Source organism: Eulemur rufifrons, chromosome 12, assembly GCF_041146395.1.
Source record: "Eulemur rufifrons isolate Redbay chromosome 12, OSU_ERuf_1, whole genome shotgun sequence".
Classification (NCBI taxonomy): domain Eukaryota; kingdom Metazoa; phylum Chordata; class Mammalia; order Primates; family Lemuridae; genus Eulemur; species Eulemur rufifrons.
In genome coordinates this window covers 25,843,447-25,985,864 of record NC_090994.1, presented here as the reverse complement: position 1 = coordinate 25,985,864, position 142,418 = coordinate 25,843,447, and the positions used below count along the sequence as shown (strand labels likewise).

The 142,418-nt window shown below is 46.7% G+C and overlaps 4 protein-coding genes and 1 long non-coding RNA gene across 19 annotated transcripts; 1 reads left to right on the top strand and 4 right to left on the bottom strand.

Moving 5' to 3' along the window:
- Nucleotides 1–1,603: 1,603 nt before the first annotated feature.
- Nucleotides 1,604–10,113, bottom strand: LOC138393814 (uncharacterized). Of its 2 annotated transcripts, XR_011235244.1 has the most exons (4): nt 9,892–10,113; nt 2,661–2,721; nt 1,880–2,247; nt 1,604–1,832 (listed from the first exon to the last, which is right to left on the bottom strand). It is a non-coding gene; the product is annotated as an uncharacterized lncRNA (long non-coding RNA). The 2 variants fall into 2 exon arrangements; XR_011235245.1 differs by lacking the exon at nt 2,661–2,721.
- Nucleotides 10,114–17,196: 7,083 nt separating this feature from the next.
- On the bottom strand, nt 17,197–29,389 carry VDAC3 (voltage dependent anion channel 3). 10 transcript variants are annotated; one of them, XM_069485302.1, is made up of 11 exons: nt 29,293–29,389; nt 27,337–27,376; nt 26,941–27,009; nt 26,071–26,120; nt 24,847–24,849; nt 22,993–23,145; nt 22,120–22,172; nt 20,503–20,730; nt 19,073–19,223; nt 18,183–18,240; nt 17,197–17,758 (listed from the first exon to the last, which is right to left on the bottom strand). In XM_069485302.1, exons 3-11 carry the CDS (start codon nt 27,005–27,007, stop codon nt 17,667–17,669), a joined length of 855 nt encoding a protein of 284 aa, XP_069341403.1. In that variant the 5' UTR covers nt 27,008–27,009; nt 27,337–27,376; nt 29,293–29,389; the 3' UTR covers nt 17,197–17,666. The 10 variants fall into 10 exon arrangements, with proteins under 10 accessions (XP_069341403.1, XP_069341407.1, XP_069341405.1 ...); XM_069485306.1 differs by lacking the exon at nt 24,847–24,849 and having other exon boundaries at nt 26,937–27,009; XM_069485304.1 differs by lacking the exon at nt 24,847–24,849.
- A 10,536-nt stretch (nt 29,390–39,925) lies between these two features.
- On the top strand, nt 39,926–42,577 carry DKK4 (dickkopf WNT signaling pathway inhibitor 4). Its single transcript, XM_069485325.1, has 4 exons — nt 39,926–40,036; nt 41,173–41,323; nt 41,769–41,921; nt 42,327–42,577. Exons 1-4 carry the CDS (start codon nt 39,926–39,928, stop codon nt 42,575–42,577), a joined length of 666 nt encoding a protein of 221 aa, XP_069341426.1.
- Nucleotides 42,578–44,138: 1,561 nt separating this feature from the next.
- POLB (DNA polymerase beta) lies at nt 44,139–68,929 on the bottom strand. Its single transcript, XM_069485298.1, has 14 exons — nt 68,717–68,929; nt 68,334–68,391; nt 65,506–65,572; nt 62,098–62,172; nt 61,477–61,535; nt 58,852–58,901; nt 56,399–56,450; nt 54,791–54,845; nt 54,621–54,693; nt 53,295–53,365; nt 51,871–51,957; nt 45,954–46,018; nt 45,313–45,452; nt 44,139–44,379 (listed from the first exon to the last, which is right to left on the bottom strand). Exons 1-14 carry the CDS (start codon nt 68,775–68,777, stop codon nt 44,285–44,287), a joined length of 1,008 nt encoding a protein of 335 aa, XP_069341399.1. The 5' UTR covers nt 68,778–68,929; the 3' UTR covers nt 44,139–44,284.
- Nucleotides 68,930–80,162: 11,233 nt separating this feature from the next.
- IKBKB (inhibitor of nuclear factor kappa B kinase subunit beta) lies at nt 80,163–136,257 on the bottom strand. 5 transcript variants are annotated; one of them, XM_069485010.1, is made up of 22 exons: nt 136,188–136,257; nt 135,376–135,498; nt 120,858–120,952; nt 119,581–119,716; nt 116,954–117,023; nt 105,802–105,890; nt 104,673–104,762; nt 102,443–102,567; nt 97,238–97,345; nt 95,552–95,681; nt 95,010–95,204; nt 94,185–94,299; nt 92,234–92,357; nt 91,523–91,674; nt 91,328–91,389; nt 90,142–90,251; nt 89,083–89,132; nt 88,889–88,988; nt 88,563–88,710; nt 85,184–85,311; nt 82,460–82,550; nt 80,163–81,439 (listed from the first exon to the last, which is right to left on the bottom strand). In XM_069485010.1, exons 2-22 carry the CDS (start codon nt 135,478–135,480, stop codon nt 81,365–81,367), a joined length of 2,298 nt encoding a protein of 765 aa, XP_069341111.1. In that variant the 5' UTR covers nt 135,481–135,498; nt 136,188–136,257; the 3' UTR covers nt 80,163–81,364. The 5 variants fall into 5 exon arrangements, with proteins under 5 accessions (XP_069341111.1, XP_069341112.1, XP_069341113.1 ...); XM_069485011.1 differs by lacking the exon at nt 136,188–136,257 and having other exon boundaries at nt 119,581–119,698; nt 135,376–135,501; XM_069485012.1 differs by lacking the exons at nt 120,858–120,952; nt 136,188–136,257 and having other exon boundaries at nt 119,581–119,698; nt 135,376–135,501.
- Between the last annotated feature and the right edge of the window lie 6,161 nt (nt 136,258–142,418).

Here is a 142,418-nt window from a genome sequence, read left to right as displayed (position 1 = left end):
GCCCGGTCTCCCAGTGTGACACCCCTGCCCTGTAAGTGGGTATTAGGTGGGATGGTAGCCCCTGGTCAGCTCGGTTTGACTCTCATAGACCCTCTACTCTACAAGCAAACTGGGATAGGAGTGATGGGAATACAGTGTTCTCCGCCACCACACCTGGAGTAGAGCTTCTGCCCTACAAGTGAACTACAATAAAATCCTAAACCCTTTGCTCAGTGAGAGGACCCCCTCGTGGCCAAGGGGACCTCAGAGAAACCATAAAACTGAGTTTCCAGCCCTGACGGATTGGAGGTCAGATGCGCCTCTTTATACCCTCTCCCTTGCTAATGGCCACTGAGCTTTTTCCCAAGGGCTAAACAGAAACCAATCTCATGGTCCAGACCAGCATCCTTTCCTGACAAGGGCCACCAACCACGCAGCGGTTTCACCAGTCAGCAGAGCAGGCACAGAGAGGGGTTGTGTGTCCTTGCTTCACCTTTTTGACATAAAAGGGTGGCCTTTTCTAACGTGGACCCCGTAATAGGGGACAAAACTTGATTGTGCAGGGACATGTTTCTCTTTCATAAATATTCATGACTCCTCCTATAGCTTGCTGTATATGTGTGTCTGGCCATCACGCTCAGCATAAGTTCCTGTTCCCTTTGTCCCTGCCTCAAATGTGTTCCTAGCATCTGGCTGGGGCCCAGTTTTCCAGTCTGCTGGAATGGCCACCCGGAGGCTGCAGCCCTTTCTGAGGAAGAAAGCTCTCCTTTCCAAATTATGAACCTCATTGTTTCTCCACTCAGTGCTGGGGGCCTAGTGACGGGAAGGAAGCCGGGTTTGCTCAGCCACTCCTGCCTGGAATAGTGCTTCTGCGACACAGAGCTGGGCTGGCAACAGACGCCGCTGTCCTGCCCCTCACAGGGTGAAAGCGCAGCCCAGACCAGGCGCTGTGGGAAAAGGAGCCCTGTCTGCTCCGCCCAAGCCTCCAGAGCAGGTCTTCTCTCGCACCGAGCTGGGTGAGGAGGACGGAAGCAAATGCCAGAGACTCTCTGCTTTGAACAAAAGTTACTTAAATAAATATTTCTTCATTTCATGTATGCCCTTAGGAAATTTCTGGGGGCTATAACTGGTTTGTTGTTTTTTTAAAAAATTTCACCAATTAAATTATGGTTTCACTGGGAGGAGAAGGGTGCAGGAAGGCCTTGAAGGAGAGAAAGAGTTTTAGTTGAATGAGATGAAGGAAAGGGAGCATTTCAGGCGGGGGGACTAAGCCAACCACAGCAGTGAGGAAGTGGGGACCTCGGAGATGCCACCTGGACTGATTCGGCTACTGCACTGGGAAGTGGAGGCGCCACTGCATGGACGGCCCAGAGGCAGGTTTTGGAGGACCCTCGGCGTCAGCCTAACAGAGCTGGTCTTTGGATAACAGGGAACCCCTGAAAGCTTTGAGTGAGGGAATAACATGGTGGAAACTGTATTTTAAGGACAAAAACCTCCACCTTATGCTGTTTGCTTTGATGTATCAATTTTTTGTTTTTGATAATTTATCTTGTAAGTATTTTCTCTAGAATATTTTGAAGAATTCAACTGAATTAAATTGCAGTAAGTTAATTGTTTGCTGCCATTAATGTTTTTAATTGATGCTTAATAATTGTACATATTGATGGGGTACAGTGAGATATTTTGACCCACGTACACAATGTCTAATGAGCAAATCAGCGTAATTAGCATATCCATCACCTCTAACATTTATCATTTCTTTGTGTTAGGACCACTTCAAAATCCAGGCTTCTAACTCTTTCAAAATACACAGGAAATTACTAATCTTGGTCACCCTACAGCGCTAGAGGCCACTGTGCTCCCAGGCAGGGCCCGGGGTAGGTGGGAGCCCCGCCCCCACCGGCGTTGCCTAGCAACCCGCATTGTGTCGTCACATCCTGAGCGACTCAGTCTCACGGAGACCGCGGTTGGAGGACAGTTGGCGGGATCCTCCGATGGCCACGGGCGCCTTTCTCGGAGCGACCAGGTCGTTCTCCAACCTCGCCGCGACGTCGTCCTGGCTCGGGGGCCTCGGCCTGGGCCGGTCTCTGGGTCCAGCGAGGGGCAGCCTGGCGTCCCTCCCGGCCACGTTTCAAACTCCGTCAGGGATGTGCTGAGGGCGGCAGGGAGGACGTGGGAGCGGAATGACCCCCCTCCGGGAGAAAGGACCCTGGCGCCCGCGTGCTGTCTGGGATGGGAGATGGAAGACTCGAGAGACTCCGCCCTGATCTGGAAGAGAAGCAGCGAGCATCACAGCGTCACATAAAGCAGCCATCTACGAGTTACCGACGTCAGCCAGGACAGAAAGAGGGAGGAGTCAGCCGCCTTGGAGCGAGACAGGTGGCCCTGCAGGGTCCGCTGCGAAACCGCAGTCAGCCGCCCCCTCTGCGCGGCCGGGGCTGCAGCAGCAACCACGGCGCCAGCTGCCCTGGGCTGTGGGCTTGGAGGGGAGAAGGGATTTGGGAAACTGGGCTGCGGGGTTGTGGGGCTGGGGAATGTCAGACGAGAAAGGACGTGTCATAGTTCAGGGGCTGCAAGTGCAAAAGCCTCTAAAGAAGCGCGCGAGGACCGCGCCCAGCACGGGGCGCACTTTTGGTGTTTGTGACCACGAATCAGTCTAGAGGGAAACCAATCTGGATGACCCCTCAGCCAGGTCTCCTCTGTGCCGCCTTTTCTTGGTTTCTGTCTTCTAGTTGTTCATACCTTGGAAATGAAATATACGCTTTTATTATCTGTTGCATATAATCCTAGTATTTCCTTACTTACACATGGTAAATTTACTGGTACTTATTGGTATTGTGAATTGCATGTAATTTTTTACAAATTTGAACTGAATGTTGAAAGTTTTTCTTTGTAAAACATCTCCAAAATTTTCACTGTGTGCTCTGCAAATTAATTTATTTTCTTAATAGAAAAATAATTTTCACCTCCTCCAAACTAACATACCTGTTGTCTGTTTTTCTTCTTCCTACGTTGCCTATTTCTTCCTAGCATTTCTAAGGCTGGAATAGCTGTTCTTGTCAAGGGCTGTTACAGGGAACCATTTTTACTTTTAAAGGTGACTGTGCCGCCTTCTAAAGTTGATGGAAACAACCCAATGTCCGTTGGTAGTTGAATGAGTGAGTTGTAACACAGTCGGGGGGGGGGGGGGGGGGGGGGACACTGTCCCGCAGTCACGATACAGCTGCGGCAGCAGCAAGATGGGCGCTTCCTTCACAGTGTTGGAGAAGTCAGACGCAAAAGAAAACATGCAATAGGATTCATTTTGTAAAGTTAGAAAAGTAAAACTAAAGTCAGGAGAGGTTACTTTTGGGGAAAGAGGCAGTGAAAGGGGTGACGGCAGACAGTCGGAGCCGGCATTTGGCCCCAGGTGGCATCTGATCACTGGTCCCAGAGTAGAGGAGACCAATCCCGCAGACCTCCCGCCCCTCACACACACCCCGGCAGAACTTGGGCTTGGAGCTGGAATTCACCCCGTCCCAGTGACAGAGAAAACCCCAAGGGGGAAATTCCGTTTAAAATACACCGAGTGCACAAGGCTGACGCCCCGCCACCCGCCACCGCCCCCAGAACTGAAAAAGGCAAAAGCGTATCTTTTCGGGGTGTGTCCTGTTGAACGCCCGTCCTCAGAAAGTTCCCACAGATAAAATTCTAAGTAATATAAACAATTAGTTTTAAAAGTCGCAGACATTCAAGGAAATAAGCCACCATAAATAAGAATCAAACAATTAGCTACAGAATAAAACTTACAAACTTCTACGTATTAAGATATTTATTAGATACAGAGTCTGAAATATATTTTACATGTTTAAAGAGAAACAAAAGTTTCCTTATAAGTATGCTGAAGGGACAAGAGACTCTCAAAATGACCAGACACAAGAAAAATGATCAAATAGAACTTTAAAAATAATAATCAAAATTAGAAACTAAATGGATGGTTTAGACTGGAATGAGACATAATGAAAGGTTGATTTGAAAAATCATTTAGAATGTAGCAGCACAGAGAGACAAAGATATAGAAAATGTGAGAAATATTAAGAGACATGAAGGAAAGAGAAGGTTTAAAATACATCTTATTTGTATTCCAAAAGGAGAGGATAAAAAGAAAACAGTTGGCTGGGTGCAGTGCTCAAGGTCAGGAGTTCAAGACCATCCTGAATAAGGGTGAGATCCTGTCTCTATTAAAAATAGAAAGAAATTAGCTGGACAACTAAAAATATATAGAAAAAATTAGCCGTGGTGGTGCATGCCTGTAGTCCCAGCTACTTGGGAGGCTGAGGCAGGAGGATCACTTGAGCCCAGGAGTTTGAGGTTGCTGTGAGCTAGGCTGACGCCACGGCACTCTAGCCCGGGCAACAGAGCCAGACTCTGTCTCAAAAAAAAAGAAGACAGTTGATGTGATGTATGAAGAGACAGTGGCTGAGAACTTTCTAGAATTTATGAAAGACAACAGATTCAGATTACTATAAATGCCAAATTAAGAAGAAATCCATGCCACAGTGAACGTGCACAACACCAAAGGGGGAAAAAAATCTCAAAAGCAAGCAAGGAGAAAGATCACAAACAAAGAAATGACATTTAGACTGAATGGCAACTTATCTACAGCAACAATGGAAGTCAGATGATGGTGCAATAGTGTCTTCAAAGTACTTAGAGAAAACAATAGTCAACCTAGAATTGTGAACCTAGCAAAACTGTCTTCCCAAAACAGGATAAAATAAAGACTTTTCCACAAAAAGATAACAAAACCTGAGTTCACTAACTGGCCCTCACTGCAGTAACTTCTAAAGGATGAACTTGAGAAAGAAAAGTGATCACATAGATCCAAGATGACAGAAGCGCGAACAAGGAAAACAGAAAACACGCATACTGATGGAAACAAATGGTATTTGCTGGATTACTGTGTTTTAGGTGCTCCCTGAAATTTTGTGCCCATGGCAAGTACCTCACTGTCTTTACCACACCCTGGGGAGGGTCTCACTGTTCGATGTGGAGACTGTCACCTGCTGTCCCTAGTTTCAGCATGGCTCTCTTCTCTTGTCCCATCCTCAGCTGGGCCAGAGTCCCCTGGCTCAGTATCTGGAGAGAACGAATGAACCTCCAGTCTTTTGCTTTGAGGAAGGAAGGAGAGCTGGGGTCCAGTGTGTGTTGTACAGACACTCAGAACATCTCGTGTTACCCTCACATGCCCCCATTCCATAACCCCCCCCCCCACGCCGTGCCCACGGACCTCCTTTAGGGCGTTCTCCGCTGCTGCCTTACCCTTCTGCTTTCTTGGGTCCCTCAACTCAATTATCACTCATCCATCTCTCCTAGCTTCTAGAATTTTGTCCTTTTCTTCTGTCTTCTTTGCTCTTGTGAACTTATACTCTTTCAAATCCCTTTTCTGGCATTTTAATGGAGTTTCAGTTCAGTGAGAGGCATTTTTCCAACCCACCAGATTTAACTACAAGTCTCTCTCCTGCAAGTGTCTCCTAGGAGAGAAGAACTTCCCCAGAAACTCCCACAGCAGACATCCCCTTCATCTCCACTGTCAGATCTAAGTCAAGCTCTCGATTCTAAACTGACCCGCCCAGGCATGACCCACTGACATGCTGCTCTCTAGAGCCTAATCATCTGGGGTGAAATGGACGTTTGAGAGCAATCACAATATCACCTTCAAGAACCTTGATTAGGGTTTGGAATTTAAACTCCAAACCACTACCCAAATCAGAAGGTAACGTCTTAAAGGCAGTGCTCATATTTTATAAAGTCTTTGTATTTTTAGCAGCGGGTATGGGTGTTTGACTGAGGGAATAATCTGTTACATAAATATAGCGTGTGGAACTGTATTTATGCATAAAATGGCGAGCTGGCAAAGGCTACATGATAGAGAAGGTTGAATAAGTCAGACAAGACCTGGAATCACAGGAAGAAAATTTTCAATCTTGTGGTTATGACGCCTAAGCCCTTCTGGGCTAACCAGCGTCAGTGACTCTCGCTGTGTGAAGAGGCATTTTAAATGTCAAGGAACTAAAAGACAGGATTATGGTAGCTCTCAAGCTAAACACTGAATCAAATTACTTCCAGGGCTCTAGTCTTAAGGTCATATTTATACAGCAATGGCCAAATTGGACTGGACTGAAAAGTCGGGGCTGTTTTGTTTACTGTGGCTTATATACGCATCAGAGTCTCGCATTTGGAAAGTCCACTTCTATCCTGCAAGGTGTTAAGAAAGCTTCTGACAAATTTAATCAAGTGAAATTTGGGTCTGAAATTAAAATTGGTCAGAATCATAAGGCTTGGGCTTAATATGAGATATTAAAGAGAAAGTCAATTTACTAAACAGGATAAAAGACATGATCATATTGAATGCTGAAAAAATAAGCAAAGAAAAAACACAGAAGGCCATGTTTTCTCATACAGGTAGTTCTAAATTGTCTGCTACAAAAATCTTGCGTTTAAGAAAGAATTCGTAAGATTAAAGGGGTCCCTTTTGTTTCTCTCCTTCTAAATGCCTTCTTTTTTTTTTTTTTTTTTTTTTTGAGACAGAGTCTCACTCTGTTGCCCAGGCTAGAGTGCCGTGGCGTCAGCCTAGCTCACAGCAACCTCAAACTCCTGAGCTCAAGCGATCCTCCTGTCTCAGCCTCCCGAGTAGCTGGGACTACAGGCATGCACCACCATGCCCGGCTAATTTTTTCTATATATATTTTTAGCTGTCCATATAATTTCTTTCTATTTTTAGTAGAGATGGGGTCTCGCTCTTGCTCAGGCTGGTCTCGAACTCCTGAGCTCAAACGATCCGCCCACCTCGGCCTCCCAGAGTGCTAGGATTACAGGCGTGAGCCACCTCGCCCGGCCCTAAATGCCTTCTTAAGAGAAGGATAAGTGTGGTTTTAAAGGCATGTTTTGGTATAGATTTGGAGGGATAAACTGGAAAAGAATCTGGGTATCTGAGAGCAGTATTTATCTAAAACTGTAAGTGGAGCTTGTCGATAATGCAGAAATGCAGTCACTGGCCACTTTTGACATCCAAAGCTGCTGAGCTCTAATTTTTTGAAAACTGAAGATACGTGAAAACTTATGGACTGCTTTGAAAGAAAAGTGAACAATGGGCTACTTTAAAATTACACAAAAAATAAGTTGTGCATAGTTTATGACAGCCTTGCTAATGAAATGACAGAAAAAAACTATCTAAACCACAGTCTCAGAGTAACGGCTAAGATCAATCACATGGGCTCGCCTGCAGAACGGAAATCTGAATCCTTCTCTTTTGCATTTTCCAGACCTCTAGATTAAACTGCTTTTTAGAGCTTGCTTAACAGCCCTGAAGAGTTCTGGAGCAGACGGGGGTTGTGAGCTTCAGGCCTCAGCTCCTGCCCAAACCGCATCTCAAGGCGAGGTCCCTGACAAGGGCACATCCCTAGCGGTAGGCCCGTCTCCAGGGTTAGGAAAAGGGGAGAAGCCCACCCTCTGACATCTCACAGCTGCTCCTGTCGTCAGGCGGCGGCTGAGAAGAGAGCAGGGCGGATGCAGCAGTTCCGCAGCAGCGCCCACCGGCCGGGACGTGGCCCTAAATCCTCTTCACCCGCTATACAACCCCTGAGTGAAAATTCTGACAACCGGTTTTCTAGGCCAGCACTCTCTCCCTCTTTCACTTCCGTGCTGGCCCTTTTTCCATCTGGGAAAAATTAAATCAACTTTTCCTTCTTTCTATCCTAACATTTGTTGGAGAAATCGTCCTCAAAAGCCGTGTTCACTAGCTCATGCTGTTGCTGCCCACCCGGTTCACTGCCCGCTGCCCGAGAAGCCAATACACCTAGACAGCAGCGGTTCCAGCAGAGAAAGGGTTAACATCGCAGGCGCCATGCGAGGACATAGGAGTGATTTCTCAAATCCATCTCTTGGAAAATTTGGGAGAAAAGGTTTTTAATAACAGTTTGGCAGGCAAAAGGCTAGGCAGTTGGGTCTGCTGGTTGGCCGGGTTCAGGGCGGAACCACAGAGGAGCAGAATTTGTCCTCTTTGTTGAGTGGGTTCTTGGGTGGGGGTCACGTTCCAAGTTAAGTCGGTTTATTAGTATGGGCCGCCTGTCGGGGCGGATGAGCCGATCCACCAGAATGCGGGGCCGGAGGATACCTCAGAAACCACCTTTAGGTTTGGAAAGGTGCTGTTGTCTGCGGAGAAAGCCAAGAGTATTGGTGACCGCCAGCCGCGTGGCTCCAGGCAGCAATTACAGAGAAGCAAATGGGGACAGTGGCTGATACCACCGGCTAGGCCTGTGCCTTAGTCTTAGGCCCTTCCCACGGCTCTCGCCTGCACCCCTTGTCCATTTGGAAAGGGCGGTCCCCCAGCACTCAGAAACCCCCACTGCTCCCCCCCCACACTGATCCCCGCGGAGTGAAGTGTCTGGCGGGAGGGCCTGTCCCCAGATGGACTCCTGCGCTCAGTCTCCCACCCCTGTGCTAAGCCTTCCCTACCGCCCCCGGACTGCAGAGGGCGGGTGAGCATCAGCTCAGATGTTCAGGGCTAAGGACCTAGGAGGAAAGCGCAGACCCCATCTGTCTTCTTGGCTGAAGCAGCCAAAAAAAAAAAAAAAAAAGACATGGCGCTTTGGAGGGAAACACCTTCGCCCTCCGCAGCAGTTGGCGCCAGCTGTTTCCCTCAGGGCCCGGAAGGTAACAGAGCTGAGCACATCTGCCCAGTGTAAGATTCATCTCCACAAAGAAATGGCACCTTAAGCCTTTCATTTCCTCACTTTTAATAACAATTTAAGGAAAAGTTCATTTTCCTCCTAAATTTATTTATGAGAAAAGTAACAGCACACCTGCCCGGGCGGAGGCCCCAGCTTGCAGCCCCTGTCCTGGGAGAAGGGGTGCCACCTCCGAGTCCGGGCACAGCCCCTGCAGGCGGGACGGCAGAGGCAGAGTCCCAGGAAGTGAAATGGGGACAAAGGCCACACCCACAGTGAGTGTCCCCGGACCGCGCACAGCACTCAGCTGTGCTTTTGAGCGACACCTGCGCACCGCGCCTCTCCCAGGCTCTCTGTGATCCGACAGACGGAGGGACCACTGGGCAGATGGTCCCCTGGGGAGGGAGGAGTCCACTCCGGCTCGGCCTCCTCCCCCTGGGCTGAGGCTCCTGTGGGTGGCAAAGCGGACTGTCAGGCCGAGCATGGCCCATCTCCAGGTGAGGGGACACTGGTGGGGGGCTCCCTTGTCCTGGGCCACCAGCCAGCCCACAGCCCTTCCCTGAGAATCTTTCCTCAGTTTGTTGTCCTCTTCCTCCAATAATGCAAACAGACCTCAGCAACGGCAGCCCCTAAGTCCCTGGCTTCCCTGGTCTTGTTCATGGGTCACTGGGCTGCACACAGCAGGCGGTTCCTAAGGAGGGTGCCGGCGCCTGGCAGGACTGGGCTCAGGCTCAGCTCCTGCTCGAGTGGCGTCGGGCACCTTCCCGAACCCTGCCAGCCGCGGTTTCCTCGTGTACAAAACGGGGGCAGTGGGACCATCTCGCAGGAGCGTGAGGGGCTCGGGGGGCACGGGGACTAGGAAGGGGACACTCCAGGGCCTGGCCCGGAGCACGGGCTCCCGAGCAGGAGTTTGTCCTTCCCGGTGGGCGGAGCACGCAGTCACCACTCGCTTTCCCACGCCGATGCCCGCGGGACCGCTCTGAGGACAGCCGTAAACGGGATGATGAAGAACAAACAGCAAATAAACGCGTCGGCTGAACACGACACGGCCGGAGCCGGAAAGGCGCGGAGGGGCGTCTGCGTGCTCGACGGGGCAAGCTGGGGAGCGCAGCTCTGTCCTTGGACTGTCAGCCTCTTATATGTCATTGTTGAAAAAAGCAGTAAAACAACCCTGAAGCATATTATGAAAAAAGAAAAACGTCACCTGTATCTCCACATCCCACCGCCATCCTTTGGAAAATCTTCATTTCCCTAATTTGATTTGCTCTTTGAAGCACTGGGCCGGGCACTGGGGCACAGAGTGGGGCGCGGGGCGGCGGCCAGTGGCCCAGGGCCAGCGCGGGCCCGGGCTTGTGCAGCCGGCAGGGCCCGGCGTGGTCCCCGCGACAGCGGGCAGGAAGCTCCGGCCGGGACCCTGCGCCGTGGAGTCGCGCCTGGGGGCGGGGCCCAGGGCGGAAGGGGCGGGGCCTGGGGAGGGGCCCAGGGCGGAAGGGGCGGGGCCGGGGTGAAAGGGGCGGAGCCTGGGGAGGGGCCCGGGGCGGAAGGGGCGGGGCCTATTCTGCCCGTTTTTGGAGAGGAAACATGCGGGATTCAGGAGGGTTTAGGTGAAGAGTTTCAGACTCGATGAGGAAGCCCAACTGTCCCCCCTGTGGCTAGAACGAAACCTCCTTTTAAGCACGAGGGAGTTTGGCCAGAATGGGATGGGGAATTTCCTTGCCTTTCTCAAGACTTTCCATTTAAAGGTTAAACCAAACCCTGAATTTAGGAATTCCAAACTACGAGTCAGTAGGGCAGGGGGCAAGGTCAAAGTCAGGAAGGCCCGAACGACCTTGCGGACAGCGCAGGCCAGGTGACCGCGCCCTCGGCTTGGTCGCAGCGGCAACAGCGGCACCTAGTGCGGGCGAGTGTCATTGCGGCGACGGCTGTCGTCAGCCCCCTTTGAAATGCAGCAGGGAAGTCACCTCTCTGGGTGTTGTTATGTCACGGTCCGGAGATCCAAGGAGTGCTCGGGAATGCCGGGATCACCTGTGCCGCCCTGACGGCCACAGGGAACCGTGAGCACCTGCTGAAGGAGAAGGTCACTCCGGACAAGAAACCCCCTGGCCGGGCAGCGGGCCGGGCCGCCTGCCGGACGGAGCTGCTCGTCCACTCAGCGGACACCTGTCGGCGGCGCCACTGAGGCAGGAAGACAAAAAGGCTCCTGGGAGCTCAGAGGCAGGAGAGGGGACAGATAGGCATGCGCGGCACAGCAGGGCCACGTTCATGGGCAGCAGGAGCCCGGGGACCGCCACTAAGCGGCTTGGGGCGGTCAGGGCAATTTTCGGAGAGGAGGTGGGAATTTGCTGAGCGCCCAAGTGCAAAGTGGAGGCCCAGGTTCGAGTGGGGGAACTGTGAGTCCTGGATGCTGGCAAAGTACCCGAGGGGGTAGCCGACAGGCAGTTGGAAATGAAGGTGTGGCGTCCGGGCAGTTCTGCGCTGGAGAGGAGCTTGGGGAGCAGCTGGCTCTCGGAGGCAGAGGGAGTCGTCACGTTCAAGGGCAGCAGAGCGCATGCATGAGAACCCCCAGGAAGACGTGTCAGTCTCTGCTCCGCTCACCCAGCACCTCAGGATTGGACACATTCCCTAGGGGGACAAGCCAGACCTCGGGGGCAAAGAAGGGGCTGACCGTGGCTTAAAAAGCACACAGTGAATAGTTGCCCCTTCTTGACATTCCCTTCCCTGTGACTGGGCCACATGTGCCACCCACTCCTGCCTCTCCGCCCGCTCTGTTCACGCCCAGCGGGACGGAGTGCATGTCACTGGTACATTCGGGAAGGAGGAACTGGGCCCGCTGGAGTCAGCTCCTCCGTCTTCCTCTCGGGAGGGAGCCTGACCTCGGAGCACAGAACTGCCCCTCGTCCATGCCACTGACCTGGGTGGAGGGAGGCCCGCCCGGCCCAACACCGCCCTCACCCCAGCCGCGGCCTCCGTCGGCCTCTATGGGTGGTAAGGACGACCGATGTGTTTGGCCTTGTCTTAACTTACAATCTATAAAATCTGGAGGAGGCAGGATGGTGCTATATCAGAAGTTCTTATTCTAGAAGGCCCGTGAGGCACATCAGAGTCTACCAGGGAGGGCGGATGTGACCTGGAAAAGCTCCTGAGTCGAATGTAACACACATGTATCAAGAACCGCTGCAGAACCGAGAAAGTTGAGGATGGAACCCCAATGCCGACATTCAAGTGGAGGGCAAGAGAAAGGCAGGATTTGTTTCTAGCGGCAAACAAGCAGCAGAAACCAAATCAAAGAGTTCCACGCACACAAGCAGAGGCTGCAGTCTAAGCAGGACAGTCTTGATGAGTAGAAGACGCAGCAGTCTCCACACGCGTGCTTATGGGTGACAACACAGGCTGGCACAGAAGTGGCTTCAGCTCTTTCTTGATCTCACCCTATGCAAGGTTCTAGAACCTAATGCCCAGACAGGGAACAGTGAGCCTCCAAGGACATTTAGAAGCCAAATGAAATTTTAGGACATTTGTCGTCCTCCTCTGTCCGTTGAGCAAAGATACTCAGAGTATGACGATGGATTAGCAATGGACCGCGATATCTTCCCAGTCACTTACAGAAGTCATTAATATGTAAAAGATGCTGTGTTAACTCATGCCTATTAGTTATCAAAAGTGACACCAGGCCGGGCGCGGTGGCTCACGCCTGTAATCCTAGCACTCTGGGAGGCCGAGGTGGGCGGATCGTTTGAGCTCAGGAGTTCGAGACCAGCCTGAGCAAGAGCGAGACCCCATCTCTACTAAAAATAGAAAGAAATTATATGGACAGCTAAAAATATATATAGAAAAAATTAGCCGGGCATGGTGGTGCATGCCTGTAGTCCCAGCTACTCGGGAGGCTGAGACAGGAGGATCGCTTAAGCCCAGGAGTTTGAGGTTGCTGTGAGCTAGGCTGACGCCACGGCACTCACTCTAGCCTGGGCAACAGAGTGAGACTCTGTCTCAAAAAAAAAAAAAAAAGTGACACCAATACTTTTCTGGATCTCTCCATTTGGGTCACTGTCCTAAGGGTGGCAAGCAGGGACGGGGTGTTTCTTGCCGATGCCTGGGGACCCGGACGGAGCTTACCCCCCACCTGCTAGACCTCTGCCTGCAGGGACCTCTGCCTTTCTTCCGCAATACTATTCAGTAGAGGGTTTTTTCCTAATTACAGAAGAAATTTGCTGTAGAAAACTGGAAAAATATAGTAAGTATAAAGTAAATAAAAATTACTTATAATTCCACCTTCCTGAGACAGTGAGTATTAACATTTTGGAGCATTTTCTCCTATATTGTATATACATTTTTTTAAAAATTGAGATTAGTTTACTCTGGTTTTTCTATTTGACATTATCTTGTGAACACTTCCTTATGCTTTCCTCAAAAACGTGATTTTAGCCGGGCATGGTGACACACACCTGTGGTCCCAGCGACTTGGGAGGCTAAGGCAAGAGGATCAGTTGGGCCCAGGAGGTCAAGACCAGCCTGCACAACAGACCTGTCTCTTAAAAAAAAAATTTTTTTTTAACTATGATTTTTTAGGACTGAGTAATATTCCATTTAATGAATATACCATAATTTATTGAATCATTGCCTTGCCGTGCATTTGGATGGCTATCAGGTTTGCACTCTTCTAAGAGCACTGCAATCGGAAACCTTGCACGTAAGATGATCCCCTGAAGGTGAAGTCCCGAGAGGGAAGGTTCGGAATCAAAGAACCCGCTGACGGGACAGAGCAGTGTCTCTCAGAGCGTTAGCCGTCTGCTCCCAGGGCAAAGCCGGGGGCTGTGGGGACGCTACATAAGTCATCTTGAGGGTGAGGCTCAAAGGGAGATGGGATCCTGCAGTGTCCCAATGAATCGATCTGAAACACAAAGGCAAATGAATGAGTGGCCAGGGAGCTAGGAGGCTGCGGTGGGGAGGAGGCGGAGGAGGGGAGGGGAGGAAGGCAGGCAGGGGCAGCCAGGCCTGTCTCCCGGCGCGGAGAAGGGAGCCCCGACGGCAGCAGGAGCGGCTCTGCCCCGACAGGTCTGGCCTCGCCTCGGCCTGCCTTCCTGCGGGCGCCCGCGTCCCTGCTGCGAGGACTGGGCGGGCTGCCGTCTAGAAGGCCCGCACGGTGCCTGGTGCGCCAGCTCACGCGCCCTCCTTCCTCCACAACCCCAGGACTCCCGCGACGCAGCCCAGCCAGCCGCGGTTCCGGTGACTGCTGCGTGAAGGCTGACCTTGAACCACCTACGTCCGCGTTTGTGTTACTGCCTCAGCACACGGCATCTGGCTCTTCAGCTCCACGATATAAATTAAATAATTTAAAAGGGGTAGCACAGGGGGGAAAATATAAACTTATAATAATACCCTGTGCATCCAATTCGGGCCATAAATACCTGACCCCACAGGTAAATGCCTAAGAAGCAACCAGGTGCACCTCCTCAGCCCTTCCTCGCAGCCTGTCATTCCCACCCCTCACCCTGGGCACCAGCAGACTGAGAAGTGCCCTGTAGACCTGCGGTCCCCAATGCCCGGCCACGGACCAGTGCGTGGGCTGTTCCGCAGAGCAGGCGGTGAGCAGCAGGCGGCCAGCTTCATCCATCTGCATTCACAGCCGCTCCCCATCGCTCGTCCCCGCCCGGGCTCGGCCTCCTGGCAGGTCAGCAGGGGCATTGGATGCCCACAGGAGCGAGACCCACACTGTAAACTGGGCATGGAGGGGTCTAGGCTGCGCCTCCTTATGAGAGCCTAATGCCTGACGATCCGAGGTGGAGCTGAGTATCATCAGCGGAGAGGTTTGACAGCACGATCATTGTTATGCACTTCAATCATCCCAAAACTTCCCCCCCACCCCTGAGCCCGTCTGTGGAAAAACTGTCTTCCGTGAAACCAGCCCCTTGTGTCATAAAGGTTGGGGACAACTGCCGCAGAGCAGTCCTGGGACACAGAGTGCTCATTCCTCCCCTACCCCACAGTGGACTCCTGTGCACGGCACCGGTTGGCCCGTCCCACACGCCGTGCACACTCCTGCTGCAGAGAGGAAGATACAGGGTCAATTAGACTCAAGCGTTAACAAGACAGAGTCATGGTTTACCCCTTTTCCTTTCCTGTTTCGCTTTCCCCCTTGTAATGGGAGTTCATCCCACAAAAATATTAGAGAAAATAAAATTACATGATGTGGTTGGTATCATATTCTCCAACATAAGTGATGTCTAGTTATTAACTATATTTGGGTAAAGAATATTGTCCAGTCAAGATCATCTTTGGTGGTGGTAAACACCTTGCACTGAAACTTTTCGAAGAAGCAAATGTGTCTATTCATAGCTGTTTTTAAGACAACCCATCTGCAAACTAAGCAAGCAATTTCTTCATATTCTGTAACTTTTCACTTTTCATTTCAGTGTTAAAACATAGTGTGATCTTTTATGTTTTAGAGACAGGTCTCACTCCGTCCCCCAGGCTGGGGTGCAGTGGTGTGATCACAGCCTCCACGTTTGGGGCTCAAGTGACCCTCCTCCCAAAGTGCTGGGATTATGATGTGAGCCACCATAGAGCCTGAGCAAGCAGTCTGAACAGGCAAATCAGAATTATACGTAATCACTAAACATAAAAAATAGTTCCATTTTACTGGCCATTAGGGAGATGCAAAATAAAACAAGTTATCATTTTCACCTATAAAACTGGTAACAATTTGAAAGCTGGGTAATATTATTACTGAAGATGTGGCAAAATGGGCACACACTCTTGGTAGAAATATACATTAGTACAAAATTTTGAAGGACAAGTGTGTACCACTTACCAAATGCACGTGCCCTAGGACTCAGCAATCTCACTTCTAGAAACCTATCCTATAGAACTACACTGGCCACATGTGGCTATTTAAAGTAATTAAAATTAAAACTTTAGTTCTTCAGTTGTCCTAGTTGCATTTCAAGTGTTCGACAGTCATGTGGCCAGTGCGCACCATACAGGACAGTGCAGACATAGATCATGTTCGTCGTCACAGAGTCCCACTGGGCAGCGCCGCTGCGGGAACGTTCACAGAAGTGGACATTCAATGCAGCACTGTCTGCCAATCAAAAACCGAATACAGCAAAAAAGGGGAATAAATTACATTTATGCTAAGCATGTGAGTGAAAACATGAAGCAGATGTGAACAGAGGACTCTGATACGTTAAATTTAAAAGTATACTGCAAAACAAGATAAGCATTTTAACATTTTACGTATATAAACAGATATTTTATGTAATTTCTAAAGCCACCAAAAAATATCTGCAAGGATATATCAAAATGTCACTGGTAGTTAAAGAAACAGTGATTGGAAAGAATGGAAATTTTCAGCTGGGCGTGGTGACTCACGCCTATAATCCTAGCACTCTGGGAGGCCGAGGCGGGAGGATCGTTGGAGCTCAGGAGTTCTAGACCAGCCTGAGCAAGAGACCCCGTCTCTACTAAAAATAGAAAGAAATTAGCCAAACAACTAAAATATATACAAAAAATTATGCGGGCGTGGTGGCACACACCTGTAGTCCCAGCTACTCAGGAGGCTGAGGCAGGAGGATTGCTTGAGCCCAGGAGTTTGAGGTTGCTGTGAGCTAGGCTGACGCCACGGCACTCTAGCCCGGGTCACAGAGTGAGACTCTGTCTCAAAAAAAAAAACAGAAATTTTCACTTGTTTTTGAAACAGGGTCTCATTCTGTCACCCCAGCTAGAGTGCAGTGGTGTGATCACAGCTCACTGCAACCCCAAACTCCTAGGCTCAAGCGATCCTCTTGCCTCAGCCTCCTGAGTAGCTGGGACTACAGGCGTGCGCCACCACGCCCGGCTCATTTTTCTACTGTTTTGTAGAGATGGGGTCTCGCTCTTGTCTGGCCTTAAGCAATCCTACTGCTTTGGCCTCCCAAAGTGCTGGGATTACAGACGTGAGTCACCACGCCCAGTGGAATTTTCACTTTTAATTACTTCTAAGATCACTGAAGTTGTTGCTAACAGCATATATTACTTCTGTATTTTAAAAAAGAAGCATGAGTTCTACTTTTAGAAAGAAAGATGTTTTAGCCCTGAGGACATTATCATCCACTCACTTCTAAACTGGTACTTCCATGCTTTGGTTGTCGTTTTTTTAGAGCTAGTGATCACAGAAGTCTCTGACACCAGGAGCTGCGGATGCGTGTCCCCCAGCTCCGGCCCCGCCCTCCACCCGTCTTCCCCACCACACCCCCAGCTGCACTGTCCTTGCCGGGGCGGTCGTTTCACCCCTCGCTCCCGCATCCTCTCTCAGCAGCTTCACACAGCTGCCCGGGGACACTACCCACTCACACGGCAAGAGGTGTGACAGGTGCGCTGCTCCCCGGCTGAGCCAAAGTCCCTTCTCCTCTCTCAGCCTGACCATGAGAGCAACAAGCGAGGCCACCAGAGCTGAAGGGACAGACAACAGCATGGACTCTTCAGACACAAACCCCACCTGCTCAAGTATTTTTCAAAACAAATCACATCAAACAAGAAAACCACCACTAGCAAGTCAGGTGAGCAGTTATGTTCCAAATGTGATGGGTTTATTTTATTTTACTCTGATGCAAAACCAAAGATTCCACTACAGCACAGAGACCAATATATTAAAAGGTCATGGAAAAGTGGTGTAGGACATGCAGGACTCGATGTACAAACTGGAGGGTCGGGTCATTTCCTTTAACATGACACTACATCGTCGCTGAGGAACATTTAAACTAACACTGCAGAACTGAGCTGAAATGTGGCACAAACGTGACGACTTCCAGGCATGCCGTCAAGCACCTCCCGCAGGATGGACCTGCAATCTCTAGACTTCGTGTGGGGAGGATTACAACTCTTTGGAAGAATAAAAAGTTCATTCACACTTTTGAAATTTCACAGAAGAATTTTAAGGCCAAAACATAGTGGGTTCATTTCTCTTCACGTCCAGGGACAAATGTGATGCTCACTCAAGCCACGTTAAGCTTCCAGTTCAAACCCCAGCCCAACCTTGTGACCTCCTGCACTGAAGTTCTTTCCATCAATTAAAGCCGACAGGGTCAGTTTGACGCCTAGGGAGAAGAAAACACCACAGTCACTTGTAACAGGTGTTACAATCAGACCTGAATTTTCTAGAAACAATAGATGGAAGCTGTGGATTATAAGCACACAGCCAGTAGTACTAAACTGCTCCAGGGTTAGAATCATCTGATCTGTAATGAGCACCGCATGATCATGGCAAACCTTTGGAGTTCGGGGTTAAGGGCAATGAGTGATCAACCAAACTCAAAGGTCACAGTGACCAAATCACAGTTAGAAATATATAATTTACTTTAAGCAGAAGTACTTGATCTGTTTTACTTTCTGTCTGGACATCAAATGTCACAAAATGGTCTCAATCAACCTATAGTGATTGCAGGTTGTTTCGTAGGTTATTTTTATTATTCCTCTATCCCTGTCTACCCCAACTCCGCTGTTATTACTTCCTTTACTTACCTGGTCGGAGGGTCTGAGTGTAACCCAGTCCAATCAAGCTGGCATTGTTTACTTTGGCCTAGGATTAAGAGACGGAGCAGCACGTTAGGGAACAGCCTTGCACAGTGTGTCAGCCAGCGCACCCACCACCTCACGCCTCAGGCTTCCAAAGCTAAAAGCACCATAGGGCCAATCTAGATTTACTGAAACTAAAAATTTAATAAATAAAAAGAGAATTCTTTTAAGAAGTCAGTAGGACCGACAGGAATGGTGGGGACATGAGACTGTGTGCTTCGAGGCCGCAAGCAAATTTTTAAAAGACACTGTGCAGCGAAACACCCCTGTGTACTGAACTCTTTGAGATGCCAGCTGACAACCTGACAGTGGTTGCACCAGGAACTCTGGTGACAGAAAACTGGGACTACGTTCAAATCTTGGCACTGCCACCAGCTGTGTGACCTCGGGCAAGTCACCTGACCTTTCGAAGGCTCAGTTTTCTCACCTGTAAATGGAGATGAGGATAACACTACTCACCACATGGAGTAGTCCTGAGGATTAAATGACATAATATACGTCCTTAGCCCAGTACCTGGAGCACAAGAGCTCAATTAGCGTTATTAATAACAATTACTAATAGCAACAGGTCTAGTCATCTAGTCCCCTGAATTTACAGATAAGAAAATTCTGAGGCCAAAGAGATAAAATGACTTAAGAAGGTCAGAGAACAGCCAAACACAGCCAGAGCTGGGACTAGAACCCCCATTTCCTAACTTCAGGCAAAATACAATTTGCACAGTGAGCTGGCTCACTCAGGTGAATAAAGAGCACGCAAACTGCAGCCACATCACAACATTCATTTACAACTGAGACGGAAACCTAAGAGCAGATCCACTCTGGCAGCACATTCTTACAGAGAGAGAAGTCCTACAGTCCAGCTTGTATTTAGCAGCGATGCCAAAACGGGTGTTGTTACTGCCAGCCGTCCAAGCAAGGTTTATCGACGTTTCAATCTTCTCATTAACCTTCTGGTAGATAGAACCTCCAAATTCAGTGCCATCGTTCCTGTTTTAATCGTATAAGAAAAAGTCACAAACATCTAGTTTGTACCACTGTTACGGTATGGAAACAAATTCTACGACTATCTAAACAGGATCCCATTTTGCAACTATGGATTCCAGCAATTTCTAGCATCAATGACTACAAAACAAGGAACTAAACCCAGTTACAGGATGTGCAGCTGCTTAATTAAAACATAGTAACTCTTGGTCCATTTACTTCGCTCCTCCACATGATGTAAATTTCTTAGACACAATTCAATTATGCACCAAGGCAGCCACCTCAGGTAAATAAAATCTACAGATCTCTTTGGGAGGTTCACAGAACTTAGAAACTTCAGTAGAGGTCAATAAAGATTCTGCAAAAAAAATATAGAGAGGCAGAAGTAGAGGAATAAAACCAATTCGGGATTTCATTTAAAACACAATCCTAGCGTTACAAAGCACCCTCCCTACAATATGTAGGGCGCAAGGCTCCAGAGAGGTACTTAAATTATTGCTTCAAAGCATCCCAGAGGTAAGCCCTTGGGTTTTCAGGGTTTTCCTGAGAATATTGTTTCATCAATTTCAATAATTCTGTCTATACCATTGCTTGATTTTGTTTTAGCCATCGTAAGTGGATTAGAGTACCTGGCAGAGAGCCATCTGCATCACTTCAAAAACACATGGCTTTTCCTTCCTAGTATAGTAACAGTGTCCAATAAGCCAAGACATAAAATACAACTTAGAAGTTCGGATTCATTCAGCCAACAGGGTGCAGCCTACAGAACAGAATCCCAGGACGGCTCGGAGGACTCCGGTTACTTCTGAATGCAATAGGGGTAGCTGGGTTCCAAGCAAGATACCTGAAAACCTCCACAGCATTACTATGGATGCTCAACGCAATCGGGTGGTTGTTCTTGTGATCCAAACAGACCTGCTTCCAGATACTGCCAAGATGAGAGGGCACCAGAGGAAGCATGAACATCTCCAAGGGATCCCTTTACCAGGAGGTAAACCATGCTCTGGGATCTCTCCATCCCAGTGGTTCTACAGATTCTAGAGCTTCCTGATGTTTGGGGTAGAGGCTGAGGGCCAGGAACTGCCAGCAGCACAGCACTGCAGGACGCACGCCCTGGCCTCCGGGCAAGGTTCTGCCGACCACGGAGACAGTGCAGCAAGGCTGGGTGCTCACCAAGGCACACTGAGCACAGTACTATCACTTCTCAGCATGCGAATGCAAAGGGCTATCATTGTTTGGGGGTGACCGCACTGACACTAAAAGGGAATAAACTATAAACACTCACACGTGAGTGTGCAGCTGGAAGTCTGCAGCCTTGTAACCCAGGGCAAAATTATTCTGTGACAGTTTGGATTTGGCTGTGTCAAAACTCATCTGATAGCCAGCAAGCCAACCTTCCAAGGCCAACACAGCCCAGCCATAGATGGTTGGTCCAGAAAAATCTATATCAACATTACTGCCAAGACTGAAACAATCCCGTTTATAGGAGGCCTTCAATTTCCCACTCTTCTTTCTGTAGAAAACAAAAACAACACAATGAAAACAACATGAGTTTTTACTACTGCCCAGGAATTTTTAGAGTAAGATCCTTTCTCTCCACCAGTGTCAATTTTTTTTTTTTTTTCTTTGAGACAGGGTCTCGCTCTGTCACCTAGGCAGAGTGCAGTGGCGTGATCACAGCTCACAGCAACCTCAAACTCCTGGGCTCAAGCGATCCTCCTGCCTCAGATTCCCGAGTAGCTGGTACTACAGGCACATGCCACTGTGCCCTGCTTATTTTTGTATTTTTTGTAGAAACAGGTCTCACTCTTGCTCAGGCTGGTCTCGAACTCCTGGCCTCAAGCGATCCTCCCACCTTGGCCTCCCAAAGTGCTACGATTACAGGCATGAACTGTAAGTATTACTTTGGTGGATGACATACATATAGTAAACATGTTTCAAATCAGTTCTACAAAGATAATTTTGTTAGGATTAGAAATGTATACACTATTATTATCTATTCCTCATTATGAGATCAAATAATAGGGTATTTCATGATTAACTGCATAGAGGCACAAACAAAAGTATAAGAAGAAATGAGTATCTCAGTGCCAAATTAATAATCTGAATAATCGCATACAGTACACAGACATACAAGAAGCCAAATCTCAAATGCCACAAAAGTAACACTGAACTCAAATTATTAACCTATCGTGGAGAGTCGTGTACTTTTTTTGAAGGAAGATACTAAAAACATGAAATTAGTTCTTAATAGTTCTTATCTTATTCCAATCAAGCCTCTTATGAGAATATTTGCCCTAAAGAAAATTAAAAGTGTGTGGCAGGAAGAACACACCTGTTGATACAGCTGAGGAGAAATGTCACTTTGCATTTATCTAGCCCCTTGTCCTTCAGGCCCCATGTTAGGCAGACAGGAAACGATGCAATCCCCATTTTTTACACGAGGAAACTGAGGCCAAGAAGTTGGGGAATTTACAGAAGCTAAGAAATCAAGTCGGTAGCAAACCTACTAGTTAGAAAGTTCTAGAGCCAGGAGATTCCCTCTTAAGAAATTAACTTTCTCAGCAAAATACCATGTTCATCAAACTTTAGAACGGCTTAAGATTTATCTATGGTCTCAAGACCCTTCTAGCTCCTAAACTTTTTCTGCTATGTATCTGTCTCTTTGGGACTGATTTACAAATTTTTGTTCATCTATTCAATTTTCAAATCAAAATTTTATCCTGCCTCAAGGTGGGGGGTCTTCCTTCATCTTTACTATGTATGCAAGGTCTCCAGTATTCGCAAGAGAAACTCCTAAGTCCCTCCCGCTTCTAAACTTTGCACTGCATCTTCCCAGTCTAAAGCTCTCTATCCGTTCAGGCTCCAAAAACATTTCAGAAAATAGGGTTTGGATAATTACCCTGTGTTCGGTACAAATATGGTATCAAGAGTCAGTTTCAACCCTTCAGCCAACTGAAAAACAAAGATTTAAAATTAACAATTAGTAATTTTCAATTCTTCATGCAACTCAAGAAACCAATTCTAAAGTTTCCTCCAACTTCCTCTTTAATGAAAAAAGGAAGTCATTATTGAGAGCCAAGTATTAACTTATGCAATAAGTTAGCTCCCCATCCTCCTGTCTCCCCAACTCCTCTCCCCTCACCCCAGAATTCATCATGGTTCTCCCACCAAAAAGGGCGGCAAATCCTATTTCAGCATGTAACATAAATTACAGTTCAAAACCAACAGAATTCCTGAACAAGATAGTCTTGATAGTCTCTTGCAATTGTGGTAATAAGGTAACGTGACATTGAACAGGCCAACCTAAGTAACTTACTCAGCTCTCCATGTACATTACCTATACATGGAAACATCATACAGACGTGCCTCAAAAGACAGTGCTCTGCGCACAGTGGGCACCCGACAAATAGCTGCTAACAGGGTTTCTCCTCGAAAACATCAGAGAATCTTAGAAAAATTTCCCTGTCAAGCCAATTTTGCGATGATTATTAAGCTAAACCACATTACTGTAAATAGTTTGTTCTAACCAGTAGAGGCTCAGCTGTTTAAGAGAGACTTGGTCAGAACAAAGATGTGATGTAATGATTAGAGTAATCACAAACACAGCCTTATTTTTAGAAACATGAGACATCCCAAAAAGGCCAAATGCTGACAAAAACTATGGCTACTCGACAGGCTGTAAGATCTTGTTTAGATTACACTAGGGATTTGTTCATCACACAATCCGCAAGATAAAGTGAAGTTACAAATAACTTCTAATGCTTCCTCTTACCTTATTCTCCCAAGAGATTTCTGTCCCAAGAGTATTGTCTGTGTTCCATTTTTGGGTGAAAGTGAGTCCATAGTTACAGACCTTATATTTGGTCTCTAGGTTGCCTGACGCTTTCCCTGTATCAGTGTAAGCATGACCAGAAGTAGAAAATTCCTAGTAAGCAAGAAAGAATAATTACTTTAAAATTAGCTCATGGAACAGAAGACATTCCCTTCAGAAAGCAGGGCGCAGTGCGTCGCAGACCGGCACAGCTCACTGTCCGCCACAGCCTACGCTACAGCGACCCACTTCCTGCTCCCCCGTCTCTCCAGTCGCTAAATCCTGCAACCAGCTTAGATCTTCCCATCACTCTACTCCTCTTGCTGATGTTCCTTGTTCCATCTGCTCTCTCACTAACTGGGAATCTTAAATTTTCTCCTTTAGAGAGAAGTATCTTTACTGAAATTAAATGCCTTTACTAAAATAACAAAAATATTGACTCTTAAAACATTTTAACTTCATGACCTAAAAAGATTATCAGTTCTCTGTTATACCTTTCAACTATTAGTTAATTTAAAGGTCCTTAAAAATCCCAAAACTCTACCCTCCCCCCTTTTAATAGGGTCAACACTGTATTGTTTTTTTAAATTATGTTTATGGTGGTAAAATACATTTAACATAAAATTTACTGTTTAACAATTTTCAAGTATACAGTGAAGTGGCATTAGGTACATTCACAGTGTTGTGAAAACTATATTGCTTTTGTCCACAAAACTATCCCCAGAAATTTAAGCATAAAAAATTAACATTTGAAAGTATCGATCCATTTTTCACAATCAAATGGACCGTCACAATTTATCCCTGTTTCCCCTCCTCCATCCTGTCTACCTTTTAAAGTGCTTTCTATCAAATGGTTACTACAAATGACTTAAAATATATCCTCCCTAGTTAGGTGCCCTTCCAGTCATATGACAATAAGGCGTTGCAAACAGCCTCCTTCCAGGGGGAAGCAAACAGTCAACACCTGTCACTGACAATCTAGGAACTGTCAAGGAAAAACCATTCTGATTGGCCCGTTTTTAAAGAGCATTTCTGAAATCCTGCCAGCAGGAACGAAAGGCTGCCAACGCTGACCAGTTCTGTTTCACGGCCTGCAACATGACCCCTCCCTTTAACAAACTCCGGCTCCCTAACCCTGCTCCCACTGGCAGATGAGACAACTAGGAAACTATGATCTGTTTATCAGCACCACACAGAAAGCTTTCAAAGAGAACGTCATGCTGCACATTTAGGGCAAGGCCTTAGTAAAAAAAAAAAAAACGATAAAGTGTTAGTCACGTTTAACAGTTCACATAATTCTTTAATGTGACAATCTGTCTTCTGGTAGAGCCAACGACCCAGTGTTTCATTTTCTACGTTTACCTTTCACAAACTTGGCAAGTATAGCAAATGCAAAGCTTTATTTTGGTGTTAGGGAAACTTTATGCACAAAATTAAGGTAGAGGGATAGTCTACCTTTCTTCCTTTTTATCGTTGTTTCTTACACAGGTGCAAATCTCTAAAAGCAGGCTAGAATTGTTTTAAGTAGAGTTCCTGGCTCACAATTCACAATTCAGTTTTTGTCTAAATTCATAATTAGATCAAACAAGTGCAAAATACATTTATAACATGCATATAACATCCGCAACTCTACATTAAGTGCTAGTAAGCAAAAAAAAATAAACAAAAATGTTACTGCTAAATATATGTCATAAGACAAAAATAACAAGACAAAAATCTAAGAATCTGAAAAAATGAATGAAATATATTCTAGGTCAATACCACAAACCAAAAGCAGCCATAAAAACAAGCACTTAAATAAGCTTTTCTCCTTACCATCTGAATGAATATTACCATACAACAGCAGCATGAAAGGGAGATAAAATTTTAGTTGATTTTTGCAACAAAAACCTAATTTGAGCAAATTCTGGAACCTACTCAAAATGAGTATAATTTTTCTATTTTAACAGAACCACACACATAATACATCCATCTTAGTAAGGCAGGTGCATATATACATTTATGTGTGTGTGTATATATACATATTTATATATATATACACACACACACACACACACACTCTCTAGAGACCCCAGAGAAAGAATGATAGTGACAAACCAGGATTATACTGAATACATGACAAAGTATCATAGGAATTCCACATGTCTTTGTCCTTCTAATTAAATCATTATATCCAGGAATAAAATTTGCATGAATTTGGATGGGTAAATACCAAAAAAGGATTCAGCCACTGAGGAGAAATAAGATGAATGAAAAGTTAACCTATTTGCTGAGATTTACTGAATAAAAGCTATTGTCAATGATGCTCTAAAAATACAGCCGGGTGCAGTGGCACATGCCTGTAATCCCAACTGTCCAGGTGGCTAAGGTGGAAGGATTACTTGAGCCCAGAAGTTCAAGGCTGCAAGTGAGCTATAACCACACCACTGCACTCCAACCTGGGCGACAGAGTGAGACCCCCATCTCTTACAGAAAAAAAAAAAAGAAAAGAAAAGAAAGAAAATATACCAACATATCTTTTACTATATATTCTTAACTTATAGTAAAAAAGACTTCATAAACATCAGTTATTAATAAAAACTGTAGAATAATCTTCGACATGCATACATACAGAAATACATTTTATTTCTACATTTTGTTTCACCTAATCATGAGGAGAGAGGGAATAAAATTTTTTTTAAAAGGTGTTAATAAAACTTCCATGAACCCATCATAAAGTAAATAAAGTTTTCAGTACCCATATACATATTCATGACAGTATAAGATAAAGGTATGACATGGGTCAAAAAATATATATTCTATATCTTCTGAGAGTAAGATGCAGAATACTCTTATTATGACAAACACAAAGGGTCTCCTCAAAAACTCAACTTGTCTATGGGTTTAACTGGCTGAGTGAGGAGGCTCACTGGAATGCGAGGGCAGGACAGCATCGCGCCAAAAGTATGCTGTTTCACACAACTACCCTAGACGATGGTTTTACACAGGTTCCTTTAAGTGAATTATGCTATATCTATTTAAAATAAATTAGATACTCACCACTCCACTACAAGACTTGGTTTTCAGATCGATTTTGACCATGCCAAACCCTAGACACACACACAAAAACACAGTAATGTATAAAACATGACATTCACTCCAGTTTTTGTAACTCAAATTATGAAATAGTCCACAGTACCTTCCCTATGTAAAACACATAGCATTTTCATCAGGAGAAAGTTCCATAAGAAACTGAATTATGGCAAAACAACTTAAGTATAATTTTTGAGCCCCTCAAAATGAATAAAGATATATTTTTAAATTAAGTTGAAAAACAAGTGAAAGTAATATGTGCTATTCCAAGAATCAAAATTACTAGAAAATATTATACTGATATATATATATAAGCTTAGAACGTACAATTAACATTACTACAGATAAATAAAATTAAAAAATCAAATGTGTACAGCACAAAAATTTTTAAATTTAAAGATTAAATTTTAAAACCTAAAAAGAAATGTCTAGTTAGGATCAGAGAATATATGTTACTCCAAAGAAGTCAAAGTTGTGTCTTCACTTTCTTAAAAACAATGCCATTATTTGGAGGGGGAAAAAGTACCCCCTACTTTAAGTGTCCCCAGAGCTAGCCAAAGGAGGCATAAATATTATACATTTATATTATTTTACATTATAGATAACATTAAATATGTATATGTGTATGCAGGTACATATGTACAAAATTGCTTTTAATGCTTATAAGGGATTCCACCTCTGAATAAAGTCTAATAGCCTGTTAACAGTTATCCCCTTAAATGTTGTAAAGTAGATTAGTGTTGACTTACCTGTATTTCACCAGCACAGTGTCTTACACACAGTAGCCATTCAACATGAACTTTCACCCAAACTGGAGATCTACAATAGCTTACTTACCATACCCTTTGTTGAAGACATCCTTGGCAGCCTTTCCTAGGTCACAGTAAGTCGGTGTGTTACACATATCTTGTAAAGAAAAATGGGGACAAAGTAATAAAAATAACCACTTAGTATTTATTCACCCCTACTTCTTCCATGGTTTTGTCCCGTGAAAAGAGGTATACAGTTTTCTCTTTCTTTGCATCTTAATGCTTATACCCTAACGCAATCGAAGTTAAGAGAAGGAATTCTTCCTCCTTAAAAAAAGAGAATAAAAGGAAAATAAAAGAGTTTTCCCATGAAATTCACAAAGGTCATCTTTCTGACTGCATTTCAAAGAAAAGAAAATTCTCACAGGCTGAAAAAGATGCTTTACTAAACTGGGCTTCTTTTGAAAATACATGCAAAATTTACCTTAGAAAAATCTTTGTAGGGCTGTTATGAAACCAAAAAGCTATATAAAGCAACAAGGTAAATTTTTTAAGGAACTGTTAAGAATAGGTGCAATCAAAATCCTCAGGGTTAACATTTTGCTACTCTGAAATTTAGTTCTTAAAATAAGAATTGTCATATTAATTGAAATGTATTCATCCAGAATACGTCCTCTCTTGAAGCTCTTCTTAAAGTGCTATAATTTTACCCATTAACCAGAAATAGGATAGATTCTACCTGCAGCGATCTGCTTACCAAAAATAAGTGTAAATTGTGAAATTAAAGCCTTCAAAAACTCAAGGTGTCTGGACTTTCATCTTGCCTACTTAATGTTTACCCAGCTTTTCTACTGCCAATATGACCCTCATATCAAATTCTCAGAAGCATTCCTTTGCCCTCTTTGTATAACAGGAAACCTTTTCCTGGAGCAGGTTCTGTTGTGTCTCTCTTGCAGATTCAAAAACCATGTCTAACCAATTACAGAACCACCTCCGCCAGTACCATTAGCCTGACTACTGTACCAGAAAAATGCAGACACTATTATGTCTGCACTATCTACACATTCAAACTAGTATTTATATTTATCCCAGTTCTGAACCTGGACTTCTGCTAAGCTTCTGCCTATATTATCATACCTGAATATATACGGATGATACACTTCTTAATTGGGAATTGGTATGTGTTCCTTAACCCAAAACTGTCAAATATGATAGACAAATATTGTGTGTATATGTGTGTGTGTATATATATATATATATGATATGTTAAGAGGAAAGAGAATAGTATTAAAATCACATAAAAAAGAAATAGTATAAATGTACTGACTCATACCATAATAAAACTTTGCAGTAACCTATCGAGGGTTTCAGAGTTCGCTTCCAGAGCAATTATTTTACAATTCAATCACTTGTACTCAAATAATCAATTCTAGACTTTTAAAATATCCCCAATTCTAATTTGATATTATTCTTTATGATTACAACTGACGTTGGTATGTTGAAATTTTGCCAGAAATCTATCATTTGGGAAGTAAGTATAGAAACGCAGGCACTATATATTCAAATAGAAATGTTAAAGCTTTACAGTCTGGTTTTTCACACTGACAAGAGAAAAGATAAACTTAAATGTTTAGAAGCATCATATATACATCTAGGGACCAACTACAATCTGTTAGCATTTTGCTTAGCTATTTTTCAAAACTAGTACCAGATACGATGCAACAGTCCTGTAGCTGGTTTAGTTTCCTAACTGATCTTAATTCTGCCTAGCTCAAGCTTACTTTTTCAGACCCATGACTCCGATAGGAAATGCACTGCTGGTATGATCAAGCAAAAATCGAGAAGACTCAGAGACTTCAAGAGTAAAGCTATAATCACACATTTCTACTAGCTCTACAAAATGCACTTGTTCGCAGATATGCCACAATGTACCGAGGTTGCATTAGACGCAGACCGGAGGGAAAAGGCGTTAACTAGGAAATACTGCTGTATGCAATTACTAACTTGACGATAAAGAGCCCCTTTAGTTCCTCGTCTCTCCTTTTTAAGTCGCCCGTACAGCATCCTCCCTTTGCCGTAGGCAGCGGAGGACTCGCCCGATGCTCGGTAACAATCCCAGAGAGGAAGGTGAGGGCGGGGCATGAGTCTGGGGTTCGAGGATCCAACTTCCCCAGAAACCGACCTCCTTCCTAGCCAGACACCTGACGGAAGGTCCTGTCCGCACAGCCGGCGGTGGGACAGTCGGGCTCGGCGCCCGGCTCCATCCCCCGAGGCGGCCGGGGAGCAAGGTGCCCGGGGCCAGGTGCCCTGCCCTCCGCGCCCCGTTAGACCGCGCCCTCGCGATCCAGCGCTCCGTTAGCGGCCCGTCGGGCCCTGCGCCGCCGCGGCCCACCGCCACCCCGGCCCTCCGCCGATCGCCGGCCGCGGCCTCGCCCCTCACCTCCGGCCCGAGGTCCAGTCTCCGCTCCGCCAGGGCAACGCTGAAGGTCTCCTCCGCACCAACGCCGTCCGCGCCTGCGCGGCCTCACGCTCCCAGCGGCGCCTGCGCGCCCTGCCCCGCCCGCGTTTGCGCCGTCGTGTCGCGCCGCGGTCGCGCGCCGGGGGCAGGGCGCGCCAGGGAGCGTCGGCGGCGCGTCGGCCCCGCCAACTGCCTGGCTGCGCGTGCGCGCGTGCGCAGAAGGGCCCGGCGCGCGGGGCGAGGCTTGACATGAGGGAGCAGAGGTCGGGGCGCTGCACCTTCGTCCGCACAGAGCTCGTTCTCGCGAGAACGCCCGGCGGTAGCGAGTTACTCTAGCCGCGGGGCGGGCGCGGGAGGGGACGACGAGTCCCCGCGGGATGCGGTGCAGTCCCGTGCTCTCGCGGATGCCTTGCGCAGCTTTTGGGAATTTTGGGCCACACTGCCCAAAATTCAAGGGTCACCCTTAGAAAACATAGGTTCCCGGGGCTGCGTGATTTACTCGAGATCACGCACGTAGGTTATCATTCAAAGGGGGACAGGAGATGGAAGGGAAGACTTCCTTACAGAACACCAACTAATTAATTAATGTAGCAGAAATTATAGAAATAGAAAATCATCACTTTGGAACCAACATAGCAATAACTGATTCAGGCAAAAATTATCATTGGACAGTTGAGGGTTTCCATGTGGCTTCAGATACCACCCCATGGCTTGCTTACTAAGAGAAAAGGGCACCTTCACATCAAAGCGTCACCCCTGCCCACGTGCTCGGCCTTAGCAGCGCCAGGATGGGCCGCACTGACCTCCTATGCCCCCTGGTGTGATGCACAGAGGACACGAAGGTACTATTCTTGCCAAAAGTGTGCAATTTGTCTCCATTCATGAGTAATCAGACAAAATCAAATTGATGGACTTGCAAAATAATGCCCAGTCACTTCAAAGATGTTAATTTCATGAAAGATTAAGAAAAAGGCTAGTGAACTGTTCTAGATTAGAGACAAAAGAAAGATATGATACTAAAAGCAATGTGTGATCCTAAATTGGACCCTGGATCAAACCCAAACAAAAACAGCTATTGAGGAACATTATCAGGACAATTGGGGAAATTTGAAAATAGACCACAGTAGTACACTAGCAATGTAAAGTTTTCTGAGAGTAATGTATCTTGGTTATGCAGAAATGGGCTTGTTTGTAGGAGATACACGCTAAAGTATTTAGAATTGAAATGTGTCTGCAATTAACTCTAAAATGGCCCAAAACACACAGAAAAAACAAATATGACAAAATGTTAACAATTTGGGAAGCTAGGTGGAAGATATGTGTGTGTTCATTGCACTATTCTTGAAACTTTCCAGTAAGTTTTAAATTTTTCAAAATAAGAAGTTAGGGCAAGAAGAACCCGCAAAATCTATGATGCTCAGTATACAATACCAGGTTGCTGCTTGAATCAATAGGCGACTACTGTTATTGGCCCGCTGTGTGTAAGGCGTTTCAAGTTAATAAGAAATAAGATAAAAGCCCCTGAGAGACTCATAATGTAAAACTTGTAAAAATGTCTGCTGAATGAGGCAGAATATGATAAATGCCATAAGCAAAGCCATACAACCTAGTGGCCTAAATAAAATGAGCTTTGCAGTCCAAAGAGGCTGGGTTTGTGTCTCAGCTCTGCCAACCCTGTGGTCTTAGGTAAGCAGTTTAACTCCTCTATGCCTCAGTTTCCACATCTGTGAAATAGAACTAAATAATATTTAACTCAGAGGATTGTGGATATTAAATAATGTATCCACAGCATATAATCTACCTGGTATATGGGAAATGTTCATTAGTTAATAACACAGGTTAAAATTAATATGCTATAGGAGTTTAAAAGCTATGTAGGCAAAACCCGTATTCATATACATATGAATATTAGAGCCACAACTTCAGCCTATACTTTGGCTCAGACCTGGCCTTTGTTAGCTACCGCAGGCCACTAAAGGCTGTAAGAGCACTTTGAATGGAAATTTGACAACGTTCCCTTCTTCCTCTCCTGTTATCCACAGGTCTTTCTTCCGAAGGGGCCTAACAACACCTGTCCCAGGTAATCCAGAGACCTGCTGTCTCCCCTAACACCTAAAGCAGGAAGGCAATGAAAAAAGCTATTAAGGATTGCAGCTGCTACAGGAAGGGATTCTTCCTTTGCTTGTCCCTCTGTCCTGTGAAGTGAGCTGGGTCCAGATTAACACTTAGCGTCCATACCAAGACTCTGGCCTTCGCCACCCCAGAACTGCAGCCAGTTCTCACTGCCCCACCCACACTGGATGCAAACTCTTGACAAGTGTGGAAAGCACTTTCTCAATCCAAATCCTGAGAACATGGCATTCTGCCCCTATAAAATTGATAGAATCGTAGAATTTTAGAGAAGGAAAGGGACTTTCACCTCCTTCCTTTGAGAGACACTTGCTAAGTGCTTACTATGTACGAGGAGGCATGATGCTCAGAGCTGATGGGAAGGAAACACCCCAAAGTGTCAGAGCCATGTGGGTCCAGAGGCCCATGGAGACCCTATAGCAGGTTCCCACTACAGGCCACCCGCTCGAGTCAAGAAAACCTGCTGAGGTCAGGCACGGTGGCTCACGCCTGTAACCCTAACACTCTGGGAGGCTGAAGCAGGAGGATCGCTTGAGCTCAGGAGTTTGAGACCACCCTGAGCAAGAGTGAGACGCCATCTCTACTAAAAATAGAAAAATGAGCTGGGCATGGTTGCATGCAACTATAGTCCCAGCTACTCAGGAGACTGAGGCAGGAGGATCACTTGAGCCCAGGAGTTTGAAGTTGCTGTGAGCTACGATGTCACACTGCACTCTACCCAGGCCGACAGAGCAAGACTCTGTCTCAAGGGGAAAAAAAAGAACAAGCAAGGAAAAATAAACATATATATCAAGCCGAATATGGTGGCTCGCACCTGTAGTCCCAGCTACTAGGGAGGTGGAGGCAAGAGGATCGTTGCAGTGTAGGAGTTTGAGGCTTCAGGTGCTATGTTCACACCTGTGAATAGCCACTGCACTCCAGCCTGGACAATATAGTGAGACCCCGTCTCTAATAGAAACACCAAAACAGCATCAGTGTGTACCTCTGATGGGGAGACAGACAGGTTGGGTGGAGAAGGTGCACGTTGAGGAGATGTAGGCATTAGTAATGGCTAGTTCTGGAGCTGGTAATACATTAATGATATCACGCATATTAAATAAATAAACGCTGCATGTATAAGTGTATATGTACCTGCACAGACAAAAAATTGGGAAAATTTTACCAAAATTTGACAGTGACTGTTTTCTTCTTCCCTCTTTTATGTATTTTCCAAAATTTCTAAAATTTGGAAACATGTATTTCTTTTATAATTAGAAAAGTTATACTCACTTTCATAGGGTGGGGAAGTCCCTGGATTTATGAGGAAGGGAGTGCTGTTCCGTGGGGAATTTCCACCAGAAATTGGGAAATGCTTCTGGGATCAGGTCCCCGGCCTTGACGTTGGGCCTTCTGAGCGCTCACCTCACTCCGGGCCACCAGGGGGAGCGAGGACACAAGGCCGCGCCGAGGCTGAGCCTGCGGCCTGCGCTGCTGCGCCTGCCCTGCTCCCCAGGGCCCAACCCTGGTCCTGGTGAGGTTGTGAACACAGTTGTGAGCCAGGATTGGATGGTGGGGCGGGGGCTTTCTGCCATAGTCAGAGTCTAATTTGAATGTCAAAAGGGCAGCAAATGTTTATGAGGTTGTTTTTTTGGGGAAACCAATTTTGTCACCATAGGTTGGATCACAGCCTACAAGTCATTTAGTCTTAGCCACTTCCCAGTGACGCGCTAGACTCCCGTTTACATACAGAACCGTTCAGGAAAGAAGGCGACGTCCTCCCTCGGCTGTGTGATCCGAAACAGCCCCAGGGGCGCTCGCTGGGATTTCGTTGTCTGGTGAACACAGAGCTGCCCTTTCAAGCCTCTGGGTGTTTGGGAAGGGACCGCTGCTGGTGAGTGGATAGCATGGGACAGAGGGAAGAATAAACTCTGGAACCAGGAAGCTTAAGGTCAAGACCCAGGTCTGCCCCTCCCCAGCCCGCCGGGGGCAGACGCTTGGCCCGTGAGCCCCACTGACTTCACCCCTAACATGCAGAGCCCAGAAGTCACCGCCTGGTCCCCCAGAGCGAGGCTTCAGCCACGGCTAGTTTTCTTTGACCAAAGTCCTGGGGAGGCTTGGACTCACTCAGCTAAGAGCCCGGGGCAGAAGGGCCAGGTCACACCCCCACAGATCAGCACACCCAGCACCAGGCGGCGGAGGACCCCGGTGGGACTCACCGTGACGGGGAGTGGGCCGCGGGGACTCTGAGGGAGGGCGACGGGGGAACCGGGCAGCGCCCCGGAGGCGCCCGGAACGCAAGGCGCCTGCTTTGTCCCCCAGCTCCTGTGTGCAGAGCTCACGCGTAGCCACTAATTCTTAAATTTGCTTCTTCAGAATTGGGACTCCAGGCAGTGTGGACGAAGTTCCCTCAAGCAATGGGGTTCACCCCTGACTTCCAAGGAACAGGATCTACCAGTTCTGTCTACGCTGGGTCCAGATTCGCTGGGTCCAGATTCGCAGATGGCAGAACCTGTTTCGTGTCTGGGGAAGAAGCTCCCTGCAGGGTGCAGGATTCCTCTCTGGGGCTCCTTCCCTGGAGCCTGTGGACCACCCGGGAATGCCCATTCTCTGTCCCCCAACGTCACACCCAGTGTGGCAGTGGAGCCCGCACTCCCTGCCCTCCCTCCACAACCCTTCCTGCCTCGGTTAGCAGACAGCACAGACCGGCCCGTGTGGGCTCCCGGACACACTTCTGATCACAGACCTACACGGACGAGGCCACCACCCAACACGGATAGCTGCCCCGGGGACAGGCAGGCAAGCGCCAGCTCGCCCTTCCCTCTGGCTCGAAATGCCAGCAGCCCACCATCAAATCTGAGAGGACATCTGGATTGAAAGAAAAGAAAAAGGGTAAGTGGAGTTAGTTGTGGGGACACAAAGGGAAGAGGAAAAGAATGACAAGAATGAAGAGAAATGAGGCAAAAGAGCAAGACTCGAATGGTGAAAAGAACATGGAGGTGAAGGTGTGAACGGCAGCTGGCGACTTTCACGGAAAGAACCGCTCGGGTTCCTCCACTGCGGTCAGGGACGAGGATGGAACAGGTGGCGTCTACCATGCCGGCTCTCCAAGCCGGGCCTCTGTGCCAGGCAGGTTCACGGCACCGGAAGGCTGACGGGGCTCAAGAGGTCAGTCGTAAACCACCTTGGGGCAGAAATATAATTCAGGGGTTTTGTTTTTGTTTAAACCACCAAAATTTTACATACGTGATCTGCAGAACACTGCTGGCACACGTGAGGCACCGCGGTCACGGCCAGAGCCAGGGCAGCGCGAGCGCACCCGGATGGATGCCCGCGGCCTCTCCTCGCCCGGGCGCCTTCGCTGCCGCGCCCAGGGCTCTGCCAAGACGCAGGCAGCTTCTTGCTTCTCTTTTCTTGCCCTCCCACGGCAGCATCTGTCGTCCCGCCTGCCGTTCTGTGTCCCTCGAGGATCTCGGGACAACGTGGCACAGAGGCAGAAGAGGGGAGGGTGCCCAGGAACGGGGCGGGCAGGCGAGGCATTTAGGACTTGGGCAGTCACAGACGACAGCATCTGACTTTTTTAAAAGAAAAAGAGGGCAGAACCTGTCTGCCGGCAGGAAGGTGGGAGAGCCTGGTGCCGCTCCCAGCCAGATGCCTGGCGTGGGGACAGGGGGCCGCCGGGGCTCTCGCTGCTGGAGAGCGGGTCCCTCGCCCCACCTCTGCGCACAGCTCCAAAGCTGTGCCACCTTCACAGAGACAGCCTGAGCGGTGCCCCCTGGGGACAAGCAACGTGGGGTTCCGGAAGCCTGGTCTGTAAGAGGCTCCCAAGATCGTGAGGCACCGAGGCCGAGCGGCCTGACCCCAAGCCACACCGTCAGTGAGAGAGCCGGAACCTGCTCCCTGGCCCTGCCCGGCTCCGCTGCGAGACGTGGGACCCGCCGCTCCCTGGCATTGCGGATGACCGGTGTTGCCGTCCCACCTCGGGGAACCCAATGGCAACGTTTCGGTGGCCGCTGTGATTATACCCTGCAACCCTGTCTGCCCCCATCAACGTGCCGCATCTCATCTCTTATTTTATTGAACATTTCCTGTGAGATTCTGCCAAAGCCCTGCTTGTTTCAGTTACTTTGATTTTCTTTTAAGAAAAGCAAAATTTATGGAAATCAAACTGGTTTTGACCCAGGAGTCATAACAAATAACAATTTCCATTCCTGCGTGAATATAAATCATGGGCCCTGACGCCCTGCCTTGGACGGCAGCTACAGCAGCTGCCGGGCTGGAGGCCGCGGGCAGCGTCACACACAAGCCTGCAGTTGCTCCAGGCCGCGAGTCACCCAGACGGTGGGACTCAGACCCCCAGTGCCGAAACTGCAACCCCCGGAAACTCGTTGGGGGGAATTTCATTTCCCCGAGGCTTAGTCGGGATCGCTGGATTGTCGTGTTCCTTTGCCGGGTGCTCACAGCAAAACCCAGAGGATCAGCCTGACGCTTTCAGTCACGCCTGCCCGGGGCAACACTCGGCCCAGACTGCGCGGGCCGCCCTGGTCCCGTGGCTGCAGGGGACCCGGTGAAACCACGCGGGCCACCTTGGTCCTTGAGGCTGCAGGGGGCCCGGTGAAACCGCGCGGGCCGCCTTGGACCCGTGGCTGCAGGGGGCCCGGTGAAACTGCTCAGGCCGCCCTGGTCCCGTGGCTGCAGGGGACCCGGTGAAACCACTCGGGCCGCCTTGTCCCGTGGCTGCAGGGGGCCGGGTGTCCCCTCAGAAGAGCCGCAGCGCAGGGTGCTGCTCGGGGCGGGCGCGTTGCTGCTGCAGCCCGCGGTGTGAGCCTGGGCGGGCTGACCCGGAGCAGAGAGAAGCCTGTTGCGCAGCACGTTCTGGAAGCTTGCCTCTGCCCCGCTCCTCCCTGCCCTGCTCTCCCACCGCCCCATCATGTCGCCGCCCAAATGATGGCGACAGACGCTGCCACCGGCCCCCGCGCTGCCTATCACCGGGCAGGCAGCCTTGGCAGATTTAAAAATACACCGACAGTCGTTTCCGGGGAGGACTTCACGTGCCTCCTTTCCTCAAAATCGTCGTCTGGCAGGCGAGGCCTCGGGTCAGGGACGGGTTTGAGCCGCTGCGATGTCCGCGGGCGGGGCGCCGGGGCTGCGGTCTGGATAGCGGCCGCTTTGCAGGGGGCAGATGGCAGCCTGGGAAGGTGAACTAACTTGCCCAAAAGCAAAAACGTCAGTCACTATAAATCCATTCCTTTGTGCCTTCCTCCATCACATTAAATCCGTGAAGGAGCTTTTGTCACCTGCCGGGCACACAAAGGTGAGGACGCGAAGATACATCAGCCCTGGCGCCGCCGGCACCTTCTGGTCTAGCTGTAGAGACAGTTGCCGTGGAGGGGTTTTTTGGTTTTGTTTTTATTGTTTTATTTTATCTTTTCGAGGCAGGGTCTCACTCTGTCGCCCAGGCTGAGTGCAGCGGCACAATCACAGCTTGAACTCCTGGGCTCAAGCGATCCTCCCGCCTCAGCCTCCCGAGTGGCTGGGACCACAGGCGCAAACCACACCCGGCTCATTGTCAGTTTTTGCAGAGACGGGGCCTCACTGTGTTGCCCAGGCTGGTCACCAAGCAGTGCAGTTTGACAAGTGCCATGACAGGCAGGTGAACGCACAGGGCGGGGGCAGCCTGGGGGTCAGGCCGAGGGGCCCGGCCCCAGAGCGCACGCCCTTTCAGGGGACAGAGAGTGAGAAAGAGAACAGAGACTGGCACGAAGACAGAGGAGCCGCATTTCAGTGTTGTCCCCCCTGTTTGTCACGCCCTGGTTCCGCGCCCACTCCTCCCCCGTCTCCGGAAGGCAAAACAGAGAGCGTGGTTCGTGGGCGGTACGGTGGCTACTCCTGCAGCCCCTGCCAGACACCCAGCAATGCTGGTTGTCCGGGTGGCTTTTCTCACCAAACTCCTCCTACCCCACAGCCTTCCTCCTCCCTGACTCCCCTCTCTCCGGGGCCCTCACCGTCCACCTGGCCAAGGCAGAGAGGCCGGACGCATCCTCTGCCCTCCCGCCCACTCCACCCCACACCTGCAGCCAGTGATGCCGATTCAGCCTCAGAATCCCGCCCTTCTCCTGGTTCTCCTTGTCACTGAGTCACTGCCTTAGATGGGACCCCTTCATTGTCCTTGGGACCATGACTAGTCCCAAGTGATCTCCCGCATCCCCTCTCTCTCACTTCTCACTGCCACCAGCTCTGTCTTCCTGAAAAGCAAATTAGATCATGCCATTTCTGAGTTCAAATATCTCCAATGACTTTTGATTGCATAGAGAGTAAAATCCAATTTTCTTAGCATGGTATATCACGTTCTTCATCTAGTTTCATCTATTTTTCCACCATCTGCCCCAGCCACACAGAATATTTTACTAGAACCTAAATGCACCTCCCTGCTCTTGCACACACTTCTACCTCTGAGCCTGTGTGAGACCATTGCCTGCTTCTCAACCTAGGAAACTCCTATGCATCCTACAAAACCCAGTTCAAATATTATCCTCTCTGTAAACGCATTCCTTTATTTCTCCGGAAGGTCTAAATCATGCCCTTCTGTTTTTGTTCCTTTATAAATCCTCCAGCCCTGCATTTTAACCTTTATTTTAGTGCTTGCCATGATATATTAAAATCATCTCTACCTATATGTCTTCTGTCTGGACTCCAGATCTTCAGCGTTTAATATTTTATTCCCAACATCTAACCACAGGTTCTGCTGCATACTAAGTGCTCGATGACTGTTTATGCTGTGTTTCAGGTTTTCCCACCAGTCCTTTTGTCTGTGTACACTGCCGGAGGCCTTTGGTACCCTGAAATCCTTTCTACAGTTAAGCAACAGGAAGCAGAGAAACCCGACAGAGATGGAACCCTGGGGCGCTCTCCTTTATCCTTGGTCATAATTGTCCAACTTCAAAATAAATTCTCTAACACCCCTAGTCATCGGGCTTATCATACTATCAAAGGGTGTTTGATGTTTTCGGTTTAAGTGATAAAAAATAGTACTTGAGGAGGAAGCAACTCCCGTGGCACCGGGAGCAGCAGACGGACGGCAGCAGCCCAGCGCCAGCCGAGCAGGGGAGACTCGGCTCCCCTGCGTCGGCCCCCGAATGGCACCTGCATCGTCAAAATTGAGCATGTTCTGGGTGCACGTCCCCGGGCCGATGTCGGGTTGGTCCGTGCGAAGACCCGGTGACACTGAGATTGCCACGTGTGGCACAGACAGCAGAGATGCACTTTGAGCTTTCACTGCGCTCCGCACTGCGGCACTCGGGCGGGTCTACACTGAGAACCACGAAGACAATGAAGAAAGGAAAAAGGATTTTTAGAACCCAGATCTAGATTGTTCTATCCTTAAAGTACCTAAGGCCCTGATAAACACATATCTAAATTACCTGACTTCTCTAACAGTCTAGATGGAAAAAAAAAAAAAAATCAAGACTAGAAAGGGATGGAGAAGTTTTAAAAAATTCAAATTCAGAAGACTGAAAATGCATGAAATCCCATCTGAAATCAGCTAGGGACTTGGCACCTGTTCTGCTTTAGTCACTTTGACGTAACGCAACACAAATGAAATGCGTCGCTCATACAGCGGATATAAAGCTTCCCACTAAATCGTACAAATCTGTACAAAATGGGCTTTCTGCACTGTCCCCGTTGTCAAAAAAAAATGAGGTTTTTATAAATGCCATTATTTTCCTAATTGAATAACCCTAATTTCAAACAGTTCCATTATTCATTTAAAGGAGAGTAATTTCCCAGATGACATTTAGTCAGAGCAGGTGCATTATGCTCACAATGTTTGAGCCGTTGGGGTTTTTACGTCTGGTGCAGAGCTAATCAGAAGGCGTCTTCTGTCTTTCCTGCCTGTGCTCACTATCGGAATCCCGTGTAACGCCTCGGTATATTTTATGACTCATTAGCTGTTGGCATCCTCCATAGCATACTGGCCAGAACGATTCGTTCTTTCTTTGAGCACAATTAGCTGTGAAAACAGATCTTAGGACCAACTCCCCCCATCCCCCAGAGGATTATGGAAGGTAGGAAGTGCAGGTGATCCTCGGAGTTTGCCTTTGATACAGACATCCTGCTCTGCTGCCGGCCCTTTGAACTGACTTTGATATGCAACAATTAAGAGGGCTTCAACCCCTGGAGGAGAAGTCGTGCCCTGCCCCTTCTCTCCTTCTACTGAGCGCTTGTTTTGAACTATTGATCAAACAGATTTGCAGGGATTTGTTGCAGCCTGTGTGGGGTAAGGAGGAAGGAGAGGAGGGAGGGAGGGGAGAGCCGAGGGCACATCTGCCTATAAACAGTTTCAGCCCCGACTCCCGAGCACCTTACTCAGACTAAGATTTGCTTCTTTCAGAAAAAGCCAGTTGCAAAGGACTCTCCGGGTCGCCCGCGTGGCGGGACTCTGCCGTGGGTTTAGAGCAGCCCCACGTCGGGACACAGCGTGTGGGGCCCTCGAGACGGCGGTCGAAGGATGGTGGCGGCGGTCCTGTTGGGGCTCGGCTGGTTCTGCTCCCCGCTGGGCGCCCTGGTCCTGGACTTCAACAGCATCAGGAGCCCTGCCGGCCTACACGGGGCTCGGAAGGTAGGATCTCAGGGCGGGGACCGATGACAGCCAGTGGGTGCTGTGTTTAGGGTTAACGAAGTCATTCAGGTTAATGTGGGGGATCGTATCTGGCGGGTATTGAATTGATTGAGGAGTCGGGAAAGCACCCTGGCAGAGCCCAGTGGCCTGGCATTGGCACATTAAACAGTACAGTGGCTTTTCAGGTCACCCAGCTATAAATCCGCCTGTCAATCAGGGAGTGAGCTAACGGGCCAGGCCATTTGTCTGCAATGCCTCATTGAATCTTCCGTACAACTCGAGACAGGCAGCCCACCTGCTAATCCCGGGGAAGACGACGCTGAGGAACTGCACGAAGGCCACGCAGCCAGTACACACGGGCGTGCCATGTGCAGTGTCATTGTCACTGTCACACTTCACAGAATCGTTTTAGGGATCATTTTATACATATGTATATTAAAATATATATGACATGTAGCGACCATATATAATATACGTATATTTAGTACATATGAAAAAGCATCAACTGTGGATGAGAAAAATTGATCTGTGGTATCTTTTTCTCTGTGTGAACGAGGCATGATTGAAAATCAAAGGACAGCCCTGACTTCTGCAATACGTCCATGTAACAAAATGGCACTTCATGCATATACACAAATAAAAAATAAATGGGAAAATAGTACATAAATAAAAATCCAGGGACAGTTCACGTGGGCAGGCTCCTCCAGCTGCCTGGAGGCAGCAGTGACGCGGCTCGCTGCAGTGAAACATCAGACGGGAACGCCGCCAACACCATATTGCATGTGGCCAAACTGTAGCGTGGCTTCTACAGTCAACTCATGTTGAAAATCTCATAATCATCTGTGAGACACACTTAAGAAAGCATTTTCTCCTGTTTTCACAGAGAATAAGAAGCTTAAATTCTGAGTCTTATGACAATTTTTGAAACGCGAGCTTTGCAGCAGCCAGGTGCAGACACAGGTGATGTGGCCTCCCCTTGGTGGGAGAGAACCGATCACACTGAAAACCGAAGGTGCTGCCCGGAGTTTGGCAAAGTGCCACTCTGCTCTGGCTTCCTCCCCCTCCCGCCGCCGCTAGAAAGTCACTTTACGTCCTGTTGGATTCCCTGGCCTTCTGACACCAGTTTGCCTCTGCAGGGTTCGCAGTGCTTGTCTGACAGAGACTGCAGCACTGGAAAATTCTGCCTCAAAGCCCAAGATGAGAAGCCACTGTGCGCCACGTGCCGTGGGTTGCGGGGGAGGTGCCAGCGCAACGCCATGTGCTGCCCGGGGACGCTCTGCGTGAACGGTGAGCCGCCCCGCACCCTCGCAGGTCTGCTTTGCTCCCACCAACCGTGGTTTTTAAACTGAAGGCACCACCTGGCTCTCATAGACTAGAATATTCCAAGACAGGCACTCTCAACCTGGATTCATGCTGCAAGTAAATGTATGCAGCTGCCTTTTCCTGATGAAACAAATCATTTCCTGGCAACAACTCTTGCCAATGACTTGCAGATAAAGATGCAAGTTGGAATCATTCAAATCTTCTGTTTTCACTTGGATTCCATTAATTCCTTAACTACTGTCTTTGCCGTGGGTGAGCGTGTAATATTCAGTGCGTGTCCCAGAATTTGGAGAGTCAGACGTAAGCCGAGGGCAAAGGTGCTGCCAGACTAAACAACAGTGTGATAATCCGAGCGTCTGCGGCTCTGGTCCCTGGTTAGTAACTATGGTCACATCTGGCTGTCCCTCAGATGTCTGTACCACGATGGAAGGTGCGAGCCCCACATTGGAGCCACCGACCGACGACCAAGACGGCACACAGACGAAAGGAACAACTGATCACCCCATCCAGGAAAACAAACCCAGGAGGAAGCCAAACACTAAGAAATCACAAGGAAGTAAGGGTAAGAGCAGCATTCTGAGAACATTTTATTTAAGAAAAACATCTCCTCCGAGCCTAAGGACAGGCCGAAACTGACTTTAGTCTTCCCCACCCCAGAAACACACAGGGTGCACGCCCCTGTGTAACCTCTCTCATAAGAAGCTGCAGAGACGGCGCGGGGAGCAGCCCCGGGTAGTCAGCAGACGGGCTGGCCCGTGACAACACTCCCCGTCAGGCAGGGCTGCAATTGCCGCCGTGTCCTTGCCGCTGGCGCGAGGCCTGGCTCTGAGCATGCTGGTCTAGCCTCACTTTGTGGCCTTCGGACCCAGGCCCTTAGAAGGGCCGAGTTTATGGCCCTTGTCCCAGTGGCAGTCCCCACGGGGCACTTCCCCCTCCATCGCTGACGCCCATGTTAATCCCGTTACAGGACAAGAGGGAGAAAGCTGTCTTAGAACTTTCGACTGTGGCCCTGGACTTTGCTGTGCTCGTCATTTCTGGACTAAAATCTGTAAGCCAGTCCTCTCGGAGGGGCAGGTCTGCTCCAGGAGAGGGCACAAAGACACTGCCCAAGCTCCGGAAATCTTCCAGCGCTGTGACTGTGGCCCTGGCCTGTTATGTCGAAGCCACGTGACTGGCAACAGCCAACATGCTCGGTTAAGAGTATGCCAGAAAATATGAAAAGCTAAATATTCTGGAATAAAGGATCCTCACTGTATTCAAGGAGAATCCAACATTAATTGTAAAATACTTCCTTACAGGTATCTCTTAAATTCAAATCTCGTAGCAACAGAAATAGAATGAAACTGGAGGCTTGTGAAGTGCTGCCTTGCGAATGGGAAGTAGCATCCGCTTTCTGTCTGTTTGGACAAAACTGATCTATGATTCTATAACAAAAAACTTAATTCTGATCTAGTGACTTAATTAGTGCAAATAAGTTTTTTGAAATTGTATATGCTTAAAGTGTACAGTGTGGTGTTTTGATAGACACGTAGTGAACAGATTACTGCAGTCAAACTGACAAATATCTCCGTCTCCAAATAAATCTGTGATTTCTGGTGAAGGGCTGGTACCTGACGGTAGCTTTGGGGGAAAAAAAGTGATGGTATCTGAAGTTAAAAGTAAATTAATTCTTATATCTTACCAGGGAAAATTATCACAGCAAATGCTATATTTTTCCTTAAAAATGCTATGATTTCCCTTCATTTTTAGAAGGGAAATGACATTTCACTACAAAATAATTTGGCTAACAAAGATTCAAAAGGTAATCTTATGTTTGTATAGTCCTTTGCAAGTCACAAAGCATTTGCACATACTTTGTTTTCAATAGCTTTACTTAGCATTTGATAACTTTTTACATTTTATAATTTTTATAGCCTTTCAAGGGGTGTTTTTACTTATATATTTTGACCATTTGTACTTAAAAGTTTCCTCGGAGGGGAATTCAGGCAAAAAAATGAAATTTTTGTTTATTTGAAGTTTAAAAGGCCATATTTTGTGCATGTTAGAGGTAGTTTTGCTTAGGGAAGCTCTAATAAGAGTACAACCAATTGCTACAGATTTCATTTCAGAGATAAACTATACATCTGTTCTTCGATTTAAGTTATAAATATGTATTACACAATCAGGCTGGGCACGGTGGCTCACGCCTGTAATCCTAGCACTCTGGGAGGCCGAAGTGGGAGGATTGCTTGAGCTCAGGAGTTCGAGACCAGCCTGAGCAAGAGCGAGACCCCGTCTCTACGAAAAAATAGAAAGTAACCGGACAACTAAAAATATACAGAAAAAACTAGCCAGGCATGGTGGCTCATGCCGGTAGTCCCAGCTACTTGGGGGGAGGCTGAGGCAGGAGGATCGCTTGAGCCCAGGAGTTTGAGGTTGCTGTGAGCTAGGCTGATGCCATGGCACTCTAGCCCGGGCAACAGAGTGAGACTCTGTCTCAAAAAAAAAAAAAAAAAATCAAATATGGGCCCATGAAAAAATTAAATTTATGAAGGTCCCTAGTTTCATCTTGCAGAGGGCATACCTTAATTGACTAATTTATCATCAGTAAATAGGAGGAAAGGTACTGGGTAATGTAGCTTATAGCACAGAACAGAATAAAATAAAATTTCCCACTAAGATCTGTTATTATCTCATCTCTCACTTTTCTCTACTAAACCCATAGCAAAGTACGATCATGAAAGTAATACGTTAATTTAAACGAAACACACTTGCTAAGAAGGTAAGAACACCATCCAGGAACAGTGCAAGAGGTTTTATTGACTACAATGCAAGCTAAAGCATGAAGAAGAAACAATTATTTAAAAACACCCAAGACCCTTACACAACAAAGGTTAAGAAATAAATTAAGACTCCCAGTGGGCAGCGTGGGAGGGAGGGCAGGCCTCATTCGCTTCGGTCCTTGGGCTCTCGGTATTTCCACTGGATGTACTCAAAGACGTCCCTCTCACTGTCCACCGGCAGGGGCTCTCCAGCAACTCCTGTAAGCGTGGAGAGAAAAGAAACTTATTTTAAGAGCCAGTTTTGGAATTTAGTTAAGAGTTCAGGATTGAGAGTTGGGTGGGACTCGCTTTCAGAAGAAAATGATAACCAAGTCACTAGAAAAAAGATAACGACCACTTCCATCCTCTCACATGAGCTCGTGTTTGAGCTTTGTCACATGTATCATCAGTGCTACAAGAGGAGCCTTGTATCCCAACTATGGCCATTAAAGGGACTCGAATTTATGATTTTCCTGTCTGTTGGATCTCCGCTGTGGCCATCATGTATTATATCAAATACTCCAGTTAGTTCCTTTGCAACTCACAACGCGCTGCTGGATTAGCAGCACAGGCGTTACCTGGAAGCTACTGGAAATGCGGAGTTCTGAGCCCCACTGTGAGCCCACGGAACCAGACTCTGAATTTAATGAGGTCCCAGGTGGTTTGTATGCACTGGTATCTGAGAAGCACTGGCCTAGTCTCCCAGAGTGAAAGCCCTATTCTATACAATTATGGGGCAAAATGACAAAAAGGCATTCTCCCAGTAGAAAACAGTAAACACAGAGGACGTTGAGAAATGTTAACAAGACCCATAAGGCACAGATTAAGCAATTCTTATTCTTTACACTTTAACAGCATGGGGCCAAAGCTATCCAGTTTTGTGTGGCACTAAAAGCAACGATACCTGAGTTCCTCAGAAGTCTTAGAGATACACTTTATAAAGAATCCTTTATGGCCTTCAATGGAGGGCCTGGGAACACCTTAAGGATTAAAGCCCCTCTTACAGCCTGGGGACCGACAACACAAAGAAACTACACTAACGGGCATAGTTACTAGAAGGCTTAGAAATACACTGCTAAACCAAAACATCTTTGAAAATAACTTTCTCTCCAGATGACAGGGATTATCTCCAGTGCAGATGTAAATACTCACCAGTGACGCCCAAGGGCCGGATGGTGTATTCGTTGATTGTGAAGCCCTTTTCTAGGGCATGAGCTCTCATGTTCTTATTGAAAATATCACTCCCAGTAAAATAGAGAACACCACAGTAATACTGATCTTTGGGTATCAACCTAAAAAAAGGAACAGTAGATAAGTTTTTGCTACACATTTCAAATTTAGCAAATATAGGACTCCTAAAGTCAATAAGGAACAAAATACCTAAAATAAGTCTCTGTGGTCTGAGAACCTGAAGAGGAGACTACCGTTAGGCAGACCATTCAAGTCACCCCCCACATGCCCTGCTTAGGTTTCAGAGAACTGTGCTCCACGAGAGGTGTGGAGAAACGGGGAGAGAGGCAAAGCAATCACTGGGCACAACCACCCCCCAGGCAGGAAACTACTTCTGAGCTGTGGAAGGCGCCATGAGCTGCGAATCTGGGGAAAATAGAGTCTAGAGAGAATCATTATTCTTTGTATGTCTTCAAGCTAAACACCGTACTTTGCAAGAACATATGGCCCTTTAGGATAAAAGGGGGCTCTAGACATTTATGTCACATCCAAGATCCACAGAGGGAGGGAGAAAGGAGACAAGAAGGGAATGTTACAGGCCAGCAAGGAAGTCTGGGTAATACCTGATATCGATTCTTCTGTGCGGATACTCTTTTTCCTCATTTTTACTGGGAAGCTGGCAAACACCCTAAAATGGATATTTTAAAGAATATTTAAAGATGTTTTTAAGCTTACGGCTTAATTTTAATAAAATGTTAAACATGAGGCTATTTTTGCTTTTAATGGCGGCAGTTCTAAAAGCCTGAGCACTTTTAAGTTAGTAGCTTCTCTGAGCTTCCTATTATCACCACCTTTCTATTGTATTCATCACAATTGAGAGCCACAGGGAATACAGGTTCTAGCTATGAGCAACTAATCAGAAAAAGACCAAAACAGAAAAGAGCTACTTGGAAGAAATAATGATGATGCAGGAAAAAGAAAATAATATTCTCAGAAAACAGAAGATATTTCACCCACGAAATAAGGGCAGACAACTACAGAAAAAGAACCTTCAGGGGAAAGGTTTAAATCAAAATAAAAAATATTCTGAAGAAGTAGAAGAGTTTGAAACTGAGGAAATCTCTTAGAAATTAGGAAAGATAGAAAATAAGAAAAATTTAAAAGAAAATTAGGGAGTCATTTTCTTCCTCCTCTACAGGTGAGTTTTCATTGTACTTCTACAGTTTGCAAACAAAATTTATCCAAGTCTGTTTTGTCACCTTTTACCTTTCCAGAGAGAGGGCAAAAATTCTGGCAGTAACCCATACATATGTAAAAAAGATATAAATACCACCAAATTTCAAATTAAAAGTGTCAAATACCACATTCTTAGCCAAATACACAAGTGACAGGCCTCTGGTCCTAAAGAGTAGCCAACGTAATACACGTGTCACTAAAAGGCATACTTTTTCACTCAGCAAAATAGAAAAATTAAAATCATTTAGAATAGGTATTTTCTTTAGCTGTTCCTATGGGTGAAAGATTAACGAAATATGTTTTACCTTCAAAACATGAAACCTAACTTTTTAGGCATTAACAAGTTCCAACTCAACTTCCACCTTCGAATGGATCAGAAATTACTTCCATCTGGACTTACCAGGAGGTATTACCTTGCGGATATAGATGTCTGGATGCCGCAGGCAATGACCTAGCTGTTTGTCACATCAGTGATAGGATTTCATCTAAAGGCTTTGTTCCTTTCCTCAAGGCTAATTTTGTTTCCTGCACTTTTTCTGAAGTGCTAATGTTAAGGAATTTCTCTGTATTACTGTAAAGTCTTTAGTAGACTGAGTGGATTAGTTTTGTTTGGCATTTCAGTTAGGCAGCTGCATGCTGAGCGTCTCAGATGAAGCTGCTTCCATTTCCTCAGAGTAGCCCCAGTGTCCACTATTGCTCCTTAAATTCTTCCTGTAGATGTTTCACAGAAAATCACCCAAGGCCAAACTTACACTAAATACTGAAATTTGAATGGCACTCATCATATATACTACTATCAGAAAGTTGATTGCAGAAGCTGGTTTTTCTTCCAAATGTTATATTCACAGGAAGAACAGTTCAATTAGTTAAAGACCATGATTTCATCAGATCATCTGGAATAACCCTGGCTTTCCTAAGGTTCGATTACTATTAGTTTAAAGGGATTCGTGTTTTGAAGGTAACTTGAAAAACACATGGATACGTTTACCTTTAAGATTAGTCAGTGGTTATAGCAACAAGAGGTTTTGGAATCACGTGGATGTGGAATGAGAATGTTTTATTCCATTTTTTAAGTTGAATTCATTTTGTAGCCAATTTCCTTCCAGAAACCTAGAGATTTTATTAATAGCTTCTTTGGGCCGGACGCAGTGGCTCATGCCTGTAATCCTAGCACTCTGGGAGGCCGAGGTGGGCGGATCGTTTGAGCTCAGGAGTTCGAGACCAGCCTGAGCAAGAGTGAGACCCCGTCTCTACTAAAAATAGAAAGAAATTAGCTGGACAACTAAAAATATATAGAAAAATTAGCCGGGCATGGTGGCGCATGCCTGTAGTCCCAGCTACTTGGGAGGCTGAGGCAGGAGGATTGCTTGAGCCCAGGAGTTTGAGGTTGCTGTCAGGGCTGACGCCACGGCACTCTAGCCCAGGCAACAGAGCCAGACTCTGTCTCCAAAACAAAAAAACTTCTTTGGCTATCTCTGCTAACGTTCACTCACTTGGGGTCACTACCCCGACTCCTGCCTGGCCACCGGTCCCCAGACACCTGCTTAGCTAATTCCCCTACTCAGGTCTTTCCCTAAGTCTCATTTTCTCGAGGAGGCCACCCCCGACCACCCTTTCCACGCTGCCTCCTGCACTGCCCGGCCCCATACACTGCTCTCCCTTTTTAAAATAGCACTGACTATCTTCGCCTAATGTACTACATAATTTACCAATTTGTTTCGTTCATTGTTAACTATCAGTCCCTTCCCACAGAACTCAGTTTAAGTTCTACTTAAATTAACGGATACAACCCAAGCTTCTAGAACAGTGCCTGGGACGTACAGGTGCTTACCACACATATATCGCATTGACTGGGTACGTCTTCCCCTCCCACAGGTACTCACTGTCTCCATTCTGCTCTCCTTCCGTTTCTCCACCCTCTCACACTCTCTGTCCCCTCTTTTGTTCCCCAGCTGAATCCTTACCAGGCCACCTTCCTTCCTGATCTATTTCCAAACAGATGATACCTTATATTTGTGCAGCACTCTCTGTACAACTCCTGGAAGATTCAAAATCTCTGAAGTTATACAAACTCTAATTTGTACATCTGTACAAACTCTTCAGTGTTTCCATGTATATTATTTAATTTGACCTGCGTAACAGTCCTCTGCATAGGGCAGGTATCACTTTTCTTATCACAGTAAGAAAATTAAGGCCTTACCGAAGTAAATCAACTTGCCTAATGCCATACAATTAGTAATGGAGCCAGAATAAGATCTGGTGTCTTCTGCGTCCAAGTCTGTTCTGCTACAATGCACGCACCAACACCCGCCCCCTTCCTTTGCAAATCCCCTCTCCTTGTCTCCAAAACTGATGCAGGAGTTGACCTGGAGGGCTTCTCCTCCTAACAAATAAAATGCTGATTATAAATGTCAGAACAGCAGGCTGTAACATGACATTTTTTAAATTTCAAGGACCACGAACCACATGTATAATATCCAAACTTTATCAAAACCACCCACTGGGATGGATTCCTAGGTCACAATATAAAGGCCTTAGTTTCTTGGTCTTATTGTCATCAGAGTCTTCTATACTTTAAAAACAAATACATCAGCTTGCTTTTTTTTTTGTGTGTGACAGAGTCTCGCTCTGTTGCCCAGGCTAGAGTGCCGTGGCTTCAAGCTCACAGCAACCTCAAACTCCTGGGCTTAAACAATCCTCCTGCCTCAGCCTCCCGAGTAGCTGGGACTACAGGCATGCGCCATCATGCCCGGCTAATTTTTGTCTATATATATTTTTAGCTGTCCAGGTCATTTCTTTCTATTTTTAGAGACGGGGTCTCACTCTTGCTCAGGCTGGTCTCAAACTCCTGACCTCAAGCGATCCTCCCACCTCGGCCTCCTAGAGTGCTAGGATGACAGGCGTGAGCCACCGCGCCTGGCCTACACCTTTCTTATTCTTTAACCTGTTTTCTTCTGAAAATAGGTCAGGGGATTCCCTTTCTTGCAGGAGCTGCAGACGTGCGGCCAGGTGCACGGCCGACATGCAAAGGCGGAGTAGGGCAGTTTCCCGCAAGCCCAGCTCTAGCCAGGACGGGCGAGTGGCCTTAGTCCTTCTCAGAGCAGTCACCAGGACTCGGCTGCCCAGGCACTTACTAGGCAAAGGGCTTTTCTTTCTTTGATTGAGCAGCTACTAGGATAACCCAATCCCGCCACTATCAGCGACTCGTTATGCGCACGTACACTTGGCTACCCGCCTTTCCTTTTCAGGTTGCACACCGCCCGCTAGCTTGTAATTTTCCCTGTATTCTTGCTAGCTGGATCTCTACAGCCACTGTTGGTTTTTCTTCTGGATCTCTCTTTGAACACAGCAAAACACCGTTAAGACTATTAAAAAATGCTTCTGCCAGTCTGCTGCAGAAACACCTTCCTGGTCGCTAACTGAAGACAGCTGGTATACTTCCCCAGTAAAGAGGTTCCAGTGACTTTCACAGAGATCACTATCAGAGGAAGAGATTTCGGCTAGGGGGGTCCCCAGACTGTGGCCCAGGCACACCAAGACACTTTTCCACTATGCAAAAAATCCAACTTGTCTAGCACATATTTTTAGGATTTTACTTGACTGAATGTTTCTTAAATGTAAGATTCATGCACATTCATTTTGAGTGAATTAAAATCCATCTAAATTTTAAAAAGATGTTCAAGGGGCAAATACAAACCCTCCTTTTAATACCATTTCATGTGTATATATACACTTCTGGGCACAGAGTAAGGCTTCCAAACCTGACAGATTCGAGAACATAGATTTATTCTCCAAAGACTGACGAGAACTTTTATTTTTATCTTTCCCCCAATTCATTTGAAAACATTGGTGAAGTGTGACCAACTTAGGCAATACACTTTCACAGCCCATTAAAATCACCATGCTGAACTTAATGACATGATTTTGTGAGTGTGGTGAAATATACACGACATGAAATTTGCCATCGTAACCATTTTTAAGCGCACTGTTCTGTGGCGGTAAGTACATTCACACTGCTGCGCGGCCATCGCCACCATATGTCTCCAGAACGTTCATCGTCCCCAACTGAAGCTCTGCACCCATTAAACACTAACTCCCCATTCTCCCCTCCCCCAGCCCTGGCAAACACAATTCTGCTTTCTGAACGACATGATATTTTAATTACCTTTCTCAACCATCTTCTACTTTTGGCTAAAACTTCCATCAAATCTATGCGCTGGGACTCTTACTAATTTTAACAAGTCCACTCTCCGAAACCATGATCTCCTTCCTTTCAGTCACATAACTTGGAAAAGTGGGCCACAGAGAAAAAAGATCCAAGTGATGTATTTAAGTGACCAGAACAAAGGTAAACCTAAGAAAGAAATAAGAATCTTGATTCTGGATTTCTATTTGCCTTCCTGTTGATTTTTTATATGGGGCCATTTATTAATCTGTTTGTAATCCATTTGCCATTTGTCTGAAATCTTAAAGTATTCATTCCCTGGGAAGCCTACAGGGTTGTACAGTCCATCATGATGGGCTTCACGGTGCCAGTGTCCCCTCCGTCACCCTCCCCGGCTATATTCCACGCAACATGTTTCTTCCCTGCAGTTCTATTACATACCCTGATTTCTTTACTTTCTTTGGTGCTGTAATACATTACTACTCTTCAATCAATTCTTACCTCACTTACTGAAAAATTCTGAGTCAGAGAATATGAGAACCACTTGCTGTTTTAGGGAAAAACTCTCCGTGTGTCAATAGCATTATTGCTTTTTTTGAGCTGGGGGGTGGGGGGGGAGTGAGGGACACAGGGTCTCACTCTGTCATCTGGGCTAGAGAGCAGTGGCGCCACCACATCTTACTGCAACCTCCAACTATGGGCTCAAGTGATCCGCCTGCCTCAGCCTCCCACATAGCTAAGACTACAGACTACAGGCATGCACCATGATGCCCGGCCAGTTCTTCTATTTTTTGTAGAGACGGGGGTCTCACTCTTGCTCAGGCTGGTTTTGAACTCTGGACCTCAAGTGATCCTCGGCCTCCCAATCATTATTGATACTTTTAAAAAGCAGATTATGACTAATTACCCTGATGGCATAGATTACTTGTAAGTGGGGAATTTAAAAGAAAATACTAAAATCTTCTGAGAGTACCTACAAGAATCAGGCATCCTGCTAATTATTTTTCTCTAAGGTCTCACAGCTATCCTACTTGTTGACTGTAATACAAAGCTACAATGAAGTCACACACCCAGAATGGTTACTGAATAGTGTCCAAGGTTTTTTTCAGATGTGCTAAATAAATCAAATGAGTACTTACCATGAACTTTGTTTCACCCTTTGACAGAGTATCTGTAATAAAATGGACCTTCTGTAACTGTTCCACAACACGATGTAACAGCTTTGGCTGTAGAATCATAATTAGGGAATAAGAAAAAGAACAATTACTCTGTTGTGGCAAGAAAACATTTTATTTTTAAGAGACAGGGTCTCACTATGTTGCCCAGGTTGTAGTGCAGTGGTACAATCATAGCTCACAGCAGCCTCAAACTCCTGGGCTCAAGAGATCCTCCTGCCTCAGCCTCCCATGTAGCTGGGACTACAGGCATGCGCCACCACACCTGGCTAATTTTTAATTTTTTTTTTTTCTTTTTTTTTCAGAGACAGGGTCTGGCTACCTTGCCCAGACTGGTCTCGCACTCAAGCGATCCTCCTACCTAGGCCTCCCAAAGTGCAGTGCTAAGATTATAGGCATGAGTCACCACATCCGGCCATAAGAAAACATTTTAAGATGAGTTTTCTGATCATCTATGGAGAAATCCCTATTTTTTTTAATGTTCTAAGTACCTTTTCCTTCTAATAGAAAATTCATCATCTTATCAAACAAAACATATTTTTAGAAACCACTGTTGTCACCAGTAACATGATACCCTAAAACAAACATTATTTGTTTCACTAAATAAAAGAATTAGCTGCTTCATCTTTAAAAGGCATATATTCCAAAATCAAAAATACTTTGCCTTGGCCGGGCACGGTGGCTCACGCCTGTAATCCTAGCACTCTGGGAGGCCGAGGCAGGCGGATAGTTTGAGCTCAGGAGATCGAGACCAGCCTGAGCAAGAGTGAGACCCCATCTCTACTAAAAATAGAAAGAAATTAGCTGGACAACTAAAAATATATATAGAAAAAATTAGCCGGGCATGGTGGTGCATGCCTGTAGTCCCAGCTACTCGGGAGGCTGAGGCAGAAGGATTGCTTGAGCCCAGGAGTTTGAGGTTGCTGTGAGCTAGGCTGACACCACGGCACTCTAGCCCGGGCAACAGAGTGAGACTCTGTCTCAAAAAAAAAAAGAAAATTTTGCCTTTATGGGTTTTCTAATAGAGGTAAGGTCTCTTGATATTTTATTTTTTAATAGAAAAATCTTTATTTAATGAAAACCTGAATACTAAGCTGAGTATTTCTAAAGTATCTATGATAGTAAATAATTCTGAAAATATTTTATTAAATTTCACCTCTTTCAAATGCTAGACTGTCCTCCCAATTCCTCAAGGAAAAACAATGTGTATCCCTTCCAACCACTTACTCTGCTTTACACAGGATTCAGTCAATACAAAATACTGCAGCTGACTTTTCAGAAACATTAAAACAAAACTTATTCTCGACCTATTTGATTGTCATTTAGAAAATGATAGTCATTGTTGTGTAAGACCGATCACATTTGGTTATATATGAATTCTGAGGTACTTGTTTGGCTGATTCCGAAGTGAAGCTTGGATGGGTGAGAAGAACGTCCATGTCGCCGCTGGACTCCGCACCTGCGACAGCAAAAGAATCCATGTGGAATTCTCCATGTCAGTGCATCAGTTAGGCCAACGGGACCAAGCTGATGACACACACAGAAGAGCCTTACTTCTTATATCCTAACTTTCTATTTCACTGTGCTTCATATTCAGAATTAGTTAAAGATTTCAATTTTCTGTCCAACTATTCAGGTGTATTGGTGTAGACAGCAGAATCTGGGATAACAATAGTAATTGGCATTAGAAATAAATTGCATACAATTGGTTAATGTGTTAAAAATGTACCTAAATAACTACTCAATAATGAATACAAACAATATTTAAAAATAGCTTTAAAATACACCTATGAACAACTCTATATCTCAAATTAAATAGTATACTCTTAACTCCATAAAGGTTAATCAGAAAACTCATTTCAATTCTTGTGATTGAACTTAATTAATACACAGTAATAAAAATCACTATTATGGTATCATGGATGAGAACATAGCACTTTATAATGACTTAGACTTTGGTTTTGATCTATATTCAACAACCACATAGCTTCTGGCAAGTTATATACAGCTGTTCAAACCTTTCTTTTACTATATTCCATGAAATTCTGTCTCTACTTAGATGGATTTTTTTTTTTTCCACTTTAACTGACCTTTTTTCAGTATTGCAAATTAGGACTGACTCTACATTCCTCTAGACTTCAGCTTTCTTGTCTGCAAACTACTAAAAACTACTTCATAAGCTATCGTGCAACTAAATAAGAACATATGTAAAAGCACGGGCTATACTGCCTGATACACAGCTAGCACAAAATAGTCCCATCTATCTCCTCGCTTTCCTTCCTGATAAACACAACATAGGCCAGACATACTTTTGGTGACTGAAGATCTTGCAGTGTCTTTGTATCTTTATCCTATACATCAATGATCATTAACCAGATATTTAAATATAAAGAAGACTACATTTGAATGTTTACTGATCCCAGGACATCTATGAAAGCTATTTTAATAAAGAAAATTCTATTGTCTTTTTTCTTCTCGTTTCTTTCTCCTAAAAGCTGGATGTCTTTCACTACCCACCCACCACCAAAAATGTTTTACTCTATTTAAAAAGCAAAAATGAAAAAAAATGAGCAAAAAAGAGAAACAAACCAAGGGTCCGTTAATAGGGGACTGGATAAAATATGGTACATCCACACAACTGAATGTTCTGCAGCTACAAAAAAGAATAAGGAAGTTCTCTATATACTGATATGGAAAGATCTCCAGTATGTTACCTCTTCTGAAACTGCCACAGACCGTAGCAATGTATTCAGAATCCACTTTTTTAACTTCATTTAGTACAATATCCTAATAGAAGAAAAATTAAGTCAGTATTCCAAAAATGGCTTCTCACCAGGTGACATTCTCAAGTTTAATCAAAGAATACAATTCAGCCCACTCTTACTTGCATTTGTAACATCTCTTCACGAGGGATTCTTTTCTCAAAGTCTTCAAAATACCTATAAACACAGAGTAAGTAAACAAAAGATTCTGTAAAATTTAAATCTCCTTAAAAAGTAAATTGCCTACCATAACAGGTATCCTCATACCCGCAGATCATTCTGACAAAACAAGGCTAGAATTATTTGAGTAAGGGGAGGTTTATTCCTTAATTAGATTGAAATTTTTAAGTGTTATCTCTTGTAATATTCCACTGACTCCATCTAAACTTATGTGTAAATAAGCTTCATCTTCACATAACAAGAATAAATAAATTTAAGTTAGTGCACGTTTTCAAAGTAGACTGCTCTCTACTGGCAAGTCAAGGGGTTACAGTTTACTGCTCTTAAATCTTGCAAAATTATCATATGTTAAAACATCATCCTGCAACAGGGATGAACCTTGAATGCATTATGCTAAGTGCAAGAAGCCAGTCACAAAAGACCACATATTGTATGATTTCATTTATGGGAAATCAGTGGCTGCCTGGGGTTGAGGAAGCTGGTGCCATAGAGCGGTGGCACTGGGGAGCAAAGGGGAATGACTGCGAATGGGTATGGGGTTCTTTTTGAGATAACAAAAATGTCCTAAAATTGACTGTAGTGACGGGTTGCACACCTCTGTGAATATACAAGAAGTCACTGAATTGTACACTTTAAATATTTTAACTGGATGATATATGAATTATATCTCGATAAGGCCATTACGAAAATATTATTTGAATATGAAATAATGTCTAGGCATATGTGTAAGAACAATGACGAACCTGTTCAAAACCAATTCTCACAACACCCAGGTTCTTCTGAAGACCTCCATTTACTATGCAAATGCAAGGGAAGTGGGAATCCCACCATCTTGGTCTCTTACTGGCTCAAAATTTTGGAATAGTAGTGTAAGTTTTAAAATATTATCGTAAGGCATCAATAGGAAAATTCAGAAGGTTATTAGGACTGAATCACCAACAAGACTATATAACACCAAAGAAGATATATATAGCACTTATGTTCTATAACTGTAAATAATCAATTAGAAAGGGGGTTCCCAGATTATATGTGGCACACGAAATAATTATTGATGCTGACACAGATATATGCCTATTAGTTATTCCTATATTGTTATTTAGGTGTGGGGTTTTTCCTTTTATTAAATTTAGTTTTTCATGTTTATGTCCTATCTTCTCAGGTAGACTATAACTTCCTTAAGGGCTACACTGAATACATCTACATCTTTACCCCACACCGAGAGCAGTGCTTTGCACAGTGTAAGCATGAAATAACACCCGCTGACTGCCTGATGCACTCAGCTCTATGTATTTTAAGAGGAAGTTCCCTGCTAAAGTCAAGAGAAGAGGGAAATTCTCGAAATAAGGAAAAAAACTAGAAAGCAAAAACAAAGGCTTTATTATGTGAACAAAGGCATATACTCATAGGAGTCCACAACAAATCTCAGTATTTCTGAATAGCAAAGTGGTTGTGTTTAGCTAAGGTTGAAGAGTCGTTATGGTATATGAAAGAATATCTATAAAATTTCTACTTTCACATCTCAAGTGTCAAAAGAAAATTTGCTATCTTACCTCAGCCCAATTCGCTGATGATGATTCAATTTATCTTCATTTTTTCTGAGATCTGTATATAAGATAAATAAAGTTGAGGTATTAATTTAAACATTTTTTGGGGGGAAAAAATGCTAACCTCAATGACCCTTTTTGCAAAAAACTACCTGGGGAAAAATACATTAAAATGACTTTGAAAACACAATGAGAAAAAAAATTTCAGATATTAAGAACTAGACAAAAATGACTCTTCAAATCAATATAGTAAAAGCTAACAGCTAATTTCATGATTTTTATTTACTGAATCAAAATTTCAATTACATTTGTATGAAAAAGTAGATAAAACATACAAGGATCATACCAAATTTTACTGGCTATAGCAAAAAACAACCTTATAAGAACCAGCATTGCTTCATTTACTGTTGGTTTTTTTTTTTTGAGACAGAGTCTCACTCTGTTGCCCGGACTTTAGTGCCGTGGCATCAGCCTAGCTCACAGCTCTTGCTCAGGCTGGTCTTGAACTCCTGACCTCAAGTGATCCACCCGCCTCGGCCTCCCAGAGTGCTAGGATTATAGGCATGAGCCACCGTGCCCGGCCCATTTACTGTTAATAGCAGCAGTAGTAATCACAACTTGTGGATGTTTTATGATTAATTAGGTTTATTCGTATTACTCATTTGTTCAATGACTCCTACATTCGGTTAGTACTGAGTGCCAATTTGTGTAGGCATTGTGCTAAAAAGCCTATTGAAAGGAAAGGTATTACTGTTCCTTCTGTTTTTTTGAGACAGAGTCTCACTCTGTTGCCTGGGTAGAGTGCCGTGGCGCCAGCCTAGCTCACAGCAACCTCAAACTCCCGCGCTGAAGCAACCCTCTTGCCTCAGCCCCCTGAGTAGCGGGAACTACAGGCGTGTGCTACCATATTCTGCTAATTTTTCCATTTTTAGTAGAGACAGGGTCTCACTCTTGCTCAGGCTGCCTCTAACTCCTGGCCTGAAGCGATCCTCCCGCCTTGGCCTCCCAGAGTGCTAGGATTATAGGCGTGAGCCACCGTGCCCAGTCTGCATCTTCATTTTTTAATTTAAAAAACCATTGCAACATCCTATCTTAAGTCTAAAAATGATTTAGTTCCATCTCGGTGGGCATGAGTACAGTGGTGAGCCTCGTTAAAAGAACAGCAAGAAAAGTATGCTTCAAAAGCAATTCCAATAATCACCCTTATATTCACAAATATATAAATTCCCTCTGAGGATATAAAATGGAAAAAAATAAGCATCTTCAGGATACATGGACCACTTAATACTTCCCACAGTTGTGTGCCCACACAAAACACTAAAGTATATGACTGAAAATGAAATGGAAATATTGAGTTTGTTATGCAGATATATGTAGTTATAGATATCAACAGTTTTATTACATATCTGTGAATTGTAAAATATTATAAAAACCAGAGCAGCAGATCCTTGATACTATCAAGAAATGGAACTGACCACCTCTGGGAAACCCACAAATTCTTGACCGCTTTCACGAACCATTTCACTCAGATAAACGGTACACGCTATAAACACAGATGCAGACGCCCCTCTGAGATGTACATGTAGAGCTCATTCTCCAGCTACGTGACTCACACAAATTCTGAACTTGGTAATATGACTAATTAATCATGCCTTGTAACAGTCAGTTACCATTTTTAAGTAGTACTCACTATGTGCCAAACACTCTGCTAAGTGCTTTACATACATTATTGCATTTAATCGAACGAGAGAGGTATACCCATTTTGTAGCTGAGAAACTAAAGCACTAAGTTCACTCATTCTAATAAAGTGGTAAAGGTGGGATTCAAACCCAGGGCAGTCTCCAAAACCCATTCACCTAACTATTTGGGTTGCTTTCGAATAGCTGAACTCACAAATACTAAATCCCAAAAGCCATGGATGAACTTTAATGATTCCATACATATACGGCTCACACCCTTGAAAAGTATGAAGAGAGAAATTATATTTAAAGGAGTGTTAGATTTAAGGAAAATGTTTTATAATTACTTGACTTAGGCTCTATTTTTATCACTTCTTTGAAAGTAAAAATTCCTTTAATAAGCATTGCAAATCTCTTACAGAATCTTTCCCAATATGTAACTTAGCTTTTAGTCTTTGTTTTCTAAAATTTTATTCAAGAAACAAAGGTAATTTAAATATTCTAAAAATCTACAAATGATAATTATTTCATTGCCTTTAAACCAAGAAGCCACTTCTTGCTCTTCTTGCTTTTCTGAGTTACAAACCTAAAAATCTTTAAGATGGTAATGCAAACTATACCCTGTGTCTACTCCCTACTGCACAGTTAAAAAGAAAATCTTGTCATTTGTGTCTACTGATTAAGAAGAGGTTTTTTAAGTTCAGGTTTGTTAGAACATTCATGGTCTTTCAGGACAATATTTAACCTGGAATTACTGACCTATGGTCGGTCATACACACCTTCTAGTGTCTTAATACCTTCATCTACGAACTTCCTCGCTGCAGATGGCCTACAAAGAAAGAAAAGCACTGTCTCAGTGTCAGGTGAAACTTGGGATCCTCCTAACAACCATGTCGTCTCTCCTCAAACAAAAAGAGTTGCTATTAAGCAAATAAGACCTGCTAAAATGTTGCATGATCACTTTGGTAATGTTCAATTTTATCCAAAGTAAAAATTGTTGAAGCTTCAATCATTAGGAAGACAACCATGAACTTGGACATGATAAAGATGTCTAAGCAGCTAGCTGTCACAATGCCCACGTACAGACACATGGGCACTTGAGAACTGTTTGTTCATCGTTACTGAGGGCCTATGATGTGACACACACCCTCCTGGGTGCTGAAAATACAGCAGGAATAAGAACGTGGGAGTAGAGAGATAACAGACACATGTAAACAAGGCCAGGCGCGGTGGCTCACGCCTGTAATCCTAACTCTCTAGGAGGCCGAGGCAGGAGAATCGCTTGAGCTCGGGAGTTCGAGACCAGCCTGAGGAAGAACAAGACCCTGTCTCTTAAAGGAAAAAAAAAAAAAAAAAAGACACATATACAAACAAGAAAAATATCAGGTAGAGAAATTAAAATAGGGTGATATGACAGAGTAGCTAGGTCCTAGTTTAGGTTGAGTGCTGAGCAAAGGCCTCTGAGATAATATTTAAGCTGAGATTTGAACAGCAAAGAGCCAGCTACCTGGGGGATCAAGGGAAAAAGCATTTCAGGCAAAGTAAACAATTAGTGCAAAGGCCCTAAGGCTGGCATGAGCTTGGCTTGTTCAAGAGAAAAACGAGTATGGCCAGAGTAACGTAAGTGGTGGTATTAACTGCCTCTCGGCAATACGCAGTGGTCACACTCTATTGCGCTTTTTGAGCCACAGTAGTAAGTTCGGATTTTATTCTGAGTGCAATGGGAAGCTACTAGAGGGCAGCATGCAAAGCAGTGAAAAAATATGATTTCGGTTTATAAAACATCGCTGTGATTGCTGTGTTCATATGAATAAATCAGGACATCAGAAATGACTGAAAATGCTTTTATACAATGGCAGGGACAGAAAAAACCTTAGAGATTAACCCAACTTCCCTCTCATTGTACAGGGAAGGACACTGAAACCTAGAAAGCTGAAGTGACTTGCTAAGGTTACAAATCTAGCTGGTGGTCGCACTGGGACCAGTGCCCAGATTTCCTCACTCTCTTCCCACTGTACCCATTACAGCATCATCAAGCAGGAACAGGGATCAGAAACAAACACGGACACACATGCGTACACACACAAAAGCACAACAGTCTGGGGCCACGGTGTCTGGGGACAGATAACCCTAACAATTCAGTAACCTGTGCAAATGTCACGGTACTACGGTGTGGCACAGAAACTGACGCTGGTGTTCGGAAGGCAGTGTAGCACAGAAGAAACACAACTGAACTGCGAGTCCCAAGACATGGGCTCTAATCCTGGCTCTGCCACAGTCAGCCACTTTCTGTATTCAAGTTTCAGTGTTCTTGCCTGGAAAAGAGGATAATATAACAGATGCACTCTCAAACACCTTCTAATGAAAATTTTATAATGGCCTTCGGTCCCCAAAACTCCATGTTCATTTTCGGTGTGCTAAGTTTAAGTATTTAATATATTTTAAATATATTAAATATACCTTCATAGAACATACTGCCATTTAAGGGGACAATCATCATATATTTAAAGGAATGCCTTGTTCCATAAAGATGAGAGATAAACAAAGCATTACAGCCTTTATCTTTTTTTTTTTTTTTTTTAGACAAGGCCTCACTCTGTTGCCTGGGCTGGAGTGCAGTGGTGTCACCATAGCTCGCTGCAACTTCAAACTCCTGAGCTCAAGTGATTCTCCTGCCTCAGCCTCCTGAGTAGCTGGGACTGCAGGCATGCACCAACATACCTGGCTAATTTTTAGATTTTTTTTTTTTTTTTTTGGTAGAGACAGGGTCTTGCAAACCTCAAGTTTGAGGCTGGTGTTGAACTCCTGGACTGAAGTAATCCTCCCACCTCAGCCTTCCAGAGTGCTAGGATTACAGGCATGGGCCACAGCACCTGGCCTTTTTTGGGGGGAGTTATGGGAAGGAGCCTAAATATTTCAATGTTAACCTTTACTTTGTCCAGTGTCAAAGAGGCCTCCTTTGGCGCTAGCTCAAATATTAAGGTAAAGATTCTTTCACTAAAAAATGCCTGAAGGATTGTTCCAAATTCATAAGGTAGTACAGAAAAAGGTCTCAATGCTTAAGGTAAGTACATGCTCAGAGAAGCAAAAGAGGCAATGAGAAGTACACAGAGCAAGTGTAGTGGAGGGGAGAGGAAGGAGGGATTGTTTCTGGCTGGGGATCACACTGGTTTCATGAAAGAGGTTAGCATTCGCTTTGCATGGGGCTTCCACCAGCGCAGCATCTGGAGGGAGCATGGGAAGAACCGGCCTCAGGTGCAGAAACTATGAAGGGTGAACTGTACGCGCTAAGGCACAGAGGTCGAAAAGTACAGTTGTGAAGAGAAACAGCATGTAATTTAGTTGGGCTGACATGAGAAATAAAACCAACCTACTACTGTGTCTGCTTAAAAATTTGTTCTTACCCAATGCCACTAACTCGAGTCAGGAAATTGATGGATGAACTCGTATCATCCTGTCGAATCTTTAAGGGAAAAAAAAAAAAGTCTAATGATAATTTAGGAATGCTTTGAGGACCTAAGTGTTCTCACTGGAAATATATCAGTCTGCTAAGAGAGCCATTTACATTTGCCTGGATAACGTATTCATGTATAACCTAGGTAATTAGAGGTGAATAACAGAGTAGCTGAAGATGTCTCATCTCTAAGTGAACCAATATTTTTAAAAGGCCTATTCATAAAAGACCAGAAGTGATACAATTCCTATCATAGGGTGAAATAAAACCATAAAAATGCCTTGGAGAGTTTAAGCATAGAAATTCTAAAAGATAATGATTTTTTAGTCAAAGCCTCTCTTTTCTGAAAGGAACTGAATTGATGCTAAGTTGCTTAAATGTCACATAAAATAAGTGAACATTTTATAGGAACAACATTCAAATTTTTAAAAATAAAGCCATCAACCTCACTGATCTCCTTCCCTCTGAGTCTCTCACCAGTGTGGCATCAGTCACCCTCCAGTGATGCTCCGTGACAGCTGCCATAAAGGCAGACACGAAAATCAAAGAAGTAAACAAGTTAAAATTTTACCTTTTCCAGTTTACGTAATTTTCCAGTTGCTAAAAACTCATCAATCTTTTCAGCAATTTTTGTTCCCACTCCAGGCTACGTGGAAAATTAAAAATATAAAAATCATATAAATATAATGCTTACCAAATCACTAAAAGATAAAGTAAAAAGTAGGAAATGAAAAACAAATTAATACCACATGACAAGGTTTAAAACAAAGGATACAGAAAATTGAACCCCAGTAAAAAATTCTCCCAGAGGCAAAATGCATAAATGATTGACAAAAGGGAAAGCCCAGTAAAATAACTGTAAATATCTCATTTATTTAAAATTAACTTTTGGTATAGAAAAATTAGAAAACATAGCGTTGCATAAAGAATACGAAAATCCCCCATCAATGGCATTACCCTGAAAATTAAAATGACCTATAACCTCATCCCCTAACATTTGGTATATATTACGTCACTTCTTTTCTGCTCATAAATATAAGCAGAATTATGTGTGTGTGTGTATATGCTTTTTACTGAAGACAACATGAACAAACTTCCATGTCAGTAAATAAACACAACTATGGGACGTGCGATGGCTGCAAAGCACATCACTGTATGAATGTGTGATAACTTACTTAACAAATGCCCTATAGGTGAACATTTAAATGGTTTCCAATTATCTGATAATATACCAATGCTTTCACAAATTTCCTTTAGAGCAGAAGTTCTCAAGCCTTTGCACACATCAGTATCACCTGGGGGACTTGTTAAAATGCAGAATGCCAAGGCCCACCCTAGAGTTTCTGACTCACTGCATCTGGAGTGGCGTCAAGAATCTGTTTTTCTAAGTTCCCAGGTGAAGCCGATGCAGCTAGTTTAAGCACCACACTGTGGAATCACTGACATTTCCACCTGGTACACCCACCACATGCGACAATTTAAGTTTAAATTAATTAAAAGTTAAAATTCCATTCTTTGGTCACACTAGCCACATTTCAAGAACTCAATAGCCCAGTGTGGCCCGTGGTTGCCACTGGACAGCACTGCTCTAGAATATGAGCTCTTGGAGAGCAGAGACCCTGTCTTTTCATTGCTTTATCCCTAGTACCTGGCATGTAGGTGCTTAAAAATTATGAACTAATGAACCCATGTATACACATATCTCTACTGGTTTCCTTAGGACAAATTCCTCAAAGTGAAATTAATAGGTCAAAGGATATATACATTACACTTTCATTAGCAGTAAATGAGTGTCCTTTTTTTTCACATCTTTATCCACATTGCATATATTTGATAATTTCATAGGCATTATATATTTTAATTTGTATTTTGTATAACTGTATTTTGTTTTAATTTGCATCTTTGACTATTAGTGAAGTTGAACTTTCTAATGTTTACTGGTCCTTTTTAAACATTCAGTATGCATAATAATATGTGTCTCTTAGCCCTAAGTTCACTCATCTATATTCTTGATTTATCTAATATTTAATAAATGTGCCTAAACTATTGAATGCATTTTCAAGTTCCGAAAATAGCAATTATCAGACAGAAATGAAAAGATTTAGAAGGCAGAATAGATTAGAAGAGGGAAACTGCTCAGACTTCTCATTTCCTATACCAGAAGATAAAAAGAAAGGTTTGAGTATTAAATTTATTAAAAATTTTAAATTTATTACAATTATTTTACTTAATAACATACTGACTTCAAGCAATTTAGACCCAGGCTTTTTCTATATGTGACATTAAGGAATGAAAGGCAAATTAAATTATTCATTCTGGAAATTTCAGATATCTAGAATTATTGAGAAGCACTCACATGTGCTACATAGTAGGTCTGTGATTTTTAAAACAATAGTGAAAAGGAATAATGATATTTTTACATTAAGTTCAGTCTTAAGCAAAATAAATTTTGGCTACTTTTGTATTCTTTTTAGGGATATATCATAAGCTCAGATTTGGAATGAATGTTCCAGAACTTTTCAGTTTTTCTCTAATAAATGAGCAGGTTATTTATAATAAACATAAAAAAGAAGTACTGTACAGTGTTGGTAAAAGAGGAACAGAACGGAAGCAGGAGAGGTTCCTGAGGTCAACAATGGGTCAGTTCACCAAGACAGAAACTCAGAATTAGAATTAAAGTCTAATGTATTTATAACTTACTTGCCTAGCCTGTCTGGGGAGGATACACTGACGATGGGAACTGCTTATGCCATAGAGGATTTAAAACCTGTATACCAGAGCATGATTTGGATTGAATAACAAATTCAAGGTTAAGATGTGGCACATGATTAATGTGGATAATTTGCTACTCCATCATAAGATGTACAAGATTTCTGGTAATGTTAGGACTTTGAAGGGTGAAAATATAAGGACAATTATGGTTCATGCTCTCAAGACTCTCAGGAGAAAGTTAAAAACAAGCAAATATTAATACTTAAATTCGAGAGGACTTTTGTGAAACATAAATAGGTGAAGAACAACAGAAGGGATGATAACTATCAGGACCTGAACTAATCAAAATCCGTAGCAGTTTGGTATCTTTAACAAAAGATGAGTAACACATGGTCCTTAAATTTGTGGCGCTTTGAATTTTAGTGAGATACAGAGGAGAGACAGCAATCTGACTATCAATAGGTAGACGTTCCCAGGATATTCTTAGTGATGTTACAGGTTGAGCAGTCCTAACCTGAAAATGCAAAATCTGAAATGTCCAAAATCTGAAACTTTTTGAGCACTGAAATGATACTCAAAGGAAATTGCTCACTAGAGCATTTGGGACTTCAGATTCTTGGATTGGGGATACTCAACCAAATACAAATACTCCAAAGTATGAAAAAATCCAAAATCCAAAACACTTCTAGTCCCAGGCATTTCAGATAAGGGACACTCAACTTGTATTACACATCAGCAAGAGACGTGACCCTCTAAAATATGATACACTACTAGTGTGAACAGGCTTCATGGAAAGTACTTAATAGAGAACAAGGCTAAATGCCATAATATAAAAGGGGCTTAGTCACGTGCTTATTAGTAGGTATGATCTCTTTGGGGAACACTCACTCTCACTAACTCACGCAGGTTTCTACACCTGGGGACCAGATACGCTGGCACCACCCGGTCACTATACTCTCCTTAAGCACCAATACTCAAGCTGAAATTCAATGTGAGAATGAGTACATGTGTATAGGGGAATGCAGAGAAAGAAAATTCTAATTACATATATTTAAAAAAATTTAAATCCACCCTCCCCCAAATAAAAGAATTCTGAGTTTAAAAAAGTATGCTTGAAACAGCATTAAATATTATTCCAAGAAATCAGGAGCAGTGAAATCTGCCCGCGTGGGTCAAGGCAGCTTCACACAGGTGAGGTTAATTTTATGGGAACCCACTAAATTTGTACTCATGTGAACTCTTCAATCAACTTGCTCACTACACTTACCAACTTCTTAGCTTCTGCTCCACTCTTTATTTTATGTGGGTATTTTGCTATAACAGATGCTGCTTTTCTATAAGGAAAGAAAAAAGGAAAACCAATTAGAAATCCAACAAGAACTTAATATTTCTTAATGGAATACATAGGCAAGCAAATAATCACCTAATACTCTCACCAAGATAACTAATTTTCTACCTTCATTTAAAACTCAGATGAGCTGACAGACCACCTACTATAGCTCTAACTTTTTAAAAGTATCTTAAAAATCCTCACATTTGAAGACAATATGATTTTAACTGTATATGTAACATTAGAGAGATTCAGGAGACCAGCAGTCTTTCCTTTTCTTGGGAATAAGTGGAAAATATTGTTACCCCCCCTTTCTTTAAGCCAGTAAAATTTAGCAGTAGGGGGCCTTTTTTTTTAATAGCTAGTTTTTAAAAATTGTTCATTATGCCCTCATAAAAATGTGCCACTGTATTTGAATTATTAGGTAGCAAATCTCCTTATGGATGTCTATTTTAAAATTCATGGTTTCAAACTGCATCCCCCATGACCTCTTATCAGTTTTTTAAAAATCTGTTCCCATTTCAGTTGAACATAAAGCAGCAACCTGTGATTCTTGCCCAGCTCCACACATATCGAGCTCAGTGATCTGGTGACAGACTGGCTACACCCTGGGAGCTCACTGGTGGTATCCTGTTTATAATTTCAATGCTAAATGTAGTTTAGAGATGATGTTGATAAAAAGCAATAGTATAGCTAAGTCTAAAGCATAAATACTGAATAGTCCTTGGAACCTTGGATTTTCATACTAGTCTAGCATGTATGAACTTTTAGATTTGAATTTCAACTTCTCTATAAGTATATGACTGATGATGAGTCTGGAAAGGACATATTTATAAGCTAACGACTGGGTTGAGGGCAATTTATGGAGGCAATTATTTCAGGAAAGGCAAGTAGTTCAGACATGGGGCAAAGCCTGAAAGGGAAGAATTAGATCATGAAAGGTCTTTCGTATGGCATAATGTATTTGGGCTTTAACAAAGAGAAAATTGTATTTAATTATTTCATATACCAGAATGACAAGATCAGATAACTATTTTCAAAAGACTATTTTGGCCATGATCAAGAGAACTGTATATTGGGGAGGGGAGGAGTATGCAAGGTGGTAGGGCATCACCTGTTCTTCCAGACTCATTTCTTACTTGATCTTATCATTTAAGCAAACTGAATTATGACTTCTACAAAATGCTATACACTCCTTCATATCTCAATGCCTTGGCACATGTTGTTTCCTTTGTCTAGATTACTCTCCCTCTCACTTATCCCCTGATAAGCTCCTTCAAGACTAAATACCTGCTCTCTGAAGACTGCTGAAACCCAGATAGAAGACAGGGTCAAATCTCTCTGTTTCTAGATCATCAGATGTGTGGATAACAGTACAATTACTTTACATAGGAAGTCACAGGAAGAAAGGAAAGGAGGGGGCATAATCAGTTTTAAATTATGTTGAATGGGAAGGGAAGAAGGGAGTTGAGATAAAGGGAATATAGGGCTAAAATGTGGAGAAAAACCCAGTGAGACACGGATTTGGAGTCACTGACATTAAGTGGTATTCAAAGCCAAGAATGGCAGGATTGCCAGGGATAGCATGGAGGTGAGAAAAGAGGGCTAAGGGCAGACTTCTGGGAACTACAGGTTGAGTATCCCTTATCCAAAGTGCTTGGGACCCAGAAGTGTTTCAGATTTTTTCAGATTTTGGAATATTTGCATATACATAATAACATATCTTGGGGATAGGACCCATATCTGAACACAAAATTCATTTGCAGTGCAAATATACCTTATACACACAGTCTGAAGGTAATTTTATACACTATTTTTAATAATTTTGTGCATGAAACAAAGTTTTGACAGTGTTTTGACTACAACTTGTCACATGCGGTCAGATGTGGACTCTTCCACTTGTGGCATCACGTTGGTTCTCAAATAGCTTTAGATTTCGGATTTTCAGATTAGGGATGCTCAACCTGTACCAACATCAAAACGTAAGACAGAAGGAGAAATGAAAGAACAGAAGGGAGTGCCATCACAGAAGTCAAGGGACTTTCATGCAATAAGCTAGTGGTGAATGCCACTGAGAGTCCAATAAGATGAGATATAGGTGAGAGCATTATCAGAGGAATAGCAGGATGGAAATTACACTCAACGAGACAAGGAATGACCGGGGATGAAGTCCAGGCAAGGAATGCAGATTATTCAAGAAAACTAAATGTAAAGTGAGAAAGGAGACAAGGTGCTAGCTAGAGGGAAGTTAAGATTGTTTTCGTTTCGTTTTAAGAGCTGAAGGACTTGGATATGTCTACAGGACAAGGAGCAGAAGCAGGTGGGAATAACGGATAGGATAAGGCTTCTGGTGAGATAGACAAGGAGGGGATCCCATGAAGGTGTCAGGATCAGCCACAGCCCATCAGATGGAAAATGTGGTTCCTTGAACACATCTATTTCCCAGTACAGACCTGAACACGGTCTTTCACTGTGGCTTAAAATTACACATCTCCAGTAATTCACCGATGATGATGGGAAAAATATGTATCTGGCTACAACTATTTTCAGCCAGAACTGGGGACTTCTCTGAATGGATCCTACAGAGCTCTGCCTCTGTCCCAAATTCTTCCAGAAATATTGTGTAAGGTACCACCCTCGGTTCTTGCTTTTTTCCCCTCTTGCAGATGGACCCAATATCCACCGGACCCTCAGTCCTGTTAATGGGCACACCATACAAGGGCACCCCAAAACGCATGCTACCAGAGAACACCGCGCTGTCTCACCTGTAAGCATTGTACTTGTGGATGGCCTGGCTCACGTTCTTCTCAAAGTTTGCGAGTTCTGAAATGGCAACAACAGGCTCGGGTGAACAAGAACCACGAGTAAACAAATGACAACTGCGTTTCCTGGAAGGGGATGTGGCAGCCTCTGAGGGACAGTGACCACCCGTTTCTCCGCGGGCCAGACCAAAGGCAGCCCCAAAGCGATGAGCCAGGCGGCCCCGGTAGGACTAACAGTCACGGGCGCCGAGGCAAGATCCCCACGGAAGACGACCCGCCGCAAGGGGCCGACCCCCCCACCGGGCTGTCGGGGCGGGAGAGAAGGAAGGGAAGGCAGTGGGCCGGAGGGGAAAGAAGCAAGTCCCCGGGCCCGGCCCGGTGCTAACCCGTGAGCATGTCGGTGATTCCCCCGTTGAGAGTCTCCTGCGGCGCCTTCCGCTTGCTCATGGTGGCCTGCACCCGAGGACCCCGCAGTGCTCAGGACCAGGGACCGGCGCCCTCCCGGCTTTAAGGAGGGAGCAGGACTTGGAGACCGGGCACGAGCGACCCAGACCCGGGGCGACCGGCGCGACCGGCGCGACCCGCACGACCGGCGGAACAATGGCTGCCTCTGACAGGGGGCGCGGCGCGCGGCGCGCGCGGTGACGTCACGCGCCGGGGCGGGGCCAGAGAGGCGGCTGGGCCGAGAGGGGGTCCAGCTGGGGATGGGCTGGCGGTCGCGGGAGGTGGGCTTCCTGTGCGAGAACCTGGACTCGTGACGGTTCAGCAGGCGGGACGGCAGGAGACCGAGCCCTGCCCGCGTGCGAATGTGCGCGCAGGGAGTTCCCGAGGCGCGACGTGCTCCACACCCGGTAACCGGCAGCACAGGTGTGACTGGCGCCCGCCGCCGGGGCTCCCTGCGGTGCGTCCCTGCAGAGCGCGGAGCGAGTACGCCGAGAACAGGGGCCGCCCAGACAAATCGTTTTAGCACGTCTGCCAGCCGGTGTCAAAAGATATTTCGTGCTATTTATAAAAGCGTAAAAAACTACAAGGTGCCTAGGAATAAATCTAAGAGTTATGCAAGATTTTTATGGAAAAAATTACAAAACTTTATTGATGGTCATTCAAGAAACCCAGATAAATGGAGAGATATAACCTGATGGTGGAAAAGACTCAATTGTAAAGATGCCAGTTAATCTATACATTTATTTCAAATTAATCTACACATTTATTTCAATTTCAATAAAGGGTTAAACAAACAAACAAACAAAGATATTTCGAGTTCCCCTGCCTGGTGGTAGGGACAAAGTGATGAAGACCACGAGAAAGGGAGCAGTGTTTCACCTAGATCATGAGTGATGACCCTTATTACAACAGGATGGCCTGTATCTGAGAAATTTACAATCTGCTTGACAAATGGAAAGGTGACATCAGCAATATTGTATTTCACAAATGTAACCCCAGTTTCATACTGCAGTTCCAGGCAATTGCTTTGTGCATAAATACAATTAAAATCTTATTACAAAATGATACATAGTTACTGTACAACAAACTGAAAAGTGTATAAAAAGAGAAAAGAATAAAAATCAGTGATCTCACCATCCAGCTTAACCACTATTAATATTTTATATACTAATACTCTTCCAGTCCTTTTAATATTCCCATCATTTTTCAATAATGAAATAAATGCCTTAGATATAGTTTCTTTGATTAGCAAGGTTGTGGTGGTTGTGTTTTTTTACAATATTAATATACATCTTAATGTGATGGTTATTGAACATTGGTATTTCCTCTCTTGTGAATTTCCTATTTAGATCATTTGCTCATTTTTCTAATGGGGGTAGTTGTCTGTTACTAATTTGGTAGAATCTTTTATATATTACTATTTACCCTTTTTTGTATATTTTTCGTAAAAATTTTGTAAATATCTGTATTTTCCCCAATTTATTCCTTGCCTCTTTATTCCTGCAGCTTCTTAACACCTTGAGTCCCACTGTCATTTAGATATATGACTTGTCCTAGTTTTATTCTGTTCACATTTTTTTTATGCACTCTGTATTCCAGGCTACATTCATATTATTTTGTTCTGCAGAATGATGACTCCTCATTAACTAAAAACGTGTTTGTTCATCTCTGAATTTTGAAAGTTATGAATGTAGGGAATTGTGGGATCATTTTTTATATGAATATTAATGACAACCTTTTAAAAGTTACTGTCAGAGAATCCCAGGAAAATGCTCAATTCTCTATCCTTATATTCTTAGAACATTTGACCCACTTAGTCACTCTTGCAATAACTTGTTCTACGATACCACATGCTCGGGGTTTTCCTTTTTCCTGGCCATTCCTCAAGGCTGGGTGCACGTGAGAGCCTGTGTGTCTATGTGTGTGTGTGCTGGTTCACAGCTCCTTTACTCTCCAGCCTTTATGGGAAATTGCTTCCCATATCCACCTTCCAACCAGCTTTTCCACCCTGTCCAGTTTCATCTGTTCAAATGCCATGTCTAGGCTTGAAGACTCCTGAATTCCTATTTCCAGCCTTGAGCTCCAGCCTCACACATCAGATCGTCAACTGGGTACCTCTAGTTGTTATAAGGTGTCTCAAAGATAAAATGTCCTAAATATTCTTGCCCCATGAGCTTCTCTTTAACTTTTCCCCACCTCAGTTAACAGCATCTTAATCCACTTGCCATCAGGCCGAGAGCCTGGGGGTCATTCTTAATCGCTTTCTGTTCACACTCCACGTCAGCATAGCAGCAACTCTCATCTCATCTGTTCTGTCTCCAGCATACGTGTTCTGAATTGGGTCACCTGTCACCACCCCAGCTGCCTCTGCCCTCCTCAGTCTACCCTGATCTCCCGGACTACTGCCATGGCCTCCTCAGCCGGCCTCCTACTTCTGCTCCTGTTGCCTCCAACAGTCCCCAACCTTTTTGGCACCAGGGACCAGTTTCATGGAAGACAATTTTTCCACGGCCAGGGTGGAGGCAGGGAGGCGGAGCTCAGGCAGTGATGCGAGCAATGGGGAGTGGCTGCATAGATGAAGCTTCACTGGCTCACCCGCTACTCACCTCCTGCTGTGTGTCCCCCTTCCTAAGTTTCATGGAAGACAATTTTTCCACGGAGGCAGGGTGGGGGGAGGAGGGGATGGCAGAGCTCTGCAGCCCAGTCCCTAACAAGCCACAGACCAGTACTGGTCCCTTGCCCAAGGGTTGGGGACCACAGCCCTATAAAACAGGACAAGTGTGATCTTGTCATACATGATCTCAACATACATCACCCATTTAAATACTCTCTCACTGCACTTAGAATAAAATCCCAACTCCTTTCCAAGGCCACAAGGCCGACTGTGATCCATCTCAGGCCTACTCTCCTATTTCATTTCTTGCCACTTGGCATTTTGTTGTGTAGGGCACACGTGACATGGGGCTGTATCTGGATTCTCTATTCTGTTCCTTTGATTTATGTGTCTGTGTCTCCACCCATACCACAGTCTTGACCACTGTGTCTCTATAAATTGTGAAATTAGGTAAAGTGGTTACTCCCAGGTTATTTTTTTCAGAATTATCTTAGCTTTTTTAGGTCCTTTGTCTTTACATATAAGTTTCAGACTAATCCTGTCTATATACACAAAAAGATTGCTTAAAATTTTATAGAAACTGTGTTACACTTGTTTACCAATTTGGGGAGAACTGACACCTTTAATATGTTGGGTCATCCAATCCAAGAACATGGCATGTCTCTCCATTTATTAGGTCATTAAATATGAAATGGCCGATTTGAATCAAAAGTTTATCATATCTCAAACAAGAAGCAGTAGAGTTCATCAATGTGTGCGCCTAAACTATTGACACAGTTTTGCCATGTTAACAGTAGCTTGTTTATGCCAGCAGCAAAGAAGTCTGGAGAGCGAGTGGCAATACAACTGCAAAAGGCATTTTCCACAGTTTGTTGAGAATTGAATATTTTTCCTTGCAAGAAGTGGTCCAAAGCCTGGAAGAAGTGGTAGTCAGTTGGTGCATGGTCTCCTGAATATGGTAGATGACAGAGAGTTTCCAAGTCCAGCTTCTGTAGTTTGAGCAGCATTTTTTGTCTGACATTTGGTCGAGTGTTGTCTTGCAAGAGGATTGGCCTGTCTCTATTGACCAATCTCGGCTGCTTAATTGCAAGCATCCTCATCATTTCATCCAGCTGGGTGCAGCTGACATCCACTGTAACTGACTGACCAGGTTTCATGAAGCTATTGTGGTTAATACCAGTGCTGGACCACCAAACAGACACCATTAGCTTTCTTTGATGAATATTTGGTTTTGGAATGTGTTTGGCCACTTCATCTTTATCCAACCATTGTGCCAAGCACCTGCGATTGTCAAAAACAATCCATTTTTCATCACACGTAACAACACGGTGTAAAAATGGTTCACCTTTATGTCACGACAGCAAAGAAAGGCAAGCTTTGAGACGATTTCTCTTCTGACACTGGTTTAATTCATGCAGTACCCATCTATCCAGCTTCTTTACCCTGCCCATTTGTTTCAAATGGTCCAATATTGTTGGACTAGTAATGTCGAATTTTGCTGCTAACTCATGTGTAGGTTGAGATAGATTTACTTCCACTACACTTTTCAGCTCATCATTATCCAACTTGGTCTCAGGTCGTCCACGTGGCTCATTTTCAAGATCACCAGAACGGAACTTCTCAAACCACCAACTGGGTGTTCATTAGCCACATCCTTCCCAAACACTTTGTTGATATTTCGAGCTGTCTGCGCAGCATTGGTTCCATGACAGAACTCATATTTGAAAATAAAATGAATTTTTGACTTACCCATGGTTTCACAAAAATTGCTCTAAAAAAATTTGAAAGATAATCATAAGCCAAACCATTTGTTTGCAAGAATGAGGATGTACCTTCACAACAAAATTAAAACAAGTGTCAAAGTGAAATGTTAGAAATAGCAACTGTCAAACTTAGTACTTAAATAAATCAGACATTTCATGCTTAATAACCTTAATAGCTCTTTGAATTCTGCCATCAGTATAATTTTCAGCATGAAAGTATTGTACTTGTTTTGTGAGATTTACACCTAAGTATTTCATTTTGTTTTGAGTGATTGAAAATACTATTGTATTTTTAAATTTTGGTTTTCAAGTGTTTGTTGCTACTATGTATTTTTGCTTATCTTGTGATCTCATTAAACTCATTTTTTTTAGTCCTAGGAGGAGTGTTTTTTTGTGTATTTTTGTGGATGTTCTAAATAAACCATCATGTTATCTGCAAATATGGATGGTTTTATTTCTTCCTTTCCAATCTCTTTGTCTTTTATTTCCCTTTCTTGCACTGGCTAGAACTTCTAGAACTATGTTGAATAGCAGAGGTGAGACTAGACATGCTTGGTTTCCAATGTAAGGGGAAAAGATTTTCTTTTCTTTCTTTTTTTTAAGAGACGAGGTCTTGCTATGTTGCCCAGGCTGGACTTAAAACTCAAGCGATCCTATTGCCTCAGCCTCCCAAGTAGGTGGGACTATGGGTGCAAGACATCAAACGCAGCTTTTTTTTAATAGGAGAAAAGGCATACAAAATTTAACATGCATATCACGGGGACATCACAGAATGATAACCCAATAACCTAGTGCTGTACAGAAGCTTATATACCCTTTTTCATTGGGGAGAGGAGGAGATGGGGAATGTTGGCAATTGTTTTGAGGGGCAGCAAATAATTAGGGAGAATGAATGGAGCTGGGAGGTGGGCGGCAGACATTACAGGAAGGTGAGAAGTAGAGAGGCACAGGAACAAAGGTGGTCTTATTATGCAGAAAAAGTCCCCCAGGTATTCTCTAAAGCCGCCCTCAGAAGAACAGATGAAAAGTTTGTCTGTGAGTGGTGATGACTCCGAGTCTCTCCTGTCTGGTAGTTGATCTTTCCTGGTTATTTGATAAGATCCCTAGAGAGGGGGTTTAAGACAATTGCACTTCTTTTAGAAAAAAGCTTTCTTGGTCAGATAAGGAAATTCCAGAGAGAGTCTCTCCCTGGACTTGTGGGGTGAACAAGACAGTTTAGAGGGAACTTGGTTCTGAGACACCTTATAAGACCTCTCAGCATGTCACAGCTACAGTTTTTGTGGTTATTCTTTGAGTGCCAACATTCCCGTTTGAAACTCCCTAGAAGTTTCATATGTTAAAAGCTGAGTTGGCAGCTGTGGAGAGAGAAATCGAGTTAATAGATGAGTGGCAAAGGATCCCATTAAACCAGTCTCCCATTTCTGTGAATGGGCCAGTACAGTTAAACAGTTCTGTCTCATTTCAGGAAATGGCACTGTATTAATAGATGGACCCTCAAAGCAGGACCTCTGTATGATGCAGGCAAACAGATCTTTTAAAAAAATATATGGATACATAATAGTCATGCATATTTATGGGGTGCATGTGATATTTTGATACAAGCATACAATGTGTAATGATTAAATCTGATTAGTGATGTTGAGCACTTTTTCATATATGGACATTTATATGTCTTCTTTCAAGAATGTCTATTCAGATCTTTTGTCTATTTTTAAATCAGATTTTTTTGGCTACTGAATTGAGCTCCTTATATATTCTGGATGTTAATTTACTGCCAGATGAATATTTTACAAATATTTCCTCCCATTCTGTATGTTGTCTCCTTGCTGTGTTGATTGTTTCCTTTGCTGTGAAAACTTTTTAGCTTGATGTGATCTCACTTGTCAATTTTTGCTTTGGTTGATGCTTTTAATATCTTACTCAACAAATCGTTTCCCAACCAATGTCCTGAAGCATTTCCCTGTTTTCTACTAGTAGTTTCATAGCTTCAGGTCTTACATTTAAATCTTTAATCCATTTTGATTTGATTTTTGTATATGGTAAGAAGTAAGGCTCTAGTTTTATCCTTCTGCAAACGAACATCCAGTTTTCCTGGTACCACTTATTGGAGACGGTTCTCTCCCCAATGTATGTTCTTGGTGCCTTTGTCAAAAATCAAGTGGCTGTAAATATGTGGATTTACTTCTGCATTCTCTAGCCTGTTCCATTGGTCTGTGTGTCTGTTTTTATGCCAGTAAGTACCATGCTGTTTTGGTTACCACAACTTTGCAGTCAGATAATGTGATGCCTCCAGCTTTGTTCTTTTTGCTCAGAATTGCTCTTTGGGATCTTGTGGTTCCATATGAATTTTAGAATTGTTTTTTTCTATTTCTGTGAAGAATGTCATTGTTATTTTGATGGAGATTGCATTGAATCTGTAGATCACTTGGGGCAGTATGGACGTTTAAACAGTATTAATTCTTCCAATTCATGAACCTATCTTTTTCATATTTTGTGTCTTCTTCAATTTCTTTCATGTTTTATAATTGTCCTTGTTGTAGAGATCTTTCACTTCTTTGGTTGTTTATTCATAGGTATTTTATTTTATTTAGCTATTGTAAAAGGGATAGCTTTCTTGATTTCTTTTTCAGAGTTTTGCTGCAGAATGTAGAAATGTTATTAATTTATTTAAGCTGAAATTTTGTATCTTGCAACTTCAGTGAATTTATTTACCAGTTCTAACAGTTTTTTGGCAGAGTCTTTAGGATTTTCTAAATATAACCTCTTATCATCTGCAACAAGGACAATTTGACTTCCTCCTTTCTAATTTGGATGCCCTTTATTTCTTTCTGTTGTCTAACTGCTCTTACTAGGACTTCCAGTACTATGTTGAATTTAAAAAGGCGCATCCTTGTCTTGTTCCAGATCTTAAGGCTTTCAATTTTTCCCCATTCAGAATGATGTGGGTTTGTCATATATGGCCTTTACTGTTTTGAGGTATGGTATGTTCCTTCTATACCCAGTTTGTTGAGAGTTTAATATCATGAAAGGATGTGGAGTTTTATCAAATGCTTTTCAGCATCTATTGAAATGATCATATGATTTTTGGTCTTGGTTCTATTAATGTGATGTATCACATTTATTGATTTGCTTATGTTGAACCATCCTTGAATCCTGGGATGAATCCCATTTGATCATGGTAAATGATCTTTTTATTAATTAATTTATTTTTTTGAGACAGAGTCTCACTCTGTTGCCTGGGCTAGAGTGTCATGGCGTCAGCACAGCTCACAGCAACCTCAAAATCCTGGGCTCAAACAATCCTCCTGCCTCAGCCTCCCGAATAGCTGGGACTACAGGCACGTGAGCTGTCCAAATCATTTCTTTCTGTTTTTTAGTAGAGACGGGGTCTCACTCTTGCTCAGGCTGGCCTCAAACTCCTGACCTCAAGCGATCCTCCCACCTCGGCCTCCCAGAGTGCTAGGATTACAGGCATGAGCCACCATGCCTGGCCTAAATGACCTTTTTAATGTGTTGTTGAATATTGGCCTGCAGTTGCTTTTTTCCGTTTTGTTTTTTTGGGTTTTTTGGTGTCTTTGTCTGGTTTTGATATCAGGGTAATGCTGGCCTTGTAGAGTGAGTTTGAACATATTCCCTCCTCTTCAATTTTTTTTTTAATAGTTTGAGTAGAATTGATATTAGTTTTTCTTTAAATGTTTGGCAGAATCCAGCAGTGAAGCCATCAGGTCCTGGGCTTTTCTTGTGGGGAGTCTTTTTATTATTGCCTCTATCTTGTTACTTGTTATTGGCCCATTTATATTTTCTCTTTCTTCATGGTTTTATCTTAGAAGTTGTCTGTGTCTAGGAATTTATCCATTTCATCTAGGTTTTCCAATTTATTGGCATTTGGTTGCTCATAATAGTCCTTAATGATCCTTTGAATTTCTGTGGTGTCAGTTACAATGTCTCCTTTCTTCTCTCTGATTTTATCTATTTGGGTCTTCTTTTTTTCTGAGACTAACTAAAGGTTTGTTAATTTTACCTTTTCAAAAAACCAACTTTTTATTTCATTAATTTTTTGTGGTTTTTTGGTCTCAATTTCATTTATTTCTGCTCTGATCTTTATTCTTTCTTTCCTTTTACTAAGTTTGGGTTTGGTTTATTCTTGCTTTTCCAGTTTTTTAAAGTGTATTATTAGGTTGTTTATTTGAAGTCTTGCTACTCGTCTGATGTAGGCATTTATTGCTATAAAAACCTGGTAGTACTGCTTTTACTATATCCCATAGGTTTTGGTATATTGTTTCCATTTTTGTTTCAAAACATTTTTAAATTTCCTTCTTAATTTCTTCATTGCCCATTGATCATTTGGGAGCATGCTGTCTAATTTCCATGCATTTGTATAGTTTCCAAAGTTCTTCATTATTAATTTCCAGTTTCATTCCATTATAATCAGAAAAGATACCTCACATGACTTCAATTTTTCTGAATTTGTTAAGACTTGTTTTGTGGCCTAACATATGGTCTATCCTTGAGAATGTTCCATGTGCTGATGAGGAATAACGTGTATTCTACAGCAAGTCAATGAAATGTTCTGTAAATATTAGTTAGGTCCATTTGGTCTATAGTGTAGTTTAATTCTTATGTTTCTTTGTTGATTTTCAGTCTGGATGATCTGTCCATTGTTGAAACTGGGGTGTTGAAGTCCCCTACTATTATTGTATTATAGTCTATCTCTGCACTTAGATTAATATTTTCTTTATGTTTGGGTGCTCTGATATTGGTTGCATATATAATTATTAATATATCCTCTTGATGAATTGACCTCTTTATCTTTATATTAAGATCTTCTGTCTCTTTTTACAGTTTTTGACTTGAAATCCATTTCAAAAACTCCTGTTTTTTTGTTTTCGTTTGCATAGAATATGTTCTTTCAACCCTTTACTTTCAGTCTGTCTTTATAGGTGAAGCGAGTTTCCTGTAGGCAGCACATAGTTGCGTGCTTGTGTGTGTTTTAATCTATCCAGCTATTTTATGTCTTTAATTAGAGAACTTTGCCCATTTACATTCCATGTTATCATTGATAGGTAAAGACTTACTACTGCCATTTTGTTATTTGTTTTCTGGTTGCTTTGAAAGTCCTCTCTTCCTTTTTTACTGTCTTCCTTTGTTCATAAGTGATTTTATCTGATAGTATGTTTTAATTTCTTGATCTTTATTTTTGTTTATGTGGTTACTATGAGGCTTGCAAAAAAAAAAAAACTCTTATAACAAGTTATTTTAAACTGATGACAACTTTGATCACGAAGAAAAAACTAAAACTCCACGTATTAACTCTATCCACCCTTTTGACTTTTTATTGTCTCTATTTGTATCTTTTTATGTTGCCTCTTAATAAATGGCTATAGTTATTTTTGATAGATTTGTCTTTTAGTCTTCATGCTAAAGATATGAGTGGTTTACACAGAAAGCATTACAACATTCTGAATGTATCTGTATGCTTACTTTTACTAGTGAATTTTATACCTTCAGATGATTTTTTGTTGCATGTTAGCATCCTTTTCCTTCAGACTGACAACTTCCCTTTAGCATTTCTCATAAGACAGGTCTGGTGGTGATGAATTCCTCAAGGGTGTTTTTTTTTGGTTTTGGTCTGGGATAAACAATTCATTCATAACAGGCATTTCTATGGAATCAGAAGAAAAACAAAGATTAATGTCTTCAGTAGTCTATAAACTAGTTTCTCTAGAGTCTGGAGGGCAATGAGGTGAGAAGATTTCTAGATTTGGGTTTGAAGCATCTTCAATTGTAGGAGAAAAAGGCAATGTGAGATATTTTCCTGGACTGTAGTTGGAATCAGGTGTTCCAGTGAACTTTCTGAGTAGTTCATACATCAACAGGCTTTTATATATTAAAGCTATTTATATATAAGTTGCTGTAATAATTTCTCCCAATTTTTTTCTTCTGTCATCTGGGCCGGCTGTTTCTGGTCCCTTGGCTAGCGCAGCCAGTTGAATGGCAGTACCCAAGAAGGTATGTTCACCTTAGTCCCTAGAACCTGTGAATATTACCTCATATGGCAAAATACGTAATTACACGAAAAATCCTGAGTGGAAATTCTTTTTCTGGAATTTCTGCATCGATCCTAAATCCAGTGGTGAGTGTTCTTATGAGACACACACAACATCTGACAGAGAGCTGCAGCAACGTGACCCTGCGGCAGAGGCGCAGCCACAAGGCAAGGGTTGTCTGAAGTCACCCGAAGCTGGAAGAGGCAAGGAACAGAATCTTCCCTGGAGCCTTCGGAGAAGGTGCCGTCCTGGTGACGTCTTGATCTCAGACTTCTGGCTTCCGGAACTGTCAGAGAATAAATTCTGTCGTGGTAATCTGCTACAGTAGGCCGAGGAAAGTAACAGCTAGAGAGAGCAGGGTTTTCTTGAGGCTCTTCTGTCTGTGCCCACTGGTCAACCCTTCCAGTGCCCCATCTGGGGTACATGAGACAAAAAGAAAACTCAGGGAGCTCACTGCCAATGCCATTCCCCAGATAACCACTGTCCCTGGACAGTCTCTACCTTTTGGTCTTCTTGTATTTGCTTATAAGTCCAAGGACTTTAGCTGTACTCAGTGACAGGAAAAAGTGCATCTATTTCATCTTTTTGGAAGCAGAATTCCTAACTACAGGGTTTTCACTTTTTCAATCAATGAGAATGTTCCAGCCATAAATTTCTTAAACCATTGCTTCAGCTGTGTCATTTCTTTGATCAAAATTCTTCTGTGACTCCCAACTGCCTACAAAAGAAGTCCATGGCCCTCAGCCCAGCATCCATCCCCCCCCCAACCTACCCCATCCCACCTTTGGGGTCTTATTTCCCACTATGTCCTTTACCAGGGTCTCTAAAACCAGGCTTTATCGAACTCTAGTTCCTTGGGATGTTAATAAATGTTACATACACACATGGGGTGCGGGGGAAGGCTCCACAGCCAAATGATAATGGTAAATTGCGGATTTATACAAAGTTAAGCCAGTTTCTTTATTATAAGACTTTTCAGATATTTTACAGTGTACAATGTAAATCTCCAAAAAGTAGTTAAAACATGAGCTGCTTCTTCAACTTACTTGACCATGGAATGCATCAGTGTCTCCATGGAAACTACTTGGTGAGATTCCCCAACTTTCTTTTCCAACGAAACTCACCGTGTGTGATCACCTGAACTCCTTGCGCACTCTTGCTTTTATATAAAAGAGGTGCTGCAAAATGCTGAAGCAGCAGCGCTCCTGCACTGTTGATGATCCAGGCACTATATAATTTTATAAAATTTCCCATTACTTTAGTCCAGAAGTCCTACCCACAGGCATGGTAAAAGCGGACTGGGGAACCCAGTATAAGTGTTTGAGTCGTGTTACAAAATATAGAAACTTTTAAAAATAAATCCATTTACTAATACTACTAGATGAGGGAGAGACAGGACATCCCATCCCCCCACCCACATGCAGATGTGTCTGGGCAAGAACTGTGAGCACAGTGGTCCGCAGCCAGTCGCTGGGAGACCCCCTTTCCTTCCTGCCTTCTTCCCCATGACGATGTGCTCCCAGCTAATCTTTGGGACTAAAAAGAAGGCAACTGCTCTTCCATCTGGGCTACAGCAAGTCACTCTGGGGCTGAAAGGACCACAGACAGGCTGGGCATTCACTACGATTTTGCTACAAGGACAACCACCAAAGTAGTAAGAAAAAATAAAACATGAGCAGCAGTGAAATGAAAAGAAGAAGAGAGGATGGGGCCAGGCCAAGGCTATAATTAAAACGTCTCTTTAGGAGAAGCTGAATCCAGATGAAACTCTAGCTGTAAGGTGAGAGGTGGTATGGGGATCAGGGTCTCTGGAGACCAGGAGAGGACAGGGTGGCACCAAGTTCAGACTCTGTCCTCAATGACTTGAGTGAGACATCTGTCCAGTAATCCGTGTGGCAAATCGTACTTTGAGCACTTTGTCACAGCAGAGGAAGTAGCTGCTGTGGCTGTTCCCTGAATGCTTGTGACCAGCATCACCCATCGCTGTGTGCCGGGCCTCTGGGACAGAGACTTCCAGTGTGCAGACTAGGTGGCAGCTGCCGAGGGCCACGCCCTGGGTCCAGGGTGAAGGTCCCAGCTGCTGGAGAAGCGAGAGCTCCGTCTAGGTGCCGGAGACTGCTAGGACATCACTGCAGCAGGAGCCACCGTCAGCCCCACGAAGAAGGGTCAAGGCCCCCCCACGTCACAAGGCCGCTCCAGGCTACTCTGCTCTTCTTCCTCCAACCAGCTCCAGTCGAGAGTCTGAAAGTCGACAGGCAAGTTAAAAAGACAACGGCCCCCAATATCCTGCAGGGCTGTGTTTCCTCTTCAGGAAGCAACCAGCATAATTTAGAAGTAAATTTAAACCCTTTTATGAGTAACAGAAAAGTAACAGCCCTTGCTATTGCAGGACACCCTGGAGCTAAGCTACATGTTCAAAACTGTACAGGATCTTTTCTTTGGACTGGCTCAGAGGCTCTGAGATTTTAGTAGCCCTTGTGGCTCCCAGCACTTATTTATATGCTTAGGGCAGGCAGGTGGTACCAAGAGCTCATTTCGGCTGTTGGTTTCCAGCCTCACCACATGAAATGGCCCGATGAGACTTCCTTTTCCTCTGGCAGAAGTGCAGACAAGCAGTGAAAGGATCAGAACGTGTGGTGCCAGAAGAGCAGCGAGAGATGCAGAAAGCCCACAAGCCGGGGAACACTGGACTACGTCAGAGGTGACTGAAATCAGCAGTGATATCCCCTCCAATGCTTCCGAAAACCTGGGACCTCGGGGAGGTTAGCAGGTGATTGCATTAGCAGGAAAAGGCCATTTGCAGATGTGAAGGAATGGTTTAGGGTCCTCTCGGCAATTTGAGCTTTGTGTTAATGTACCTGTGTCCTGGCTAGGTTTTTAGTTTCCCCATAACTAGTACTGCCTACTGCGAAGCTGAGTCCCCGAGGCACAGGGCCTTGTCCTGCTTTGTCACCAGAGACCAGCCCAGCACTCAGCACACACAGACGCTTGGCAGTGGCACAGAAGGTGCAGGTAGCGAAGGGCCTGGGGACATCACCTTCCCCATCAGGATTCAGTATTGTCAGGAGCAAATAAGACGGTGCAGTAACATACTTGTAAGCATTCGATAATACCAGATCATACAAATGATAAAAAGTACGTGCTCGAAAATCCCGAGCGTATACTGAGATTGGGGGCAACACTGGGTCGACTTTCCATTTCTTTCCTCTTTTGCTGCACAAAGAAAGGACCTGGAATAGCCGGGTCCACACAGGCTGTTACCGTGAAACTCTGGTCCTGCCCTCGCACGGTGTCTTGCATGGCACTTTCTAGCTGGGTGCAGAGGGTGTGAGCTTCAGCAACCAGTTCCTCACTAAAGAAAATGATCAAACTATTAGAAAATGGACATTGTTACTCATCAGAGCTGACACCACTGCTTCAAAATATGCTAAACAGCTTTTGACAACATTTTAAAAATGAAGTAACAATTATTTTCATGTTGAGCATCTTAAAATACCAAGTCACTGACCAATGATTTCATTCACCTAGTTAATAAGCTCCTCCAGGCAGGACCACTGCTGTCCAAAACCGGAAAGAGCAAAAAGATCTCTGTTTAATAAAAAAGTTAGAAGTAAAATGGGCTCTTTCTGACTTACTAGATAGCTGAATTTAATTCTCTCCAAAGTGCCAAAATCCAGTGATATCCCCAAATCACCTGTTTTCCAATTTGTGCGATGGAAAAGAAAAAATATGCCAAGCAATTTACCAGGTTTCCATAGTCCCTTGAAATCTGCTGAAAAGCCAGTTCTGGGAATTGTTTTACTCTAATCCTGATCTCTTTCTTTTCTACAGTAAGAAGTGCGTGTTTCCTGTCAGGAACGGGTCACAGTGAGCAAAGGGAGCATATATTAATAACAAACCATCATCCTCCTCTGACCTCAGTTCTGTGACGTCGGAGACGAGACCCCTTGTGCCCCCAGGTCTACTTCTCTAGAGCTTTGAGGATGTCCTGGGAGGGACTATGCCAAACATGGGAAGGTGGCACCCTGGAACCCCTCTCCCCCTGCAAACGTGACACTCTGATGGAAGGAACTCAGGGCACGTTTCTGCTCAGCCTCATCTACCGGGCTTCTAGCTAAGTCAACGGCTCAGCGCCAGCCCTAGAGAGAATGAAACAGGCACCAGGCCTCCAGGACAGCACAAGAGGTTGGGAGACGCTAAGAATCTAAGGTCACACATGATTAAATACCAAAACAGGCTACAAACTCCCCAAGGCAAGAACAGGATTTTTTTTTAAGAGACAGGGTCTCTCTCTGCTGCCCACTGGAGTTCCGTAGCAGGATCACAGCTCACTGCAGCCTCCAACTCCTGTGCTCGAGCGATCCTCCCACCTCAGCCTCTCGAATAGCTGGGATTACAGGCATGTGCCACCATGTCTGGCTAATTTTGTTTTTTTTTTTTTTTTTTTTAATTTTTGGTATAGACAGGGTCTTGCTGTGCTGCCTAGGCTATTCTCCAACTCCTGGCCTCAAGCAATCCTCCCACCTCAGCCTCCCAAAGCACTGGGATTATAGGGTGAGCCACTGTGTCCAGCCCAAGAACAGGATTTTTAGAACAGCTTTACTAGCCACGTGCGGTGGCACTTGCCTGTGGTCCTAGCTATTTGGGAGGCTGAGGTAGAAGGATCACTTGAGCCGAGAAGTCCGAGGCTGCAGTGAGATATGACTGTGCCACTGCACTCCAGCCTGGGCAATAGAGCAAGACCCTATCTATTTAAAAAAAAAAAGATATTAACATAATTTACACACCTTAAAGTTCACCCATTTAAAGTGTACAATTCAAGGGTTTTAGCATATTTAACAGTTGTGCATCCATCACCATACCTAGTTTCAGAACATTTTCATCATCCCCAAAGAAACCCTGTCCCCATCATCAGTCACCCCCATCCCCCTGCCCCCCAGGCAATCATTAATCCATTGCTGCACCTAGGGATTTGCCTGCAGGACCCCACAGAGCCCGGCACACAGAAGGCACCTGCGGAAATGAACTGGAAACTAAACAAACCACAGGAAGAGAGCGGCCAGCGTGTATGGATGGCTGAGCTGTGAAGGAGGTAGGAGCAGAGGGGCCCCGCAGGTGGGAGACCCCTCAGGGAGGACACCCGGGGAGCCAGGGCTCGGCCGGCCAGCGCAGGGCTTCCCAGCCACTGCCCGTGGCAGAGCAGCGCAGGGCTCGTTAGGCACAGGCTGCCGGGCACCAGCCCTGCGCTTCCAGTTCAGGAGGTCTTGGGTGGGACCCGAGGACTCGCTGCTGATCTGGGTGAGACTCTGGAACTGGGTTAGAGCAGCGGTTTGTAAGAAAGTGGACCAGCCTGGGGAGGCACTTGAGGTGGCCACAAATGCCTGAAAAGGCTCAGGCCTGACCCTCTGTAACGCAGGAAGCCACTGTTCGTTTCTGACCAAGAAACAACTGGGTCTCTGATCTAGTACTTTGTGAAGGTTAATTGGCCCAGAGAGGGCCTGGCGGCAGGGACGGCCAGGAGGTGGGGAAAAAGGCAGAAGCCCTGCCAGGGAAGGCTGCGCTGTCCTGCTCACCACCTGCCGCGGTCCAGGCAAGGGCAGGGGATGAGCAGGCGGCACTGAGAGGCGCCGGGAGGGTGGGTGATGCGGGGTGCTGGTGGCGGCAGCCCGAGGGAGCCTGGTTTGGGTGACCCACGGACCATCACGGCATGGTACTGACCAGCACGTCCCAGGGTGCCATCAGCAATCAGCAGTCGGTAATCCAACGCTCGGGTAAGAAGACTGTCCAGTTAGTGAGTTACAAGGGACTGTGAGAGCAGAATGTAAGTCACTTTTGTCCCCACAGGGCCCAGCAGATGTGACAGATACAAAGAGAAGCACGTGCAAATGCCTCAGATACTTGTCCACGACAAACACGCATTTCCATCCCTGGGACCTCCTGACCGGCCCCTGGACGTCACGGCTGGTGCTGCGGACCATGACTCACCTTTTCGTGGCTGACTCAGGTGAACTGTTGGGGGCTGCAGAGGGCTGAGACATCAGCTGGCCAGGGTGACTCAGTCGAGAAGCAGTCATGCTGTCCGGGCTGCCACTGACAGGACCTCGGACCTTGCTCTTAAGGACAAAACCAAACAGAAACGTGACAAAATTTTGGAGCCAAGTGATGAATCAAACTTTGCATTCACTCCACAGCAAATCCTCCTGAGACCACCAGCCGCAAGACACTTTTGCTGATCCGCGAAACCACCAGGGTCCCCACGCGAGACCACGGCCAGCACCTCTCATCTCAGCCTCAGACGCGTTTCGTGTCAGTGCATGAAAAGATTCCGAACGTAAGCAGGCCAGAGTGCCTCGTGTGTTCGTAGGCTTTGTTTCATTAGTTTGAGTCCTTTTCATTGGTTGATGAACTTTTACCAGTAAAGGAAAGGAAGGCATTTTTACTTTTTTCCAAGGAGACTGAGACACACGGAAAGGTTTTGAGACTTTCTGTGAATCACAGCCTCTGGGATACAGCTGGCAAGAAAACCAAGATGTCCTGACTCTGTCCTGGAGGTGCAGCCACTCCACCCCCACGCCCAGAAGACCACCCCAGGCTGCTGCCTCACCCATGCCCTGCCTCGCCTCCCCTGGCCCTCATGGCAGCCCGCAGCGCTTCAGCCCCTCTCGGGCCCTCCCTCCTTGCTCCAGCTGTGGGACCGTCCTGGCTCCGCGCCAACCAGCCATCCTGGCACCCAGCTGTGCCTTCCCTGATTGTCCCCTCCGCAGAGACGCAGAGACGGGCTGTCTGCCGCCTGCGCCGTGGGCTCCCTCACAGCCAGGGACCCCGCCCCAGCCCTCCTTGTCCTGTGCACCACGGGGCTGCTCAGCTCCCACTCCCTGCCAAGGGGCCCTCACTGTCAGCGCTGAGGTCCCTCAAGGGCAGAAATCCACCCTCCAGCTGCCACTAGAGTGATTTCTCCAAAACCCACACCACTGGGTGTGATCACATCTTTCCCATGCTTAAGTTCCTTCGGTGTGACAAGAAAAGACAACTCCCACAAGGTCTCACTTCGGAAGCACCGAGCGGCCAGCGCAGGCCAGCCCTAGCCTGCCTCTGCAGTGTCATCCTCCGTGACGCCCTCCAACGCCAGGTCAGCCTGCAGATGGCTCCCAGAACACACTACACTCTGCCGGGCCTCCCTGCCTGCGACGCAACAACATCTCAGTCCCATACTGTCCTTGTCGCCACCCACCCCCACCTGACTCGCTCACTGTTCAGCGGACACCCCCTTGTGAACGTTCCTGTTGCCGCCGGACAGTCTGGATGCTTGAGCCCCAAACCTCATGTTGACAACTGATCCCCGTGTGGGAGGTGTAGATCCCCCGTGAACAGAGTAAGGCCCTCCCTGGGCAGGGGTGAGGGGCTCTCACCCTGTTACGCCCGCAAGAGCTGGTGCTAGAAGGAGCCCGGCACCTCCCCTCTCGCTGCCTCTCGCTGCACACAGCGGCTCCCCTGCGTCCTCCACCCAGAGTGCAGCAGCCCGAAGCCCCCGCCAGCTGAGCAGGTGCTGGCGCCCCACTTCCTGTCCCACCTGCAGAACCCGAGCCAAATAAACCTCTTTTTGAATAAGTTACCCGGCCTCAGGTGTCCCTTCACAGCAACCCTGCGAGGATGGAGACGCCCTCGCCGCTAAGGCTGAAGCGGGCGTCCTCTGCTGCACGCCAACGACAGCCGTGCTTACCACAGCCGCTTCGTGGCACTTCCTGCCCCACACCGTGCTCATGCGTGTCCGTCTGTGCCCCTCACCACATCAGGAACTCTGTGCCGTGCTCTCCCCCGTGCATCTTACTGGGCATGCAGTCGGCACACAATAAATGTCGAACGAAAGCAGACGGTGGATCAGGCCTCCACTTCCCTGCCTTTCTGGGATCTTTTCCACCTGGGCACCCTCCTCTCTCCTCCTCCTCCTCTCTCACAGGAGGCTGCATCACTCACCCTCCCAAGGCAAGTCCCTCACTCAAGCTGGCGGTCCCAGCTCTCCTGTTCCCAGAACCGTGTGCACTGACTGTCCCCCTGCCCTCGACACTGCGAATCTCCTGGCACACTGTCTCCTCTGGCTTGACCTACGGACACGCTCTAGTCTCCATGGCCTTTAAACAACACAACCCTTGTATCCTACGCCCACCATGAGCAACCATCTCCCCACTCTCCCCCACTTTGCCCCTAAAGGCTGCTGATGACTCAATGGCTCTCTTCCCGTCCCCGTCAACCTCTCACAGCTTTTCACAACGGGGCTCACTGTCCCAGCAGCTCTGGCTTCCACGACAGCTTTCACCTGACTCCTTTCTCTGCCCTTACATTCTCTCCCTTGGCATTCAGTGGAAGCACCACTAAGTCAAGATGGTGCACACAGGCCGGGCGCGGTGGCTCACGCCTGTAATCCTAGCACTCTGGGAGGCCGAGGCAGGAGGATTGTTTGAGCTCAGGAGTCCAAGACCAGCCTGAGCAAGAGCGAGACCCCGTCTCTACTAAAAATAGAAAGAAATTAGCTGGACAATTAAAAATATATAGAAAAATTAGCCAGGCATGGTGGCGCATGCCAGTAGTCCCAGCTACTCGGGAGGCTGAGGCAGGAGGATTGCTTGAGCCCAGGAGTTTGAGGTTGCTGTGAGCTAGGCTGATGCCACGGCACTCTAGCCCGGGCAACAGAGTGAGACTCTGTCTCAAAAAAAAAAACATGGTGTGCACAGAAGTATGGGTTACCATGCTGGGAGCAGCAGACGCAGGTGAGGGGCCACAGGCTGCGCTGACACGCACCACAGTGGGCTCACCTGGGGGCCCTAAAAAGGGCGAGTCCACATCCCAATTCCCGGAACCTGTGCACGTGACCTTATTTGGGAAAGCGGTCTTCAGATATGTAATTAAGGATCCCAAGATGAGATCAAGTGGGACCCAAACCCAATGCCAAGTGCTCTTGTATCAGATGCCCGATGAGAGACACAGAGGTCACGGGAAGACAGAGATTGGAGTGACGAAGCCGCACGCCCTGAAATGCTTGGAGCCACCAGAAGCTGAGAGAGGTCAGGAAGGATCCTCCCCTGCCAACACCTGGATTTTGACCTTCTGGCCTCTAGAATTCAGAGAATAAATTTCTGCTGTTTCAGGACACTGGGTTTGTGCTAATTTTTCAGCCACAGGAGAAGTGATACGCGCATAAACAAACACAAGCAGCGCAAGCCCTTGCTCTGCCCTCCTGCTCACAGGACACAGAAGGCCAAACCGAGCGGCAGCAGCTGAGTGGCTCCGGGCTCGGTGGCCTCCCCGGTGGGACGGCAACAGCAGCGCAGAGGCGGAAAGGCCCGAGGAGCCGGCGGGGCGCACTCACGCAGGCGATCTTCAGGAGGTTCCAGAGCTCCTTCTGCCGCTTCTCCTGGAGCCGAACAACGGTCTTCTCATCCTCGTTCATTAAGTTCACCACCTCCTCCACCTTGGGCAGCAATTCCAGAGCCTTCTGCTTGCAGACCACGGTTTTGCTGTAAAGAATAAACACGACAAAGCCAGTGGCATCCGGGCTACAGAAAACAGAACACGAGCTCTAAGCAGCTGCAGGGAAAGTTCCCGCAGGCGGCTCAGTAAACCGGGCCGGGGAAGACGGGCTCACACACCTGCGCTTCTCCCCAGCGCCCCAGAGCAGGGAAGCAGGGCTCATACCTGAGCTGCGTGTAGATCACTCGCACTTTCTTCTCGAAGCCCTGAATGGCCTGCAGCAGCAGCCGCACCATCTCCTGACTGTCGCCGTCCGTGCGCTGGTCTGCAGGGAGGGGAGTGGCAGTCCCGCAAGGCAGAGGACCAAGCCTCGCCCACGAGAGGAAGAGGGGCCGAGGCAGACGCAGAACCGCACTTACCCCGTGGTTTCTCCCTCAGTCTCCTGTACAGCTCTCTGGCTTGCTCTTCTCTGAAACACACAAAGAGGGTCCAGGTTCAAGGTCAGGTCAGCGCATCTGAAGCACCGGCTGATTCCCGCCAGCAGAATCACCGACCCTGAGTTGAGACCGGCAACGCGTCTTCCCCGACTGGGGGAGGCCAGCGTTTCTGATGACGTTTTAGGCGATACCTATAGTAGGCAAACGATTGCCTTCACTACAAAATCCACACTTCCAGGGTTTAATGACAGAAAATCTTAAGGAAAGGAGACATCCCTCTCTCCTTCCGAATTCCTCCTACGCTTGGCTTCTACGGCAGGGATTCCAGGTGCCCTCACTGGCCCTGAGCCAGAGAACAGGACCCTGCCTCGACCCTCAAGCCCAAAGGTGGACACAAACTCCTATCCTTTTCCCCACAGGGAGACTGGCTCAGGTTCTCTAAAGAAGAAAAACTAGAGGAGAATAAAGGGTCAAATGATTAGAGAAAATACAGAATCACATTTCTGACACTCAGATTTCTCGTCCTCCGAGTCCTAGACTAGTCCTAGACCACCGCGCAGCTCACAGCCACGCGCCCTCAGCAGCCCGACGAGGCCTGCCGGGTTCCCTGGAGTCTGCGGCCCGGGCCCGCGCTATTTCCTCAGGGTGGGACTGGTCTGCCCGACGCCTCGTGCCCGCTGGAGCCAGCGCCAAGCACCCGACCAGACGCGGATGCACAGGCCCTGCGGCCTGGCTGCCCACAGCCCCGCAGCGCCCGGGTCGGGGTGGGCGCACGCCCGACGCTAACGGGAAAGGCTACGTGCACCTCACAGCCTTCGTGGGTCACGAGCTACGCATCAAACGCACGACCCGAACGGACCCTCACAACTCGGTGGGCTCAGACGGCTTTGCTTCCCACCGGATAGATGTGGAGACCGAGGCTGGCAGTGATGTGCCGAGGTGGCCCCCCAGGGCGGCCTATGAGGGTGATCTAACACACACGCGGGCGCCCCGGCGGGTGTCTGAGGGTGCCGGGCTGAGCGCTGCCCCAGCGGTACTCACAGGTCGTCCAGCGTCCCCCCGGGCTTCCGGCCCATCGGGCTGCGCTGCAAGTCCACGATGTCAGTCTGCAGCGCCATCATCCGCTCCACCAGGTGCTTCACTTCCGTCTCCTGATGGAAAAGGCGTGCTCGTGTCCACTGACCTAGCGAAAGAGCTAGAGACGCGGGCTCTGCCCGGGCGGGGACCCTGCGCACTCACTGAGGACTCCCAGGGGACTGGCCAGAGGAACTCGGGCTCTGGAGTCAGAATGGCCTGGGTGAGAACCTCGGCTCTACCGCTGTCTAGCTGTGTGGCCCTTGGGCAAGTTCCTCAACCCCTGAGCTGGTTTCCTTTTCCATGAATAGGCTTCTGACAGGGCCCGCTGAGCAGTCAGATCTGGCAAAGAACGTGCGGCAGCTGGCACGGCGCCTGGCACACCAGATGCCACTGCACGTTCCTGTCCCTTGGAATTCGTCCATGCAACGCCGTGCCACGCGCAATGCCCAGACCCCTGACGTCTAACAGCTGGGGAGACCTCTCTACGGTTAAATAAGGTATTGTCTACAAAATATGTACCTTTCAGCACACACAGACCCCATCAATACTGATTTATAAGAACAGACATTAAAAAAAAAAAAAACAAACATTAAGACATGGGGGTAACAATCCATACCCAAGTGCATCGGGGAAAATAGTAAAAGAGCCCAGAAAAAACCAGCCCTGCAGCCCAAGGTCTTCAATCTGTGCGAGGTTCGCTAGGCCACACTTACTTGCCTTCATAACCGACATTTTTCACTGGCAACTGATCCGCACTGTCCTGAGCCTTTCTGCTAGGCCTTTTGTTTCTTACGGATTTAGTATTCCAACAAAATTAGGTAAAGACCTTTGACAAGACGGTGTGTTGGTCATTCATCTGACGCCCTTCCTGACAGGAGGAGGTCAGAGACCCCAGGCTCTTCCCCGGGGCATTTAGCATTCTGCTGCCTATTTAAATTTGGACCACCTCTGTCCTCGGTCCGGCCACAGAAGGGCTCCCTCTACTGGCTGCTCTCTAGGCCTCCTTCCAGAAAGTCTAGCTAAGGTCAAAGCACGGCCAGGTAACTTCATTTCTGACACAGATCAACTCAGGGTTTGAAGAAAAAGTGAGAAATGGCAGCATGAAATTTCACCCCCTCAGTAAGGACAAAACCCCAAATGAGTGTCCTACCCGCCCACACAGCTCCACGGCCTGCTCCATCTCCCTCCAGGCCAGCAGCAGTTTATCTGAGGCTGAAACAACAATTGGGGAAAAAAAATTGAAAAACAAAACAAAAACACCACAAAACTAAAACACAAACAGCAACTCAACTGCGAGAGGACAAAAGAAAAGGGTTTGTTTGAGCTCACTGCAAAGACCACTCACTGATCCCAAACTCGGTTTGCTCACTGTACTTCTCCAGGTCGATCTGGATGCTGGTTTTGAAAAAATCCAGCTTGGCCTTGAGCTGCTGAGACATGGACGCCATGGAATTCTTCATCTTGGACAGGCAGCTGTTGTTCCGGAGGAGATTCATCCTGCAGGGCCCACAGCAAACCACCTTGGAGCATCTTTGGGATCCAAATATTATTCCTGTGCAGTAATAAAACCCCCTCAACTGCCGAGGGAGGCCCCTGCTATGATTATTATTATTATAATAACAGCAGCCACTTATAACCAACGGATAATTTCCTAGCCGTCAGAAATACGTGCAGTTCTGCACCAAAACTGGAATTAGGCAGGTACCACACTATACACAGGGCCAAGAAGCTAAACTAGTCATAACTGGGGAAAGAGTTTAAGCGCCCAGCATAACAATCAGGGCAGTTTTGTTAACCCAAATTGCAGTGGGCTCCTCTGGGCTCCCAACTCTGCCCCGGCTCAGCCAGCCCAGCCCCTAGGCTTGCCCTCCTCTCCCTGTGCCAACCACACTCACCTCCCCAGCCCCGCCCACCCAGATGCTTCCCGCCGGCCAAACCAGTGTCTCCCTTTTGTCTCTTAACAGTTGCTTCTGGGTCCCTGCCTTAGCCACTTCCCTGTGGCCAAAGCTACCAAGCAATTTTAAATCAATTAAATTAAAAACGCCTGGCACGATACATGGCAGCGCGCTGTCCCTGCTGCAGCCGGTTGCAGTCCTCCTTCAGGGTCTGGATGCTGTGCCAGACCTGGCCCCACACCTTCCTCAGCTGGAAGAAAGAGAGATTCCTCTTGGGCTCTTGAACTGGAAACAGAGACACAAGCAATTGTCAGAGAGTAACTCTCCTACCGTTAACCACACCCTGCCTTGGGACACCACTGGTACTTTTACATTTTTAGAAATTATATAACCAGGACACTATTACATAACTTTTTGGGGTATTATGCCTGGTTACTATCACATATATTTTTAATACCCCATTACAGTGTAAGCATGGCCAATAAATGGCTACTGATTGGATCGGAAGAAACACTTTATGAATCATTTGGAGACATATCCACATGTACTCTGGCTCATATACTGTCAGCAGAAACTCTTCTATTCACAACATTTAAAGTTGTATGAAGTCTTATTAAAAATCAGCTTCAACCAGCAGTATTGGAGATGATGAAGTAAGCAAGAAGCCTGGAGATCTCTAAGACTCTGGACCTCGCCTCTGTGCATTCTTGGTGTGGGGGTGGGGGAGGGTGGCAGGTAGAGGTGGAAGACACATTAAAATGTCCACCAGACACTGGAATGTCCACCACACAATGGAATATTATACAGACGTTAAAAAGGAAGGCAGATACTTATGTACCAAAAGGAGAAAAATCTCCAAAATATACTGTTAAGTGAAAAAGGCAGGTACAGAATGGTCCATATTATATGCTATTTGCTTGGGGAAAAAAAATACCCCTGGAAGAATACCCAAAAATATGACGGCTGCAGTTTTCCTGGACGGGGAACTCACTAGCTACGGAACTGGGGAGAGACGGCGGCTTACTGTTCACTGTATATTCAGTCTTTTGTATCTCTTGATTTTTTTTTTTTTGGTATCCCATATATACATTAATTATTAAAATATAAATGAGTCCTGTAGAAGAAAGGGCTCAGAGTGCATATATATATTTTATATATATATATATATATTTTTTTTTTTTTTGAGACAGCGTCTCACTCTGTTGCCCAGGCTACAGTGCCGTGGCATCAGCCTAGCTCACAGCAACCTCAAACTCCTGGGCTTAAGCGATCCTACTGCCTCAGCCTCCCAAGTAGCTGGGACTACAGGCATGCGCCACCATGCCCTGCTAATTTTTTCTATATATTTTTAGTTGTCCAGCTAATTTCTATTCTTTTAGTAGAGATGGGGTCTCGCTCTTGCTCAGGCTGGTCTTGGACTCCTGAGCTCAAATGATCCTCCCGCCTCGGCCTCCCAAAGTGCTAGGATTACAGGCATGAGCCACCATGCCTAGCCTGGGCTCAGTATAAATTTAAGAAAACAAACAAACAAATATAAATGAGGCCAGGTGTAGTGATTCACATCTGTAATCTCAGTACTTCAGGAGGCTGAGGTGGGCAGATCTCTTGAGGCCAGGAGTTTGAGACCAGCCTGGGCAATGTAGCAAGACCCTGTGTCTATAAAAAATTTAAAAATTAGCCAGGCATGGTAGAGCACACCTGCAGTCTCAGCTACCAGAGAGGCTGAGGCAGGAGAATAGTTTGAGCTCAGGAGCTTGAGGCTGCAGCGAGCTAGGATGATCCACGGCACTCTAGCCCTGGTGACAGAGCGAGACCCTACCTCAAATAAAGAAAGAAAAAATATATATATAAATGAAACTTCAAAAATAAACAAAATGGCTTGTGGACAGTATTCTCTGTCCGCTGTTCAAAGTTCTATTCAGGAGGCTGAAATGAACTCACAATTCCCTCGGCCCTTTTTCCGGGCTGCCGCTCGCGTGTCCTAAGGAAAGGAGGCCGCCCCAAGGACCAGGCACGCTCAGTTCCTGGACGTGGCCCCTCCCTGGCCCGTGTCTCTCCCTCCTGCCTTGTCCCACGGATTATAATTGATTTATTTTTTAATAATGTTCTTACGGATACAGCTGACACTCTCAGGCTGGGGCCGTGGGGAGATCTGAGTCTCGTAGGTGGTTTTACTGTTGTCAAAGAGAAAAACAAGATCCATGTCCAGCGTGCGGCCCTCATTTAACTGCAAAGGGAAAGAACAAAACGCATCTCGTGGATCCAACCCCTCTCTTTTCCCAGCAATAATGAAGAGGTGTCAGAGCGCTTCCCACTGTTCACCGAGAGCATCCTCTTCAGCACCCAGCACTAAGCACCCATGAAGCCTTTCTCAGCCACTCCAGCCTACGCTTATCTTTCCTGTTCCTTCTACACCTAGCTGAACATACACCTTATTTACAACATGTTATGTGCTATTTTATTCTGTCCTTCCTGTGCAGTTTAGGAATTCACTATACATTGCCCTATGCAATGACTATTTCTCCTATGATAACTTTATCTCCACGAGTTAGCTTGTAAGTTCTTCCTGGGCAGGGACCATGTCTCACATTGCTGTGGTTAACACGGGGGTCTGACCCTGCTCTGTGCACAGAGGTGATCGCCAGTAGTTCAGGTTGACTCAGGAGAGTAAAGCATCACTTTGGCAGTCAAGGCGAGAGAAAGGCACCCTAAGCGGTCTGTAAGGAAGGAGTCAAGCATGGAGTGAGGGACTCCTGTCTCCTATTACACCCCACGGGATCCGACGGGGGACCCTGCTACAACTTACAGAAACAGGCAGGTGTCTGCATCAAGAGCAACAGAGGACTTGTCAAAATAGAGTTGAAATCTGAGGGTGTGATTAGTGTCCTAGGCGGCACGGTCAGGGAAAATCAGGGTACGCAAGTCGGCAGGGCTCACCTTGCTGTCTGAAATGCACTGCGTGGCTGGCTTGTCCGGGATCAAAGCCAGACCCGCCTCCTGCAGCAGCTCCTGGTCCTCCTCTGGGATCCCCGTGTCCTGCTGGATTCTGGCCTTTAAGCTCTGCAGACTCTCATCCTCCGTCACTGGGTAGGTGTGAATGGTGCCCGTGACCATGTTCAAGATATGAACCAGCTGCAACACAACCCAGGTGTTACTGGGAAAAAACGGCTTCTTTAAAGAGATGCCCATCTGTTTGCCCAGATCCTCTGCTCCCCAGCATTTCCTGGCCACACACAGCAAGGGCCTAGCTTGAGGAAGGGAGCCCAGACGCCAAGTTTCATATGCTCTGGTCTGTCACATTGCTGTCTGCCACAGCTACGACCCTACTCCTGCAGAAAGGCTCTCCCAGGAGCCCAAACTTCCTCCCAGGGTCGCTGGCCCTCGACCTGCTCTGTCCTGGCGTTGCTTTCTCATGAGAACAACTGTGTCCCAGCAGGGACCCTCGCTGCTGCCTCGGGGCTAACTCGCTCCCTGCTCACCTTCAGGTTTAAGATGTCATCTAGGGCCTTAAAGCAGCCATTGGGCCCGTACGTGGGGTCTGTGCCCCGCTGTCGGGGGTGCCACATCAGCATCAGCTGCAGCCACTTCTCCAGCCGCTGCGCCAGGACGCTGGGGAGAGGAGCAGAGTGTAGGCGGAGACACCTCTGTGTGCCCGTCTAGAAGCACAAGCCTCCTGTGCATCTTGCCATCACACACACACACAGCAGCCAACAAACCATTATTGAAAATGAAAACAGATTAATCAGAGAGAAAAAGCATAAACATTTCCAACCAATTTAATTCTTTAAGTGCTTATCCCCTCTCTCCTGACCTGCGAAAACAGCCCCCCAGATCAGAGATTTCCCAGCCCGTGGGTCCACACGCCATTCCCACTGGTTGGGTAAGACCAGCCTGAGGCCTTAGGATGATGCACTTTACAGCCACGTCCTCCCTCCAGGTGACCCCCACACGCAATCTAGACCCCACTGAGTTAAATGGGGACATGAATAAAAAAATAGACCCGCTGCCAGATGGGTTAATGCCCCCCAAAGCAGTAGCTGGGGTCACATGACAAAGTCCAACTGCCTCCCCCTGGTCCCCAGAGCCTGCTTCCTGTGCGTACTCAAACTCTCCCTGCAGCCAACACAGCTATTCTCTGCCTCCCACACGCCCTGCTCACCCCAGTCTTTCTCCTTTCAACTTCCTTCATCTGTCCACATCCTGTACATCCTCCCAGACCCTTCCACAAAGTTAAAACTCAACCCAGGTCATTCTGTAGCTATCTAGTCCACACAATCCTTTCTCCCCACCCTTAAACACTCAGGGTAATCGTTATCCACGCACTCAGTTATGTGGGACCACCTTGTAGCTTTCTTTTTTTTTTTTGAGACAGAGTCTCACTCTGTTGCCCAGGCTACAGTGCCGTGGTATCAGCTTAGCTCACAGCAACCTCAAACTCCCGGGCTCAAGCGATCCTACTGCCTCAGCCTCCCTAGTAGCTGGGACTACAGGCATGCGCCACCATGCCCGGCTAATTTTATCTATATATTTTTAGTTGTCCAGCTAATTTCTTTCTATTTTTTTTTTTTTAGTAGAGACGGGGGTCTCACTCTTGCTCAGGCTGGTCTCGAACTCCTGAGCTCAAATGATCCACCTGGCTCGGCCTCCCAGAGAGCTAGGATTATAGGCGTGAGCCACCGTGCCCGGCCTACCTTGTTGCTTTCTTTCGTACCATTACCCAATTATGATATTATTAGTTAACCGCTGCTAGTGTGGCTCTGAGACTAGGATTGCAAAGCCATGCCGACCACAAGGATTCGTTTGTTGACAATAAGATAGCATTAGGCCACATGAGGAGTGCAAAGAGAAGCAAGGTATAGTTCCCTACCCTTAAAAGGCTTTCCATGGAATAGGAGATAAACCCTACACAAAACCAAATGCAACACAAGGTAGAGGCTACTAAGGGTAAAAAGAGAGACAGATAAACTGTGATGTGAACTTAGATGATTTCTAGGGAGATGAGCATGGGAACCCACTCTAAGTTTCAGACTGGGAAAGACTCTGCCAAGTTCTTAGTCGCCAGACGATATCCTGATAACCTATTTAAGTTCTCAGGTATCACCTCAGACTTGTATTTCTAAAAAAGGAAGAAACACATGCCGAAGAGTGACGCCACTGTGCCTTACCCGTTAAGATTATTGGGGTAGGGTAGAGAGCTTGAAAACTTCACTGTTCCATTCAAGTCTTCACTAACGACAATGTCCATCTCACTCTTCTGCCGGACTTTCGAGTGCCTGCAAAGGGGATCTTGTCAAGTGCTGTCACACATCACTTGACAGGGACACGTCCAGAGAAACGCGTGGCTGGGCGATTCCCTTGTCGTGAGAACATCACAGAGCGCAGTTACACAAACCCGCACAGCACAGCCCGCAACACACCCGGCTGCACGGTGTTGCCTGTCGCTCCCGGGCCGCACTCCCGCGCAGCACATTACTGCGTACGGTAGGCAGCCGTAACAGGACGCCAAGTATTTACCTAACTCAGAACTTCAGTGCAATACACAGTCATGCATGTCCCTCGTGCCCCTCAGCACTCTGAGGCCACTTTACATCTGTAACATCACTCTGCAACTGTGCGGGAGACGTACATCCCCAAGCTTTTGGAGTAACAGTTAATTCATACCATGGTGGAACAGTTTCTGTGAGAGTTTAAGAATGGTCAGCTCTGCCGGAATGAGCTTTTGAAGAAAAGCCTTTAGCGAAGTCACCGACCGTCCTGTGCCCGGAGTTCTGCAGACAGTACTCTTGTTTCTTTTTATCTAATACAAACTCCCATGTTTTGACAGAGGATAAAATTAGGACTTCCGAACCGAGATTATTGCGTACATATGATACTTACATGAAATATGCACAAACACGCACGTACATATATACTTCATTCTAAATGTGCCTGGCTAAGTACTATTTCTAAGGGTAGCTTTTATAATTCCCAACATAGGGAACTTCTTGGGTTAGCTGACGTAGCATTTGAAGGGAAAAAAAAATTTAAACCCAATTGGCTTCAAACCTCCTTGGTAAAAAGGGTAATAACTTGAACAATGCTTCATAGGTAACCAAGTACTTCGACACACAGCATTCGCTTGTTGCCAAGACTGCCCCACGCGGAAGACATTTTTAGCCCCTCACTTAACGGTAAGCACGTGAGACCAGGTGATGTGTCCAAGGTCACACTACTGGAACATGGCAGAATCCAGGACTCGACTCCGAAGCCTGGTATTCTTTCTACTCTGTCTCAATGTCCAAACACATCTTTTCCCAAAACACCTGGGAAGTTCAGATAAAAATGGTTCAGCTCCAAACAATTCTCACTGGCAAGTGGTGAACTGGCCCCTCTGGGGCACATGGGAAACCCCAAGGGCTGGCGCGTGGCCAGGCTGGTGGCCTACAGCTCTGGCTGAACCTGTGACAGCGGTAAAGTCAGGAGCACTAAGACTTGCTAATCACAAACATGTGGGACGATCCTCTACTAGAAAACTTAGTTTCTCAATGGGAAATATGAAAAGATACATAAAATAAATGCTTATTACTTAGGCTGGTCCTAAAAGGCGTTAATATTTCAAAGGACTTTATAATAGAATTACAAAGCCCAAACTGCATTTGTTCTGAAATTATTTACCTGTCATCCGAGATGAAATAGTGAAATTTTTAAAAAGTTGTCTAAGGCATTAAAAAGCAGATGAGATGCAAATTAGTCCACACAACAGCTCCTTGCTGGGTTTCAGAGAGGTCTACTAGAAAGTGGCCACCAGCCTTCCAGCACTGCTAAGGGAGGTTCTAGGAAGGTGATTCTGCAGACGGATTTACTATGAAGATGCCAGGCCCTTGGGGATATATGTTCAAAGTGCACCTGTTCTTCCAGTTCTAATGGATTGTAACTCACCTTGCTATCAATAATGGAAAAGGTCAATATGTGACGTGAACTAAAGAAATTCTTAATTAGTTAAAACCACTATAGATGTACACATAATTTAAAGCTATTTTTATGATGGTTATAAAGTGTGATTATAAATTAATGAGCTAGGGCTGGGTGTGGTGGCTCATGCCTATAATCCTAGCACTCTGGGAGGCCGAGGCGGGTAGATCACTCGAGGTCAGGAGTTCGAGACCAGCCTGAGCAAGAGCAAGACCCCCGTCTCTACTAAAAATAGAAAGAAATTATCTGGCCAACTAAAAATATATATAGAAAAAATTAGCCGGACATGGTGGTGCATGCCTGTAGTCCCAGCTACTCGGGAGGCTGAGACAGGAGGATTGCTTGAGCCCAGGAGTTTGAGGTTGCTGTGAGCTAGGCTGACGCCACGGCACTCACTCTAGCCCGGGCAACAGAGTGAGACTCTGTCTCAAAAAAAAAAAAAAAAAATTATCTGGACAACTAAAAACATATAGAAAAAATTATCTGGGCATGGTGGCACTTGCCAATGTAGTCCCAGCTACTCGAGAGGCTGAGGCGAGAGGATCACTTGAGCCCAGGAGTTTGAGGTTGCTGTGAGCTAGGCTGACGCCACAGCACTCTAGTCTGGGCAACAAAGTGAGACTCTGTCTCAAAAAATAAATAAATAAATAAATAAACTAATGAGCTAATTCCTCAATATTCTAGAACCTAGGCAGCCAAATGAGCAACGCCTGTTTTAAATTAAGTTGCCTCAGGAGGGCATACTTAGCTATTTTCCACTAGAGTCCTAGGGCAGATGCCTCACCTCAATACCATCTCACCTCAATACAATCAATCGTTGTGGCTGAACCGGACTTTTCTAGAATCAATTTCAAAAGCTATCCTTTATTAGATTCTTGTGATGCAAATATCTGTCCCCTGAAAACATTAATGTTTTTATTACTTTCAGACAGGCATTTGGGATAACAACACAACCAGAGTTGGCAATGGTGTAGAGAGAGCGGTAGCATCGCATGCTCCTGGTGGAACTGTAGATTTATACAACCTTCTGGTGAACAGTCACTGACACACACCAGAAACCTTTAAAAGGTGCATACGTGGCCAGGCACAGTGGCTCATGCCTGTAATCCCAACACTCTGGGAGGCTGAGGTGGGAGGATCACTTGAACTCAGGAGTTTGAGACCAGCCTGAGCCCTGAGCAAGAGACTCCATCTCTACAAAAAAAATAAAAGTTAGCTGGGTGTGGTGGCACACGTGTATAGTCCCAGCTACTCAGGAGGCTGAGGCAGGAGGTTCGCTTGAGCCCAGGAGTTTGAGGCTGCAGTGAGATATGATGATATACCACTGCACTCCAGCCTGGGTGACAGAGCAAGACCTTGTCTCAAAAAAAAAAAAAAAAAAAACACAAAAAACCGTAAACCATGCATACTCTTTGATCTGTTAATCTCTTTTCTAGGAATTCATCCTCAGGAAATAACTGTGGATATACAAGGATTTCCCTACAAGGATGTTATTCATGGTGTTAAGTGAACTATAGTATAGCTAACTCAATGGAACAGACATTACAAACAATATGGAAAAACATAATGTATTTTCAATATAAAGTTTGAAAGGTAAGCTATGTGAGAATACACATAGCAACTTATTTTGATTTTTGTTTTTTGTGTTTGTTTTGAGACAGAGTCTTGCTCTGTTGCCCTGGCTAGAGTGCCATGGTGTCAGCCTAGCTCACAGCAACCTCAAACTCCTGGGCTCAACTAATCCTCCTGCCTCAGCCTCTCGAGTAGCTGGGACTACAGGCACAAACCACCACAACTGGCTAATTTCTTCTACTTTTAGTAGATAACGGGTCTCGCTCTTACACAGGGCTCAGGCTGGTCTTGAACTCATGAGCTAAAGAGATCCTCCTGCCGCAGCCTCCCAGAGTGCTGGGATTACAGGCGTCAGCCACCGAACCTGGCCTTTTTTTTTTTTTTTTAAAGTAGAAAATAGCACAGGCTGAAGAGCCTGGAGACACACAAAAATGTTCATGGCGATTGTTTCCAGGTTGTGTGATTATAGTTGATTCTTCTTTCTTTACTGTTTCCATATTTTCCAAAACAAAAAGCGAAAAAAAGCTAATATTATGGTCAACATGAGGGGTACTCAAACCGCGCAGCACTGTGTAGGCTCGAGACAGGGACTTTCTGTGCCGCAGTAAATTGGCTCTGGAAGGAAATTCCCGCGGTGTAAAACGCACGTGCGGAGACTGTTCCTAGGATGCTCCCCTGGGGTAAACATCGATGTACCAGTAAGCAAGCACAGGCCAATGACCGAGTGTGCGCAGACCCTCGGCGTCAGGCGCCGGCGGGGAGGGACGCGGGCTGGGAGACGGGGCTGAGGTGACTTTTCACTGTACTCTCTCTCACGCGGTTTGAGATTTGCACCATGTGAACTTATTACTGCTCCAAAAAAATAAAAAGTTGAAATAAAGAGTTGAAATAAAGACATTTTAGAGCCAAAGTAGTATCATTTAAATTAACGTGTGGCCTCTCAGGGAACAATTTTTTTTTATTTCAGCATATTACGGGGTACAAATGCTTAGGTCGCTTATATTGCCTTTGCCCCACCAGAGGCAAGGAACAATCTTCAATGAATCCTAACTCATTTGGGGGAATGTTAATTTTTAAATTATGTATTTCAGTAATTAACTTTGTTCCCCTGTACTTCATTTTACCTGATATTTATCATGTACAAAATGATGTTTTGAAATATGTGCGCATCGTGGAATGGCTAAAGCAAGCTAACTGCCACCTGCATCAGCCTCACGTCCTTTTTGTGGTGACTGACTCTATGTAAATATTTCATGAACAATGCATTATTTTTATAATCAGTAAAAAAAAAAATAGAATACAGAGTAATTTTTTAAAACCTAATTGTATCCTTTGATTTTTTTATTAGAAAATCGTTGATAATTTATTAAGTTCACATTTTAAACTACTTTCTTATGCTTTTAAAACAAAAATTTATATCCAGGTATAGTAAAATCTGCCAACAATAAATTGTCATGTAAATGTTTCCTCACGACTTGGCGTGTGTTCCTGTCCGGTATTTCTGTTCACTAACACACAGCGTCTCCAGTACCGGTGCACGTCACAGCATGGTCTAGAAACGTACTCACCTGTTACTGCTGGACACAGGGCAAACGGCATTTACACACTATAACATTTAAAGATGTTAAGGTTCGGAGTCCGCATGAATATTCAAAAATTGCTCCATCTGTCTAGGGTTCGGGAGCCCAGGCGGCCCCATGCTGGGTCCGGACAGGCCTTCCTCTGGGAAGAGAGACCCCAACCTCACAGGCGCAGCGAGGTGCGGGCACCCAGTGAAACAGGCGAGAGAGGAGCGGAGACAGGTTCGCTGCTTCCTCCAAGCGGCCCTCCCGCCCCGCCCCGCTCACCACTGCACGGGCTGCCAGTTGGGAAGGAAGGGCCGGAAGCCCGTGATGCACTCGAAGGCCAAGGTGCCAAAGCTCCAGTAGTCGACGGTCACCGTGTACTTCTGCTGCTCCAGCAGCTCCGGGGCCTACAGTGACACAGGGGACACGCCTGAGCGGCTCGGTCTTGCCAGGGCCGTGGCAGGAGGGAACAACCAGCTCACGCTCCACCCCCACCTTTCCTGGCTCCATCCCAGCGGGCACGGGTTCGGCCACTCAAGGCTGAGGAGGGGACCCCTGGGCGTGGTTAGGGGTGCACCTACGATGTTCCTGCTCCCCTCACTCCCACTGAGTACTGAAGGACGGGCTGAGGAGTGGGGGCCAGAGCACAGCACGCGCCCTTCGCGGCGCTTTAATCTCTCCCCTTGGGCCGCAGCATTTCAGGCACTTACTGAAAACTAACTCAATGCAGGGCACAGCCACGGTGCTGTGCAGAGACGGGGAGACAGATAACACATGACAAAGGGAGACGCGGCCGGGCTGTATGCACCAAATGCATCTCACGCGCATTAAATGCTAACACAGTCTCCGGAACCAAGTAACATGCAGTCACACCAAGGGATGGGATACTTAGTCTCAGCAGGAAAAAGCCAGATGCATGGCTGCTGCCGAGGCAGAGGGAGCCCGAGTGACCGAACAGGAGACGTAACACAGACGGGACCATACTGGGCTCAGAAGAAGGCTCCTCACACTAGCAGGTGGGAGGAAACATTCCAGAAAGGACCATCACGGGCAGAAGCATGGAGACAGGGCCATGCACTGTCTGGTTGGAAATGTGACACTTACAAGCAAGGGCCAGGGAATCCAAACCAAGAAGAGAAAAGGGGAAGGTCGGGTTCATCCCTATCGCTCTGAAGCCTCTACTCCACAGAGCAGGTGTTCACCCGGCAGAGCCCCTGACCACAGTGGGCAGGACAGGCAGGAAATACACACACTCAAAAGGACTTCAGATCATTTTTCTTTTTTAAGAAATTGATCAGAGATTTCAGCTCATCCAACCTTGTGGCTTTCAACCTTTTTTGTTTTTTTCAAACTGGACTCCCTTATTCAATCAGAATCTCTGGTTGCGGCCATCAGTGAGCCATCTACGACAGGCTGCTGAGCATGCCCACCAAGCCCTTCTGGAGTCCGATGGTCCCTCCGTCTACACGGCCACCCCAGCCCTGGCCTGGCCTGGCGCAACGGCCCCATGACGCCTGCCCACTGTTCACTCCTGTTTGCTGCAATTCACTCTCCGCGCCATAAAAACTTGCTCCTTCTCCAACTTAAAACCCTTCAATGTCTCACCAGAGGTTTTATGATAAAGTCTAGAATCTTTAACCCAGCCAAAATGGCCTTCACAATCTGTCCCCTACCTTGCTCCCCGGCTGCAACTCGAGACACTCTCTTCCTTCTTCACTAGCTTGCGGCCACACTTGCGGGTCTTCCCATGTGCCACCCCTTTGCCCAGAATTCCCTCCGCTCTGCTCCCTCTCCCTCCCCCACCTCCAGCCCCCTTCTCCTACTCACCCTTCAGGTCTTAGACTAGGTGAGTGTCTCCCAATGTATATTCTTAACCCCCTGCACTTTTCCTCTGTAGCTGCTACCACACTGTAACTTCCTAGTTATCTGCGTAAGCATCGTGGCGATGCCTGCTTTCCTGCTAGACTCTGAGCTCTGAAGGCAGGGAAACGCTTGACTTCCTCTTCACTGCGTCGCCAGCTCTGAGCACAGCACCTGGAAACAGACTACACCTGACCAACATTCTTAAATGAATGACAGACTCAAACGGAACCCAACATGCAGCCCAAGTAACATAGAGAAAGATTAGGAAGCGGAGCGCTCTGACTCCTCCTCAGGGGCCCCTGAGATATGGTAGAGCAACTGCGGCCTCTACAGACCAGCATGAGTCCTGTTAAAATCCTTTATTTTCAGATAAAATACTGAAGCACAGAGAAGTTACAGGATTTGAGTGAGGGCACACTAGCAAGCCCTTTGGACGTCAGAGAAGACGGCTGTAACCTTCCACTGGGCACTTGTTGGTAAAAATTGCTGACTTGAACAGATTATGGGTCTGACCTCACGCAATGATTTCCGTGCATCTGAGAAACATCCGAGAGCTGGCGAGACGCAGGTGCCGAGGGCAAGGACAGAGAGGAGCCCAGACACGCCGGCAGAGAGAGACTGACACAAACATGCAAGTCCCAGTTCTTACCAGGTACTGCAGGGTCCCCACAAAGGAAGTACAAAGACTGCCCTGATCCAGCTCCTTGGCATATCCTAGGTCAATGATTTTGTGTATTAACTGAAAAAAAAAGAGGAAGAGGAGAAATCTGAAGGTTTTAAGAATACACTGTCCTTCTACAAGGATTCTGTTTATTTCCCGTTAGAACAGAGATATTTCTGAATTCCCAGGTGGTATTACATCCTAAATTCCTAAGAGCCACCAAATACACAGGAGAACGCCCCTGACACGGTGGATTTAGGGTAGAAGAAAACATACGCTGTAAAAATGCTAGCTAGCCACACGTTCTCCCATGCTCTGCCACCAACCATCAGAGGGGGCCGAAATGAACAGACCAGGCACCAGCCCTCGAGACCGCTAAACCTGGACTTCATATGCGGAGGATGAGGCCAGCCTCTTCCCAGTAAATGCCTTTAGTTCTCACATCCTAGAAGCACTGGCAGGAGTGAGTGTGAACTGGAACAAAGGTGAACATCGTGGGAGTCACGGCTCAGGCCTCAGATGTGAAAGAAGCCGTATCAGAAGGGATTGGGGGACCCAGGAGCTGAGCGACAACATTCCACTCTGCTGAACAAACAGGTGGTGAAAGAACACAGCGTCAAGCCCACGGGGGCAACCTCCACACCTGAGCAGGGCGGCCACAGGAGGGTGGCCCAGAGCTCTGGGGCGACTGCAGGCTGGACCAGTTGCGGTAGACAGGTGCCAGCTCCAAATGCCTCTTCCCAGACGGGACCACTGACAGCTGGTTTCCATCTAGCATGGAAACATGAGGGTCTCAAAACAAACAGAAAACAAAAAGCCTATTTCCAAATACCAGTCCCAAAGGCTGGGGGTGGAGGTTTGAAGACAAACATTATTTTCCTTATCAGATTCCTGCAACTTGGGCAAGGAACAATATGATCCATTCAAACTTGCCTCAATGCACAAGCAGGAACTTTTTGCTGAATTCTATCTCAAATCAAAAAGCATTCCCAGAGAATCAAAGCGCCACACCAGGAAATGCAAATAGTAATACAAACACACACCCAGCAGCCTTCTTTAGCCAAGCAGCTTCCCTGGGGCAGCCCCAAGACCTTCTACGCCCCAGAGGGCCACTCACTCTTTGCTCTCCTTGCTGCAGAACGATGTTCTCCGGCTTTAGGTCCCGGTGGATGATTCTGTTCTCATGCAGGTATCTAAGTGCAGAGGCTGGGAGGATGGAAAGGGGAGTGAATTTTTACTAAACCTTCTCATCTCGGAATCTCCTACCCTGTGAAGGATAAATGCCGTGTGCCCCTGAAACACGCCGAGTGACTCTCAGTGCACAAACCTGCGGTGGAGGGAATGGGCCTCGGGGACACACCCTCAGGTGGAGCTGCGGGGTCTGCTGAGTGAGCAGAACTTCACCACCACAAGGATCTGGCTTATTCATGCAAGGAATTCTCCGCCTTGCATCGCTGCGGTCACCACCTGCCGTCCAGAGCAGCAGTTCTCAAACTGCAGTGCCCAAAACAGCAGCAACCGAACTTGTTAGAAATGCAAAATTCTCGGGCCCCACCCCAGACCGACTGAATTAGAAACTCTGGGGGTGACCCCACAGTCTGCGTTAGCAAGCTCTCAGGTGATGCTGATGGCAGTAAAGTTTGAGAAGGGGAACTTCTCTGGTCTGGTGGCGCAAAAATCAAAATTCTACCATGTGGGAAAGGGAGACAGGCCCTTCGGGGCGAGAGTACGATGGTCACATGATCTACAGTCCAGTGAGGTCAGAGCTGGCGTCGGAAGTGGGGAAGCACAAGACGAAGAAAACAGGACACCTCGGCCAGGCGCGGTGGCTCACGCCTGTAATCCCAGCACTCTGGGAGGCCGAGGTGGGAGGATCGCTTGAGGTCAGGAGTTCGAGACCAGCCTGAGCAAAAGCGAGACCCCGTCTCTATTAAAAATAGAGAGAAATGATTTGGACAGTTAAAAATATATATAGAAAAAATAATTAGTCGGGCATGGTGGCGCACGCCTGTAGTCCCAGCTACCCGGGAGGCTGAGGCAGGAGGATTGCTTGAGCCCAGGAGTCTGAGGTTGCTGTGAGCTAGGCTGACGCCACGGCACTCACTCTAGCCTGGGCAACAGGGTGAGAGACTCTGTTTCAAAAAAAAAAAAAAGACAGGACACCTCCAACACATTCCCAAAGCTCAGCACGCGCTCGCCACGGCCCTCCTGCAGGTCCTGCGAGAGACAGAACATCAGAGACGTGGTCCCCAAAGACAAAGCACTCGGAACCTGGTTGGGAAAGACGCAGCCTGTGCAACTCTGGCTGCAAAGTCATCCAACACCCATAGCTTCTGCTGTGAAGAGGAAAGGTGCTGACTCACACGGGGAGGGGAGGACATCACACGGGGAGGGGAGGACACCACACGGGGAGGGGAGGACACCTCACGGGGAGGGGAGGACACCACACGGGGAGGGGAGGACACCACACGGGGAGGGGAGGACACCTCACGGGGAGGGGAGGACACCACACGGGGAGGGGAGGACATCACACGGGGAGGGGAGGACATCACACGGGGAGGGGAGGACATCACACAAGAAAGGCTGTAGCACAGGAGTGAGGGACCCGTCTGCAGCTCAGACTCCAAGGACATGATTTTCACCCATAAGAGAGGTTTAATAACTTTAACAGAAATCCTAGCCAAAAGATTATAAAAGAAAAAAATGGAGTAAGTAGTACTGGAAAGAGATAAAATTATATTTGGAGATGGTATGACCATCTGCCTAGAGAACTTAATACACTAAAAACTAGGAAGAATTTAGTAAGTCATCTGGAAGCAATGAGTACATACAAATCAATAGCTTTTCTCTATGTCAGCTACATCCAGTTGAAATGGAAAAGAAAAAATCCCACTCACATTAGCAACTCTATAAAACACCATGGGATAAATTTAGCAAAAACGTAGGTCATGTGAGGAAAACTATATGGCACAAAGAAAAACAAATACAAATAACATAAAAAGGTTTTAAAAGTTTATGGCAGGCCGGGCGCGGTGGCTCACGCCTGTAATCCTAGCACTCTGGGAGGCTGAGGTGGGCGGATCCTTTGAGCTCAGGAGTTCGAGACCAGCCTGAGCAAGAGCGAGACCCCACCTCTACTAAAAAATAGAAAGAAATTATATGGACAGCTAAAAATATATGTAGAAAAAATTAGCCGGGCATGGTGGCGCATGCCTGTAGTCCCAGCTACTCGGGAGGCTGAGGCAGGAGGATTGCTTGAGCCCAGGAGTTTGAGGTTGCTGTGAGCTAGGCTGACGCCACGGCACTCACTCTAGCCTGGGCAACAGAGTGAGACTCTGTCTCAAAAAAAAAAAAAAAAAAAAGTTTATGGCGAAAGATGCTACAAACAAAGCCAAAAGACAAGGAGCTGGGAAAACAGTGTCTGTAACAACTACCAGAGAGTAAACATGCCCAAATGGACAAAAAGCTCTCACAAGTCAGTGAGAAAACAACCCAGTAGAAAAACGGGCAAAGAACATCAAGCGTCAATTTGCAGAAGAAGAGGCCGGGCGCGGTGGCTCACGCCTGTAATCCTAGCACTCTGGGAGGCCGAGGTGGGCGGATCGTTTGAGCTCAGGAGTTCGAGACCAGCCTGAGCAAGAGCGAGACCCCATCTCTACTAAAAATAGAAAGAAATTATATGGACAGCTAAAAATATATATAGAAAAAAATTAGCCGGGCATGGTGGTGCATGCCTGTAGTCCCAGCTACTCGGGAGGCTGAGACAGGAGGATTGCTTGAGCCCAGGAGTTTGAGGTTGCTGTGAGCTAGGCTGACGCCACGGCACTCACTCTAGCCTGGGCAACAGAGTGAGACTCTGTCTCAAAAAAAAAAAAAAAAAAAAAAAATTTGCAGAAGAAGAAATACAAATGGTGAATAATTACATGAAAAGTTGCTCAAGCTCACTGATGGTCAAAAATGCAAACCAAAGCAACACTAAAATACCTTTTCACTTCCAAGCAGCAAGACTTTTTGATGACAAATAAAGAGTGCTCCTCTACCTTCCTGAAGGAGGGAACATTGGTGGGCATTTTGGGGAAAGTAATATGGCACCATCTATTAATTAATTAATTAATTTATATTTTAGAGACAAGCGTCTCACTGTGTTGCCCAGGCTGAACTTGAACTCCTGGGTTCAAACAATCCTCCCACCTCAGCCTCCCGAGTGACTGGGAATTAAAGGCCCGTGCCACCGCGCCCCGGCCATCTGTTAAATTTTAAAATACATCGGTTGACCCATTGTTTCCACCTCTGGGACTCTAGCTTATAAAATCAAAAGCATCATGACACACACATAAGTGTACTTATTGCACAGCTTGGAGTGAAACAGTTAGAAATAAACTGAAAGTCAACAACGAGGAAATGGCTGAACAAACCGTGGTAGATATGCGTTGTAGCAGTCTGCCCTCAGGGTTACGCTGTCTGGCTCAGCGGGGTGTCAGCCAGGCACTGCCAAGTTAATGGTGTGACCTGTTTTCTGTTTAAACACTAAGAGGTTTAACATGGAGCCCTCTCTGTGCCCCCCACACACGTTCTCTCTCTCTCATACAGCGGGGGCTCCGTGCGGAGCAGGGGAAAGACGTCTTCAGAAACTGCATCATCAAACACACTCTGAAAAGACTCTCAGCTGAACGTTTCCTGAAGACACACGTGAAAGTCAAACTGAGAGCTCACACTGACTTCCACCTTATCAGGGGAGTTCCAGATGAGAACAGTAAGCTAAACCGATTGAGTATCTCCTATCTGAAATGCTTGGGACTAGAAGTGTTTTGGATTTGGGTTTGTTTTGGATTTTGGAATATGCATGTTCATAATGAAATATCTTGGGGACGGGACTCAAGTATACACATGAGATTCATTTATGTTTCATATACACCTTATACTCATAGCCTGATGGTAATTTTTAATGATATTTTTAATAATTTTATGCATGAAACAAAGTTTGTGTTAAGTACTTTGGTGTGGAATTTTCCACTTGTGGCATTACATCAATGCTCAAAAAAGCTTCAGATTTTAGAATATTTTGGATTGGGGTGCTCAATCTGTATCACAAAAATTCTAATTACGTCTGTCCTTTTAAACCCAGACTTTGATCACGTAGTTCCAACATTTTATACTTGTTCTTTATTTTTCTTTTCTTTCATAAGTACACAGTAGATTGGCTTAGGTCCAACTAATGTTCAAATGAAGTGAAAGACTCACTGCTTTCATGTGCCTGGAAAGTTCCACTCCATTTTGTTCTCAATTGTATTAACGTTCAAAGACCAATGCTTCTTATCAGGGCTTTCATTTTTGTTTTACTATTTTTTATAGTATTAAAAAAAATCAAAACAAAGGACACTAAAGACACTCTAAGAACTGCGCCAACATGACCTTGCAGACAGGGACGGCACGACTGTTGAATCTGAACTCTCGGGTGGCAGGAGCAAGGCCACGCGGCAAGTGGAAATGTTTGCTCACTGATGTTTTCACCGATGATGCATTTCGGTACAGGACACACTGAAGAATATCAAGGCATAATACATAAAAGTGTAGCTGGCTTGTTGCAAAGCAGAATATACGGAAGCTGAGACTGTAATTTGAGGGGTGCGTGTGCCCAGACTGAGACAAGGCCCCTGAAGCTGGAGTGTCACGTCTTAGGGCAAAGAACATGGGGCATGAGCAGGCGAGACGGCCCGAGGAGCCCCCTGAGAGCCCAGCCTCAGAGCTCTTCCACACCACACGTCTCTACGCCACAGACTGACAGCTGTCACCTGTGAGAAGGGACAGCACCTCGGTAACTGAACCTAGTGATTACTATTAGTACTATCTATTTTTATGCTTAAGCAACTGCACATGGCAAACTTTCATCCTGATTTTGAGGTATTAATTCATTCTCAAATACTATGGTCAACTTAACAAAGTCTGGAATTACAGAACCAGACAGGCATTGTTACACATAGTTTCTTGGACTGAGTGACCTCATGTGACTGAAATAGTAAAAATTCCGCCAGGTAAGAGCTCTTAGATGCGACCCTCATAGAACGAGCCTTCAAAAAGCTTGATTCCGTCTGACTGTGCTACATGTGACAAAACAGTACCTAAGGAGCAGTGTCATGAAATGCAGCAAAATTGTCTCAAGCCAAGAGAGTCTGACTTGGTTTACACTCGAGGAACATGCAATACTGAGATTAAGAAAAACACTCTTGCACCTGGAAGCTTATAAAAAAATCTAAATCCCCGGCAATAGCAATAATACCATTTATAAAAACTGAAAACCACACCACGAAGCCTAAAAGCCTAAGAGTTAATTCCTCACGTTCCAGTCACAGACAAGAGCCATAGGAAGCACCCACCCTGTGGGAACTTTTACACGACATAGTGGCATCTCCCAGGACAGACACTCCACAGAGAGGGGCCAAGGGACGGACACGCTACAGGGAGATAAGAGCCTCTTTCCGTTACCCATGTGGACACCCCGGCTCCCCCTTAACTCGTGAGGACACAAATGTTTACCTGAAGAACGTGACAATCGTGTAGCTCTTATCGATGAACCCGGATTCTGAGTCACAACCCCTGAATATTATCCAGATCATTAACCACAAAACAGGGAACAGACAAGAGTAGCCAGACTTCCATGCAAAAGAGCAGGTTTATAGGGGTCAGGTCCACACGCTCACCACACCACAACTTTAATGGGGTCACTAAGCTCCCTTGAGAACACTTTTGTTTGAGATACTTTCTGTAGAGAAGAAATAGAAAGATAAGTGGGCCAAAAAGTTGAGACAGAGGTTGGAAGAGAAAAAAAGGCAGTCACCAATGGGTGGTCCAAGTCACCACTGAGTAGGAAGGAACAGGATGTCCGTTCACTCGATAAAAATGGACGGGGTGCCTATAATGTGACCGCCACTTGGATATCACTGGGCTTTCCAAACAAAACAGCCTGGAAGGACAACTCTGGACAAGGGGAGAAAGGTTTACTGCGGCTAAAGCCTTCTTGGCTGAAACAGCCCCTGACTAATCAGCAAGGCTGGCAAGGCAGGAACGCCGAGTGCAGGATCGTTCTCTCACTCACTCGACGGGACCCTTACCGAGGGTCTTCTGCACGTGCACTGTGGGAATGTGTCACTGAATCAAAGCAAGTCAAAGCACTTTCTTTCCTCACTGCACAAATAGTCGGGTCAACTGGCCCCCAACCCAGAATTCAGCCTTCACTGCCAAGTACAGGCAGAGACCATGTAACAGTAATGGCAACAGCAAGTATCAGAGGAGTGCAGGGGCCAACACAGGTAGGAGAATCCCACCAGAGTCACCCTGAGTGACATGTGAGGGCAGTCCCTGCAGGGGGGCAGGTCTAAAGCCACGCCCCCAAAGACAGGAAGGAGTGGGGTCCTCGGGAGGTGCAGCAGCAGCACCCCAGCAAGGAGCGGGCAGGGGAGCTGACACGCGGGTTTTGAGAGTCTCGTACTCCGGACGTCGGCCACAGTGGACGGGAGAAATGCGCACTTATGAGGCTTGGCCTCTACCTACTAGTGGACTGTGATGACAGTGTCCTCTCAAAGGATTAAGATGGATTAGCATAACAGGGAGAAGAGGAGGCCAGGGAGAGCTCACGGTAGGGACCTGCTCTGACACCCATCAGCGCAGGCAGTGGGGCCAGATGGGGGAAATGGGACGCACGACAGGCAGGAAGGTTTGACAGGGTCTGGAGACTCCTTAAATGGGAGGGTGCAGGGCGTAGGGCAGATTCTGAGAGACCAGATTCAAACTGACACCCGTGCCTGGGCAGCTGGCAGGAGGATGGGCTAGTGACACAGAGAGAAGAAGTCCGAAAGGGACCTGGTTAAGGAACAAGTCTAGGACCTGGATTTGGAAGTGACTTTGGGAGAAATACCCTGTGGACATAGGCAGGAGTTTGGGAAGGGGATCAGGGTTGAACATGCAGAGTTTGGGGAGGACAGGGGTGATAAGGATGCCCTGGGAATGGCCTGGCGCACAGATTACTGGAAGGCAGCGGCGGCTGGCTGGGTGCAGAGAGGGATGAACGGACGGCATGGAGTGAGCACAGGCAGGAAGACAAAGCTCCCGGCAGGACAGGACATGAGGGTGCCTGTGGGGAACAGTCAGGCTGGGACAGCTGCGGGGTGCCAGAGACATTCTGGGGCCACCATTCTGAAAATCGCTGCCTGGACAAAGAAAACCACACAATTACAGGGAGAAGGGACCTTAGGGGCCACTCAGACGCCCAAACCCTCATCCCAAAGTTGAGGACACTGAGGCCCAGAATGTTCAGTGCCAGGACTGAACGGCAGCTGTCTGCTCTCCCCTCATCATTCTATTAACCTGGTCACCGATGCTTTCCAACACTGAGGTCAGGTCATGTCCTGGGCTACCCGCGCAGTGCAGTCAACAGGACAGACAAGGCGCACTCCACGGAGTCCGGTCTTCTCATTCCTGGGATGCAGCTCCCTTCCCTAAAGCCACATGTTTTCTCTGAGACCCTCCCTGCTCCTGAACGCTGAAGTCCTGGCCGCCTGCTAGAAACAGCTCCAGTAGGAGCAGCAGTGGTGGCTCCGAGAATGCAGCGCAGACAGGAATGGGGGTGGGTTCCAGCAAACCCGTCTCCTACAGAACCAAGGAAGACTGATTCCAATCTAAGGTGCGACAAGGCTGTGGCTCGCACAGCTGGGCTCCGGCCTGCCCAGCTGGCCGTGGCTCAGGCAGGGCCACACCCCTCAGGCAGCAGGGAATGCCACAGTCTGCCCTTAACCCTGAGTGCTCAGGCGTTTACTCCTCTGTTGGCAGAAAACATACCCGATATTTTCCAAAAGATAATGAGCAAGCCTGTTTTAAATAGAGTCCATTTACACATAACTTCCTCAAGCTATTTTAGGGCCACATTATTTGGAAGTCCAAGTCATCTCCAGCTGCCTCTGCATCTGTGCCCAGATCGCTCATCAGCATAAAGGCAATGGTCTACCAGGCTTGCCCTGGCACAGGACGCAAGGGCCCGCCCACGCGCTTGCCAACGTCTGCTCACTTTCTCACACATACTCTGCAGGGTCTTGGGCAGTTTACAGTTCACTGGAAAAGTCCTACCTACACCTGCTATCTTGATGCCGTCCTGAGCAGGCGTCTCTGGGAAGTCAGTGGCACAGGAGAGATGAGGGGCTGGCAGGTTTAACCCTAAAGAGAAGGCCATGAATCCGGGCCCAGTGGTCAGGGGTGTGGCTCTGCCACTTATCTGAAGTCAACCTGGCAGAGAGCAGCAGTGGCAACGGCAACAAAGGAAACACGGGGCTGTCACTTGGAACAAACTGGAACAAAATATGCCCAGGAAATGTTTCAAAATACAAAACAGTTATGTTACATGAGCTCCAAGAAAAGCTTTTGAACTCTGGCTCAGTCATGAGAAATAAATTTGATGGATTTTGCACACAAATCAGGATGGGAATGAAAGTAAAATCCAAGCTTACCGGCAAGCTCGACTCCAACCACAAAATCAGGGGATGTGACTGCATCACAGGGTGACTGAGAGAGAGGGTTCGAGGATGATGAGCCATTTCCAGGAAGAGGAATCTCAAAAGGCAACCACCTGTCTGGTTCACTGGTCCAACCTCAGGTCACAACCGAAGTAAGGGACTACGGCTTTTCCAAAGGGATGCTCAAAGTCCAAGTCCAGAGGGAGAAGGAAACGAGAGAGGAACTGACATTTGCTGACTGCACACTACACTGGGAACAGAGCACTGTGCTAAGGGCTTCATGAATAAATACCATCTCATTTTATTCTTGAAACATTCTAATGAAGTGAGTACTGTCCCCATTTTACAGCTAATAAAACAGTTAATAAAAAAAATTAAGTAACATGCCCAAGGTCACACTGCTAATATGGAGAAGCCAGCATTTGACTTGGAAGTGTTAATTTCATGTGGACATCTGATTTTTTAAAAAGTAGGTCCTTGGCCAGACGAGGTGGCTCACGCCTGTAATCCTGTAGAGGATCACTTGAGCTCAGGAGTTGAAGACAAGCCTGAGCAAGAGCAAGATCCCCTCTCTACTAAAATAGAAAAAAAAAAAATTAGCTGGGCAACTAAAAATAGAAAAAATTAGCTGGGTGTGGTGGTACATGCCTGTAGTTCCAGCTACTCAGGAGGCTGAGGCAGGAGGATCACCTGAGCCCAGGAGTTTGAGGCTGCCGTGAGCTAGGCTGATGCCACAGCACTCTTCCCTGGGCAACAGAGCAGCACTGTCTCAAAAAAAAAAAAAAAAAAGAAATAAACAAAATAAAAAATAGGTCCTTATTTTAATTTCCTTTGGGATTTATTTCACTCATTTGACAAATATTTACAGAGAAGCTGTTATATACTAGGTACAACTATTCCAAATGCTGAAGATAGAGCTGTGACGACAGTTTGTGCCCTTAAACTTGGGGTCACAGAGAGGAAAGATGAGAATCAGTAACCCAAGGAATTAAACATTCGTCCACCCACAGGAGAGCTTGCCTGTCCTGTCATTTCACTATGTGTAACTTACGCACACACACACAATTTGAATAAATAATACAAAAGTTACCATACAACTCCTCAGTAACTGAATGCAAAACGTACCTAGACCAAAAGAACATGTACCAAGCACCAGCTCTGGTAACGTCAGTAGAGAATCACCTGAGTCAGCAGACAGGTGTACTTGAGCCAATCATTCAAAGGCTTTCTTAACTATTTGCTCAATGCATAAATAACCTAATGACTGAAAGAAAAATATTTGAGAGTAACATTAAGGAAAATTAACTTGATGAAGCTCTAAACAGAGAAAAACAAAATAAAAGTTCCCATGAAGAGCAAAAGAACATGCCTTCAACCCAATCCAACAGAGAACAAATTAAGAATGTGGCCACTGAGGCACAGAAGACACGATCGAGGGAAACATGGGACGAAACGTGGGTGGGCAGGCCGCGTGGCAGGCACGGCGAAAACGAGCTGGATCCCTGACTTCTGGGTCAGAACGTCAGATTCTCCAGGCAGACAGAGAAGGCCCTTCCCGGGACCCGCACGGGCCAGTGCACAGAGGAAGCTGCCGGGCCAGCAGTGGACACCCCTCAAGTCGGATGAAACTGGTATAACGTCGGCTTCCCTCAGTGTGAACCCACCCAAAGGGCAGAAACACAGGAGACAGAGCGAGATGGAACTGGTGTCAGACTGTCTGGATCCCAACCCTCAGTGTCACTGCTGGACTCCTCCCGTTCATTTCCTTCTCGCCTCCCCCCTGCCGAGGCCGCCCGCCGGAAGAGGCAGACCCGCAGCAAGGCCAGGTGCTCTCTGCACACGGACGACCACCTCCCCTTCCTGGCCAAGGGCGGAGAACACAGCTTTACAAATGGGGCCAAGTGGGTCTAGGCGAAGGGGATGTGGGTTTCACTGTCCTACTCTTTTAACTTTTCTATATATTTAACAATTTTCAAAAGAAAAACTTTGAGCAAACATCAAGTATATACAGCTTCAAAAGGCTGAGGTAGGAGAGGAATGAAAATGGGATCATTCACCAAATCTGAGAGCAAAGAGTCAAAGATAAACTCTGAATAACTCTAAACCGTACGTCCCGAACTATCAACTTGGACCAATCACCTTGGAGATTATTTTTTCAAAAAGGCCTGGGCAAGTGTCTCTCACTTCTGATGTCTGTTCCCAGCCCGAGCCAGGTGCTGACTCATCCTCTAAGTCCCCTCCGGGACTAGGCACTCTGCGGGACAGGTTATTTACTCCTCTCCCCCCGGGCCGGCGTGGCCTTCTCAGGGTGCTGCAGAGACCCTCCTCTGAGGACCCCAGCAGCACGAAAGGACTAAACAAGGGCAGTTCTCCCTGTGACAGTGGTTGGCAGAGAACTGCCAATGCGGGAGTGGAAAAATTCATTGCCAAGGGATGAAAAGCATTCAAATGACAACCTGTTCCATCACTGGCCATTCCAGGAAAGCAGGGAGTGGAGCTTTCTAATGGGAAGGGAAAGCTGCTACTCTGTAGACATAATTCACTCGATGACTTAGCCAGGAAGGAAGGGGAACCTATCTGAGCTCAGCGCCTGCCGGACTAGCCCTTGCTGACCTCCCCATTCCGTGGGCCCTTCCCGGCTCCCCCATCCCACCCTCCGTAAAGATCAAAGGACCGACATGTCTCCACTCTTGCTCCGCAAGGACTCACACACGGGCACCACACACTCCCCCTGAAGGGCACAGCCTGACGCCGGGGGCTGGGATTTACCAATGTCACTCAGCAAGGTGAGGATGGCTCCTTCCCGCAGGCCGCAGCAGTTCTCAAACTGGTTCAGGTACTGTCGGGAAGTGGAGAAGGAGATCAGAACAAGTGGTCACAAAGCAGGTAGGTTCACATGTGTCTCTCACCAGCTAAAGCCACCGGAGTGCTGACCCCAGGCCCTGGCCTTGGGGGGACCTGCTTCTGAGGACACCTGGGCCGCAGGGCTAGCAGGACTGGCTGGAGGAGGAGGAAGAAGTGGAAGAGGAGGAGGTGGCGGTTCTGAGAACGCTGTACTCACAGCGACAGCCCTGGCTGCAGGCGTCTGGGTCATGCTAAGGTGGGGGACCTGCACGTTGCCCCCGCTGCTGCAGCTCTGAATTAGGTGGGCCAGAGTCTACGCTCGGCCACAGCAGGGTCACGGCTCCTGCGAGGCCCACAGGCACGGCGGGCTGGGGCGGACTCACCGGAAACACCCTCTGACCTCCTCCCTGACACCGCCTCGCTGCGTGGGGTGACGATGATGGCTCAGAATACTCAGTGAGCACTGACTACACACCTGGCGCAGGGCTGCACTCTGCGTGATTAGCTCCACGAAGCTTTGCCGCCATTACCCCATTGAACCCTCACCACCACCACCACGGGGCCTACGGCTGGAATCTCCACTTCAGACGTGCGGCAAGCGGCGTCCACGCTTGTCGCGCCGCCCGGGAGAGCGAAGCCCAGCCCAGCTGCCGCTGGAGCCCAACTCGGCCCTGTGTCCTCCCGGCCTGCCCACCATCGACAGGCCCCACGTGCTGTTGGAAGGTGGCCTCTGAGAAGGACCACAGGGAAGTCCCTTCCCAACGGAGGCTTCCAGTCATTAGGTGACATCTATGTTCATGAATGTTCGAGAATCTGCTCACCTGCGTGGCACACAGACTTGTAAAATCAATTCTGACTTTTACTTTTGCTCACGTGCCAGCCAAGCTTGTCTCTGCACACGCACAGGCGTAAGGAGAGACAGGCCACCTCATTTGGAGCACAAAGGAAACAACAGGTCACAAGAGCTCTGGGCAGCAGTGCCCTCCCCAGCGCCCCTCTGGATGGCAGGACAGAGGCCCTCGGGACGCAATCCACGCCCCCCATCCCCCCTCGACCACCCTGCAACCCACACCAGGCCGTCATGTTGAAATTCTCATCTTCCTCTTCACCACCTAGGACCAAGTCTGAAACCCCCTGCCCTGCTCGGGGCCCTGCGTGGTCTGGCCGCGTCCCATCTGCTCCCCACGGCAGCCTGGCTGCATCTCTGCGCAACTGCAGTTAGTCACCGGCTGATCGTCACAGGGTAGGAAACAAAGGGGAAAATCGAAGCACCATCAAGTTCCCCATTTCTCATCCGTGGGTCATGCCAGCAACTGTGTTCACATCCTGCTGTGACACCACCCCGGGACACACCCACCTCCCACAGCAGGAGGTCACTGGGCGGGTCAACCTTCATGGAAAGTTTCCTTTTAAAAAAAGAAGGCACAACTCTAGCCCAGACAACAGAGCCAGACTTTATCTCAAGAAAAAAAAAAAAAAGGGCACAAGGACCCAGAGGAGTAACAGAACGCACACAACATGCGTCCGGCGACTGCCAGGGAAAGACAGAATGAAGGCCTGGGCACGCCCCCTCCCCTTCACGGGCCTTCCAGAGTGAAGAGCTGAAGGGAGCTGACTCACCAGCAACTCCTTTTTCAATTAAAAAAATAATAAATAACAGTAACTCTTTTGTTTTGACGCTCCACGGCACCGCCCAGTCTCCCAGACGGACAGGTGGTCTGCAGGTGGGTGCACAGGGACTGTGACCCCAGCTCTGCCGCTGCAGCCGTGTGAGGCCCGGTAACCACCCCAACCTCTCTGGGCCACGACGTCCTTCTGAAATGTGGGGATCTTATCTGTCCACCAACATCATGGGGTTGTTGGAAATCAGATGAGGTGGCGGGTGCGAACAGGTTGTATGATGCTGTTTTAGGGAGCACCTAGGAGGCGGGCACCCAGAACCTTCCCTGAGATCAGCGAGGGCTGCCATCACCCCACCCCCGCCCCCAAGCACGCGTCCAAGGAAAGAGCAGTTGCTGTGCTGAGGGAGGAAAGCACAGCCCCGCAGGGGAGCCAAGGCGGACCAGGAACCCCAGCCCAGCCCAGGCCCCCCCCACCCCCCAGCGCTAAGCCGGCCCCTGCTCGCTCCACCCGGACCCTGCCCCTGCCTGTGGTGCTGGAGAAAATCCCTCCTGATAAGGACAGCAGCCGATCAAATGGCCCTGACGTGCAGAGGAGGAAAAGTTTGTTTTGGACTCGCCCAGTCTCCCCACGGCCTTTGTGATGACGTTTTCCTTGTCACTTCAGTAATCGCAGAGCAGAATGTACAGAAAGCCCTTCCCTCCCTTTCTCGTAAGCACTTCTGATTCAGTCTCTTGATTCACACACACACCACCCCAGAGTGGGGACAGAAGAGGGGGACTGACAAGGAAAAGCAACCCCCAAAGCCGCTGTGGCTCCTCGAGGTTCCTGAGGAGGTCAGTGGTGAAAGGTCTCCCCACTTCCCCTTCCTGGTGCCCCGCCCCTGCCCAGACAGGCTGCGCCCCCTGCCCCTGCCAGCCCAGAAGCCTCACCTTTCGGAGGTCCCCTCCTTGGCAGTACTCCATGGCCAGCAGGGGCAAGTCATTGGGGGCCAAGTTCTGCATCCCCTCGGGGACATCCCGGGCGGCGACCACATTGGGGTGGTTCAGCCTAGGAAGGAGGAAAAGCCTATGAGGGTAGAACACAACTCTGCTCAAACCCCCGTCCCTCTCTCTCTGGCTGAGCCAAGCTCACCTCTCAGCGAAGGCTGGGATAACCCAGGACCGTGGACGCGAACCGAGAAAGGCGGGGTCCTGGACGGGCCTTGGTGCCGGGTCAGTCAGGCCTCCCCAGCCCTACTTTCAGCACCGTGCCCTCAGGGACCCTGTGAGCGCGTCCTGCGTAACTTCACTGTCTTTAGAGCGCCCCAGCTTGCTGCACTGCAAAACTGCTTCTAGAAGCAGAGAAGGCAGAGGGACTTCCAATCCCATGCCATTCGAGTGGGCAGGTATGTACATGCATGTGGACAGGCAAAGGTGATGCCTCCTCTTCTTAAGAGGCTAGCCTAGCCAGGCACGCTCACGCACACCTGCAATCTCAGCACTGTGGGAGGCCGAGGCAGGAGGATCACTTGAGCCCAGGAGTTCGAGGCCAGTCTGGGCAACATAGTGAGACCCCCATCTCTACCAAAAGAAAAAAGTTGACTGGGCGTGGTGGCGCAGGTCTATAGTCCCAGCTACTCAGGAGGCTGAGGCAGGAGGACCCCTTGAGCCCTGAAGTGTGAGGTTACACGGAGCTATGATTGCACCACTGCATTCCAGCCTGGAGAACAGAGAGAGACCCTCTCTCTCTAAGTCTTCCCAGCTGACAGCTGACTCTCAGGCGCTTCCCTAAGCGCCTCGCTGGCCAGGAGGACACCATCTGTCTGGCAGTGACGGGCCCTGTCTCCACACTGGAGGAGTACACATTGGCAATAGCGTGACAGCACTGGAGAGTCACATGCCACCTCGGAATTTAAATATTAAGGGAAAAGAAGGATTTTTTTGCTGACAAACGAAAATCGCCATGATGACCATTTTACATTATTTAATATAACAAATAACACTGCCAAAAGCCCTTGATGGGGCCCAGTGCAGACATTAAATGCTATTCTTCCAGAAGTCCTCAGAAGCAGGAAGCGTCACCTCTCTGGACATTCTGGCTGGTGTCCTGATAGAGGGACGGAGATCTAAGACTCCCCGTCCTACAGGCAGGGGGCTGGCGGTCCCCCCGGGTCTCACTGCAGCACCCCAGGGGCCCGCGGCCCCACTGGCCCCGCCCAGGCCCTCACCTCCTCATGATCTGGATCTCCAGACACCAGCGCTCGCGGTTCCGGGGGCTGAGCTCCTGCCGGCACTGCTTGATGGCGATCTGCTCACCTGTTTCCTGCGGAGAGAGCGCAGCGGTCAGCAGGGAGAGGCCCTGTCTGGGGCACAGGACCGGTGCCCTGGGGCCTAAGCGTCGCCTGCCATCACCTCCTGCCCTCTGAGGCCACGTCTGCACCCCCGAAGGATGGCCCAGGCACCTGCCCCATCGGGCTGTGTCCTCACCATCCCCACCTCGCACCGCCCTCTCCTGCCTCATTGCTCTCTGTCCAGAGTCTGTAGATCCTTCGAGGCCTCGCTCCACTCCTGGCCCCACCATGCTCTCTGCTGACCATTCCCGCCAAGGGAGATTTCTCTCCCCAAATCCTGGCTGCTGTTGCATTGGCTGGACCATATGTCATCACCAATACTTGACCTCTTTGAACTACAAAAATGGCACTTTCATATGGTTCAACCTAACAGTTAATGGCACCCTGAAGTCCATGTAGGAATTTTTTCTCTTCAAAGACAATGCAAACACAGCACAGGAGACAGAACACAGGCTGATCGAAATTCCTACTCCGCCATTCACTGTGTGACTTTTTGCAAACTGCCTGGTCTGACTCAGTCTCTTCATCTGCAAAATGGGAACACTGACATCCCCTTCTCTCTGTCACGAAGATGAGCACTCAGCAGGGTCTGGCCCTTGGCAGGTGTTCAGCGACCCACTGAGGGGGAGCCAGGTCAGGCAGGTACTCCTGTCATTTACAGCCCTCCAGAGCTCGGCTCCCCCTTCCTTTCCCGCTGCCCTCCCAGGACACTGTAGCCAGGTCAGCCGGCACAGGTGTCCGGGCACCGCCAGCTCGAGAAGAGTCTGCTCTGCTCTACGTTCCTGTAACCTTCACTGCCCACGCCGAAGAGTTACTTTCTGCAGGGTGACAGGACTTCCTCTCTCCTTTGTTGAACTATCCACTTGCCCGTTGTCCTGGGCTTTACCCTCTAAACTAGTGGCTAGCACAGCACCCTCAAGGTGGCTTCCTGAACTGAAGAAATGGCAGTCATCACTGTTTGTGAATAATCCGCTGAGTGACTGGTTCCTGAGGGTCAACACCGCTCTGTTCACGGACGCGCCAGGAGCTGTGAGGACACCCTAGGCGGGGAGGGCTCCGAATCTGGGCTGCCAGAGGCCTCAGGCGCTCCTGCCGCCACTTGAGGAGCCCCTACTGCACCACTGCCACCTGCTGGGTCCATGGGGGCTCCCAGCATGGCTGAGGGACAGCAGCTGCCCCTGGCTGCAGCTCTGGTGGCACCGGCCTGGGAGCAGACCCCAGCACCGGAAAACACGCTGACCTGTGCCTGTGTAGTGACTCTCCCGCGCACCTGCAGCAAGAACCCCCCACAGCTCCACACACCTGGGAGGGGCGCGGCCTGCAAGAGGGCACAGGGAAGATCTCAAAGCTGCACCAAAATACGACTGTTGCTCACTCCAAGGCTATCCCGGAGGCCCTGTCAGACCCCTTTCTCCGTTTTCTCATTTTATGAAAATGCAGACTGAAAAGAATCATCAGTCTTGTAAGCGAACAATTCACACGGCACTGAATGGGACGCGCAGAGGACTGGGGCAGGGCCTCCCAGTGCGCACGTGGCTGTCTTCACGGCACACGAACCGCAGCGCAGCCTCACGGCCACTGAACTGGCCGGGACCCCTGCAGGGACGAGGACCCACCTGGCAAGAGAAGGGAAAATGGAAACCTCCAAACACACCAGAATTATCTGCTTGGGACCACTGAGTCAGCGACCGGTAAACCAGTCTGTGACACTGACATCAAGCCCTGAAAGCTCCAGAAATAAGGGGGAAGCGGGACAGTCCCCTGACCGTCGCAGCTCCCGTGCGGAACAGACACTACAGCACCCCAAAATACTCTCACAAGCTGCTCCCACCACAGCCCAATACTGTTGTGACCAAGCCATCAGGCAGTGACCTCATACGCCTACTTTTTAAAAAATAGCTCTATTGAGATACAATTCACGCACCATATAATTCATCTGTTTAAATTATACAATTCAATGCTTTCTGGTATACTCAGAGTTGTGTAACAAAAACCAAAACAATGATCACTTTTAGAACATACTCACCGTTTCCCAAGGAAACTCCACACCCACTAGCAGTCCGTCCCCATCCCCAGCACCCGTCCTGCACAGCCACCGATCTGCTTTCTGTCTCAATGGATTTGCCTGTTCTGGACGTTTCACATAAATGGGATCATCCAAAGTGCGGCCTTTGTGACCGGCTTCCGTCACTTGGCACAATGTTTCCAAGGTGCACCCACGGTGCAGCCTCCAGCCTCCAACTGTGACTAAGGCAGACGGTCGGCCACGTTCTGCCCTGAGCACCATTCCCTTCCTTTGTCTATTAGGACCCTGATCTTTGGCCTAGATTCTGAGGCTCTCTCCGAAGAAGAGCGGACCTCTTTCAAAAACTGTAACTCCTGGCCAGACACAGTGGCTCAAATCTGTAATCCTAGCACTTTGGGAGGCAGAGGTGGGAGGATGGTTTGAGGCCAGGAGTTCCAGGTTACTACAGTGAGCTATGATTACGCCACTGTATCCCAGCCTAGGCGACAGAGCAAGACCCCATCTCTAAACAATAAAAATAAAGAAAAAAATCATGAATCCTGGTGCTTCTGAACTGATTAGTACAGCAGTACAAGTGACCATGGGCAGAAGTCCATCTAATGCTTTTCGAGAATTAGGGAATGTGTCAAAGGAATAACATTCCATCAGGCATGGTGGCTCGCGCTGTAGTCCCAGCTCCTCGGGAGGCTGAGGCAAGAGGATCGCCTGAGCCCAGGAGTTCCAGGCTGCAGCGAGCTGTGATAGTGCCTGCGAACGGCCACTGCAGTCCAGCTTGGGCAACATATCAAGACTCTGTCTCTTAAAAAAAGGAAAAGAGGCCAGGCGCGGTGGCTCATGCCTGTAATCCTAGCACTCTGGGAGGCCGAGGCGGGTGGATCGCTCGAGGTCAGGAGTTCGAGACCAGCCTGAGCAAGAGCGAGACCCTGTCTCTACTAAAAATAGAAAGAAATTATCTGGCCAACTAAAATATATATAGAAAAAATTAGCCGGGCATGGTGGCGCATGCCTGTAGTCCCAGGTACTCGGGAGGCTGAGGCAGGAGGATCGCTTAAGCCCAGGAGTTTGAGGTTGCTGTGAGCTAGGCTGATACCACGGCACTCACTCTAGCCCGGGCAACAAAGCGAGACTCTGTCTCAAAAAAAAAAAAAAAAAAAAAAAAGGAAAAGAATACCACTTCTTCAGTCAACGCACAGACTGTGCAACAGCTCCCTGCACACCGTGAGCTTCCGGATTCCTCATCTGCTCTCACATTTGAATTTGGTTTCAAGTTTCACTTCTCATTAGTGTTCAAACTCAGACATTTTCGCCCAGTTCCATGGCAGCCTCACCAACAGAAGCTCTGCCTGATGCTATTTGCTACAGTTTGAATGCTTGCCTCCTCCAAAATTCATATTGACATTTAATTCCCCCTGTGACAGTATAACAGGTGGAGCCTTTAAAAGGTGATCAGGCCACAAGGGCTCCTTCCTCACGGGTGGGATTAGTGCCCTTGCAAACGCCCTCCTCTGCCTCTTTGCCCTTCCACTCTGCCATGCGCGGACGCGGCAGGAGGCCCTCGCCGATGCCAGCACCTTGATCTTGGACTTCCCAGCCTCCAAAACTCTGAGAAAATAAATTTGTATTCATTATTAACTACCCAGTCTCAGCTACTCTGTATGGCAGCACAGAACGAACGACACACTGTTACAGACACTTCCAGTCCGGAGGACTCTCCAGAGGAGCCAAGACTTGTGGGATGGATGGGCCAAGCCACAGCACGTGGTACTGCTACGCGGTACCGCCGTCCGAGCGCCCATTCATCGCGAGACTTTCCACGGACAGTATCACAAGCGGCAGTTCGGCTGAGATACTGTAACTCATGGCTTCTTACCTCAGAATGACTCTGAGACTTTAAACCAAGATATTGAAAAATCTGCACCTATTTAACTTCAATAAACAGAATAGGATATTAGCTTTCTATCGCTACTATAACAAATTACCACAAACTCAGTGACTTAAAATAACAAACTTACTTCCTTACAGTTCTGCATGTCAGAAATCTGCCGTGGGGCCGGGCGCGGTGGCTCACGCCTATAATCCTAGCACTCTGGGAGGCCGAGGTGGGCGGATCGTTTGAGCTCAGGAGTTCGAGACCAGCCTGAGCAAGAGCGAGACCCCATCTCTACTAAAAATAGAAAGAAATTATATGGACAGCTAAAAATATATATAGAAAAAATTAGCTGGGCATGGTGGTGCATGCCTGTAGTCCCAGCTACTCGGGAGGCTGAGGCAGGAGGATCCTTGAGCTCAGGAGTTTGAGGTTGCTGTGAGCTAGGCTGACGCCACGGCACTCACTCTAGCCTGGGCAACAGAGTGAGACTCTGTCTCAAAATAAATAAATAAATAAAATAAAATAAAAATAAAAATAAAAAAGAAAGAAATCTGCCGTGGGTTTCACGGGGCTACAGCCAAGACGCCGGCAGGTCTGCACCCTTCCTGGAGACTGAGGAGGCTGTTCCATGCTTTTTCCGGCTCCCAGGGGCTGCCCACATTCCTTGGCTTATGGCCCTGTCCTCACAGCCAGCAATGATCCACCGAGTCTGCCGCTCCTGCCTCCCTCTGCCACTTTTACAGACCCTCGTGATTACACTGGGCCCACCAGATAATCCAGGACAACTTCCCTTTCTAAGGGCAATTGATTAGCAACTTCATCATCTGCAACCTGAATTTCCCTTTGTCACGCAATCTCACATATTCATAAGTTTAGGGGATTAGGCTATAGATCTCTTTGGGGAGGGGGTATTATTCTGCCTGTCACAAATAGAATGCTCCCTTCACAAAACACGACAAGCAATCAGATCCAAAAGGTGGATTCATTAAGTGATTCAGTCACTTAATTTATTAAGCGATTTAGCTAATCTGCCTGGCTACAAATTGGATAACCGCAGTCTTTTGCATGACACAAATACTGGATCTAATGTACAGCTGTCACCTGGCCCAACCCAGAACCCAGGAACAGATTTTGATATTGAAGATTGATACTGAAGACTGAAGATTTGACATTGGCCTTAAATATCCAAACTGAAACTCAAAAGACTGAACTTAGCAATGTGAACACTGAACAAGTCTTGGAACAGGTGGCACAGAGACCCAAACTGACTTTCTACTGTGGACACTCAGCCCGGTCCCACAGCTGCAGGGGGACCCTAACCTCCCAGGCCTCGGAACGGCTGACTCAGGTACAGACGTGCTCAAACTTTTCCTTACCCAGTGGCCCTCACCCGTCCCCAGGAAGTAGTCTAAGCTACTCCAGTTTTTCCATGAGTAATGTTTCATTTGAAACAGAAACCCAAACAAAATTACTTTCTCTAGCTAAAAATGAACCTGCTCTAGAAAGCAAAATTCAATTAGGCATTACAGAAATGGACTATGAATACTGGTTTTGAAACCCTGGGGAGTCTGTTCTTGGCTAGCAGTGAAATTCAAACAGCAGGGCTTTCCTGACTCCACCTGGAATCCCCCGAGTCTTAGCTCAGTTCCGTGGAAATCCAGACGTGGCCTGAATTCTCGAGTACCCAACGTCTAGCGAGTGGACTTACTCACGTGGGGCAACATTTAAAACTGGATTGTATCTTGAGTAAAGGCAGAAAGGGCCAACAATATTATCTCTATTGAATGTAGCTGATTGTGAAGGTCCCTAGAGTTTGCAATTCTCTGCCTTTTATACATGAAGACATGAAACTCGTGTGAGTGTGAGCATATTAAAAAGTGTAAAAACGGCAGGCAGAGACGTGTCTCCAGTCTTCTGACCGCCACCAAAAGGCGCCTCAGCAGAAGTGAGCCGGAGACCAGGCTGTGTGGGAAACGAAAGGGATGAGCCCATTTCCCAGGGTGGGCTCTTTTGACGACGCAGGGGAACTCAGGAGAAAGCAAGAGCTACCTGCACACCCTCAGCTCAGAAAGCCCAGCCTCTTGCTGTCACGGCAACTGCCAGCCAGGCCACCGCAGCACTCAGGGCGACTGGTTATAACCTCCTCCCCTCCTTCCAGACCCTGCATCCTGCAATGAATGCTTCAGAGAGTGCAAAGCTGGGCCCAGAGAGATGCTGCGGACCGGACCGGGCCTGGAAGTTAAAAGGCCCAGGGTCTGGCTGCAGCTTCACCTGACTCAACAGGTGACTGGGCACACCCTTCCTTCAGCACCGACCGTCTACACTGAGTGACTTCTCCAACCCCACTCCCCACAGCGCAGACCCCCACGGGAGCCAGCGCACGGGCCCACGACACAAGCAGGTCAGGGTGGGCCTGCTCCTCCCCCCAGCACACGTGTGACGTGCAGCCCAGGACCTAAGCCTCTGGGTCCTTACCCATAGGATGGAGGTGACGCTGCCCGCTCCAGTGATGCCAGTCAAGAGGAAACGCGGTGTGGGACCCTCAGTGAGCCCTGAATGAACGACAGCAGTGCCATTTCCTTCTCTGGCCCCACGCGGATGTTGCTCTACCCACCTGAATTGCCTTTTTCCAGCCAGGCTCTCCGGAGCCTGGGGGCTCTTGCAAGACCCTGCTGAAGTTCCCTCTCCTCCGAGCGTTCGAGAGAGAACGTGGCCGAGCACCCAGCACAGAGGCCCACGCAGCTCTCCACGGCATCAGCCATTATTATTTCCACACAACCTGGCACTTACCTTTAGACTGACTGAACGTGTTCCTAAGAACTCACTTTGTCGCCTTGATTAGAGCGTAAGCACACGTTGGACAGAGTTCCTCTGTCCAGCTGAGGCCCACGCTCGACGAATTCCTAGTGAACTGACCGGATCAGACTCTTTCAGACGTGGAAGACACAGGTAGGCTTGTCCAGCGAAGGGACAGCTAAGGGCGAGCGCTACTTCACAGGAAGGACAATTAACGGTCCTTTGCCTTTAACAGCCAGTGCACACGTCCTCTCCTTCACAAGGACCACAGCGCCTGCCCAAGGTAGCACTTCCCAGCCTCTTTCACACAAACTGCACAGACAATGCGGTAATATTTGCAAGGCATCCCTGGGGTGCTTCCCGATGCTTCCAGAGGGCAGCTGACCCACGTCCTGCCCAGCCACGTTGGGGATCCAGAGCGGAGGGGTTCAATGCCTTAGAATCCCCACAGTCCCTGTGGGAAGCTGTGACCCAAGGCAAGAACCTGGTAAGTGACAGAAGCAGGATCTGACCCCAAGGCTGCGCGTCGCAGGTCTCCCCCCACTCCCCCAGGTGCTGCAGGCTAAGGGCACTTGCGGTGCCGCTTCTCCGCTTCCTCTGTATTTAATTTAGCAAAGGCCTTGCTGCAAATGCCAGCCCATCCAGACCGTGCTGACAAACGGTCCGAGTGACCCGAGGTTTCAGGGAGTGCCCACTCTGCGTGGAGTGACGCTTGGTAGGACCACAGATCGGGAAACAGGGACAGGCTCATTTGCTAAGGGCCTTCCCACCGGGAAATGCGCGTGCTGGAGAGCCCCCTTTAACAAGGAAGACTTAGGAGTTTTGTCCCCTTAGTGCTTCAAAATAGTTTGGACCTACTGTGGAGGGCAAAGGAGAGCCGAGGAATACTGAGAAGGTCCTGAAGGCTGTACCTGCCCTGGGTTTAAACAGAGCCAGGCTCGGCTCCTGGCCTTGTTATCGCCATCTCAGCCTCTGTGGGTGAGTCACTCTACCGCTCTGTGCTTGAGTCTCCCAGCTATAAAATGGGAACAAAAACAACAGCACTCCGTCCTGGAGTTACGGTGAGGATGGGACACACAGCATGTAAAATACCAGCCCAGCGGCGGCCCGTGGGTTCTCAGTAAGTGACGGCTGAGTGTTAGGCGCCCCTTCTCGGGGGATACCGACACTTGGGGGCTCTTTCACGTAATTTCTCTTGTGGTAACTAAACGTATTCTCTTTTGCAGACAAGTACACGGAGTATCGAGAAAACTCCACGGCGCACTGTTATGCACCATCACTACACTGCACCAGGCCGAGTCACCACCACCACCAGATCCCAGCCGCTTTCTTCGAGAGACTCTGAACAGAGGAGCATCCAACAGAGAACACTGCTCACCTTCCGATCTTGAACACTGACTGAGGCCCTCGCCCAGGCACCCACAGCAGCCCAAGGGACTTCCCAAAGGGAGGAATGACCCAGGAAGATGGCAGAGAGCTTCCTGCCTGAGCCAGGCCCGTCAGCAGGCATTCATTACGTATTTGTACACACTGGACTCCTCCCTCTCCCTCACCACCCCCACTTTCTTTCTTTCTCTCTCTTTTTTTTTTTTTTTGAGAGACAGTGCCTCCTCTGTTACCCAGGCTGGAGTGCAGGGCCATGATCATAGCTCACCAACAGCCTCAAACTCCTGGGCTCAAGCAATCCTCCAGCCTCAGCCTCCCAAGTGGATGAACTACAGGCACATGCCACCACGCCCAGCTAATTTTTCTTATTTTTTGCAGAGATGGGGTCTCGCTATGTGGCCCAAGCTGGTCTTGAACTCCTGGGCCCAAATGATCCTCGTTGGCCTCCTTAAGCACTGAGATTACAAGTGTGAACCCCGTGCCTGGCCCCCTCCACTTTCTATCCCACCACTAACCTGTTAATTTTGTCCTGAAATATCTGTTAAATCTGCCCACTTCTCCCCATATCTCACTTGGGTATGAAGCAAAAGCTTCATACCTGGTCTCCCCACATCACCAGGGCAATGCCAACGGTGTCCTTCCTAGTAGCGGCCTGAGAGCTGGCTGTTAAATATTCAGGAATTCCACGAGAGCTGGTTGTTAAACTATAGTGGCTTAAAATCAGCCCTGGGGGGGGGTAGTGAAGGTGGGTTGGGGTGTTCTTCCCAGACAGTTGGTTTCCCAGCAAGCCACTCCCCGCCTAGACCCTTCCAGTGTGTCCCTGCGGTCAGAGCGCACCTGCCTCCAACAGCTCCCCCGGGCTCCTCCATCAGAACACAACATCCTCAGTGGACACTGCAGGGCCTGCCTCGCCTGCCTCTCGCCTTCCCCCAGCCGGCCCCGCACAGATCCCCCGTCCTCCCAGCCCCACTGGCCTTCAGTCCTGCCACCCACAGGGACCTCTCAGCAGGCCGCTGCCTCCACCTGAACTTCTTCCCACCTTCTGCCCAGCTACCTTCTGCCAATCCCTCAGCTCTCAGCTCAAGCGCCTCCTCCTTGGGGAAGCCCTCGACCCTGACTGACCCCAGCCCTGGCATGAGGTCTCCATGCACTGGGTCCCTCTCCCAATGGCACTGACCACTGCCAGGAACTGACATTTATAGCTAGTTGATTAACAGCTGTTCCCTTCTCCAAAAAAGGTCTGTTTTAACCACCATCCGAGCCATAATAGACATTCAATAAATATTCACGGGTTGACAGAGTGAATGATTTTGTGCACCTAACACACAGACAGCATCAGGTATTTGCTACGAGAGAGCGGAAGGCACTCCAAGGCCAGACGCAGCCTGCCTAAGCAGGAACGCAGAGCCTCGGCCGGACGCACCCTGCACACAGACGGAGAGGCGCGTCCCCGGCAGGCCACGGGAGCCTCACTGAGGGAATTCGTGGAGGAACCAATTCCCACGGAACGAGGCCATCCCAGACAGGTCTGCGGAGGAGGTGGCCCAGAGCAGGTCCTGGAGGAATGTGTAGGACTGATGTACAGGTGGGGGAGGAGGGGCCGTCCCGGACAGAGCGCTCAGCAGAGCAACCCCCTGGCAGCAGACCGAGGGGCACTGATGGAAAGACAGGCCCGGACAGGCTGGGAGGGGCTCAAATGGCAGGAAGAGAGGTCTGGCTTCTGGCTTTTTTAAAACTAAAGAATTAATGTTTTTGAACAGGGCAAGGAACCAGAAAGCCGCTATTGCAAAACTAATCAATACGTACACACATTCTTGGGCCTGTATCTATAAAGCCAGAAATAAATTCCATCTGGCAACAGCTCTGCAAGCCCAGTGAGCAGATGAAGGCCGTGTGGAGCCCAGGATGACAGACGCACATGGGGATGAAACTTCTTTTTGAAGGAAACCGGGATGTCTCTAGCTAAGCTGACTCGAAAGGCACTAGCCTGGCTAGAAGCAGCCCAGCCCAATATACATACAGCCATAGAATTATCTGGCCCTTCTGCTTTAATGCCAGGCCCCAGACTAGACTCTGACCAGGACAAATTTGAGGCAATTTACTGCTCAGGCCCCCTCAGCTGCAGGGTTTGCTGGAATTCTGGTTTCCAAGCTGGGTGTGAGACTGTTACCCTGGCTCCCATGTTCCTTCAGGGACTGCTCCATCCACTCAGAGCTGACGGGGCACAGGGAAGGGCCTAAGGTGTCTTTTAACTAAACGACACAGGAGGATGAGTATCCGGAATGACCCTCTGACCTCGCTGGCCTGCAGCCACAATGACCTTCTCTCCTCACTGCAGCCAGCTTCACAATTTGCCATCCCTTTAGACAAATGCTCAACAGCCCTTGATTCAAAAACAGGTGCCTTCCAGGGTACACAAAACATTTGAAAGATATCCCATGTTCAAGGATTAGAATTAATATTAAATGTCCCTATTGGCCGGGCGCGGTGGCTCATGCCTGTAATCCTCGCACTCTGGGAGGATAGCTTGAGCTCAGGAGTTCGAGACCAGCCCAAGCAAGAGCGAGACTCCCATCTCTATTAAAAATTGAAAGAAATTGTATGGACAGCTAAAAATATATATAGAAAAATTAGCCGGGCATGGTGGCGCATGCCTGTAGTCCCAGCTACTTGGAAGGCTGAGGCAGGAGGATCGCTTGAGCCCAGGAGTTTGAGGTGGTTGTAAGCTGGGCTGATGCCACTGCACTCTAGCCAGGGCAACAGAGTGAGACTCTGTCTCAAAAAAAAAAAAAAAAAAAGTTCCTACTACCCAAAGTGATCTACAGATTCAATGCAATCCCTATCAAAATAACAATGACATTCTTTTTTCTTTTTCTTTTTTTGGGAGAGGGGAAGAGAGGGAGGGAGAGGAGGAGGGAGAGGGAGATTAACAATGACATTCTTAAGGTAAAAAGGAAAAGCAATCCCAAAATTCTTATGAAACCACAAAATACCCCTAATAGCCAAAGCAATCCTCAGCAAAAAGAACAAAGATGGAGGCAACATACTACCTGACTTCAAAATATACTACAAAGCTATAGTAACAAAAACAGTGTGGTATTTTCATAAAAACAGACACAGAGACCAATGGAACAGAATAGAGAACCCAAAAGAAAATCCACACATTTACAGCCAACTCATTTTCAACAAAAGTGCCAGGAACATACGATCGGGAGAGGACGGTCTGTTCCATACATGGTGCTGGGAAAACTGGATATCCACACACAGAAGGATGAAACTAGATCCCTATCTCTCACCAGATATAAAGACCAACTCAAAATGGGCTGAAGACTTAAACGTAAGACCCAAACCTATGATACTACTATAAGAAACACAGGGGAAATGTTTCAGGACATTAGTCTGGGAAAAGATTTTATGGATAAGACCTTAAAAGTACCGGTAACAAAAGCAAAACTAGACAAATGGGATTATATCAAACTAAAAAGCTTCTGCCCAGCAAGGGAAACAATCAACACAGTGATGAGAAAAATCTACAGAACAGGAGAATTTGCTAACTATCCATCCAATAAGAGATTAATACCCAGAATATATAAGGAACTCAAACAACTCAACAGAAAAAAAAAAAAAAACCTTAAATGATCGAATTTTTTAAAATAGGCAAATGATCTCAAAAGCCATACAAATGACCAACAAGTATATGAAAAAATGATCAACATTACTAATCATCAGGAAAATGTAAATCAAAACCACAATGAGATCGTCTCCACCCAGGTAAAATGGCTATGATCAAAAAGACAAAAAATAACAAATGCTGGGGAGGATGCAGAGAAAGGGGAATTATTCTACACCGTTGGTGGGAATGTGAATTAGCGCAGCCATTATGGCACACAGTGCAGAGGTTCCACAAACAACTAAAAATAGAAATACCGTGTGACCCAGCAATCCCACTACTGGGTCCATATCTAAAGGAAAGGAAATCTGTATATTGAAGAGATATCTGAACTCCCATGTTTATGGCAACACTATTCACAATGGCCAAGTTATGGAATCAAACCTAAGTGTCCATTAACGAATGAATGGATGAAGAAAATATAATATATATGCAGAATGGACTATTATTCAGCCATAAAAAGAATGAAATCTTGTCCTTTGCAGCAACATGGATAAGCCTGGAGGACATCAGGTTAAGTGAAATAAGCATAGAAAGATAAATATCGCATGTTCTCAGCCAAAACAATTGATCTCACAGAAGTAGAAAGTAGAATAGGGGTTACCAGGGGCTGGGAAGGGGGGAGGGATGAAGAAATGTTGGTTAATGGGTACAAAATCACAGATAGAATAAATTCTAGTCTTCTATAGAACAGCAGAGTGACTACAGTTAACAATAATTTATTGCATATTTCAAAATAGCTAGGGGAGGATTTTGAATGTTCACAGCACATTCAGAATGATAAATAGGTATGCCAAGTACCCTGAGTTGACCATTACACATCATATATGTGTATCGAAATATTACATGTACCCCATAAATATGCACAATTATGGTCAATTAAAAATAAAAAACAAAAAAAATGCCATCCTTCAAGGACTTCAGAGGGTCTGAATTTTGGGCAGGAAGTTAATTTTGATCTATTTAGTAAGGATTCCCCAGAGCAATGGTCTCCAAATTGGATGTATGTACCCCAGGTGCTACCCAAGACTGGAATCCAAAACAATGAAAAAGAAATTAAGCTTTTCTAATATTAACTCTACAGTATTCTCCTTAGATCATTTTTCAGAAGGTCACATGCCATGTCTGGTACTCGAAGTATCTCGGGGAAAGTAGGCATTCCACACAGCAAGCGGTGGACAGGAGTCTACAGAAACATGTTGCAGGTTACGTGTGCCCCACTTAGGCAGAGATATGGATTGTATTATCCAACTGTAGTAAGAAAATTCATAGAATGAATAAGTAACTTAAAGAGATTCCTGCAGAGAATTTTAGCACATATAACACCTGCACAGCAAACATGAATACGGGAGAATGAGGCACTTCTGGCGTGAGAAACTAAAGTCGGACACATAAGGTATAAAAACGAGGATATAGTCAGATTGAAAAAAAAATCAGTCCAAGTAATTCGAAATTATAAAAATTATTTTAGAAATATAAATTTTCATCAACACCCTTAATGATAATTGTCACTTTCATGTGGATCTGTGTAATTCATGCTGTGTGGTATTGCAAACAATATGAGGAAGACATCATAATTAGCAAATATTTTAAAATATTTTATTTATTTATTTTTTTTGAGACAGAGTCTTGCTCTGTTGCCCAGGCTAGAGTGCCGTGGCATCAGCCTAGCTCACAGCAACCTCAAACTCCTGGGCTTAAGCAATCCTCCCGCCTCAGCCTCCCAAGTAGCTGGGACTACAGGCATGTGCCACCATGCCCGGATAATTTTTTTTCTATATATATTTTTAGCTGTCCAGATAATTTCTTTCTATTTTTAGTAGAGACGGGGGTCTCACTCTTAGTCAGGCTGGTCTCGAACTCCTGACCTCGAGCAATACTCTCGCCTCGGCCTCCCAGAGTGCTAGGATTACAGGCGTGAGCCACCACACCCGGCCGTGAGTAAATTTTTTAGATATTTTTAAATATTATTCTCATCCTTTAATTTTGTTTTGTATTTTTGTATGTTTTATAACATGTATCAGTACATATTAGTACATGATATTCTATTGCTACCATAGATAATACAATTTAAAATATATATAATTGGGGTTGAGAGCTTAACATTTTCTTTTTTGTTTTGGTTTTTTTTTGAGACAGGGTATCACTTTGTTGCCCGGACATGAGGGCAGGGGCATGATCATAGCTCACAGCAGCCTCAAACTCCTGAACTCGAGTGATCCTCCTGCCTAAGCCTCCCGAGGAGCTGAGACCACAGGTGCGCACCACCACACCTGGCTAACTTTTCTATTTTTTGTAAAAATAGGGTCTGCCTATGTTGTTCGGGCAGGTGGGTCTTGAACTCCTGACCTCAGGTGATCCTCCCATGTCGGCCTACCGGAGCGCTAGGATTACCAGTGTGGGCCACCATGTGTTTTTACTATGTATTTACGGGCGTATTCAGTAGAGCTTGGGAACCACTGACCTGCAGAGTCAGCTTAGCAGTCCTGAATCCCCTTCCCAGTCCTCCTGCCCACTCTCTCCCGAGACCACCAAGGCTACAGGCGAGCCCGGCCACACATTCAGCACAGCTGGGTGGACGCGTAGAGGAGGGGTCTGCCTTCCCACCCCACCTCTCCCCAGGCTACGCGCTCCATGGAGCCCCTACCTGATTGTGCCATCGGATGACATTTCCAAATCCCCCTGTCCCAAGCCGTTCTTTCATTTCCCAGGCCCCACATGTCTGGGTTGGCAGGGAAGGTGACCAGCTCATACTGATGCCGTGCTAACTCTGCAAGCAATTTGGGGTAGGGGACAAAGGGTTAAACAATTGAAAGGTACACTTTAAAAGAACTAAAAGAATATGAACGTTCCTAACACAAAGAAATGTTAAATGCCTGAGGAGGGTGGATACTCCAATTACCCTGATTTGATTTATATTCTACGTATCGAAACATCACATTGTACCCTATAAAGATATACAACTAGCTTTACCCATCACTAAAAATTCAAGTTGTTAAAATAAAACTGTAATTGATTTATTTAAAAAAATAATTTTAAAAAATGCTGATGCATATAAAGTACTGGGAATAGTTCCTGGCACATAGAAAACTGTAGTGAACATCAGCCCTCAAAAAAACCTTTAACTGTTTAAAAACGAAAAGTTAGGATTAAGGAAAAACGGAGCTCAACGGGCTGGAAAGGCTAAGAAATATCATCGCTCTTAGACGGGAGAGAAGAAAAAGCAACCGGTTTTCATTTTGTAAATAAACCAGTTTGCCCACACTTTGTGGCAAACTTCCGTCCCTCCCCACCGCAGGCGCCAGGCGGGGAGGGCGACGCGGGGCTCCGGGAGGCTTGCGAGCCCCCGCGGCCGCGTCTTTGCGGTCCCGAGAAGCACGGCCCTCCCGAAGCCCCCGCCTGGGCGGGCGCGCGGCGCGGGGTCTGCGGGCGGCACCTGGGCCACCGCGCGGGGCTCACCTGCGGGGGGAGGCGGGCGGGCGCGAGGCTGGGGGCTCCGGCGCCCCCTGCGCACATCAGGACGCGGGAATCGCGAACCAGCCGCCCCGCGCGACTTCCTCACGCACTTCCTGCTCCGACGTCACGGAGCTCGTGGGCCACGGCCGGCTCTTAAAGGGGCCGCGCCGGCTTGGTCCGGCTGCGCGAGCCGCACGTGCTCCCGGGGCCGCCGCGCAGGTGGCTGCCGAGGTGTCGGGTCGGTGGGGACCCCGCGTGGCTGCGGGACAGTCTGGTGGGAACCGGGAAGCCTGTGCCTACCGAGAGACAAGAACAGCCCTAAAATGAGCCCTAATGCGCGCGCGTTCTCTCCCAACGAGTGGCCTTTGCCTCCTGTCCTCGTCGCTCTCCTGGCCCCTGGGCGCCTTGGCTCGGTGTGGAGGAGGACAAATCTGTGAACTAAAATAAAATCTTAAGGCCCCCCCACCCCCAACAGCTGACTACGGACCCCTTCCTGGCCAAAGGAATATCCTAAAACTAAATTGTCTGCCAGGAGGAAGGAGGTCACACATGCCTCATTATGCCCCCTCCCTTCTTGGGGACATCCTTTGTAACCCAGTAACAGGCCTAAGGGTGTGCAAGACACACCTGCAGGTCGTCCCTTTACACAACAAATACATGTCCCTTGGCTTATCTCTGACACAAACAGCTCCTGTGTTAGAACATTCCAGGCCTTTAGACAAAGCTTCATGTCTTTAACCAGTTACAAGACAAAGAATCTTTAAACCCACCTATCTATCACCTGTAAGCCACCCCCTCTTCGAGATGGTCCACCTTTTCAGGCCAAACCAATGTATGCCTGCCACGTATTGATTTATGACTTTACCTGTAACCCCTGTCTCCCTGACATGTATAAAACCAAACTGGAACCTGGCAACACTGAGTCCGCTTACTCAAGGCTTCTTGGGCGTGGCTCACTATGGACCAGAGCAAGAAAGTCAGCCACGAAAGAGTGGTTGAAATTTAGTGAGTCTTTATCAGCTGGCCCGCAGCACGCTCTCCGGCAGGGAATCCCGCCGAGCTCGGAGTGGGGTCCTGAGCACGGGTTTTGTGACAACTTATATATTTTTTACCATTGCACCCTATGGAACATTAAACGTATACACCTTGGGACATCTTAGGCAACAATTTCCAGCTTTAAGGTTATGAGATCACGTAAAGACCCTCTGGTCCTATTTGATTAACTATTTTAAACAATCGAGTAAAAAGTAAGCAAATTTACAAAAGCAGATAGCATTAGTTAGAACAAAGTACAATTTTCTACAACCTAAATAAGTATTGTAAAATTTAACTGTATATAGCTGGGCAGTATTTGTTAAATTGACTCCCCCTTCCCTTGGACCTAGGAACTGCCTTAGGTCACTTTGATTATTCACCCATTGTACTATGCTAGCAGATAATCACCAACACAGTTAAAAATCAGGAGACTTTTTCTTTCTTTTCTCTGCATCTGGGGTGGACTCCGGCCTTCCGCCTGACTGAAGAGACCAGAATTTACGTCTGCTAATCACATTCCCCACTGGTTTTTGTTCTGAATTAAATTCTTGATTCTCCATTGCACATACGATGGTAGTGAGTGTGTGTAACACCATTAATTTAACACTGGAATACGCTTTTGTATGTATGACAAGGGACAGTTTAAAATACATGGCCCTATTAACAAAGTGAGTAGGAGAAGTACCAGTGGCCCTGCGAGAGAGGATAATAGTGTGGTCAGCCAGGGAGACCACGAAAAGAGCCCCTCATACCACTTGGTGTTGTGTTTTTTTTTTTTTTTTTTTTTTCCTTTCTCTTACGGAGTCTATTTTGTACTTGGGTTAAACTTTTTTTAAAGACTCCTGAATGGTTTACATAGTAGCAGGTTTCCCCTAGGGCCACACATAATTTTCCTTGTTTAAAGAACAGGAGATCCAGTCTTTGTCTATTTTGTAATATTACATTAGTTAAGGAGTTTAATGATTGTTTTAATTGACTAACAGATTTTTTTAATTTACTTAAATTTAAATTTATTTGTTGGCTTAAGGTTTTTAAAATTTTGGTTATTAGTAACAAGGGCAGTAGTTTTTATTGCCACTGATCCAGCAATATCTAATTTAATCAGCAATGGAATTAGTACGGGGGTGGCTCGTTTTACTCACCACGGTGCTGTTACATATAGGTGTTTTTTCCCGCTATTTCCCGTATAAAAATACACCTGCGGTATTATATGAGCCAATATGTAGAGGTCATGATCTTGAAAGATTATAGAGGGGTGTATACATGGTGTTGTCCCTGTAGTACATGTAAATTAAGTTCCATTTGGGGCTACTAGTAGCTGTGGGCTAGTTTTATTAGGAGGATTTATAGTAGTGCTAACTTGGCAAGAGTTTCTGTAGGGCGATTTATTTAGTGGCTATGCTGCGGGATGGAAACAAGTGTCCTGACCTCGTAGATTATTTGGAGTTAATTTTGGGTTTTGTCCCCATTTACATAAATGTATTTTATGTATTTTTTCTGCTGTCATTTTTCGAATTTCTGATTCGTCTGTCCCCAGGCTTATATTCGTACCAATACCTACATAGTAAGGGGGTTCAGGGTTGAGACACAACCAACAGTCTTGGGTAATGTTCGGATTAGTTTGATTAATAAATTTATGTACCGAATCCAATAAGTTCAACAAAGGTTGTTTACGTACGGATTTACTTTGTCGGGAACCGTCAAAGCCGTGGCTCCCATGGTGGGCAAAGGTGGCACATCTGTAGTGGGAGGGGTTAGGGGACTGGGACCAGGACCATGGTAGATTTTTCTATTTGGTCCAGTTGGATTTAGTGGCTTAACAGGGGTCAGTTTCTGGATGGTAAAATACACTCCAGGGTCCTAATGTCCCCCAGTGGTAGCATAATTTTAATTTCCCACGTTTTTCCAGATGACCAAACTTGGTTTTGTCACTTAATAACCTTTATGATTATGGGTGGCATGTCCCCAACCGATCACATCCTGGCTGTGTCGTTACTAACTGAATATCTGAGTCTCTATTGCTCCAGGAAGATAAAGTTTTGCAACCCCACTTGGCACAGCAGTAGCGCCGTCCAGCATGGCAGGAGGAAGGGGCGGTAGAGGGGCATGCACAGTATTGTAAGTCTCAGAGACCTCGCTGCATTGATACATGACCACATCCGTAGGCTGATCGGGGGCCAGCTCACTGGTATCTAATATTAACATCCTTACCCTTTTACCTGGGGTGGGGTTATTATAATTTTTCGCAAACAACGGACACAAATTAAACCTTACTTCCAGTTGACTGATAGTGGTGTTTTAAGTCACCACGTGTCCATTATAGTCGAGTCAGCGTCTATGTGAAGTTCATCGGCTGATGTGGTGTTCCTTGTGTTCCCCAGATCTGGATGATAAGGAGGGTGGTGAGGATGGCCCAGGTACATGGCTTATTTTTACCTTCAGGGGTCCATCTGTACATTGGACCTGCCATGTTTCGTCCTTGTTTGATTTTTTTCCTAAGGCTTTTTTTATATATGAATGATGGATCCAGTGTTTCTTTCTCACAACCTTCACGGCTGTTGGGGTGGTGAGGATAACAGGAAAATGTTCTTCCCACCTGGGTTCCAAAGTAGTGGGGTGTAGCTTCTTTGTCCACACGAGGTCCCCGGGTTGCACCTGGAACATATTTGTTTTAGGGCCAAATTTATTAGAGTTTGACCAAGTTATGGTTTTTTTGCATACAATGTTGCAATGTCTGTAAAGACTTTACAAGTCAAGTCATTTAATTTAGCCAGTATTTTTTTTTTTAATTTAGGAATGAGAGGCGGGGGTCTTTCAAACATTATTTCTTATGGGGTCAAATCCTTCACGTAGGGTGTACATCGTGTTTCTAAAAGAGCAAAGGGCAGGAGGCTCACACAAGTTTTGCCAGTCTCTAGCTTTAGTTTAGTTGAAGCTTTTTTTATGGTCCGATTTATTTTTTTTACCTGCCCTGAACTCTGTGGCCTATATACATGATGTAACTTCCAGTTGATTTTTAGCACCTGAGATAATAACTGAGTTGTTTTGGCGATAAACGCCGGGCCATTGTCAGACCCCAATGCTAAGGGGAGGCCAAATCTGGGAATAATTTAAGTTACTAGTTTTTTTACAACTACTTGTGCTGTCTCTGATTTCATAGGAAAAGCTTCTGCCCATCCAGAGAAAGTGTCAACAAACACAAGTAAATACTGGTATCCATAGTTACCTGGCTTTACTTCAGTGAAATCCACTTCCCATTGTTCTCCTGGAACCTGGACCACTTGATGAAGCTGAAAGATATAGTAATCCCTTTGGAGAAGTTCAGTTAGCTTGGTGCTTCCAAAGTGGGCACTGTGATGAATCTGTGTAATTAGTTTTTGTCCCAGATGTTTAGGCACTAGAACTCAATTATCCGGAAGATGTTTCCAGTCATCTGGGGTTTTTTTTTACCTTTAAAGTTTTTCCCAATTTAATTTCTTCCTTCGTATAATTGTGGGACCTAGGCAAGAGCCACTCAGGCAGCATGGGGAGGATCTGAAGTGGCCCTCCTGGTTATTGTGTGACTTTTTTAGCTGTCACGTCTGCAAAGGCATTTTTCTCTTGCTACTGGGGAATTAGTAGTTTGGTGTCCTTTATAGTGAATAATAGCCACCTTTTTTGGTAGCCAAAGGGTGTCCAGTAGAGCCAGTATTTTAAGCTTATTTTTCATCTTTTTGCCTTTTGAGGTTAGGAGGCCCCGCTCTTGACAGAGCGCTCCATGTATGTGTGTTGTTGTAAATGTATGCCTGTTATTTGTGTAGATGTTAAGAGTTTTGTCCTTTCCCCATCTCAGAGCTTGTGTTAGGGCTATGAGTTCTGCCTTTTGGGCTGAGGTCCCACGTCCCAGAGCCTGTGCCCAGGTAACCCGGTCAGCAGTGACCACAGCTGCCCCTGCACACCTGACTTCTTTAGACGTGTAGCTGCTTCCATCTGTGTATAATTCTTCCTCAGGGTCTGGCCATGGCTGAAGGGTGAGATCTGCCCTCAGATTGGCCAATGACGCCAGTATCTCGTGGCAGTTATGCAGCGGCTCTGCTGGCTCATCATCCGGCAGCAGGGTGGCAGGTTAAGGGCAGTCGTCTTCAGGAAACGAATCCTGGGGGGATCTAGCAACAGCACTTGGTACTGGGTTATGCGTCAGTTGGAAAGTCATCTTTTAGGTGGGCTTTTCAGTAGGGTCTCTACCGAGTGAGGGGCCATTATACACAAGTCCTGCCCCAGAGTGAGTTTAGAGGCTTCTTTCTCCAGGACAGCTGTAGTGGCGATGGCCCACACGCATCCTGGCCAGCCGGAGGCGACTGAGTCTAGCCTTTTAGACAAGTATGCAACCGGTCTATTTCATGGCCCTAACGTTTGGGTCAGGACCCCCTTTGCTATTCCTTGGGCTTCGGCAACATATAACTGGAAAGGCTTGGTTAGCTTGGGCAGTTTCAGTGCAGGGGCGTTTACAAGCGCCTGCTTGAGATTCTCAAAAGCTTTAGACTCAATTTTAGTCCAGACTAGGGTGTCTCCCCCCCCCCAACCCCGTCGGCATACAGGGGTTTCACTGTCTCAGCGAACTTGGGGAGCCAGAGCCTACAGTATCCCACTGCCCCCAGAAACTTGCGCACTTGTCTCTTAGTTTGGGGCTGTGGGATCTTTAGCTTCAATCCTACCGATAGAGAGAGTTCTCTTTTCTTTTCTTAGCTCATAATCCAGACAAGTTGCAGTCTGGATGCACTGCTGGGCCTTTTTAGCTGAAACCTGGTATCCCAGTTGGGCCAATTCCAACGGTAAGTCCTCAGTTTTCCTTCTGCACGTGGCACAGTGCTCCGTGGCTAGGAGATCACCCACGTACTGCGGGAGTTACTCCTGGGTGCTTCTGTCTAAAATGAGCTAGGTCCTGACTTAGAGCCTCCTCAAACAGGGTGGGCGAGTTTTTGAAGTTTTGTGGCAATCTTGTCCAAGTCAACTGTCCAGAATACCCTTCCCCTGGGTCAGTCCATTTAAAAGCAAAAATGGGTTGACTTACTGTGGATAGGGGAAGTGAGAAGGAGGCATCTTTCAGATCCAATACAGTGTAGACACAATGGCCTGGGGGCAACAGGCTCGGAAGCGTATATACAGGTTAGGCACAATCGGATGAATGGTCTCAATCTTTTTGTTAACTTCCCAGAGGTC

Coding starts and splice junctions, on each gene's coding strand:
- IKBKB (XM_069485010.1), bottom strand. CDS start 135,480: ATGAGCTGGTCACCTTCCCTGCCAACCCAGACATGTGGGGCCTGGGAA. Junction 105,891..116,953: donor CACCTTGCTGAGTGACATTG/GTAAATCCCAGC, acceptor CCATCCTCCCAG/CCTCTGCACTTAGATACCTG. Junction 92,358..94,184: donor TGAGAGTGTCAGCTGTATCC/GTAAGAACATTA, acceptor CTCTGTTTCCAG/TTCAAGAGCCCAAGAGGAAT.
- DKK4 (XM_069485325.1), top strand. CDS start 39,926: ATGGTGGCGGCGGTCCTGTTGGGGCTCGGCTGGTTCTGCTCCCCGCTG. Junction 40,037..41,172: donor GCCTACACGGGGCTCGGAAG/GTAGGATCTCAG, acceptor TTGCCTCTGCAG/GGTTCGCAGTGCTTGTCTGA. Junction 41,922..42,326: donor GAAATCACAAGGAAGTAAGG/GTAAGAGCAGCA, acceptor ATCCCGTTACAG/GACAAGAGGGAGAAAGCTGT.
- POLB (XM_069485298.1), bottom strand. CDS start 68,777: ATGAGCAAGCGGAAGGCGCCGCAGGAGACTCTCAACGGGGGAATCACC. Junction 62,173..65,505: donor GAGCAGAAGCTAAGAAGTTG/GTAAGTGTAGTG, acceptor TTTTCCACGTAG/CCTGGAGTGGGAACAAAAAT. Junction 58,902..61,476: donor ACTCGAGTTAGTGGCATTGG/GTAAGAACAAAT, acceptor CTTTCTTTGTAG/GCCATCTGCAGCGAGGAAGT.
- VDAC3 (XM_069485302.1), bottom strand. CDS start 27,007: ATGTGTAACACACCGACTTACTGTGACCTAGGAAAGGCTGCCAAGGAT. Junction 26,121..26,940: donor TGTCTTCAACAAAGGGTATG/GTAAGTAAGCTA, acceptor GTGTGTGTCTAG/GGTTTGGCATGGTCAAAATC. Junction 17,759..18,182: donor CACTCAGACCCTCCGACCAG/GTAAGTAAAGGA, acceptor TCTTCTCCCTAG/GCGTCAAACTGACCCTGTCG.